Source organism: Poeciliopsis prolifica, unplaced genomic scaffold, assembly GCF_027474105.1.
Source record: "Poeciliopsis prolifica strain line A6 unplaced genomic scaffold, Auburn_PproV2 SCAFFOLD005, whole genome shotgun sequence".
In the NCBI taxonomy this organism is placed as follows: Eukaryota; Metazoa; Chordata; class Actinopteri; order Cyprinodontiformes; family Poeciliidae; genus Poeciliopsis; species Poeciliopsis prolifica.
This window is the reverse complement of record NW_026562380.1, coordinates 15064903-15209081: the sequence shown is the minus strand read 5'-3', so window position 1 is coordinate 15209081 and position 144179 is coordinate 15064903. Positions and strand designations below refer to the sequence as shown.

General features: G+C 41.2%; 5 protein-coding genes and 1 long non-coding RNA gene across 13 annotated transcripts; 3 read left to right on the top strand and 3 right to left on the bottom strand.

The window, feature by feature from the left end:
* Positions 1-11039: 11039 nt before the first annotated feature.
* adss2 (adenylosuccinate synthase 2) lies at positions 11040-30179 on the bottom strand. Its single transcript, XM_055029682.1, has 13 exons — positions 29691-30179; positions 21621-21723; positions 20476-20544; positions 20314-20364; positions 20087-20153; positions 17119-17226; positions 16197-16278; positions 15955-16081; positions 14766-14920; positions 14033-14157; positions 13816-13913; positions 13187-13336; positions 11040-12170 (listed from the first exon to the last, which is right to left on the bottom strand). The coding sequence occupies exons 1-13, from the start codon at positions 29874-29876 to the stop codon at positions 12118-12120; spliced, it is 1374 nt and encodes a 457-aa protein (XP_054885657.1). The 5' UTR covers positions 29877-30179; the 3' UTR covers positions 11040-12117.
* A 3372-nt stretch (positions 30180-33551) lies between these two features.
* On the top strand, positions 33552-36853 carry LOC129359793 (zinc finger protein 723-like). Its single transcript, XM_055029684.1, has 2 exons — positions 33552-33821; positions 34837-36853. The coding sequence occupies exons 1-2, from the start codon at positions 33647-33649 to the stop codon at positions 35736-35738; spliced, it is 1077 nt and encodes a 358-aa protein (XP_054885659.1). The 5' UTR covers positions 33552-33646; the 3' UTR covers positions 35739-36853.
* Positions 36854-41872: 5019 nt separating this feature from the next.
* LOC129359885 (equilibrative nucleoside transporter 1-like) lies at positions 41873-72987 on the top strand. 5 transcript variants are annotated; one of them, XM_055029824.1, is made up of 14 exons: positions 41873-42108; positions 54256-54361; positions 63289-63371; positions 63521-63602; positions 64042-64196; positions 64667-64806; positions 65769-65903; positions 67023-67120; positions 67203-67284; positions 67995-68080; positions 68238-68352; positions 69407-69492; positions 71507-71706; positions 71822-72987. In XM_055029824.1, the coding sequence occupies exons 3-14, from the start codon at positions 63343-63345 to the stop codon at positions 71931-71933; spliced, it is 1320 nt and encodes a 439-aa protein (XP_054885799.1). In that variant the 5' UTR covers positions 41873-42108; positions 54256-54361; positions 63289-63342; the 3' UTR covers positions 71934-72987. The 5 variants fall into 5 exon arrangements, with proteins under 5 accessions (XP_054885799.1, XP_054885801.1, XP_054885802.1 ...); XM_055029826.1 differs by lacking the exon at positions 54256-54361; XM_055029827.1 differs by lacking the exons at positions 41873-42108; positions 54256-54361 and adding an exon at positions 44985-45087.
* Positions 72988-73689: 702 nt separating this feature from the next.
* atl2 (atlastin GTPase 2) lies at positions 73690-91711 on the bottom strand. Of its 3 annotated transcripts, XM_055029667.1 has the most exons (16): positions 91622-91711; positions 91431-91534; positions 83128-83285; positions 82698-82907; positions 80872-81006; positions 80676-80780; positions 80526-80576; positions 80388-80444; positions 79361-79453; positions 79062-79200; positions 78842-78969; positions 78563-78619; positions 78095-78166; positions 76682-77113; positions 76052-76066; positions 75496-75807 (listed from the first exon to the last, which is right to left on the bottom strand). In XM_055029667.1, exons 3-16 carry the CDS (start codon positions 83272-83274, stop codon positions 75670-75672), a joined length of 1779 nt encoding a protein of 592 aa, XP_054885642.1. In that variant the 5' UTR covers positions 83275-83285; positions 91431-91534; positions 91622-91711; the 3' UTR covers positions 75496-75669. The 3 variants fall into 3 exon arrangements, with proteins under 3 accessions (XP_054885641.1, XP_054885642.1, XP_054885640.1); XM_055029665.1 differs by lacking the exons at positions 91431-91534; positions 91622-91711 and adding an exon at positions 89039-89151; XM_055029666.1 differs by lacking the exons at positions 75496-75807; positions 76052-76066; positions 91431-91534; positions 91622-91711 and adding exons at positions 73690-75354; positions 89039-89151.
* A 14678-nt stretch (positions 91712-106389) lies between these two features.
* Positions 106390-116429, top strand: LOC129359854 (uncharacterized). Of its 2 annotated transcripts, XR_008605958.1 has the most exons (4): positions 106390-106498; positions 111821-111861; positions 112873-113011; positions 115718-116429. It is a non-coding gene; the product is annotated as an uncharacterized LOC129359854 (long non-coding RNA). The 2 variants fall into 2 exon arrangements; XR_008605957.1 differs by lacking the exon at positions 115718-116429 and having other exon boundaries at positions 112873-113251.
* Positions 116430-139022: 22593 nt separating this feature from the next.
* Positions 139023-140703, bottom strand: olig3 (oligodendrocyte transcription factor 3). The gene has a single exon (XM_055029781.1). It carries the CDS (start codon positions 140535-140537, stop codon positions 139644-139646), a length of 894 nt encoding a protein of 297 aa, XP_054885756.1. The 5' UTR covers positions 140538-140703; the 3' UTR covers positions 139023-139643.
* Positions 140704-144179: the final 3476 nt, after the last annotated feature.

The window sequence follows — 144179 nt, the reverse complement described above, 5'->3', positions numbered from 1 at the left end:
CAAATGTCGAAACGTAATCTGCTGCCTCGTCCCCACAATTAAACGTTGCCCCGTAAAAAACCTCAAGTGAGATTATGCTGGTGCCATTTTCAGTTTGCTCTGTGTCGATTTTTCCAAAACGGCAAAATCAAACGGACTCCATGCTGAAAGTCAGGATAGAGAATTGGAAAAGTCGCTGAGTTCTACACTCGATATGGCTGCCAGATGTATTAAACGTCTTCACAGCTGCAAGAAAAAAGCATGTTTGCATTCACCCTTCTAAGAGCTTGATCACATTAAACTTCATAGTAGCGAACGGTCTTTGAGCACACGCACTTTCAGTGTTTCAGTCCTTTGAAGCAGTGGTTAGCATCACAATCAACTTTCAGAGTTTTTCTATTATTTACATTTATTTTGGCTTTTATTTTAATCAGCCCTTTTTTCCAAATACTGGCCTGAGAAGATCAGAAAGTCAAATCCTTCCGGATCCTCTAAGACCATAGAGATTCAGCTGAGCCATAAAAGAAAGCCTGCTGGAGGCCAGGTGATCATGTTACTTCAGTTTTCCAGGGTTACCTGCTGCTGGAGCTTTTCCAGGTCTCACAGGTAGAAGTTAAACCTGAACAGGTCGTCAACGTATCGCAGAGATGACACACATAGACAAACAAGCAACTGACACCGCAGGTCTCCAGTTCACCGGACAGCAGAAACTGGTTCACGCAAAGGAGAGGCGGCAACAGCAGACCGACTCGAAAACGTCCCGGCAGCAAAGACTTTAAACGACCCATCTTTAAAACTCATTTGGAGACATTTTATGTCGACGAATATGAGATTATGCATGGATGACGTAACAGTTGACGTGTCTACGTGCAAGAAACGTATACAAACACATGAATTTTCACAAACTAGGATCATAGCATGAAAAACAAAAAAACACTAAAGAAAACAGACAATCTGATCTTGGACAAACCAAGAGACATATGGTGAGAGAGTTAGTCACTAAATAAAGGACAGCTGTGCCGCTTAGTCATCATGAGCAGGTGAGTCAGCGAAGCAAAGAGGAAACTCTTCAAACGTTAGCAGGAAATCAGCTTTGGTCGATGACGAGACAAAATCAAGCTAAACCAACTAAAACAATAGTTTGTGTCAACTGTGACACAAACTATCATATATGTGATCTTACGACTTTGTTAGTGTCGCACTATGTACGTTTGTTCAGGTTCTCCAGAACTTCATTTCTATGAGGCGTTTGGTCACACATAGCGGATGAAGCAACAAAAATTTGAAATTTTTAAATAAGTCACTTCAGTAAGAAGCCAGTGGCCCCTTTCAGGTCACTGTGAGTGTAGTCGTAAACTGGTAACCAGTAAGAACAAGATATGGGAGATGGAAGATTGATTCATAACAGTGGTTCTGCAGTTGCATGTTGCGTTGTGTAACTATGATCGGTAAGGGGCTTATGTTAGATTTATGTTAGATTCAAGCCAGATCTCTGATGTTTCACTGGATCTGGTTCAAGTCCTGGCCTTTTGGACCTTTAGTCCTGCTTTCCTGTCAGATCACTACCAATAAAGGCCACTAGAACAAAAAAAAAAAGTGTTTAAAAAGTTTCAATTGATCTCATTTAAAGGGATGAGTTTGTTAATTCATGAGAAGTTAATGTTACTTTGAAAATAAACTCTTCATTTGTTATAAAACCTGACCAGTTGACACTAGAAGCTAATGGGAAGGATCACAAGACTTCTGCCATTATAAAACAACTCCATTCCATACAATGTGTGGGATACGTGACTGCTTTTCTGTGGACCTTTGAAGCATTATAACGTTGGCGTTGAGCAGCCGTTTAAACTTGGGTTGAAAATCGTTTCTAGAGAAAATGGAGGTAGGAAGCGGTGCACCATCAGAGGGCTTCCAATGTGAAACACAAACCCAGAAGAGAACATGTGAAGCAATGGTCTGGATCACAAAATGACCAGCTGACCTATATCTGCCAGATACTTCTGAATTTAATTTAAAATGTCTTGGTATTTGAAATGGTTCACATTGTTATTTGGAAGAGAAACATCCCGACGTCATCGCAGGCTCTCAGCAGTGCTTCACAATGGACACCTTCTCTTAAGTGAAGAAGTTTGAGCTTCTCCACTGTTCAAAACGAGTCAGCAGAGTTAAACCATAACCGCCGGACCCCCATCAGACTGTGAGAAACCCCCAAAAATATCAGCCCACGTTTCTTTTTGAGACGGCATCTTTTATTGGGTTTAAAACCGGCAAGAGGTTAGTCAAAGTAAATGAAATCTTTTTGTGCTAGTTTCTGATTCAGCAGGGGTCACAACGAGCGTCTTCCTCTGGAAGTAGAAAGAGTGTTTATTGAGGTTACCACAGAGAAAGTCCTGGCAGTCCCATCTAAGGCACCTTGTGAAGACAGAGGAAATGGGGCAGGATCCTCCGGAGGGCTGAAGCTGGTTGCAGAAGAGCGGAGCCAGCGGTTGTCTGATAGAAATCTTTAGTTCGGGACATCTGGAGGAGGAACAGACTGACAGGACAGCAACGTCCTACAGAGGACAGCAAGGCCTCTCTGGCTTAACAGACATGGTGCACTGGTGAAGAGACTCATCTTCACTTGAATAAACAGTGGCGCTGCGTCATTATTTCTCAAATAACAACTAATTGTGAAAAAAACAACAACTATTAAATCAGTTTTTAACTCGTAAATTTTCCTCAAATTTCCGCAAAAAAAGTGCTTTTTTTTTTTAAAGTTTCTTCAAAAAAATTTAATTTCCTATTTGTTTTTTTTGTTTGTTTTTTGAGGAAATTCAGCAGAGCACAGAGAGATATTAATAACATTTTTTATTTTTTTGCAAAAAGCCAAAGTCCCTCGTTGCAGAAAAAGCCCTTCATTGCTCTCCTAAAGTTTCACACAGAGCTTTCTTATGTAACTGATGAACAGAAATTCGGCCATGTTTCAACGTCCACAAGAAAATGAGAACAATTTAACAGAAAGCCTCGACATTTTCACCAAAACCTCGAGCCTCATTACGAGAAGATGGCGGCCGACTGCGTCTTTTGACGACGACGGCCCAGAGTCTGGACCATTTCACCCTCACTGAACTGAAAATCACCTCAGAGACCGACGTCTCCTCTTCAAGCGCGGAGCCGCTTTGAGTAGAAAACATCAGCAGACCAACATTAAAGACCCAAACAGCTGTGCGAGCGCGTTTCTGTATGGTGCGCTTGTGGCTATACAGTTGTAGTGGGTCTTTCAGAAGGTTTTCCAACAAGAAGGCAAACAAGCTGGCAAGCAGCTGTGGCTATAACTCTCTCTCTCTCACACACACACACGCATGCACGCGCGCGCACACACACTCAAGCTGTTGTTGCTTAACGACTGGGCTGCTCCAGAGCACATCTGCACTCTGCATTATCATTAGCTCTTTCCCGCATCCCCACGATCGCTGACAAAGTGAACAATACCGACAATCACCCCCATCAGCTGCGGCCATATGGGCGCCATCCATAGCTGCCGCTGCCCCCACATTGCACCCCCCCATCACCCCTCTCCCTCCACCTTGGCTGGCTGGGTGAGCGAGGGGGTGGAGGAGGTAAATGAGTCGCAGGGAGTGGGTAGACACTGACTGCAGCAGCATCATCATGCTGGTCACTTCTTAAAATAAATCAGGTGGGAAGACGATGAGGAAAGTTAGACTTTGCTCCCTCCGTCAGAAAACCCCTTTGGTCTAATTAGCTCATCAGTTGCTCCTTCTTCCCGACCTGCACTCTTCTTCAGCTCCCTGTCTGGCCCCCCCTCCCGCGTCCCTCCCCTGGACGGTTAAATCCATCGCTGGGTGCGCTCCTGTCAGCTGCAACTTGTAATTTCCACCACCTTAATCCTCCTTCCTAATGGGCTGAGGAGGAGGGAGAGGAGGAGGGGAGAAAAGTCAGCCCAGATGGCACAACAAGGTGCGCTCCACCACTCTTCTCCTGTCTTCCCTCTTCATCTCTCTTCTCAGCTGGCAGAGGTGGGTTTTTTTGGGTTTTTTTTCAGGGATCAGCAGCAGAATCCTCACCTCGCTTGTCATTCTTTCAGACTCCAAAGCTCACAAAATGCTACGTTTAACTTCAAAGAGCCGAACAGAGGAAAATGTTGAGAAGTGAAAGATTTTAAAGTTTGACGGGAAACTGTCAATAGTGTGGCAGAATGACGTCTTGCTCCGAGGTGTACGATTGCGTCAGCTTTCTAGAGGTTGAGAATATACATTTCAAGTTTCGCTAAAGGTTCTCAATTCCTTATCGGACTGGACTTTGACTGGGCCACTCTGACATCAGGTTCTAATTTGATCTGACCCTTTCCAGTCCAGTCAAATCCTTTGCAGACTTTTGACATTTTATTCACCCGAGATTCTGCAAAACTGAAAGCAGGACTTTTTGAACACTCAAGGCCTCTGAATATCCTGTCGCGTAGGATCCCAAATAAATGCTTTCCAGCTCGCGGATGCGACGCGCCACAACAGGATCGAATACGCCTCAAGACGGATCCTGGTTCCTTCTCTGTGGAATCGTTTACGAGCCTGTTGATAAAACCTCCTATCGAGGAATTATTTGGAATGTTTTTCAGCGCGCTACTCTGCAGGATTAAAGTAAATCATAGTAAATCCACTTTGGATGCAGCTACGCTCAACATGTGCGCCCGGACACACACACACACACACAATCCAGAAGGCTAAACCTGCCTTTAAGAGTATATCAAAATTGTTGATACTTCCACCAGGGAAAGGGGTAAGATCTCACAGTTCAGTGGTGGTAATCTCTTGTTTATAGATTATTGAAATGAAGAGGCTTTAGGACACGCTAGTGGACGCTGAATACGGATGTTCCAGTGGCAGGAAAGCTGACCAATGTGCTTTTGTTTCAATGAGCAGACAGAAACCATGACGAGTCAGTTCCATATGAAAACAACAAAAAAGAAAAAAAAGTCAAAGGAAAATTGTTGAAAGATCAGATTAAAGAAATCAAGTCTGATCAGAGCAGAGCTGTGCTCCTTTGGGCTGCGTATGAAGTACTAATGTTAACCTGAACAGACCCTGAGAGGAAATCAGCTTCAGCCGGTAGGAAAATGAACGAGCTAAAACTGGAGGAATCAGATTAAAGCATGTCCAGGTTTCCGAGAGGCCCGGGTTTAAATCAAACTAATAATCTATGGTGAGCCTTAAACATCGACACTGAGGCCCTTTCTGTTCTGCAAGGAAGAAAAAGGGCCTCAATTCAGCATCTAATTCTGGTGTTGCTCCAGCTGATCCAGGTCCACAGATCAGCCACACGAGCCTTTTAAATCTCGACAGCCTCTCGTCAGGTTTGCCTATTCATAGAGGGAAGACACTCTGGTGTCCAGTATTAATACACACAGAATGCGTCACTTCGGGAATACCTCTCTCTCTCTCCCCTCTGACCCCCCATCTGACCAAGAAGGCCGAGAGCCTCCTGGACAAATATTTAAAGTCAAAACAGGCCGGGCCCATAAAAAGCCGAGAGGTGGCTACATCTGTCAGGGGGGCGGTGGAGGGGCAGTGGGCTTTGAGATGAGCTGAGAGGACTGAGAGGGGGAGAGAGCAGCTGCTGAAACGATTCTGGACACCGCTGACGCCAACACCTGTCCATAATGGAGACACACGGCGAGCAAATGTCCAGCAGCAGAGCCTTAAAAAAAAAACAAGCCATCGCTCACGGATACGAAATGCTCAAGAATCCTTCCCTGATTGGTCGGAAAGCTGCTCGACAAACAAACGCAGAAACAACACACACCTAACCCCGCCCTTTCCGCCCCACCACACCCCTTTTCCTCTGGCTGACCCCCATCTGTTGCCTCCCTGGGGAGTGTGTGTGTGTGCATCTGTGTGACTGTGTGTGAGGGTGAGGGTAGGGGGTCAGGGGAGGGGACAGGCAGGCGTTGGCCCCGGCTGCCCATTGATCAACAGCTGCTGGGCTTCTCATGCTGGGCTGGATGGCTGGGAAGGCGACAGCAGCTGGCTGGGAGAGAAGGTAATATCTGGGACCCCGAGCCTACAGGCTGGGACCTGGAGGAAAGTTGAAGCCTTTGGGGGAGCTGGAGGGGGGTCTGGGGTCACTCAAAAAGGCCAGAAAGCAGCAAGTTTGTGTGAGCAGAGAGGGGAGCAACGGGGGCAACAGGCGAGGGACAGCGCTGCCAGGGATGAGCGGCGCTGATCCTGGCCCCTGGTTCTGGACGGGGGCCAGGTGCAGAGAGGGGAAAAGATGCCAGGAGGAAACAAAGAGGTTAGATCGAGTTAACGCCAAGATGAGGTTCAAACAGAGCAGCTCGCATACCCGCTTGAACCTTTCGCATTTCCTCACGTCACAGCCGCACACAAGGCCGGATCAGCAGGGATGGGGGCCTCTGGGCTGGAAACCGTTTTGGTGCCCTTTCCACTGAAGAGACGTTACCTTGCTAACGCAAATGACTGCACATTGCAAACATGAAACATGGTGGATTTAACACGTCTCTTGGCAGGTAACTCCACGTTGTTCCCACCCTCCCTCCCATAACTCCCCTTTGCAACAATCCAAGCGAAGGGGGAGAAAACCTAACCTGTACCGAAAGCGAGCTTTGAATAGGACGGAGTAACCCGAGATGGAAATGGCCAGGCTACGCCAAACCACACGTCAGTGTTTTTCTGTGGGATTTTATGTGATCGATCAACATGAACAAATGGAGAACCGGGAAATGAACATTAAAATGAAAACGGAAAAACAAAAGAAACAAGCCGCACGAAGAACAAGGAACAACGGAGAAAGGGCAGCGAGAAAGCAGAGGACGAGTTTAAAGTGAAACCGGCTTATAAAACGATGCCCCGCGCTTCAAGCGTCTCGACTCAGCTCATCACCAGGACGTGAAAGAGATGGGAACAGATCCAGACCTACTAAGACATCAACCTCCTGCTTTTCTGTCAGCTGACAGAAAAGCAGAGCTTTCCTCAGAACCAGAAGGAGTTGCTGAGTTGCAGATTGTCACGAGTCATGCAGGGGACACAGCAAACCTGTGGAAGGTGCCCTTATCAGGCAGAAAAATATATAAATAACTTTTTATCAAACTGCTGAGGCAGAAGCGAATACTGCACATCGTCCCTAATGAACATGTGATCAAAATTAAACCCACAGCTAAACCTGAACACAGTAGAAAGCAATGATGGCAGTATTGTCATTTCCCAGACATGTATGATTTTATAGCACAATCAAGTAACTATGTTACCTTCAGTTGTTATAAAAATGCTACATATGTCAAAAATGACTTCAAAGAAATTTGACTTTGGAATTTAATGGCTTGAAATTGGGTCTCCGTCTCTTTTAGAACTCCTTCTCTTTCTGAAAACCCGCCTTCAGGAAGTCATCGCAACTTCGCTCCTCTATTAATCCTCTAACAGAGATTTTTATCTGTGTTTTACAGAGACGTAGTTCACATAATGAGTTCCAGGTGTTTGCCAATTGCTGCTGGCTAGTCTGAAGGAGCTGCACCTTGAATGCAGCACTGGGTCCACCCAGGTGTTTTACACAGCTTAATGATTAAATGACTTCTAAAACATACATGATCATGGCAACACTCCAGGTATGTTAGTGAAGAGGGAATGGCATTACAAGATGCAAAAAAAAGTTGATTTAACATAATATTGCCCCTTTAAAACCATTTGCAAATTGAGATTCGGGTAACTACTTGAATGCAAAACGTAGGTAAGATGTTTTTCTTGACGTCTTTCCAGCGACCGGCGCTGGTCGTCGTAAGCGATAGCGAGCTCTGTAGCTCGGTGCGCGAGGTTAAGCGCCGAACAGAAGCTGATATGAGAAAGCTGACAGCTGTGAATGTCGTCGGCCGTCACACATCTGCTGCGTTTGGACCGGCTTACAGAGAGGCCACAGTACGCAGCGGCAGGAGGAGGAGGAGGCTGGAAAAACACAGAGAGAGGAGCCGAAGCAGGTGAAGGAGGGTCGAGGGAGATGGATAGCAAACAAGCAACTTTACAAGCTTTTACTGCCGCGCATTCCTCAGAGAGGTCGCACTCACACAGAAATGACCACAGACCAGAGAGTGGAAGCTGACTGAAGCGCCTTACCTGCACCTAATAACACATTCAGACACACCGATCCATCGTTTTTTCTTAGTCGGCTCGTTATTCAGCAAAAGAGTCAAAAAACATAACTAAGACGGTTACAAGGTTCAGGCTCTAAGCCTTTCGTGGAAGATCACTGCAGAGCGCCTGAACAAAAACCCACATGTGACCTAAATACAGCTGACCTCTGAGCAGGGGTCAGACCACCTTAAGAGAGAGAGGTGGTGGGGCCGAATGAAACCCCACCTGCTGGGAAACGTTTCCACCTCCAGAGACAGACACTTAGAGGAATAGTTCAGAAGCTGTAATTCATTCAGATGAAGAGCGACACGGAGCTTGAGTCGTGAGGTGAACACCAGCACTCACACCACGTCCCTGGACTTTTCACCCTAAAGCGAATTAGTTTAATTATTTATCTTTACAACTTGCAAGTGCACAGTGCGGTTTCTCTGATTAACCCACAAGGATACTGTTTTTTTTTTTGTTTTGTTTTTTTCCCCCCCAACACATTGGAAGAAAGTTCCAATGTGTGGAGATGCTGAAAACATCCAGTAGTATGAAGACGGTCCAGGTTGACTCAGATTGAGAGCAGCAGAAAAGACAGAACATGAAGAGGAAGTTTTGTCACTCTATTTGAACAAAAATAGAACAAAGAGATAAAGTGAAAAACACTCACTACCATCCAAACAACATTAAAACATGAAGTTCTGAAAGTTTAGCACATGGACTGACCAAACATGCTTATTTTAGATTAAATTTGAACCAGACATTACTATATATATATATATATATAATCAGTTTTTAATGCTTTATAACTGGATCAAAATTAAGCTTTCGAAACAAGCCATATTTAAGACTTTTAAAGACCTTTTGTATTGCCACCTTGAACAGAATTCCTTATCGGACTGGAGAAGTTTGGGGGAACTTGCAGCATTACAATCAAGGCTAGCTGAAACTGTGGCCATCAGACAGACACATAAAGACAGCAAGCTAGCTGGAGTATATTAGCAGCTAGTTAGCAGTTAGCCTCAACTGCCTTAAGTCACAGAATGCAATGAAGACACTTGCGTGTGACTCAAACTTTTGCTTGACAGAAAAGTTCTGCAAGGAAAAAAAGGAATGTTAAATGGTTTTGGCACTGCAAAGTTTAAGACCTGTGAATGAAGGCAAACTATTAAAAAAAAAAAAAAAAAAAGAGTTTAAGACATTTTAAGGATTTAATTTTAGAGGCACAAAGCCTGTGTACTGCAAGACTGAAAACCAGCAAAGGTTCTAAGAAAAACCAAGCAAGACCACCAGGCAGCCAGAAGAAACACAAATCGAGACTTAGCTGCTCTAACCGGAACCGAGTTAAGAAGAAATGAGGGGCGACTCGACACTGTATGCTTGTGCCCCCTGTGTGCACCAGTCAGCTGTCGGAGAAAACTCATTTGCTTGTCCATTTACTCCGCTTCCCTTCGCAGCACAATGCGGCGGCAGCTCCCACAAAGAGGCCTCACTGTGGGATTCAAATGAAGAGGGGGAGAGGGGCCTGGTTGTGGGGTACAGAGATTGAATTTGGAGGGGCAGCGCGGAGCCGAACAATGACAGAAAGGGAGGGTACAGAGGAATCAGGGGCAACAGGAGAGAACATCGGCGTGACCCGGGCCCAGATCTTGGGACACGCGGAGGAAGGCCAGGCTTCACGCCAGACGCCTCTCGCGTCTGAGTTTCAGCTTGCTCTCAAGGTGACGCGTCTTATAACAGCTCGGCCTGCGACAAAAAAAAAAACCCTCAGAGTTGCTTGTGGGGGGGTTTGGAGGCTGTTGTGGTGCATTCAGATGTAGTCAAATGGGGAGAGGAAGCTCGGCTGACGCAGGAAAATGAGCTGCAGGTGAAGCCGAGGTCACCGGAGCCAAGCTGTGGTCAGAGCGAGTCAACAAAAGTTATCAAAAACAGAGGTGAAGAAAGAGCCATGCAGGCTTCAGCTGCCTGAGTCACTTTTTTCCCCCTTCTTTGGCTTTGAATATTATGTGAACATGAAAACTGAGCAGTTTTAATTAGGAAACAAATATTAAGTCTAAAGAGTTTTCTGTGGACATTTCCCAGGCTCATGGCTCCCTCTAGTGGCTGTTAAGCTCCACAGCAGAGGTTTGAGTTACATTCTGGAGTCTAATATTTACACACACGTGTAAATAAACCAAATGAGGATTTCTGTACATGCATCACAATGAAATAAAGTAAATATGCTACTTCTGACACCAGCGCACTAAGGTTCTTAAAATAGCTGCAGTATGTACATTTTATTATTAGTTTTTACATATTTATTACAACATGAGTTTAACATGACACAAATAATCTGAAAAGAAAAATTGAGCTCTTCCTGTGATCTCAACAGTTTTAACAAATATGCAAGAAGCATGTGACAAAAGTTATCTACTGCAGCTTTAAAGCCCCTGGATGAGTAGTGAAGTATGATTTGACGTAGAGGATCAGTAATAATATCATTCTGTAAAGATGAACACTTTTTTTCACAAACAGTGCTTCTTCGTCTGTGTTAGTTTCAAGACTTCAGTCACGCCTCCATGTTTTGTTGCGCGTACTTCTTAACACGCGGCATGTTTTATTTCTAGACTCTTGTTACAGTCTCGTTTATTGTAAATAAGACTGAATACGTAATAATGCTGCATCTTTCGCTTTACATAGCTTCCTGTTCCCAAGAGGACAATTTCCAACACCTGCTAACCATTAAAACATTGCAATATCCCTTGAGAGGTTAAAATAGGTCATTACAAATCAATACAAAGATATAATTTTTTTTAGCATATGGATACAGTGGCTTAGGATGTCTAATGTTACCTGTGTTTTTGTAAAGTGGCCAGTTTATCCTCGAAAAGCAAGAAGTTATGGATTACTGATCAAAAGGTCATCTGATTAACCTTTAAAAAAATAGAGTCTGAGGACAGAAAGTGTACAAAAATTGGTTTGTGGTAAAGAAGAGCAACATTTAGAAGTCTGCAGATGCTAAGAGGGTGATTTTTACACATTTATATACCAGTTATTTGTTTTGATCTTCTCCGAATCGGAACATAAAACCAGATCCATCATCATTGCTTCCAAAGCTTTGATAAAACAAAGACAACAACAATAAAATATCTGAAATATTACTTTTTTTTATCAGTTTATAAGTTACTTTTCTCACACATGAACAGAGCATTGCAGCAAAAGTGCAAAGAAATCAAAGCAATACGATTTAAATCACATGAATATGAGCAGAAAGACCCCTGGCCAACCGAAATTATTCTCATTTACGAAAAGATTACCTATTTGGGATTCTCGCAATAAAATTCCCTCATGATGGACAGACATCTGGATTTTCTTATGGTCAGCAGTCAGGAGAAACTTTTGCTGACTACACGACATTTAAGAATGACCTCTTCTGGTTGAACGACAAGGCGATACAACTGCAAATCTCTGAGAGGAAACAAAAACACAAAAGAACTTTTCTTTTCTTCTGAAGTCTAAAAGATCCCTTTATCCACATGTTGTGCAAATCTGACAGAAGAATAAAATGTCAAGCCGACAAAGTCCAGAGCATCTAAAGTGCTGCGGTTCAAGCCGACTGACACTTAAGTGCCATGGGGGTTTAAAAATAAAAAGTTAAAAATAAAAATCACAGCAAGAAACCAAGACAGAATAAAAATACCAGTACCGATTAGAACAGTTCTTGTGTCCGCGTCGGAGCGATCCCTGATCTCCTCGCGGACGGAGTTTCTTTAAAATGAACGACTACAACCCCACAAGAGACAAAAACGAAGGACAGACAGTGTTTTACTTTCAGTTTAAAATGTTAAAATGGTGAGAAATCTTTCAAACACAGTGCTCAGTCTGATGGGAGTCCGGCCCACAGAGTCAGCGGCGCAGCCCGGCCCGATGGAGATGAAATGGTAAGAACAGAAGTGGTCGTGTCTTTGAGACAGGTAGGTCGGCTGTGTGTAACGTGGGGCGAGGGGAGATGGAGGAAGGAGGGTAAGTCGCCTTCGCTCCTCTAAAACAGCTGGATCATGCACTCCCGTGACTTTCCCACCCCGATCCACCTGACTGAAGAGAGAGGAAAGATTTTGATTAGCCTCATGAGGAGTCTGGGGTTCAACAATCTCTTTTTATTGACGGTGACCTGCAGGTGGGCGATCCCAGTTAGAAGCTGATCGTTAGGTTTGCACATCGAGTTAAAAACCTACGCAGCATTTTTGTCGATGCAGTAAATTCAACAGAAACTAAAATCTTTATATACGATTGACTGTGATTGAACTAAGCAGCACTTCTCTAAAATCCTTCCTTTCCAATTCCTCCCATCATGTATGAGCTAAAATTCAAGCTTTACTCCTAAAGCTGCTGATATGTCCAACATATAAAGTTATCAGCACCTCTATGTAAAACAATACAACTATTCATTTTTGTAACGGAGTCTCAGTGATCCCACTCTCTGCTCTGGTTCTTAAACAGCAAACTTTTTTTACCTCCTTCCTCACACTCCTCACTGAGCGCAGCGGCAAAATAAACACAGGTCCTCACCCAGGCTTCAGATGCTGAACATTAACCCAACGTAAAAACAGGACTGTTCCTGTGATGAGTGACTCCAGTTTCACTGATTTATTGATAACCAGACAACAAGAAATCAAGACAAATGCAGCTGGAGACACTGAACTTCAACTGATCAACAAAAACCACATGGGAAAATGGCTGCCCCATTTTGAGATATTAGTTGCAAACATCTTCATTTATTTTTTTAAAATATGCTGACCTGGACATTGCGCATATCATTGACACAAAGCATCATGTAGGAAAGGGAGAATGAGAATTTCTTAATGCCCCCCTTTACTGTAAATACATTTAAATCAGAGGTTGGATATTAAAAGAATTTTTCAAACTGAGATTTTGCTGACAAGGAATGCAAGATTGCTTAAAAAATTTTCAAATATTCTAAATGACTACAACAGGAATCCTCAAAATGTATTATTTCATTAAGGCTGCGTGGTTAAATGATAGCATAGTGTGTGTGTGTGTGTGTGTGTGTGTGTGTGTGTGTGTGTGCGTGCGTGTGTGTGTTTCCGTACCAGGTACTCCCACATGCTCCTCCACAAAGCGCACATACTTCTGCGCGTTCTCTGGCAGCTCCTCGAAGCTTCGGGCTGCTGAGGTGTCGCTCTCCCAGCCGGGCAGCGTCTGGTACTGGACCTCGACGCGCAGCAACACCTCCTGATTGGCTGGCACAAAATCAGTCAGAGCAGAGGACAATTTGAAAACGTTCGCCTTACAGCAGGTCTGTGGAAAGCTGAGGCTCTCTGTGAAGAATCATGCAAACTGGAAAAGGAGATGTAATCTGATCAGATTTTTGTTTTTATTAGAGGTCTTATTCTGAGCCAAAAAGAAGAAGAAGAAGAAAAAAAAAAGCAGTAAAAACTAGTTTTCCTTAGCAAATGTATAATTAAAAGTCCTACTGAGGCAAAATTTCTTTCGGTTAAAAACAACAAGCAGCTACAGTTTATTCCATGAAATCACTGCAAAAAAATACTGCAATTTCCTCCATGCATCATCAAACCCCAAAACTCCACTGATGAAGAAAAAGCATAATGAGATTAATTTGATGTTTGCTGAAGAACATTTGGGCAAGTCAGTGAGGCATAAGTTCACATGTTTAATACTTATTTTCCTTTTTGTAACTTCTTTCTTCAGACACACTTACCTGGAAAATGAGGTATAATTTCACCATCGACTTTGTACGCTAAGCCCACTTTGATCTCTGAAAATACATCAAGGATGTCCAGTTTCGTAAGCGCTAAACTGAAAGAAAAGACGAAAGAAAGAAAAAAATAAATCAAGTGTTTCTCTTTCTATCTTTCACATTTTGAAAAAAGAAAAAGCAAAAACTGAGAGGAAAATTGAAAGAAAACAAATCTTACGCAGTGAAGCCATTTATCATATGTGCGTATTTGATGAGCACCAGGTCCAGCCAGCCGCAGCGGCGTTTCCTGCCTGTGGTCACGCCGATCTCCTTCCCTCGGTTCTGAAGCAGCTCTCCGATTTCCTGATCAGCAATAAAGAAACAAACATTTCGCAGGTGAGTTTTCTACGCTCTTCCTCGAGCAAAACCCAGTACGCTCCTGCCGCTAAAGCTCATTCTGACCTGCAATCAGGATTTACAAGGTGACTTAGCTTAATGAAAAAATATACTGCAGATGAGAGCAATGTGCCAACATGTCCTCTAGATGGTGCCGTTTACAACAAAATGCTCCTCTATTTAAAGAGCTGGACTTCTACATCAAGTTTCTAAAAGCATAATAACACCTATTACTATGTTATAAATAATATCAGCACGTATAAAGAATGAGAAAATCTCACAACAGAAAAACTACACTTTCCATTCCAAATTAAAAACTGAAGAAGAATAACTCATGACTGCTCAAGCAGTGCCTTTTCTGTTTACACCTGCTGGTAAATTATTTGCCACGTAGAAATATATTTTCCAAAAGTAATCCTATGGAACTATTGCATCACAGTGATTTTGAACAAGATGGTAGTGTGACTCAGATAGGACTTTTTATTGGTGTGTAACTTTAGGTTTGGTAATAAAACTGTGGGCTCCTCCTATGACAAACATGAAGCATTAACGTGTCGTGTTGTGTATCTTCTTACGTTGCTCTGCTCTGAGGGGAAGGCACCGATGCCCACTCTGGTGGTGTAGGCTTTAACCACCCCGTAAACTTCACCGACATTCTGGGGAGGCATGCCGAGTCCCGTGCACACCCCTCCGACTGTGCAGTTGGACGACGTCACAAACGGGTAGGTACCTGCAAAAAAAAAAAGAATTAAAAATCCACACATAAATATGCATCTTGTTCAGGTTTTAAGTTTTAATTGGAGGATTATTTGGCCAGTAAAAATAAACCAGGCCAGATACCGCTCCGTTTTCCTCAGCTTTCATGTGCTTTTAAAAAACAAAAAAAAGCTCACCTCAATAATGGTTTCTGTTTGCAAATAAGATTCTTAAAGTGGCAGTATTATGTATTTTAACATAACTGATGTCATTTTCAGTTGTCAGGAAGCCATCACAACATTGCTCCTCTATTAACACTTTATCAACAATTTTTATCAGAGTTGCAGAGAAGTAGCTCATATAGCGAGCTCTGCAGGTGTGCAGATGTCCTATGTGTTTGCTAATTGCTGCTGGCTAGTCTAAAGGAGTTGCATAAGGGAGGAACAGGGGAAGGTTGCTTTGTAAGCCTCTGAGGAGAAGCTGTGCTTCGAAAATGGTACAGTATCCAGCCGGGCGTTTTACACAGCTGAATGGTTGCCATGGGAGATTAAAGGATTTGACATACATGAATAAGAAAAATCAAGGCAACACTCCAAGTATGTTTTTTAATGAGGTTGTAACATCATAATATGGCATAAAGCTTGAAAAAGTCAATTTTGCATAATACTGCCCCTTTAATGAGAAATCTGTACAAGTTAAAATTCACACAGGTCACAAAAATGATTCCAGCCAATCTAAGAACTCAAGGTTGGCTTTATGACAGCCTAGCTGTTTTGATAATAGTGCTGAGTGTGGTCAGTGCTCGCAATAACAAAGGGTTGGTTCAGGTGCGAGATAATTCCTGAAAATGACTGTAATTTTCAGACTGTTGCGAGTGGTCGCCTTGGTGCTCATGCAGTAAGGAGACAGTGTGGTTACAGCTGGTGAGAGTCACAGGAGCACGCCGGGAAACTTACCGTCATCCCTACTCATCACTCCAGGAAGGCTTTTGTGAAGAGCAATGCAAATCTTAATGCGATCTCACCAGAGCAACCATTAGATGAGGCACACATGCGCTGACTTACTGACCGAAGTCTATATCAAGAAGTGCTGCGTTGGCTCCTTCCACCAGGATCTTCTTGGGAGGGCCGTGGAGAGCCTCGTACATGAAGTGCACACCGTCCCTCACCATGGGCTTAAGTCGCTCCACATAGGCCTGAATCAGGTAAATACAAATCAATCTTTAATAAAAAAATAAAAAAAACAACAACAAAACAAAACACAGCAGGGTTTCAGGTGATCGTCCTGTTTAGATTACTTTTGTTAATTACCTTTAATTTATCCAGCTCTCCTTCTATGTCAATCTCCAGTGTCGGATACATGGCTTTGTACTGCTGAGCCAGCATTTTGTATCTGTAACAGGTGGTCAGCTCTGATTAGTTCAATTTCTAAATTTAGGCGCACTTTTTTGTGAAATGCTCATGAGAAATAAAAGAAGGAAAAAAAAGTCAGAAGTTTCCACAATGAATGCATTTCAGCAATATCCAAACAAGTTGAAGAAAATCTTATCCGTACTTTACTGGGATTTTCTGGATTGAGGGCCTGTGCATGAACACGTTATTGAGAGGCGTTAACCTTTTGGAGAAATTTTAAATGAACCATGAGTAATTTTAAATGAACCATGATTTACCCCACTCTGATAAACATGAACTATGTATTCGTTCATTGGCATCATTAGACAGCAGTGAATTAATAAAGTTTTAAGACAAATAAAATCTTTTAAAAGTAGAAAACAGTTATTTTCCCTCGTGGTAAGTGCTAGGTGACTGATGTGTATTTATAGGTATGCATGTGCATCAACTTCTTTCTTGGTCATTTGGTTTGTTTGTGGCTTTTTGAGGGTCATCTCTCTCAACCTTCATCCCCCTTCTTTCCAATTTTTCCTATTTTTAATTGACCTGACATGCCCACTTGGCTGCTTAACCAGGATATTGGTTATTTCTTTCATACAATAAAGTTAGTTGTACTACACTTTTTTCCTTTGGTCAAATATGGAGATACATATTTTGAGGGTCTATCATTGTATTTGAAAGGATTTTATTAAACAAAAAAAAGATCAGAATGGACAATATCAATGTTACTGATTTACCGATTAGGCAGAAACGAGGGGTAATGCTAAAAACTGGTGAACAAAATGATTGTTACAGAGCTAACTGAGGGCGGACGGTAAAATCCTGTAATGCAGGAACAGACCTTTCGGAGAACTGAGTGAAGTCGGCCAGTAAATCACATATCCTGAGACCGCTGCGTGCCGCCTTAGCCGAGTACACCGGACCGATCCCCTTCTTGGTCGTCCCGAGGCTGAGCAGGGCCGGGAGCAGAGAAGGGAGGAGATAATTAACAAAAAACATTCACGTTAATTCATTCCTTACCATTTTACAGCAACAGAGTTTTGTCATGCAATCACACGTGAAACTCAGCAATCAGCAAGTCTGACTGAAACCGAACAGACACAGAGAGAAGCGTGTCCGATTAGCTGATCAGACATTTATTATTTTAATATTTTACAGATACATCTTTAACTCCCAAGCGTCAGAAAATACCTTCTCTAGCTTTTGAATCATCAGAAGTTCACCTTTTATATATAGCACAGTACCAGAGAAAGAGTATTAGAAAACAAATGAAGCAAAATGCACATTTGCATTTCAACAGCATGCCATGTCAATGTGTACATCCGATAAGTCCTATTAAAAGGAAGCTTCAGCACAGCGACATTTGCTGAGCCGACATGCAAACTACAGACCAGAAATAGACAAAGATCCTCTGTGAATATAGAATTTCACTTGAAGCCTCACACAGTGTGAGACATCCACTCACCATGTGGATGTCTCTTTCCTCTTTCCCACAGAGGAAAGCTAATGTGGATTTACCACAACTACTACTACAAAAAAATTATAATCAAAAAATATTCTCTTATTTTTTGCTTCATCGATAAAACTAAGAGGCTTATTAAATTATTAAAGAATGTTCTAATTGGTAATTTTCTGAAAGGATTCATTTTTATTTTTTTTTTATAAAAAATATATGATAAACAGTGAATCATAAAATGTAGAAGAAGATAGAATATTTATATCCACTGCCTTAAACATGACCCAAGTACAGTTTCATTCATTGTCACTTGCAACACAAAACTGAAGAAATCTTAGGTTCTGGTTAGTAAACACACACCTTATGAAACTGAAACGGTGACTGTTGGGAAAAAAATAACACCTTATCATACAATCTGAAAAAAGTTTGTTTACTTTTTAACTCTGGATTTCTGCTTTTCTTTGTTTTTATGGAAGTTGACATCAAACTGTATTTTGAATAAAAATACATACAGATGTGCGTGAAAGTAGAAGTTATGCAGCTTTAAACTTGTAAATGTGATAATACTGATCATGATCCCGACTGTTTGTAATTCCTGGAATATGTTTAGCCTGGTACTTTTAAGCAGCTTGGTTCTGTATGAATGTAATCTGTGTTATCCGACTCCAGCAGAATCCACCAGCCTGACGCATCAAACAGCTGACAGCTTATAACGGCTGTGTCACGACAGCATGTGATCGTTTTGTCTCTTGCGTAGATTGGCTGGGAGTATGTGTGCTGTGGCTGATGAGCTGCAAAGTCATTATGATTTGTTCTACAAAAAAATCTCAAGATACAATTAGGGAGTTAAGTTCTTGGATCAGATAAAGACTATTCAGGATTTTTTTTTATAAAATTTGTATAAGGTGAATTTATTATTCATCAGCATAGATGAGTTGATGGTTTGTTTCATTAGACTTTTCCTCTGATCACTAAAACTAGATATTTCTTCATTAAAGAAACATGTGAGAGCTCATTTTCACAAAAAAACCTATAATGACAATTGTCTATCAGAGTTTTATTGCTAACAAATTTCATTTAACACCTTATATTTAGCTTCCTAGCTGAATTTAGTGCAACAATAAGTTTTTAATGAAGAAATGAGGAGTAAAAACTGTGACATTTATGTGCCGGTAAAGCAACTCATTTAACCTCAGTGCTTTTAAAGCCCCGTTAAGCAGTCATTGTTTAGCAGCAAGTAACTGAAAGTTTATATAACTGCACCTTTAAAGAAGTCAAAGCTTTTTTTTATAAAGATGGTGCAACAAACCAAACTATCCAAGTCTTTTGTTCCAACAATCTTTATCTAAATTTGCTCACAAAGGAAAATATTACACTAACAAAAAACAAATAGCTTTCAAGGCAGCTTTAAAGTGATGTGTTCTGAATGTAAAATAAACTCCCACTGCACCATCCCAGATGTCAACATATTTGTCTATTTTAATAAGCTATATTATCATGTACAAATTTTAAAGGGTTACTGGTAAGTATGCAAAATAAAAATCTACATACTGTTCCGAAGGTTCAAAAAATACATCATGAAGAGGAAAAAAAAAACCCCCAAAAACACAGTGTGAGTCACACTGGACTTCAGATCCATTCAATAAAATGGGTCTGAAGTCCATGTTATTGAAAAGCAGATTTATTTCAGGAACTTTACCACCAAGTGAGACAGATTTATAATTTAATTATTTTCACAGTTGGAAGTTTAAGTCTTTATTTCTGTTAATAATGATGATTTTTTTCACTTCCAGCAAAAGGAAACACATTTAAAAATTAGAACATTACACTAGACCAAAAATATTTCAAAAAAATTCTTAAAAAGAAAAATGGGATTTAATAAAAAAAGAATGTTTCATACCTGCTTAAAGGCATAACAATTTCAAAAGTTGCTGTTATTCTGACAAACGAGAGTCATCGGGAGTCGGAATATGATTGCATGAATCATTTATTTTGAAATTGTTAAATGTGACAGTGACTTCATCCATGATGTTACATGGACAAGGTCCCAAATAAAACTATTAGAACACTAATCAATATGTCCAGCTTTTAGCTGCAACAGGAATAATTGTAGTTTTGTGTATGAAATAAAAACACAATCATGTTCTACATTTTAGTTGCAAAATTATGTGTAAATTATATCTTCTTTAGGTTGTTGTTCATCTCAAACCAAGTCATACCATCTTACAAGATTTATGTACGTTAAAAATAAAATCCTACATGTTTGTTTACATTGTCCATGTGTACGGACATGTTTGGATGAGATGGTGTGTGTGTGTGTTACAACCATCTTTCAAAGCAACAGGTTTCTTACTTCTTGCCTGCTTGCTCTTGCCTCTGCTGTTCCTGAACGCCATCGACAGCTTGGTGGAAGTCAAACACTGCGGAGGAGGGAGAGAGGGAACACACACTCTCACACACCTCAGAGAAAGCAGGACTCACACACACACACCAATATGCACACATTCCAGCGTTCACACACACATTCCCTTTCCCTCCACCCCAGAAAAAGAGCAAAGAGGCAGAGCTGGCAGGGCTTACCTATATGTGCTCTGTCTGAGATGACCAGTCTTTTGTCCCAGTCCGTCAGGCCTGAGCATACAGAGGAATACCTTTAATCTCTCGGGTTTTAATGAAGCACACTGTTGTCAACCAGTGCAATTTTTATTTTTTCAAAAACGTAAAAATATGTATTTCACTCACCTTTCCCCTTGCTTTGGTTTTTCTCAGCCTCTTCAAACAGGCCTGGAAGGTGGATCACAACACCATTTCCTGAAACAGCCACCGATGAGAGGATGGTTATGTTCACAGCTTCTGATAACTTTGTAACCAATAGAAGGTGCAAGGATAATTCAGGGAAATCTAAATTTGATTACCTGAATAATATTTAGTATTGTTAGCAGTGCAATCTGGAAGTCTCAGCCTATATTGATACCCATTATTAATATTCTTATATTCTACCATTTTGAGATTGTGAAAAATGTTATGCTAGAGCCTGTAAATACTCCATGACAGTAGGAGGTGGTAAGCGACTTGAGTGGAATCGTCAATCAAGGTAAAGAAGGAAAAGTTAAAAGAAATTACTTCACTTTAACAACCTGCTTTGTTTTGCAATTGCAGTTCAAGAACAAAACTCTGGAGGTAGAGTTTGTTGTTGCTGAATGGGAAAATTGGTCAAATAAAGTTTCTGGAGTTACCAGGAGTTGCAGGTGTGAAAAAAAAACACTGATAGCAGTGTGTTGCATAATCAGTACACTCTTAAGAAAAGATAAGCGACAAGTATTATTAAAAGCCCAAAACTGGTGTCAATCATGCCATTAGCAACACAGCTCACCACAACTATAAGCGTACAATCAAATTTATCACGATACATGAGAAACAATACAATAAAATCCCTCCCTCCGCCAATAAAGAGCATAGGTAGAAAATATGGATGTGCCAAAAATAAATGTGGAAACGAGACAAACTGAAACACAACAAGAGACTCTTCTCAAAACAGAGAAGCCCTAAAGTGCATAATGTCTCGACTTCATGCACCCAGAAGAAATAGAGAAGGAGACACGATTAAGCTGCATGTTGAAGTGCAGATGTGTGGAGCGTTTGGGAGCCTTAAAGGAAGAGTTGGGACTCCATTAGCTAATGAAGTTAGTTCAGATGAGAGGAGGTGATGCAGCCCACAGCTTGGCACCGAGTCAAGCTGCTCACAGTCTCTGTAGCAGCTATTAAAATGGATTTTTCAAGTGAAAAGATAATATCTTTATTAATTTGGTCTAAAAAAAATAGTGAAGGTAGTGAAGGACACCCCTATTAGTTTGCATTAAAAAAAAAAGTGTGCTACTCTTACACACCAATGAAGGCGGTGACTTTGGGGTTGATGATGCCGCTGGGTAGGAGGTGAAAGTCGTACTCCACAGAGTCCACCACTACCGTGTGTCCGGCGTTGTTGCCGCCCTGCAGAGAAGCAACAGAAAGCCGATGAGGAGAAGCAACAGAAATACAGAGAGGCTTGCTGGACGCTTTTTGTTCTTTTAAAGAAACATTCAGGCTGAATCGTTTGACGAGTAGCAGCAAGCAGGACACTTTCAGTTTGTATTGTTGAGCCCACAGGATCGTTCAGCTATAACACAACTTCAGTGGATTGGTGGTATGTTGTGTATTGTTTGAAAAAATCCAAATGGTCTACACACCCAAAACCAATCCTACATGTCAGGGCAGGACTTGGTGTTCCCACTGGCATGATAAAATGAAAGTTTAAACCTCACAGCTCAACTGCTGAGGATTATTCACACTCAGAGCAAAGAAACTGTAGATGGAGGAAGAATGTCTGGTTCTCCAACGATCTTCACCACTAACTCTAAGAAATGAAAAACCTGAATATCAGGGTTTTTGGCTGTCATGTTTGCGCACACACACAGAGAGAGAGAGAGAGAGAGAGAGAGAGAGAGAGAGAGAGAGAGAGAGAGAGAGGCATTTAATGGCAGCGCTGTCCTTGTCCCACTACCCAAAGTCACAGAATAGAAAATCAATTTATTGATCAATGTATGTTAGTGAACCCATAATTACTGAAACGCCATCACTTAGTTCATTAACACTGAGCTTTTTACATCGTTACATCAGAGTGGAACATCTGACAGCTTAAAGGTGAGAATATTACCACCGATCTGAGAAATTGGTTAATGAAACAAACAGTTGGATTACTCTGGGAGTTTGATAAAAATGTCACAACTAATTAAATCAGCATAGACCATCAGTAATATGACTCCCCCCACCTGTTGCTGCATGCTACCAGCCAAAGACCTTTTCTTCACTCAAAAGGAGCTCAAATCTTCCTTAGAACAATTATATATTCAGTGCACCGAATAAGAATTTGCCCCCAACAGATTTTGCATTTGTGGGGTGGCTGTGGAGTAGTTTTCTTCAGTAATTGTAGGTTTGATTCCAGCTTCCTTCAGTCACATGCCAAAGTACCCTGGGGTAAGGCACGTGACCCCAAGTCACCAACCGATTTGTGTGTCGGTGTGCAAATGTGAGAGTGTGAATGGGTGAATGTGGCTGTAGTGTAAAGCACTGGAAAGCTTGTCCCACTGAAATGTTTAAGTCAAAATTAATTTTAAGGAGAAAGAATAACCTAAGTAAATACAAAAAGAAGCTTTAGAATTATGATTTAATTTATAAACTTCACCAGAAGTTAGATTATGACAGTTACAATAACAAAAAGAATTTTAAAAAATCTAAGCTAAATTTAACTGCAGATCCATTTTTCTCTTTGCCTCGTCTGTCTTTAGTTCGTCCCTGGACCAGGACTTGCTCCCCTTTCTGCAGTCTAGTACATAAATCAAAGCTAGCATTTGCTTTTACCACAAAGTTATTCTTGGCCAGCTCAGTACCCTGCAGGTGTAGAGGGTAACACATGATTGGGAAGAGATGCCTCTCCTTTTTAGAAAGCACTTTTACGACACATCCCTCCCCAACAGAACCAAAGAACTGGGCTCTGCTTCATAAGGTCCCATGACCAGAACCTCATTCCAGTCATAACAAACTGAATTGTTAGTGGTCTGACACCTGCTGCTGTCCAGTGCTGGAGAGGCAATTCAGAAAAATTTTAATCATATCATGATATATATATATATATATATATATATATATATATATATACACATTTTTGAATACTACTTTTTGAATGGCAGACAAAAATTCATAAACTCTTTCATGTTCACAACAAATGTTATGCTTATTACAGTGTCATATCAGTATTATGCACACCCCTTATGCATTAGACTGTTTCTTTCAGTCGTGAAAGAAATGATTCTTTCACAACTGAAAAAATTATTTCAAAAATTATTTTCAGTTGAAAAGCATTATTTTTCAAAGGATTCTTGTGAAACGATTCTTTTACAACCGAAAGAATGCTTGAGAGAATTCTTTCAGTTGTGAAAGAACTGTTCCCTGGAAGAATCATTTCACAATCTGAATGGCACTTCATGAAAGAATTTGGCGACACTTGGTGTGAAGGGGTGTGCATAAGACTGACACGACGGAGTCAGCCTTATGCACTGACATAACATTTGTAATGAACATGAGCAATGTTCATCGCAAATGAACATTCTTGAAAAAAATTTCCCAAAAAGAATTCTTGAAAAAACATCTTCCAAGAAGAATACGTTTTCAAATGATTCTTGTGAAAGCATTTTCTCACAACTGAAACTGAGGCTGGGTGGAGCAACAAATACGTTCATGTTTTATGAACATGAAGTGCGTTCCAAAACAGGAACTTTTGTTTCTGCAACAATCCATACAGCTCAGCTTAGGCATCAACTTAACGCATTATGACCACGCATGTATTTGTAATGTATTCTGGTTTTTGCGGAAGTATTCAAGTATTCATGCCCCTTTGTCGCATTGTGAAATATTACAACCACAAACTTTGAGGTAGTCTGCAAGGGATTTTTTTTATGTAACATAGTAAAACAAAGTGGACAAATGCATCATGGAGGAAAAAAGTGGCATGGTTTCCCAATTTCTTTTTACAAAAATGTTAAAAGTGAGGCATGTACTGTTGAAAGCAGATGTACATACGCAGAATAAAACAATAATAAAAAAAAAGGCTTCATCTTCCTGGGTGGTTCAATATTTCCACATAAAGTTATTTCCTCATGATTCCATTTCATGAAGTGCACCAGCAAAACTTCCCCACACTACAGCATCATGTTGTTGCAGTTAAACTGTTTCATCAGACATAGGACATGTCTCCAAAAATGAAGGTTTTTTTCCAGTTGTGTCTGCAAACTGCAATCTCTCATTTATCTACTGCCAAGTTTTGGACCAAAACACGTCCGTCTCTACAATACACAACCTGTCTGTGCCGAGCGTGTCAAACAAGAGAGCAATGTGTTCCAGGTGTGATCCTAAAAATACTTTCCACAGGTGAGCCCATAATTAACTCAAATATGTTGGGCCAGTCATCAGCAGTCTTCAAAGCCAGGTAACGCCAATAGATAGAGATAGCTATCTCGATGTGCTATGGTAGGAAAACCAGTGAGGTGGAACAGACCGTCAGAACATTAGAAGCACGTTCTTTATTTACCCACAGCGAACTTCTTCCTCCAGTTCTGAATGTCTAGTTTTTAGCCTGTGATTAGCTTTTTTCATGGCATTACCATGGACCAATGGTAATGTTTAATCCTTGGTCCATGTCCATGAGTATAAATAAATATTTAACATGAAGAGAAAAAAATTTTTTTTACCTCAAATTTTTTTTTTACGTCAAGTCGTAGGACCCGCCAAACTGTAAGAAAACGTATGACTTATAGTCTGCAAAACATGGAAGCAGTGATAAGAAGAAATTAGAGATGTCACAATAGGACACTGTAGTTTTAATTGTGAGGCTAGCCAAAAATACTTTTGACCTCTTAGATGGTGGAGAATCAAAATCGATTAAATATCTCGATAACACAGGTTAGTTAACAGCCATAAGAAGAAAATACCTTAATAGTATTCACTATTCTCATAGTCCTCAGGTTTTAGGCATTTTGAAGTGCCTCAAACCTGAGGACGCGTACGTATTTCAGGTTTGACCCATAGAGAACATCAACATCTGTTTACTCAACGTCAAGGGTCAACAGAGCAATAGTTCCTGCTTCACACCCAGTTCTCTCAGAGCGTGGCCCGGGTGTTTTCACAACCAAACACCAGACTCCAAAGCAACAAGACCCATTAATGTGCTTCCTTTGTCTGACCAACACCCAAAAACCTGATCCATGATGTGCAGGAGAAATGAGGGTGTGAGCAGCTAGGGAACCTGATGTTCTAACTGTTAAACAATTATAGTTTCTGAAATACAATATAATTGTTTGTCCCACAAACATTCTCACATATTTTCTCTCTTCTACATGCTGCCCTTACTCTGAGAGGCCTATGCTGTAACACCAAGAAAAAAATCTGCTTGCAGGGCTGATTTTATAAAAAGATCGACACTACCTCTTTCAGCTCACCATAGCGTACTCACGTGTCAGTGAATCTCCACTCCATATTAAAAGTACACATCCAAGAAGGCATGGAAAGGAAGCGGCACAGGAAGCCAATACCTGTTTTCTCATTCTATGTCCAGCTACATTCTTGGCAAGACCATCTGTGGAAAGGCACTTAGAAGGAGTACTTGTTATGTCTACTTGTTATCAACAGAGTAAACTAATAGCTCTCTGAACACGGCAGATATTCGGAGCACTCCAAAGATAAACACCACTGTTATCCCCGACAGGCTGAGGAAGATTGTGTTGAGCTTAAAATTTCAGCAATAAAAACAATCTTTGCTAATAATGTTGAATGATTAGGCTGAGTGACTTGGAATGACACTTCCTAAATAGGAGAAAAATAAACGCTAATAAACCTACACTAATAAAGGGAGCATTTTAGCTAAGAGATTCAGATGCCCCAAAGAAATCTCTACATTCCCAGATTGGCTAGACAAGAATATATCTTGCTTTTTTTATGACCTGGAAAACAGATCAATACATTAAAAGCGGTCTGAATACGCTGTATAGTCTGCAACAGGACAGCCAGACTGCAGGCTTCTCCTCTGATTAAATATGTGGCTCTATGCCACTAACAGGAAAAAAAAAGCTTTTTCGTACATTTTTTCCTCTGCCCACCTCTGTTGCTTTCACCAACAATCACATCTATAGTCTTTTTTTCTGAAGATCAAAGAAAACTATCATCCCAATCATACATGGAGAGCTAGAAGTCGGAACAGTCCAAGGCAAAAACTCGTAGAATGTCAGGGTCTCACCTGATTTGCAAGGAGAAGCCAGATCTGATGCAAATTCATTTGACAAAATCTGGCTCCAAGCTAGAGACTTGCTTCAACACCTAACACACAAGTTGGTAATCAGTTGGATTAATCTGTGCTGCAGCCATTTCCTGTCAATCCAAAACAATACCACTGTTTATCACAACACCCCCAATATCTGACTCAAATTTGCTAATACCGAATCCTATGAGATCATTTTTGAGTGTTTATAATGTCAAACAAAATGGAAATCACTTTCCATTTTGAAGTGCCTGGAATCAGGCAATTCAGTGGAAAACCACCAGGATGATCAGATAAAGTTGGACATCAGGAGCAGTTTTAACATAATTATATACAAGTTGGGGTTTATACAGCATGTGGGCATTGTGTTTGTCCAGACTGCTCTTTCATTCTCATAGCTTGTTCGTGCCAAACTATGAGAATAGTGAATAACTCTCACATTATCTGTTACTGCTGATAAGGCAGCAATGGCTTGAAGAACTTATTGCAGATGAAAAGCAGTCATCAGAAAATTATGCATAATAGTATTTTCTATAGTCACAGGTTCACTACTCTGAACCTTATTTTTGCATTAGTATTCATACCGGCTTATACTGGCCTGTCTACCATTTTTAAAACATGCATTACACAATACCCTGGTTGAATATGATAAATGCTGATTCTGAAACCAAGACGCTTACGACTCCAGCAATCCTTCAGCATCTCAGCCTCTGTCTCTAATTCAGGCCTGGGCCTTAGTGATGGGTAAATGAGGCGTCATGAAGCGTTTCGACCCATAGACAAAACTGTATTGATACTGTGTCACTGAATATTGACACAGTATTCAGTGACCTAATCTATACAATAAGATTTAAGTCATTGTACTTTATTGCATATTGTATTATGTCATATCTTGAGTAAAATTCAAAATATATTTGATATTCTTAGACACAGTCAATAAATAATGTGAACATGTACCATAAAGTAAAAATTTAAGTGAAAGTGTTTGGAATGAGGATGCTTGTGGACTGGGTTTTTTTCTACAAATTTTCATAAAAAAAAAAAAGCTTTTCCAACAGATTGAAATTTAGTCTGTTACGCTTTTTTGACACATCTTCTCCTGAAGAAAATCAATTAAACAAAACATTTATATGAAATAATTTCTAAAAAGCAACTGAGTAATTTGTAGAATGGCTGGATACCTGAGTTTATCCTAAGTGTATCTGGGGCTTCATTCTGATGCCTGGCCTTATATGGATTTATTTAAATAACAGTTCTGCCAACACTTAACCTGCAGTAAACTAAGAGTCAATTTCAGCTGAATTTGGATTCAGATAGATCAAGTAGAAACTGATTCTGTACTGTAAAAAATCAAGAATTTTTTTGGCAAATGCATCTCGTTGACAAATTTGCTTCCTTATAAGCACAGTTTGGCGCCAGTGTCATTTCGAAACAGTTCCTGTATTGGTCATGTGACTTGCTGAAAGCAAGTCACATTTGTATTTATATATATGTGTGTTAAAACTATCACCATGGTGTGACAGTATAACATGAGACAATCTGTGACAAGATTACTCTTGTCAAGTCTTTGTTGTCTTTTGTTTCTTTGTGATATTTGCAGCAGTATGTCGCTTTCTGTTGGTTTTGGTTATGTGTGACAAGATTACTCTTGCCACAGATTGCTGTGACAAGAGCAATCTGAATAAATCTTTTTATTCAGATTGCTGTCTGAATAAAAATGCACCACTACCGGCCAATAAAATTAATCGGAGTCACAAGGAGTGTCTTAGCACCGTCAATCACCTGATGTGCGTGCTGCTGAATGTGGTAATGGCAGAAAAACAACTTATTGTTACAGGAAAACCGTTTATCTGTCATCATCTGTGGCAATGCCAAATGGCTTGAGCATTCATGGCATCCTATATTGTGGTAAACAAGCCGTAGCATGGCAAAGAGCAAGTGCGTAAAGGGTGAGTCCTCTAGCGTGATTGACAGCGTTAAGACTCTCCTCCTGGCTCTGATCGGTTGTTTCTGCCAGAGCTGTGAATTTGTTCAGATGACAGCAGGTCCATAGGGATAAGGCTGAGAGGCTCAGTTTTTTCCACATAACTCTTATTTTATACTGTCATGACATCGTAATCATTTTAATATGTAAAAGTTTTAGTAAAAGTTCTATACCGTCACTTTAATATCAGCAAAATTGTATGCAAGATTTGTATTTATTTATTTCTATAACAGAGCAAGTTTGCTGTCGAATTCTGTAGAATCGTGTTGTTTTTAAATCACACATTTTGTTGTTTCCACCTAAGGCTGATAATGTTACCTTGACACAGTATGCAAGTTTGAAACTCTTGAAATGAAAAGTGGAACTATTCAATTAACTCCATAACCTCTACAATATTTTTCTTCTATAATATTTAAAAATGTCAGGGTTATATTTCTTAGCAAAAGATCTCTCTATTTCTAAAACACTAAAGACTTTTGAATAGCAATCGTGTGTTATAATAATCCTCTATAATCCTAATGGTATTGGGAGTCTCGGAAGAAGGTGTTGCTCTGGCCTTTAGTTAACTAAACAACTAAACGTTCGTTGTAGCTAAAACATAAAACAGACTGTGAACCTTTTGGCTGCTATATTTACCAATAACTACCATTAACAACAATACATCCACATTACAGTCATTTAAAGAGCTAAGCAGCTAGCAAGAATTCAAGGTGACTTTAGCAAACACAGAGCAACTCCGTCTGATATTGCTTAGCCTGTTAAAACCAACGCTGCATTCAAGAAATGTCTGCAAAACTGGAGAAAATGTCAACATATCGCTCTGACTCTCACAGTGCTTAGCTTAATGCTAACTCTCAGAAAACACCTGACGTATAAATGTGTCGCGGAACTCCTGTCATCACTGAGCGGGAGAAACTGTCAGAAACTCCCACACTGGAAGTCGGGAGCTGTCAAAGAGCGGGGTTTTTTTTATTTCCGCTTGGCTTCCACTAATTAAACGAGGTGCCATGAAAGCAGCGTGACTCTGACGTGAGGGGAAGAAGCGCCGTTTAGCTAGCGACCAACGGTTACCTGCGGGGGCATTTACCCGGTAACAGCTGGCTCTTTGTAGCCCGAGGGCTCACCTACCTGACATCTGCACACCATGTCCGCGTCTTGAGCCAGGAGATCCACAACTTTCCCTTTCCCCTCGTCTCCCCACTGAGCCCCGAGCACCACGGTCACTCGGTTGCCAACGGGCGGTCTCGGTAGTGTCCGCTGGCTGCTGTTGCCGTCCGAGGCCTCGGCGGCTTCCTGACTCCCACTTTGAGACATTTCTGCTGGGTTTCTCCCCCGGCCGAGAGGCTGCGTTGTGCGCCGAGCAGCTGCCTGCTGCTTCTGTCGCCCAAAAGACGGAGAAGCGGGAGGGAGCTCTCAGCCCAGCTCTCAGCCCACCGCGACGTTAGGAGCTGCGGAGCGACGCTCTCTGCACATGCGCGACCGCTCGAATTCCAGAATTTAAACTCCTGAAATTTAAACGGAGAAGCTACAAACAAACACCTTTGGGTTGCTGTTTTAAAGTAACCAAGAAGCTGCTTGTCTTAAAAAAAACAAGAACAAAAATAAAATAATTTAAAAAAAAATAGATGAACCAAGTGAATCATCTGTTCTACTTCTATGATTAACCATATGTGTTAGTAACTTTTAGGATATGTTTAAACCCATTGTCAATATTCACAATTGATCACAAAGTCTTTGTTGTCTTTTGTTTCTTTGTGATATTTGCAGCAGTATATCGCTTTCTGTTGGTTTTGGTTACGTGTCATTTAATGATTCGTTCCAAATCTTCCTATTCATCCTGTTTATGTGAATTAAAATAGATCCAGATAAACAAATTGAGCGCGGAGGGTTTTGTTGTCCCACGTGAATGTTCATCTCAGCAAACAACCAGCAGAAGAAGCGGAACTAGATGTGAGAACATAAAAAAAAACAGTTAAAGAAGTTCACAGTTGTTGAGTTCTATTAAAAGTTACTGTTAAGAATTAAAAGAGGAATAACTTGATTTAGCTCGTTAATTCGTTCCTCTGATCCCGGATTCTTGAGCCTCAATATGCGCAGGGAGAAAGAGCAATCATACGACATCAGACTTCGGATATTCAGAGTTTTATCCAGAGAAAATCAATGCAAGAAGAATGTCACAATAAGCATCTCACCCAGGAATCCAAAAGTCCAAGACATGACAAAACAGAAACAGTTGCACGAGTTGAAAGAAAGTACAGACAGAAAGTACAGACAGAAAATGCATTTTTCTGGAAATTGCGAACTCGGGCAGAAAGCAATTCGAATTCTTTGTTGCAAACGAAAACTTTTATAAGCCTGTGCCTTTCTCTAAATTTAAATAGCCTATATGCATTAGGAGGTGTGTTTTTTCTTTGTGTGGGCTGTCTTAATGTTAATTTTAGTACCTCTGGGGCCTACTGAAACACCCAGCTCTTCTCGTACCAGCCTCCTGGCCAGACCGTGATATATGACGTGCAGCGTGCAGCGTTATCTCTGCCTCAAAATGATTCAACAAGAAACCAGTTGGTATTTTTAACACAAATTCGCACAAAATCTATTGCTTAATACTAACTATAAGTTTGGATCTAAAACTAACTAATTAAAAACATGCTTAAAGAAATATATTAATATGTTTGATTATATGTTGTAACGGACTTCTATAGTGTTTAATGTTTGCCTGAACTATTCAACCCTGAGTAAAGAATTTATTGCCCTGATAGCCAATACACTCCCTGTCTGAAACGCTCCTTAGGGAGTATAAGACTGCTTTCTGATTAGAAATTTATGTAAGTTTCAGAGAATCACCAGCTGCCCCAGCCTGGATCTTTATCTAAGTTTGTCTTAACGTAAAAGTTAACCTGTGTACTATTGTGCTACTTTAAAATTCTATTTCAACACTACACAATGACATAAATAGAAAACAATGACACGGTTGCATTTATTTAGCTACAGAGGAAATGACAGCGTCATCACTGTTTGTTACGTTGAATGATGGCAATCTGTCTCCCTCTAGTGGATATAAAAATTATATATATTTCACATCAATTTTAATGATGCAGAACATTTTAATATCTATCTATCTATCTATCTATCTATCTATCTATCTATCTATCTATCTATCTATCTATCTATCTATCTATCTATCTATCTATCTATCTATCTATCTATCTATCTATCTATCTATCTATCTATCTATCTATCTATCTATCTATCTATCTATCTATCTATCTATCTATCTATCTATCTATCTATCTATCTATCTATCTATCTATCTATCTGTTTCTTGCTGCAGATGGAGATCACACTGTCACGCCTGTCCTCAGCGTGGGACAGATGGTCTGCTGGGGAGACGAGAGGAAGCGGTGAGCAGTGGGGTCACGACTTGGCTCTGCATTAGTAGACTAATGTCACGTTTCCACAGTGACCTCACTGACTGAAGGGAGTCAGAAGGATGTGCCCGTGTCAGAACATGCAGACTCCAGGGATCCTGCGTTCCCACCAAATGGTTTGCATCAAAGGACACCAGAGTGTGAGAATTGTTTTTCTTTTGAACACCAGGGTTTCACTTTCTGCTTTGATTTATTTTTTTTCATCGTAGATTTATGTGACAGACCGAAAAGCAGTGAACCGGGATTAAAGTAATAAATGGTTTTACTTCTTTTTTCTCAGTCACTTTCTCAGAATGGAATTGCAATTCTGAAAGTTACTTGTTCACTCTACAAATCACAATGTTACTTTTGCACATCCAGATATCAATCTCTCATTCCTTTCTGCAAGTTGCAAATGCTTTTGTACATCATGCAAGCGATTATGTACAATTATTATCTGATTTTATCTATAAAACGTATTCCACCCCTCAGATCTTAAACTCTATTCATTGCTTTTATAAATCATATGTGGTTAAGAAAATAAATTTTGGACCAGGAAAACTACTTTACTGTCAAAGTAAAAATATGTTTTTTGTTGTTTTTTTTTTTTTTTACAAAATAAAGATAATTCTAAAACTATCATAAAAGATGTGTTTGCATAAATATTAAGGAGTCCTGTCACAATTTCCACATCAGATTGAGGTCTGGGCTTTGACAGGGGCAAACAGAATGTCCATCATGTTGTCTTCAAACCATTTCTGTGCAACTGTAGTTGGATGCTGTGAGTTGTTCAATTTTATGGTTATAGAATCTCCCTTTAACTGTTTGGCTATTTTTGCGTGAATTTCAGATAACTTTAGAAGTGCAAAGCTGGTGTAGAGATTGGAGTTGTTATTAAAGCAAATGTGGTTTCTACGAGTACCAGCTGTTGGTCCATGTGGACTAATATGGCTTTAAATGAAAATGTATTCCACGCTTTTAAAATCTCAGTCATAAAAATAAACTCATGTTTCATTTTTCACTCAGTTCTACACCTGTGCGCTACTTTCTTTAAGTCTATACAAAAAAAAAAAAAAAAAAAAAAAAAAACCTTGATAAATACATTGAGGTTTCTATTTGTAATGGCAAAAAATGAGAAAATGTTCAGGGGATATCATTCATTTGATACTAGTATCAGTATCAAATGACTGATATCTATATTTTTCTTTATTTTTTAATAGAGAAATTAAAAAATAGAAAATTCACACGAATGCAAAATAGATAAACCGACAAACATCTGATGATGTGCCATTAAATGAGTCATTTGTTAAGACATTTGGGCTGAAAATGAAAACAGGTGAGCTATAACCAATGATCAGAAGGCCAGAGAAATTGTACAAATCATATCTCAGCAAAAAAAAAAAAAAAAGATTTATAAACTGCACAGACTGTTCAGTCTGCTATTTTGTTGCCTCTGGTCGGATCTGTTCACTCAAAGCGACCTGAGAGGGAACGGTGTAAATTTCTAGTTCATCCAGCAGAGGGCGATAGAGACACGCTGCAGACGTAAGCCGCTCAGGTCAAACATCAACGAAGAAAAGAGCCCCTTCCTCCGCTCCCTAGCAGCTTTATGATTAACCTCCACACGGGGTCGTTTAGGTTATTTTTTTCATTTATTCAACAAACACATTGGTCAGAATGTCTCCGCTGCTGCTCAGGGCCTTCGTGAACGAGCGGCTGACGGCGGTGCTCGGAGAAATCCTGGAGGTTTTCGAAGGAGCGATCGCCAAATACGAAGAAGAGGCGTCCAACTCCAAGCAGGAGATCGATCGGCTACAAGCTCTGCTGCTGGAGCTGCAGAGTCAGAGGACAGGTGTGTCCACCGCTCCTGACCCAAAATGCTGCTTATTGCACGATTCTAGGCTGTTACTGGGATCATTCCAGCCCTTCAGTCCATTTATACAACCAAACAAATAGTACAACACTGTCTCTTTAACTCCTCGTGTTTGAAATATTATTTTGATCATTATTCTACTACATCTCAGCAGCAGCAGTAGATGCATGTCTCGGGCCACAGTCATGAGATTTTAGAGTTATTTTCTAATGTGTTTAGTTTTAAATAAGAAATATGTACATATTTTCATCATCATGTCTGTATATTAAGTTATATGTGGCACAGGGAGAAAGAATTGATGGGTCACAGATCCTGATGGTTGGGACTCTCATCTGTACCTCAGGATGTGAAGCTTCCTGTTTCACATCATGACCAGGTGGTAGAACAGCCACCTGGTTTCCTGCTGGGTTTCCTACTCTTTTTCTTTAAATCTGCTCTGACGTTTTATTCTCAAATACTGGTTCACCCGTTTTATTTGCAGGGTTTTCGTGCAGATAGGAATCTGTGGGATTTGGTTGGGGTATTTTCCATGCTTGGATAAAAAAAAACAAAAACAAAGGAAGGTTTTTGAAATTCCAGGTTCGAGTCCATTGCTTAAAGGTTTTACACATCCACCCAGCCGCCCAGGTCAGTTGGCAAACCTGGATATAAATGCAAAGCTCAGGGTATTTGCAACACGTGGCAAGAAGAATCAAACCCAAAACTTTGATTTAAAGACAACTTCTCAACCCTATTGAGCCAGAGATTCCCTATAAACCACCGTCAATCCATTAATTTACCTGTCCATGGATATGCACCAGTGTAGAAATAGCTGTCATATGTTTATTGTCAAGGTTATTACTTACATTTATAAAGTTTTACCATCAAATGAACAAATGTGTCAGTGGATATGAATATGCTGCTACATTCCTTGTTTTCTGGTTGATATTTTCAGAATGATTGCGTTGATTGTAAATTGAGGACTTGAAACTAAAAGGTTTCTTTTCTCTTTCAGACGTTCCTCAGACCAAAGACCAAAGTCCTTGCGAGACCGGACTCCGCGAGGGAACCCAGTGGATTCCGGAGCTTCACCACATTAAAGAGGAAGACCACGACCAGCTCTGGGCTGCTGATCAGGAGGAGCCACACCAGCCAGGCGTTGATGAAGACACCTTAAGTCTTCCACAGGCTTCTGTTGAGCAGGAAGATGCAAAACCACCCAGGCATCGTTGGACTCAAAACTCCGAACCCGACGAGTTTCAGGAGCCCCAGGAAGTGATGCTGGCAGATGTCAAACATCCTCCACAAGATGACGCTGCGACTGCTTGTCCACCTGGACTAATGGAACAGGGCCAGTCTAGCTTCGTCCTGCCTAGAGACTCAGATTCACCCCACCTGAACTCACCCCGAGCCGACTACCGGTGCTCTTTGTGCAGCGACTCCTTCCCCTCCAGCCACCTCCTGATGAACCACGCCTTCCAAGCCCACTCCAGGGACGTCGGCGTCCTGTGCGCCGTGTGCGGCAGGACCTTCGAGTCCGCCGAGAGCCTCGACGTGCACCGCAGGTCCCACGAGAGCTCCAAGTGCTGCCCCCTGTGCGGCAAGCTGTTCAGGAGCACGACCTCGCTGAAGGAGCACATGGCGGGCCACGCAGGGCTCAAGCTGCACCGCTGCCACGTTTGCGGCAAAGAGTGCCGACGCAAGGGGGACTTGAAGATCCACATGAGGATCCACACGGGCGAGAAGCCCTTCCGCTGCTCGCTGTGCTGCAAGAGCTTCACCCACAGCGGCCACCTGAAGAAGCACATGAGGAGCCACACGGGAGAGAGACCGTACAGGTGTGACGTCTGTGGGAGGGGCTTCCTGCAGAGCGGCCATCTCAAATCCCACCTCGGCACCCACGCTCAGAAAAAGTGACAGGCCCGTGTTTTATGAAGAGAATGACTTTATAGAAGGAGCAACTTGGTGAAAATGTAAGGTTTTTTTTTTGTTTTTACAGTTATAAAGATATTTATATTTGCTAAAATTATAAACTTTTAGCTCTCTCTCTCAAACATAGAGAGAGAGAGAGTTAACGATGTATTTAATTTATCTTAATTATTTCGGTTCAGATACAAAATTCTGAAATTCCTTTTAAGTCATCAGAATAACTAGTTGCATTTAATAATAATAAGCCTGGATGACATGAAAAGTCCTTAGCAAGACAAAGATACCTTATTTTTTATTCTTATTTAACGAGTTTGTTTATTTGAGGGTCCCAGTTAGTATCATAGTGAAGTCCATTCTTCCACAAACATGACAATAAAATCATACTTTTTTTTTTTAGATACAAACAAAATCAAAACACAAAATTCAAATCAACCGCCTCAACAATTGTAACATTTTTACAAACATTACAAAAGGACATCTTGGAAAATCTTAAAACACACAAACACATACAAAAATACAAAATCTCAGTGATTTGAAAGATATTTTATAAACAAACAATAATCTTCCCTTTGAGTGCAACAATGATACTGTAGTTTGTTATATTAAAGAAATGGCACTAAGTATGCACACATCCCTGCTGGTGGGAGAAAACAAGGGCGAGGATTTGGAGCATCAGAGCGATCTCTAATCTCTTATTCACACGCATAATCGCAGAAGCTCTGGTAGGTTTGAATACATTTTTTCCCCTAACAAATCAAATAATTTGAAAACTATTTTCTTCTTGATAAGGTTATCTTTGCTTTTTGTTAAACTATTTGATGATCTGAAACATGAAAAAGTGATTTTTTTTTTTAAAAAGAGAGGGGAAAAAAAGGAAGAAATCTTTAAATACAAATAATTTTTCGCGGCACCGCGGTGATTGGCAAACTTTTCCCACAGTAAAATTTTTGTTGTGCATTCGCTCTAAAGTTAAGGTTTGTTGTGTTTAGCAACTTTAACATTCAGCAGTTTTCCTGTGTTGTCTTTTTACTTCTGTTAAGTTCTGTTTTATTGGTACAATTTTGAGGAATACCAAAAATAAACAGTTTTTAATTGTCCCTGAATGTTGAGGTTTATTTTTGTTTGTTTGAGTTTTTTTAATCCAAGAAGTACTTCAGCAGAACAGATGCACTCTGATGCAGCTTCAGCGTTTCACACCATAGGAAAAAACAAAACAAAAACATTGCTACTGATTTGAAAAGCAGTTGCAAAACCTCCAGGCATATTATATTTTAACCTATTGTATTTTATAGTATTTCAGTTCCCTGTCCGAGAATTGACAGGGAACTGAAATGGTTCTTGCGATTGAGAGTTAAAACAGGGTAATTCAGCATAGCACAAATATATTAATCACATAAATGCTGCTTTCACTGCCATAGTTTTAGTTTACATGTTTTATTTTGTATTCTTTATATATTTTATCACGACTCTTATTCTGAAAGGTCAAAATAGGAAGTGGAATCTAGCATGTTGCTAGGTAACCAGAGACGCTTGTGATATGTTAGCGTAGCTTTAGCAAGTGACTGTAGAAAGGTCATTGAGGTTTAAGAATTGATTTAATAACCTCATTTGTAACTCGAGAGGAAGGGTCAGTCAGCGAGGTATGTTTATATGTTTTATGTCCATATTGTGTTCGTGACACCATGTCACTTTAGTTCATGCTGTATTTAGTTCCACGGTGGTGTTGGTGTCAGTGAAACAAAGTGACGCTGTAACCAGGTGGAAGTGATAGATAGCTGCTTCATGTAATGTGAAAAGACCCGGATGATGACGAGGAAAGACCCGGGATGGATGCTTCTTCTACTACGTCAGCCAAGAACGGCGGTGACGTCAAAAGCTACAAAGATATATTAATAGAAGCTCTGCAATATACTGGGCAGCACGGTGGCACAGCACGTAGCCTGATGCCTTGCAGTCGGAAGGTTCCGGGTTCGAGACCAGCTCAGGACCTTCAGAATGTATGGAGTTTGCATGTTACTCCCTGTGCTTGCGTGGGTTTCCTCCGGGTACTCCGGTTTCCCCCACACTCTAAAACATTGCGGTAAGGTAAGTATTCCTCCTTCTGAACTGTCCTTAGTGCGTGAATGTGTGAGTGAAAGGAAATGTTGATTGAATGAATGGATAGGTTTTTTTATGATTGGACATTTGATCATTGAAACGTCATGAAATTTGCATGCTTTGACTGGCGCTTTCGGAAAGGTAGACTCCTCCCACAGAGCCTCCTTCTTAGTTTTTTGCCGCGTGATTGTTAAGGAGTTTGTCCATGGACAAAAGGCAAATGAGAGCTCTGCTTTTCTACGGTACAATTACTAAACAAACAAAAAAGCAAAAGTTACTCAGTTCTTTTTGCTTGATTTGCAACATATGCACGATTTGATAAATCCGTTTTTCTAAGTTTTAATGGCTCCAGTATAGCCTTTATTTGAAAAGGCTCAGACAGAAAAGTGGGAAGACAAACGAAGATGACGAGCAAAGACCCCGGATGGATGCTTCTTCAACGTCGTCAGCCGAGAACAGCCCAAATGTCTCATGTTAAATCCTCCCAACTGTCTATTTTAAGTTGATTTTCAAGGCAAAATCAACTTAAAATAGCAATAAAGCTGAACTGATAATGTGCAGTGGTTGCATACCACAACATAGTGATCAAATTGTGTATTAATATGCAACACAACAGCTCAGTGTAGCTACACCATATGAGTTTTCTGTCAGCTGTCGGCTGTTATCCTGAAATATGTTACAGCGTCATGGCAGCACAGTGCTTCCCTTACATGGAGGGGGAAAATTATAGTAAATTCAAAATATAATTTATGTATAATTGATTATATTTTTATACCATCATAAGCCACAAATAGTGTTAAAATGTTAATTTTCTGTGTGTATCCATTGCATGGTTTCTCCATTATACTAAAACTATTTCTGTGGTTGGGTTTGATTCTTTTTCATGCTCAGTCTTTGGTGTAAGACCGTACCAAACACAAATGTAACTGGCACTGTTTGTAATTGATGGAGAACAACTTTTATTCTCTACTGCATGGAGCCAATATCTTTCTGGCACTTAATCCATGGCTGCATAAAGTGACTATTTGATGTAGATACTGTGAGTTTTATTTAAAGATTTGTATCATTTATTTAAAAAAAGAAAATACTTTGGTTAGCTTTCTCAGTTAAATATGTTTGTTCCTCTGTCTCAGAAAAAGGTACAATGCCTTGAGAAAAAAACAAAAAAAAACTTTGCATCATTTTACAAAATAAAGGCAACTAGAGTAGGCAAATAGAACAACTTACATGTCAATGCTTCAAAAATGTTTGTGACATTCAAAAGTCAAAAGTTAATTTCTTGTTTGTTTTCAATTGCTGAACATAACCACTAGGGGGCATTGTAGGCATTTTTCTGTTTTCAGATCCGTCAGAAATAAGTGTCATGTTCTAATATTGACAACTTATGATTTACTTTTAATAAAAGTTGCTATTTTCAGTTAACATGCTTTCTATTATATGTTGTTATGAAACTTGTAGTGGCGCAAATAATTTATTACTGAAGCTGCAATCACACTATCTTAGTTTCAGTCACTTATTTCTGATCGTACATGTCTTGTGTTTACTGCTAATGCATTTTTCCCTTACACCTCAGCAGTAATCAGACCTTGAAGAGCCGCTTGTGATTTTGGTCATGGAAACAACTTGGGTTGCTTCCAGGTGTTTTCAGCATCCCAAACATTTGAATGAGGAGCTTGAGTGTTTGGCCAACTGCTTCAGGCCGGACAGATTTTTCAAAAAGGCAGCTTAGAAGCCGACTGGCCCTCCATGACCCTAAGGCCTAAAACTAACTGCCCTTAATCTGGTTATGCAAGTATCAAGATCACCAGGAAACCAGCCTTATTTCTGGGGAGCAGTTTCTCACATGGTACTTTGTTACACAGAGGAGCCACTCAGAACTGATCAGATGATTCCTTTACATCTGGTTCAGTCACATCATGCTCCTCTGTGTGGGACGTTAGTTGTAGCTTCAGCGCGCCTGTTTGACAAAATCTCTACCTTTCTGGACAAAATCGGGTCAGGAGGTTAATCTGCTGTGACTTAAACTATGCGAAAGTTAGTCCACATAGGGATTTTCTTTATGTGGGTCAGACCGTGTTAAACACATCAGAGGTCGGGGGGAAAGATTTGGGTCGGCAGCTTTTCTTTGTGCGTCCGTGTGCGTGGGACGTGTGAAAAGTGACACTTTGCACCCACAGGGAATGCAGCTGGACCTCGGCCAACTCCAGGAATCCCACAATCCCTCCAGTTGCATAACCGGGCTTTGAGGTATTCACCAACCCACCCGGCGCCGTCTCTGGACTGGACCGGTGGAGTCCGGGCATTCGAGGTGGAATGCTGATGTGGACGGTGAGAGACGAGGTTCTGCTTCCTTTTTTTTTTTTCTTTTTTAACGTATGGAGGAGGACAACAAACATCTGGTGGACGCAGGAGACAAACACTCGGCGGAGTTGAGCAACCGTAAACGTTGCTGGTCTCACACATCTGTTTCAAAGTGGGAGTGAATAAAGGAGGCACTAAACAGGGATGGAGAGTTCTGCTTTTGTTTTCCCCCCTGACAAATCTGATTGATACAACCCAACATGTGGACTTGAAAGCAGTTTGTTTTGTTCAAAAAAAAATTGATTGGTTGATTCCTGCCGCTGATCTGGTCATGAATAAATCACACGCTGAACCCTTCACGGTGCAAAGCTATTAAAAGCAAAGTGTTATTGAACACTGGTACAGAGCTGACATCACATAGAGAGAGCTGCAAGGTCGCAAAATGTAGCCGAACGAGAGCCTCAATGAACAACCTCAAAGTACTTTTTGTCTCGATCTTTATTTTTCTATGAATTTATGTTATAAAATCCAATAAAAAATGGCAAACATCATATGCTTCAAAAAATTATTGACTATGTGAAAGGCATTAGTGCTTACAGTGCTTTGAAGTAGTAGTTTGACACCCTACACCCACAAACCTCAACAATGCTTTTTATGTGGTACAACAGTCACATGAAAAATGAAATTAAAACTCTGTGGCAAACATTTGCATTAACCTCTGACCCCGAACTCTGATCCTCCTTCTGGGAAATGTTTCCACCGACTTTCACACATTTGGAGGTGCAGCAGTTTTAGCCCATTCCACTCTTATTTAAGCTCGGTCAGATTGGATGGAGAGCATGTCTGAAGAGTCTCCATTGGATTTTAGTCCAGATCTTTAACTAGGCCATTCTAACACGTGCGTGGGCTTTGATCCAAAATCACTGGTGCCCCGGTTGTTGTCATGCTGATGTTTCTAACAGGACATCTCCATCCATCTTCGATGCCCTGGCTGAAGAAAACAGCCCCACAGCATGATGCTGCCACCACCGTGCTTCCCCTTGCTCCATACATAGTTTTCCCCCCCAACAAATTCAGTATTGGACTCATCTAAGTAATGCAACGTGTTGGCAAATCTCCAGGCCTTTTTAATGAATTAATGAACATTAATTCATTACAGGGACAACAAAACTGACAACTGTCCCTTGTGCATGTCGTTAGATAAGAGGAATGCTATTTCTGCTTGACTTTAGGTCTCTAAGCACTTTGAGTGAAAACTGCTAAATTTATCAGCCCTCATTCTGTCAATGAGATTCAACTGTGTACAGATTTAGCGCAATACGCGTTTAAAATACCAACATAAAAAACAAACAAATAAAAAACACTCCTCTTTATAATTTTTTTTTCTTCAATTGCACTGCAGTTGTGCCTGCTGCCCAACCTGACTGACGTCATCCCATCATGTTACTGTAGCAGAAAAGCTGCTGTTTCAGAGTTTTGCGCGTCTCCGTCAGCTGTCTCTGCTGTGTTTTACTGAGGACAGACTGGGGGGGCCCTCTCCCTCTGGGCGCTTTAGTTCTTGACAGCTGATCAATGCAATCAATGTTAAAAGAGTGGCCTGCGTTCCCCTTTGGACGGGACTGGGATTTCAGACTGAACGGACTGACTTTCTTTGAGAGAAAAAATACCTGGTGACGTGTTTTCACCACCACCTGCTCGGCTTGGTTACAACAAATATAATCCCCGCGCTTTTGTCTCTCTCTCTCTCTCTTTCTCTTTTTCTCTCTTTCTTTTCTTTTATTTTTTGTCGGAATCTGGGCCAGTCGGAACTCGCCCCCCCCTGCAGACCGTATGTGTGCCAGCTGCGTGATAACGCAGCGCTGAGTTTCTGCAGCTGATCGAGGGGCGACCGCATGCATGACGTGTTTTGTTTCCTCTCTTTCTGCCTTCCCCGGTCAGTGACGCATTTGACTTCATGAGGGTAAGTGTGTGTTACGCTTCTCGTGCAACGCGCAATGTGATGTGCTGCAGACAGCTGACTCAACTAGAGACCCGGAGTGGTGGAGTGCGTCAGACGGGACGCCCAAAAGAAAAAAAAAAGTGGTGATTCTTGGCCCGCAAATCCACAAATGCTCGTGTTTAGTTTAGACGAGCCTGTGTCCAGTAGTAGGTGCAGCGAAAAACGCTGACAAGGTCAAACGGAACGCGACTGGCGCATCAGTGTGTGTTTGGGGGGGGGAGCAGTGACGTCAGGTGTCTTTTTTGCAGGGGCTCTCTCCCCAGGGTGGCAGGGCTGGGAGGGGGCCAATAGAGGGGGGTAAAAAGTTATTGTAGTTGTAACCAAGAGTTTTCTATGTATTATTTGTATACCTAAGCAATGTGGAATAAACGCCCCTGTGTTAGGCATCCATCCATCCATCCATCCATCCATCCATCCATCCATCCATCCATCCATCCATCCATCCATCCATCCATCCATCCATCCATCCATCCATCCATCCATCCATCCATCCATCCATCCATCCATCCATCTATATCTATCTATTGTGCGTGTTATGATAGATGCACAGGAAGTTGAAAGAGGACTCCTGAACCACTTCCGCAGCGGTTGGTACATGAACACAGTTGCATTTCAATCTCCAGAGCAGGTGTCAGTGTGAGAATGTAGACCCTTGTACCCAGCTCTCCCCGCACCAGCGGAGAACATGAAAGAGCTCCAAGAATAGACCCCACTGAGCTAAAAACTACTCCTGCACCATGTAAATCCTTGGCCGCACGTCGTCGCTTGCTGCACGCTGTTTTACTGCTGCAACTCCTTCCTCAGTGGGTTTTATGCAGTTGCCGGTGGAGCGCGATAACTTTTGAAGTCACTCCCAGGGCTTAGAGGAAGCTGTGATAGAGTTAGTTTTCGACACTGTTACATAATGACGTAGGGCCAGGAATACTTTCTATAAGAAAAATAAATGAAGACAGAACACAGTGGTGATGGGATCAATAGTTCCACTCAGTGGCTTCATTCAGGAATGAGATATTCGGCAGATAATCAGATAAACACTCCCCAAGAAGGAAAAAAACAGATAACAATAAGCCAAGGGCGGTAATAACTGCAAACAGTGCATAAATGGAAAGTAGCAGGATAAGAGTTCGAAACGTACTGCATGTTTCGAGATGTTTGTTGCTCAAAACCATCTGATTAAATGAGCCATGATCTTGTCCTCTGACCTAGTCCAAGACCTCCAATGGCTCTTCATTTAAATGCGCTAAGCTGATGAAGGGAAATGTCTCAGCAGAAAGTAGTTCTGTTCCCAGAGAGGTGGGTTTCCCACTTGATTACATTTGTTTTGATGAATGGGTCATTAGCAGACCCCTGCAGAATATGGTGGCAGGGTGAGACAATTAAACTGCTTGAGCCCTTGGAATGCGGGTCCCATCTAAAACTTTTACACTGTTCACTGCAAAACCCCCAAATCTTACCATAAAAGCTTGTTTTAGTTACTTAAAACAAGGTTTTATATATTACTAAGGAGTTGCTTTTAAGTTAGTTTTGTCTTTTTTTAAGTTCTCTGAGATATTTCCATGAGAAACCAGACCAAAAATAATTGGTAAATATTTGTGTTTTTGCAGTGTTGTGATGATTATCAGGTATTTGATCAGCACAAGTTATAACTTTAAATATTTGTCTCCTGTTGTGATCTTATACGTGACACAGTTTATATTTCTGGATACAAACACTGCTTTAGATTAACAGGATTGAAACAGTCTGAGAGTTTTGGAAACTTGCTTTTTTGTTGTTGTTTTTTACAATTTACTGGAAGAGAAATGGTAAAAATCTGCACATATTTTAACTCGCAGTTGTATTGATTGGTCCAAAATGTCCCTAATAACATTCCTGTGATGACACCCCTATCAGATAATTGGTTGTTTTTGATAGACTTATTTTCTTCTTGCACATATTTTAAGATTAAACAATAAAATCAATAGAATCGCCATCTTCAGTCAGTCATTCTAAAACATACAAGAAAGGTTTGGGTGCAATGACGCCATCCTTCATGATTTTCTCTTCTTTCAGTGTTCTCTCTTTCAGAGCCGCAGTGTTGTGTTTTTGTTGTTTTCTTTTGGGTTTTCTTTTTTACACAACTCTTGACTGACTGCAGCTCCTCTATCATTATGGCTCTTTTTTGTTTTACAGATACTTGATAAAGGCATTTTGATTTTCTTTTTGTGTTGTTCTCAAAAGGTTTGTGCTTAAATTTGTGCCTTGCCCACGATTGTTTGACAAAGTCTTTTAGCAGATGCCACATCTCCACTGACCCTGGTTCAGCTGACAAATTTCAATTGGAAGGTGAGGTTCTTATAACATCTCTTTTTATGCACTAAAAACCATAGTCATAGTCAAAGTAAAGCTTATCTCTGTGTTTTAAAACTCCTCAAAGAACAACCAATAGGAATTTAAGCAAAATGTGTTATTAGTTAACTTCTGAAATCATTGAGCTGGGTAAAATGTGTCATTTGGAATAAACATCTTCTAAACAGTGAAACAAAATTCATCCCCAGCCTATATTTCAGCAGACATCATGTAGACATGTTTGTTTCCATCCAAAAACACGCTGCATAAGGTGCGCACATGCACTGCTCCATCCCCGAAATGAGCCGTCAAACGCTGCTTTCTTTGACCCAGTTTCACCGTCGGCCTTTTCTGCGGCTCTGTCCAAACACTTGATCTCCCACCAGCACCTTGTGTGCCAGGACAATTACACGACTAAAATTAGAAACTGTGGTCCGAAAACCAGGCAAGGGCAAAAGTACACAGCATACGGGCAAAGCACCAGAGTAATATAATGCTGGAAGGGGAAGAGGGGCCAGCTGATCCGGACCGGGTCGCTGTCACTGCGGTTTCAGCCGGATGTCTGCTGCTGCATAAAGCCATTGATACTTAAGGAGCTGCGACAAGCTGGGAGACGTAAGTGCAGATGTACTTTCAAAAGGCGGCAGTGATCTGTTTTTGGGTATTTTTTACGTGAAAACACCTTTTTGTTTAGATTAGTTTCTAATTTAGTTTGAGAAGCTGCTTGCATATCCATCATCTCTACATGTTAGACAGAGACAGCTAAACCCAATCTAAGGAATGACTCTCAAAGCTCACATGTACAACACTGAGCTCCATATTCTTTTTGATTACAGCTTATTTTCATTTGAGATCTTTTGCTTTTATTTTCGTTGATATACTTGTTGTGCTGAACAGAATATTGTTTTTCCCTTAAACAAGAGAATCATCATGGACTTTCACAAAGTCTTCAACTTGGATACTCATGTCTTTGCTTATCTGCTGACCTGTTTTGCAAGCCGTCTCCTGTTTTACATCTTGAGTGATGGACCAGAGCTCCTCTAATTGGTACCGAATGCCGAGCAGATCATCAAAATTCCTGAGATTCAGAAAGCACTGGAGACATCTCCACAGCAGGAGAGTTTATTTAGTGGAAAGCAAAAAATCAAGAGCATAGAGGGCTTCTGTATTCACCTGCAAGAAAATGATTGGTTTGATAATGTCTATAGTTCAAATGCTTCACCGTGTTTATTCAGAAAACAAATCAGTTTAGTGTGGAGCCGCTGGAATGCGGTCTCATTAGTTTTCATAAGTAGATAATCTCAGGTTTGTTTTGTTGAATCTCGACTGAAGTATCTTGTACACAAACACTGATGAGGATGTTGAGTCCAGTGGGAGGAGAGCTGGGCTCTGATGGTCTTTCGTCAACAAATATCCACGCAGATTTGTAATAACCTAACTTGAATAAAGTTTGTTATGTCTTGAAAAGGAGGTATTCTTAATATGTTTGTGTGTGAAGACTGTAAGGAATCCATCCACTGATGAAAACCCAGGATCATCAAGAGATTAAAGCTGACTTCTTCCATTGTGCCTGAAGGGAAACTCCTGGATATAACCACATCTGTTTGGCATTAGAAACATCTTAAGTCTTGTTCAGAACAAAAGGAAAACTCATGCAAGTTGTTGGTCAGAATGAGATAAACCAGGGGAAAAGATGGGTTTTCTTTCTCCTCATCTTATAAGACTTGTGAATCTAGTTCTGAGGTAGTTGTACATTTTGTACACTTTGCAAACGTCAGGGCGGTACGCCGCACTGGATGGAGCACTTGCCTCACATTAAGAACATCCTCATTTGAAACCCTGCAGAAACTTTCTTCCTTAAATAAGTTTATCTTTTAACAACTGAAAGAAGAGAAAAAGTGGTTTGGTTATGTGCTCCTTTTCTATTGAAGAGTTAAATCATCCATGTTCGAAAATGGAAAAGTCAATGGCTGCTTTAGATATGAAACACAGTGGCAATAGCAATTAAAACAAGTGAACATGATTTAAATCTCTTTAAATCAATAACATATGATGGGCACAGTCTGAATGCATTTATAGCATGTGTCGCTGTTATGCACAAAATGCAGGTAAAGGACTTATTGGCCGGATTTAACCTGGTCAGTGAACATATCAACCAGAAAAATCCACAAATTGTTTACATTTTGTAGGGAAACATGGCTAATTTTCATTTAAGCTTCAACGTTATTCCCATACCGTATCTGTTATAAGTTGTGCAGTGAGTGGCAGATCACACTGCAGACAACAGAGTGCAAAGCTTTGATAAAACACAACTCAAAGAGACTGCCACAAGAGAAAACGTATAGCCACGAAGAACGCCCTGAAGGAGAACTGATATCACCAACATCAGTTCAACATAGTACCAGGCTGCTTGGAATAGCTTTGTTCCCCTTTACAGATAAAGTCACCATTTAAGACATATATGTAAAGGATACTGTTTACTTCAGCTTTTCTTGTTGATCTGCTGCGAAGGAAGACGTGCAAGAGAGACACGAGTTTCGAGGAACACAATCTGGTTTGCGGCTTGTTTCTGTCTGACGCTCTGCAATAAGACCAGACAGCCGTGTTACGAAATGAGTTGCATATTGTCAACTCATTTCATCTTGATGTAGTTAGCTAAAAAGGAGACACACTCAACGTTAAATTGGACCCATACCTCAGTAATAACAATAGTGTTTTTATATGACACACTCTCCATATAGTTGGATTGTTATAATCTTGCTGCAGATTAGGAGCTATAAATCGTTCAATTTCACATTTTTAAAATACGCCGGCAAAGGATTTAAAACAGTTGACTGACTAATAAATGAAGGAGTTTCTTTGCCAGATTATTATATAATGACAAAATTGTGGCAGAAATATAATAGCTGTTTTGTTTTTCTCTCCGTCTGAATGGGGAACGAAACTCTTTCCTCAGCGTGTTTCCTATCGCTGTGCGTGCAGCGTCGATATATGTTCAGGATACATGTAATTTAGTCATGTGAGTGTCACACTGCCGTTTGGTTTGTGTGATAAATCTGCTCTACACCACTCAAATGACTTTTATCTCCTTCGCTGGTTGAATCAGGCAGGATCAGGGACCAAATGATGTATCATTTATTCGTTCCTGTCTAAGAAATCTCTTTAGTCCCAGATGTGTCCAGGAGGATCATGATTTGCATTTAAGAAATATTTTTCCCATCCTCTCTAAAAGTGACACAAAGGCAGCTTTGCATGGATGCATTAATCACCTCATAGTTAGATTATTACTTTTCTTTATATTTTAACATTGTGACATCGTTTGTAAAGCTGCTCCTGCATCATGACTGCAGCCAGATTCCTAACTTGACCCTGAGAAGTTCCAGCCCTCATTCATGAAACAGATTTTTTTAATTATTTTGTTTTTAAAGCAAAGCATGGGCTGTCGTCTTGATATATATCCTTCATTGTAGACCTAAATCATCTAAAGAACTTGTTTTGGATGTTTATAAGTCAGACAGTCGGAGACGTAGGTACCGGCACCAGCCTCAAAGCTTTGGAGCAACTTTTCAAGCTTTCCTCCTCCACAATATTTGGAATACCACTCAAGATTAGTTTATTTTTATTCATTATAGTAGCAAAACTCCTGGAATCTTTCAACATTTTATCTTTTTGCAGGGAGGAAAAAGAAAACTGGTTTTCAAAATGTTTTATGAAGCAAATCTGAAATGGGTGGTGGGTTTTTTTGCATTCTGCGTCCCTGAATTAGAATGCTTAGTGACTTTCATAGGTGAATCTATGCATTTTTAGGGTGAAGGTGAACCTCCTCTCCACTTTCAAATCGTATACAGTTTTTCTTCCAGGATTGCCTTGTATGTAGCTCCATGCATTCACCGTCGCTGATGGAGAGAATGACTGCTACACCATCATGCGTCAGTGTTTTAAGTATAGGCCAAAATGGTTGCTGCGTCTTCTTAGTGGTTGGTGGCTAACTTTACAATGGCTTCTTCCTATTTACAAATTAAGTGAAAGTGGCTGCACAAATTTTATTTAAGGGTATTGGGATAGAAGTAGCTCAGTGCACATACATGTCGCACCTTTTTAATTTGTAATCATAAAAATAATATAAAGAAATCCCCAAATCACAGTATATAATATTATCTGTGGTGGCAGAATTTAAGATGCTGCCGGCCGGGACTGTGAGGAGGGAATTCAGCTTTGCAAGAGGAGACTCACAAGTACCGACGTAGCTTTGTGCAGATTATGTGTTCAGTGAAGGAAAGGGCTGAAACGCTGGAACTGTCTGCGACACGCGTGCAGTTAGCATGATAAACAATCGGGCAACCCTGTTTCCTTATCGCACACAGACACGTGCACGGGACCCCTTCCTGTCACCTCACTTTACTCGCAAATTTGTCTTTGATATACAGAAAAGCCAAACGCCACTGTTGAGTTTCAGCTAGCGACAGCTAGTGGGACTAGTGACAGTTTGGAACAGGTGCCAAAGGGGAATCCTGTGCAGTAAAAAATGACTCGAGGTTCTCCAGATCTGCCTTCATGTGTCATAGGGGCAAATGTGACAAAATTCACTCCTCAAAGTTCATCCCACTATTTGCTTAGCTTGGCTTAAAACTTAAAATCCCAACAGCTCGGCATGAAAGGTCTGCACTTACTTATCAAAGATTTATTTTCCCTTTCATATTCTATAGGTAACCAGTGTGAAAGTGGTGCAACTTTCATGTTCATAAGTTTTCAGCCCAATCTGTTTTTCATTTGTGATTGCACAACAGGGGAGAAATCCCTTTCCCTTTTCTCGGCCTTCATGCCTTTTGCACTTCTGCAGCTCAGAGCTCATTAGGAAAAAAAAATGCATTTAAAGACTGAATATTGCCTGCATTGGTTGTTCCCTTGCACATAACTTCAGATAAAATACCATGAATGTACATTTTGTTTAGATAAATTACCTTTTGTGTATTTTCTGTTCCCCATGTATTTCTCCGCCAGGCTCTAGTTGAGTCAGGGAACAGAGGAGACTAGAGAACTTCAGACTTACAATTGAACCAAAAGTTTTATTGAATTTCACCCTAATATTTACACAAACAATTGCATGGGAGGGTCCAGTCGTCATGCGCTTCAGCAAGCATCAGCGCTTGCCACAAACATATTGTGGCAAGAGATGCGCGTGTCAAAAGCAGCAGACAGAGTTCAGAACCAGCAAGAGAGAAAGACGCCACAATCTAGAAACAACAGAAAAATTCAGATTACAGTCTTCTACAATCAAATGAAACTGTCATTGTAGTGTTTGTCCTTCATAGCCGTCATTATATTTGGAAGAAAACACCATCCCAACAGGAAAATACCATGGAGTTTGGCTGCAGGAGGGAGTGGTGCACTTCATGCTGTCATGAGGAAAGAACATTTGATATAACTACGATCAGCTGGCCCTCGTGTTTTCGCCTGGTTTTGACGGTTTCTAAAGTTTTTCACAGCCCCCACGCCTCAAATATTTCTGCATATGCTTGCTACAAATGTAACGGCACGCAAGCAAAACGTCACAGGAACGTCTATGAAACAGAGAGAGACATTTTTATTTTTCTTTTTTTTGTAAATTTCCAATTTTATGACAAGTCACAAGGGATGGAGAATCAAGAATCAAGCCAAGAGTTTGTTTGCCTTTTCAATATTATTTATATGTGAGTGAAACAGTTTGTCCTTTCCAAATGAAACACAACAAAGTCAGTAAATATTGTTTGGCCTTAATTACTTGCAGGGAAAACAAGCTGCTCCTTTATGAGTTGTGACTGAAATAAAACAGGTTGGGGTAATCAAGGCTTTTTCATTGGCTCCTAATCCGAAGGTGCAATGTTTTTGGCAGAACTATTTCATTTTTCAGGGAAGCCTGCACTCATAATCTAACTCAGAGACCACCTCTGTGATAAATACAGTTTGTATATATTGGAAGAGGGAATGAACGGTAACTGAAGACAAGAGTCTAATTATTATTTTTGGGAGGTTTAATGAAAGAACGCAGCAGAACATTATAAAGTTATTCTGTTCTGGTTGAACTGGCTGTTTTTAGGCGTCTCCAACAGATCCCTTTTCTCTGCCTGTCATCTCCTCGGGATAAACAATAATCTGCCAAACAGAGGCCATAAATCCTTAATCCCAGCAGAGTTTATAGCTCCATTGTGTGTGAGTCATTCCGGGTTAAAGCAATGGTTCTTTTGGAGTTCCTCTCCCGTCACGGTCTTCCTGAAGCTTCAGTATGTGGTCAGAAAAACAGTCCCAGTCTTTTCCTGTCATGCCCTCCTCCTCTTCACCCTGACGGTGCACATTTCGCACGATGCTCCTGACTTGGACTTGTGGTGCTCATTTGTCCCGCTTCTGTTGTAAAAATTGCCTGTTGAGGAGCCGTTTGGGTCGGCAGGAAGCGAAGGGGTTTCGAGTTTCACCCAGCGATGGATGTGCGCTCAATTAAAGGAGGCCTTCTGATTGTTTTACGGGTTCCCAACGGCGCCCTAATGGTGTCTTGTTTATTATCTGCATTTTGAAAGCGCGTCACTCACAGGTGTGAAACGTGACAGTTACTTTGTGGCTGTGAGTGTTTTTACCACAGCTGTTAATTTTAAACTGTCCTTCCTGAACGGTTGGGAAGCTTTGTGAAATATGAGCGACTAACAAAGAAATACTTATCAACCGTTATCCTAAAAGAAAAAAGAAAAGAACTAATATAAAGCAAACACGATGTATTAGCTGTTAACTGATTTGCTCAAACTTTTTAAAAATATATTGGGCAAATGAAATGCGAGTACAACATCTCTGATGCAAATAACAAAGTAGATCTATAAGAAGCGTTGAATCAGTCTCTGGGTCAGAATGCTCACAGAGAGGCCTTTTTTATTGTCTGAACTGGATTTCTGATCATTGAAAAAAAAAAATACAACACTCTTGTTGAAGAACCATGATGCTGCCACTGCGTTCTTGTGCTGTTTGGCCTCCATGATGCCGTTTCTCCACATCGAGGTCACATAACACACATGAACTCTATTTACAAACTAGGCAACGTTAGAAGGTGGTTGACTACACCAGGATTTGTTCTGAAGACAAATCCTGGTGTTGCTGAAGACATTTGCGTGCCACACTTTTAAGATTGGATAAAATCCAAATACGACACATGGAAGTTTGCTGTTGAGTTTAAGGTTTGGTTATGTATTTATTTTAAAAAATTAAATTAGCTTATGTACATTTTATCAGCCATTTTCACATTTCCTGTCATTTAAAAAAGGAAAAGTCATGCTTTGTTTCTTTTATTTTGATAGAGTCCAACTTTTGCTGCTGCCTTTGCCCTAGTTTTACTCGTTACTGTTCTTCTCCAGTCTTTTTTCTCTGTGTGGAAAACCTCAGTCGAGGTGGAGCTCCATAGTATCTCCTTACTGTCTGTCTCTCCGTTGGTCACAGAGAATCAAGTAAACAAGGCTCAAAGGAACGCAGACAGACGTTTTCACCTTTGCAGCGTAAACATATTTAAATGCACCCCTTCTGGAAATTGAGAGCAATTTTGGGTTCTCACACCAGACAGAAGCGGCTCAGTTCTGTGCAGCTCAAACTCCTCCTCGGTGGGGTTTTTGGTTGGAGGAAAAAACAGCCAAACTGCCCGAGCTCTTCGTCACAGATGGGATTTTTAACCACAGAGAGCTTTTTTTAGCCTGGGGCGGAGAGACAGGGTGTGGATGACTTGGATCTGCGGGGGTGAACAGCGTGTGCAGGCTCATGTTCAGGACCAAACGCCTCTTCACGTCGGTTCAGACAGAGGAAAATGGCTGTGATATTTCGCAGGGAAAACAAGCTGCTCCTTTATGAGTTGTGACTGAAATATTTGTCTTTCATTGTGCTCCGTCACATAAAGGAACGATGATTGGATGTTGGTATGTTTCTGCACTGCCCACCTTCATCCCTGTCACATGCACTCCTCCCAGACACGCCATTATCTCCTGCTTTTGATTATTTTGTTCTCATTTGCATTAGAGTGAGGTCAGCCTGAACCTTCAGCCTGGATTTCTTCAGACATTGTATTTCTTGAACAAAGGACAGCTTTCGTCATTCGCTCCCTCGAAGGTTTCTCACACGCATTGCTCTGTCGTTCCTCCTTTGATACTTTTGCACAAACCATCGTTTTTGGCCTCATTTCACCTCAAATCAATCCTCCCCCCATCAATTATGGTGCAGCCTTGAGGTGTTTACGTGTCAGCTGTGCATTTGGGCTGCACATTTTTATACTATCTGCTGCTGCATTTTGTGGTTTCCAGTTTTATCTTGCATCAGAACATTACATAACGTCAAACTTATTTATTGCAAAGTTCAACTCACAGCAGGAAGCGAAGTTCAGCAGTGTCCAGGACTCATTTAAAGTGAGGCACAGCAACCTGGTTAGATTAGTACGAAAAATTTATTTTAGCGATGGATATTTTCTCCAAGCAGCGCTGCCATCCCATCTGGATCGAGCTCACTGCCAGCGTCCAGCAGGCCAGTCCGCCACAAGACACCCCCGGCCTCCACACCCAAACTAAACTCAAATCAGATGAGACACGAGAAGGGGGAGAAAGCAGCAAGTAAATGTTCAGAGCCTGCAGAAAATCCTGCAGGGATGTAAGAAAAAACACTTGCAGATGGTGATTTGGAAAGCCTTACCAAGAAAGGCAACTGGGAATAATCTTTACTGACTTGTTGGTTCTGTTAAATAAAACACTGAATGAGAAAGTATCCAAACTCTGAGGTATAGCTATATTTTCCTTTTTTTAAGATTATGTTTTCCTGTCATCTATCTACTAGTTACACATAACACTTTGTGTGCTGTGCTCCTCTGTCCTTGTGATGTTGTTTAGTCACAGTGTTGTATAGTACATGAGTATACTACATCTGCAAACAGCTGGACTCTATTTTCAGGTCACTTCTAAATGTAATTTACTTCAATTGATTTTAATTTCCAGTAGTGGCATAAGGACCATTAAACAGAAACGTACCTCACAGTTTAAAATCCCTTTTCTTCTTCACAGCTATGAGCTTCTTTTTGCAGGTTTACCGACTCAAACTCAACGATAAACTGCACTAATGCTTTCGACTTTGCACATTAACGTGCTTTTAAGAATACTTACTTTGGATTCAAAGACTCAAAAAGCTGAATGAGTTGTTGCGTCTAAAGGTTCTTAGCACGGGGTGGGCCATAAGTTTCCATACATAGAAAAAAAGAAACATTTATAGTGGACAACCGTTTTTATTTATATAAAGTTTTCTATATAATTGCCATTGTTTTGAATACGCATATTAATACGCGGACCACTTTGTGCTTGCTTGATCTGCAACGTTTCCAGTTTTCTGAAACTTGCAAATAAAAAAAAAACTTGCTCTTTTGTCAAACGCATCTTCTAGGGTATCTGGCATATAAACAAATATATACATTTTACTTTCTCCTATGTGTGGAAACTTATGGCCCACCCTGACCCTGTATATTTTTTTTATGGTGATGTAAAAAGTTAATCTGCCATAAAATGCATTTGAAAAGAGCACCCAGAAAAATCTAGGATGCACAAAACCCCCTCCTGCACAAATGTACCTGAAGACACATCAAGTACATTTAGAACATGTAATATATGATTTGCGTTCAGTTTTTAGAGTTATGAAACTTTATGATTTTATGACAATTAAACTGTTTCCCTTCATATAAACGTAGGCGGAAAAAAAGTTATTTGAAGAAAAGTGTCAAACTGTCTGATACCCGCCCATTCACAGTGAGTCAGAGCTGCGGAGCTGAAATTTCGGAGGCAGTGGGGGGGACATTGAATCCGTCGCTGTATCTGAACTGACGACTCAGGCGGACAACACCGACCGTAACACGGTAAGACGTTTCTCTGTCGCTCCTCCGTGTGAATGAAATGATGGACACGCTCAGATAGTCCGGCTTCTGGACCAAGTTTGTTTTCGACTTCATGAAAATGATGTGGTGAATTATGTCCAGCGGACACCATTTAGTGGTTGAAAAACTCTTTTTGTCACCTTATTTTGCTGCTTGAGACGTCATAGATAGATGTGTGATTTTTAAAATTTTTAAAAATTTTATTAAATAACTGTTTCCGCTTAAATTTACCCCCATTAGCTCCATCGTGCAGGTGTAATTCAGTGAACCAACCGGGAACGTGAAATCTCCGGTTTCTTGCGCGCGCTACGAGTCTAAGACTCAGAAGAACCGAGTCTGAGACTCGGTTCTTCTGAGCCAAATGTTTTCGAACAGCGTCTTTGTTTAGAGTGTCGCAGGGTGGTCGGATAATAATGTCAAATCTCCGTGTGAACTTGTCGCGGCACATGGAGTAGAAAAAACACGTGGATCGTGTTATAAACGAGGTCTTGAGTGGGGAGCACGTGGTCCTCTGCTGCTGCATCAGAGGACAGGAGGAAAGACAGATGAGGCTCTTATCAGCTGGTCCATGTCCTGAGTGGCAAACATGTTTGTTTCCCCCCTGACGAAAACAAATATGTTTGATCTTATATGTTTGTCTCAAAAGTCTACACTGGATTGCTTTCTTTTGGTGATGTGAACAGTTTGGCACATCAGGTAAAAGTATTTCCAGTGTTACATGTGGAATATGTCCAGTACCATTTAGCTGAAAATAAAACAAAAAAACAAAACTTCTATAACCTGGTGGCTTAAGTTTGCAGTTCTTCATTATTCATTATCTTCTTGTTTACACACCTAACTGACTTAAAATAAAACTTACCTGTCCTAGTGAGAGTTTTCACTTCCTCTTAAATGGTAAGGGAATCCTTGCTCCACAAGACTATCCAGGTCTGAATAAATTATTCTTGTTGCAGAGCGTGCTGTCATTTGTAGAAGGCAGATTAAAACCTCAAAGAAATTACACAAAATCCTACATTGAAACACGGTGGTGGCAGCATCATGATCTGACGTTGCTTTTCTTTGCTTTTGAGAGTGAATGCTTGCAATTACCAGTTCATTTCTGTTTCGAATTCAGGTTGAACATGAAGCAAAGAGAATAAGTTCAAGTGAAGAAAATTACACTTTTTGGAAAGGCCAAAGATAAAGTAAAATCACCCAAAGGCGTAGATTACAGAAAATATGGACAACCTTTGAACGGCAACTAAAATGAATGCTGTTTTCATTCATTGGTTGTATATTATTCTGAAAATATCACAATGGAATTTCATGTTAACAAGCCACGTTCATTTTTTTAATTTCAAGCTTGCTGTGTAACATGTAGTCAGCGTCTCATGCATGTTGAACAGAAATCCTGGTTTCATCCGTTTCCTCTATAAAATCTGGATACTTGCTCATCTGAACCATGCAGTGTCTGTGTTCCTTCCTGACGGAGTGTTATGTCTTTCCTGCCATGTGTTTGTACTTTTCCACCAACTCGCTCAGGGAGAGAAAGAGAAGCCTCTTTGTTTTTCAGCAAACAGCTGATCGGAGCCCACCTCTGACTTTCGGTGGGATTTTCTTTTTCACACCTGTTGCTCGATGAGTTGAAGCTAAATCAAAGTCGGAGGGGCACCTTTTTTTTTTTTTTTTGCCCGCGATGGCAGGACGAGGGAGGTTTACAAATGAGGTTGAGACTAGAAGGAAGCATGGTATCTGCTTCCTTCTGCTTCCTGCTTCCTTCTGCCAAGTGGCAGTGCTATTCACTGCCACTTGGTGAGGCGTCATCATGAGTCACTTGAGCAAACTGCAGCGGCTGGTAGCTGCAGCTGAGCTCTTTGTTGCTCTCAGAATGGCGGGAATCTCGGGTAGAGAGCTGGCAGGCTGACCTCAAAAGGCGTCAGACTTTTTTTGATCCTCCGCCTCACTTTGGCACGAATTGATATCTTCCCACCTTCCACTGTTTTCAATCTTCTACAGATGTTTGCACAACTCGAAAGCGCCTGGTAAAAGGCCGTTTCCTTGTCTTGTTATCGTTTCCTGTTCTCCACAGGATTTTTAAACAACAGAGATAAAAAATTGCAGTGGTTCACAGGATTGAAATCACTTACTGTTAGCATTATTTGGGTCCAAACAGGGAAACATACCGGGCGGTACGTTTTATGTATGAGTAATAAGGAGGAAGTATGCACTTTGTTAGCTTCCTGAAGCATTTGCTGTGTCTTAAGCTCAATGAAGTTTCCTCTTAGCTTTTCTTAGAGATTCATCTTTTATTGGCTGACGCTCATTTCCACTTTTATTGAAAATGGTTGTTCTTTTTTTAAGGCTTGCGACAAATACAACCCCTCTTGTGTGAACTCTTGCTTTATTGGAACAATTGATAAGCTCTGGCCATAAAAGACAAATTGTGTTGCGGATGCTTTGACTGAGTTTAATGGTTTTGAATCCGACAGGAAAGAGGGGGTTACAGTGATCACATTTTATGCTTTAAAGCACACATCCATAACTTTTATCTGATTCTCCATAAAATTGCACACGATGTGCATCAAAAGAGACGCCGATTTGTGATGCGCTTCATGAACAAAACATTAGCTCCCAGTATTTGACCTGCTGATGTTCAGTTAGAGCCAAGTCATGAAAAAGTGATTAATTTTAATCTCTGTCCGGTCGGTTGGCGAACATCTGCTGGAGCTTTGTAAGTAAATTAGAAAACATGCATCCTCTTGACTCTTTGCTTTCTTTTCCTTCTGGACAATGAATTAATGAAACTTTATTGCTTTCTCAACGGTTTCAAATGTTTTTCAGGTTTTTTTCTTACGGTTTAAACAGAAGCGTCGTCACTTGTAGCCTAAAACACGGTTGGATTTAGAGTTTCATTTCAATGTCACTCGCATGGTTCACTAACAAGACTGATTCAATCTTTATGGCCCATAGAAGCAACACTCAGTACAAACATTGTCTGCTGTCTCAAAAGGATTTAAATATTAACAAGTTAATTGTTGCATGTCCACAACAAATAAAAACGATTGGACTGGTGGTTTCCAGTTAGATGATGCTTTTTTTGGAGCTGCAGAAACGACAAAACTTGAGCCATTTTGTTGCTGTTTTTTCTCGTTATTGTTCAAAACAAGAACCAAGACAGACGAACATTTCTCAATCTCGTCTCAACTCTGTAACGTTGGGTAACTTTTAACCGCGCCTTGCCCAGTGTTCAAGCCCGCAGAATCATGAATCCCTCCAGCATACCTGACATTCGGCATTTATCTATTCTCCTGATAGCTGTTCTCCTAATCTCATCTGATCAAAACACATATTTCCAGTTTCGGTCTGTTTACTTTTTAGCAAGCTGCAGGATCTCTAAATCAACCAGCTGAAATGTAGATACTTGGAGAACTGGCATCCTCAAGATAGAAGTACTGATATATTTCAATCACTCATCAAACTTGCAATAGCATCCAAGTATGAAATCTCAAGCGTCTGTGGATAGCGTGTGTGAAGTGTGTGCGGCTAACAGTGCGCCTCAGTATTTTGGGCCTGCAATAATAATATTCACTTATTTTTCTTATTAGTTAAGAGAAATCAGCTTTTGTGGCACTTAATATCCACATTTTAAATCTTAGCAGCTCCAATTTGATATTACTAGAAAGATAATTAGAAGATACAAGGACACGGTTTAATTTGTATTTTCAAGTCTTCCTGCTTTTTAGAGGTTATTTATATTTAATAATAGTGAAGGAAATGTCATGCTGTGTGTCAGAGAGGAGCTGCTGTTAAATGCGTTTTCAGAGAGACGTTGCACCTTCATTCATTTATAAAGCCAGTGAGTTTACTGGGCTAAAAATAGCTGTTTTGAAGTCTTGTCCACTCAGCAGTAACATCCACACAGATGAATGTGGTTATCAATGTGACCTGGTTGCACTTTTTCGACAGTCAGACGGTCATAGTTCGTCATATTTCCAATCCCTCAACAGGATCTGCACAGCTGGTTCTGATTCTTTTCACCGGTGGGTTTCTTTGCCCATCTGTAAAGCTTTTCACACAACGTTCTCAGGAGGGTCAATGGTTTACTTTAATCCTGTTTCAGTGAATGACGAATGAAGGCCATTCTATAGACTCACTGAATTAATCATTACTCAAAGGGAGGCTGGATGAGTACAAATATCACATGTTTTTGTTGCTCTTTTGAGGCTGTAATTAATGTTTTATCACCTGATAAGGAGGACAATGCTTTCTTTTCTTTATTGTCCTGATATGAAACAGAATAAGCACGACTCTGTAGTATTTATTATCATTCTTATTTGGACTCAGATGGGATTATATAGATGAAATTCTCTTTAAACCTATTTCTAAAAGTGCTGTTGTTAGATAGTTTTGGTGTGTTTCTGATTACTGAGATTCATTTCCTCCTAGTCTGAGAAAACCATTCAGGTTTATATCTGTCCTGATGAAACGGCATAGCTATACGCGTGTGTGTGAGTGTGTTTCTGCACGTCTGTGTGTGTGTGTGTTTCGGAAACGACCTCCAGAAGGATGTTCTATTACCCTGATCATATGACCAGCATCAAACTATTCCTCAGTCTGGCAATAAAGGTGACTCTGTTAGAGATGGCATACAGCGAGGAACATGAACTCTTGTCCTTTTAAACTCCTTCAACATGTACGGCGCCTAGACTTCAGCGTTGTGTTTTCCTCTAATTGCATTTTTTAAATCAGCGGGATCTGACTGAATGTTAAAATTGTAAATGAGAACCGAGCTTTAGTTTGACACTGATACATGTCTGTGCCAGTTCTGAATGTCACAGAGAGGACAACCAGTAAATGTGTGAAAGTGCACCACTGCGCAGACTGCAAAGTGCTGTGTTTCTGCTGGGCATCGCTCCAGTGCTGGCGACCCTTTGCCAATTGGCTCATGAGCGCGGTGCACTGTGAGAGGGACATACTTTGCAGGAGCATGGCCTTAGCGGTATGTTTTAAACTGGGCCCTGTTGTCGTTGTTGTTGTCTGATGCTGCTGGCTATGATAAGGTTTGGCTGGTTGAGCAGAGCAGAGAGATTAGACGCTTGTGGAGACAACCAGGGTGAGCATGGAAGTTTTATTTCATAAACATTTTCCTCAGTAACCAGGAGTTCCTGCAGCTTTTTCTGAATTTTTACATGATTTCTTCAGTCCACGAACAGTTTAGACTAGAACGTGGAGCCGATTAAAATTAGAATGAATGACAAATGGAAGTGTGAGTTGGTGCAGAGTTGATGCACATTTGATAGGCAACGATTTGAGTCATTGAGGGATGAACTGAGGAACATTTGAACTGAAGGATTGGCGGATAGATAGATGATGCATGGACGGTCAGACTGTTGGATTAGTGATGTATTGAATAGTTTTTGGGATTCTTTAATATATTTTACATTGCCTTTATTTTATTAACAGTACACCAAGAACAAACTCTTGAGAATACATTTTGTTCTTTATAGCCTTTTTTAAAATTATTATTTGGACCTGGAAAATGTTTGAATCAGATTTCACATTTTCCCAGTTGTTTCAGACTGCGTAGGATTTTTCCAAACCACAAAGTTTGGTTTAGAGCAACCACACCTATACCAGAGCGAGGTGGAGCTGAACTTAATGGGATTCCTGTTGTGTCTCTGAGATTGTTTTCCACACAAATTACTGCATTTTATGAAGATATTAAAGGAGAAACATGATGGGTAAAAAAACAAAATTGCTCTCCCACCATGTCAGAAACAGAAGTGTGTGTTTCAAAGCTGACTGAAAAACAGTTACCGTTGGGTAGAAATGTAATTATTGGTAAATTTGATAATAGATTTGACATCTCTTCTTGGTTCTGTTCAATTAACTGTTACATAATGTCAGCCATTGCAACTCTTCCAATTCTGCTGAAAGATATTTTCTATTTCTTTGGAAAAGAATCTCCTACGGGTGTTTGGATGTAAAACTGAGCCTACACACAAACACAATGAAGCTTTCAGTTCTTTGAAAACATTTTGGAGATGGATGATAAGACGGCTATCATCATGGGAGAACCCAAGATAGCTCCTGGGTTCTCCAGAAATGTCTTTGTTGCAGAAGCAGAGCTGTTTTCCCGTCCCACATTCTGTGTCTGCCTTTCCCAGACAGTGGCTCCTAAGTCCTGCCTGATTCCTAATGGGTTAATCGTGCGTTAGCTGCCTTCACATATAGGACTCTGTGTGTAGTCAGGACCAGTCAGAGTCACCATGTGATTTGTTAGGCCAGTAAACTACATGAACATTTGACATGAATGCGGTTTTATGTATTTATATTCATTAATATTTGCAGGATCCTAGTGTTTTTGTTTTTGTGCCATCACCCTGGTTTAGTTTTTTTCCCTTTAATGTTTACAAACACTTTTCAATCAATTCACAAAAATGCTCAAAAAATTGTGAATTACAGAAACAAAACAATGTTTCTGGGATTTATTTTAAATTAAACTAACAAATGCATTAACTTTTTGTCTCTGGTACAGTTCATAGCTGTGATTTGACCTGAAGAACAGGAACTTCTTTGTGTCAGTGGGTAACTTCTCATTGGAGCTGAGAAAAATCACATGCGGCATTCCCCAGGGCTCCATCAAGGAGCCCCTCTTAAGATTTACATTCTCCTTCTAGCTCAGACTGTGATAAGAAATAAGATTAGCCATCATAGCTCTGCAGATGATACTCAGCTCTACATTATGTCACCAGGTGACTCTGAACCCATTCAAGCATCGAACAGATGATTAGAACAAATCAAGGTGTGGATGAGCCACACATTGAAGTTCTTCCGATGAACAAAACAAAATGGTTTTCGAACCAGAGGAAGAATAATTTAGTTATTACAGCTGAGAACTAGACCCAAAATCTGGGATTGGTGATGGAACTCAGACCAGAACCTTCTGAGTCACATAAAGACAGTCACAAAGTCGGCCTTCTATCTCCGGAAGAACATTTCTACAGTTAAGGAGACTAATGTCTCAGCAAGATCTTGAGAAACTCATCCACACATTTATCTTTAGTCACATCAATTACTGCAACAGTGTCTTCACAAGTCTGACTGACCAGCTGCAGCTGATCCAGAACGTTGCTGCTCGCATTGTCACTAAAACCAGAAAGATAGCGAACATCACACCAGTTTTAAAGTCTGCTTCACTTCAGAGAATAGACTTTATATTATTTTAATCACTTAACGGCTTGGCAACACAATACATTAAAGATCTGCTGTTAGTGTATCAGCAGCTCTCAAGTGTTCTGGTTCTGATCTTCTCTGCATTCCCGGAGCCAAACATGAAGCAATAGCATTCGGTTCACTCACCTAAAAATACATTTATAAACCAAATTTGCCTTCATCTAGTTCTTAGCAATTGCAAAATTGCAGATGACTGTGTTGGACTAAGGTTAAAACATGCATGCACCCCGTCATATTGAGTGCTATTTTAGCCAGGATGGTGCAAACAGGATAAAAACAATAAAAAGTGAGCAGGGTGGGGTGCTTCATGAGGAGTTTATGGTCATATTGCTGAAGAAAAAACAGACAGAAATCACATGCAGGACCAAACATCGCTCCATAATGGTTCATCCCTGGTCGACATGCCAGGGATGGTCACATGCACGTGAGAGGAATGTGAATGTAAAGCTCCACTACAAGGATTGGGTTGAGGACTTTCAGGGTCTGAGAGGCTGGAGGAGGAGATGTAGAGTGGGCCAGGTCTAGTGTGTAATTGGGTGTCAACCCAGCGAACCTCTCCATGGTATAAATGAGGAACGCGTGGCTCGTTCAGGGTTGTGCTGATGAGAGGACGCTGGAGTCTCCAGTCTGTTTAAAGGCTGCTGGACAGTAAGTCTCTTTTGTTAGAAGGTACTTTGTCATGTTTTGTTATTCTGAGAGTTTAGAGAAACGTGTTGAGATATTGCGGCATTCTGAATTGTGACTTTTACATTACCTAACTTTGCCAACAGGCGGTAAGATTTCTGTGAACTGTTGACTGTGTTTCACCACCTTCTGCTGTTGTGGCTGCATTTTTTAGCCCATAATGACTGAAAAGTTTCAAATTAGGAAGGAGAGTTGTTTCCACATCTGTTTCCTAAGATTTGTGATGCTCTGCCAACTCGGCTGGCCAGAAGCCACAGCGATTTCTGCTGAAAGTTAATCTGCTGATTTCATCGCTTCGGCTCTTCTTCATTCTTTCTGTCTTTCTCCTGATGTCTATTTGAGCAGCCTGTGCCAGCTTGCTGCCAAGTTTTACTTCTTGCTTTTATAAATAACGTCGCTACCTGGAAAATAACAATTTGTGAATTAATTAACCTACAGCAGAGGCTTGGGAGCCAGTATGTAAATATAATTAGTTTCCATTTGGGGGGGAAGCAGCTCTGAACATTTAAAATAAACAGCCCAGCCTCCAAAACACCAAATCTAAACCAAGGGAGATATTACAGACATACAGAGATTAGAATTTTTGTTACTTATTCAAGGTTTCCCCCAGAAAACTTGCTAAACATCCAGCAGCCTGTCGTGTTTTTGAGTTAAAAAATGTTTAAAGTTGACAGGAAAATTGGAAGTATCACTCGATAATTATGTGTTATTGAAAGATTGGAAGATTAACACCTGAACACCAACTATATTTGTTAGTCTTAACAAATGCAAACATTTTAAAAACACTTAAATGAATAAGCATTGCTTAACCTGGTGGGAACACAAGTAAAGCCTGGTGGCCCGCCAGGCTTGTAATACACTGAGGGAAATCCAGTTATTGTGATAAATTAATATTCAGTATGAACCAGATCAGTTTTTTCCCCTTCCATATTTTAGAACATCGATTCACACGAAGAAGGAATAGATTCTGCTGATTGTGAAAAATATCAATTTTTTTCTGGTCATTTCAGACCTGGTGCCCCTCGATCAAAGACTGAACACAAACCAGACACAGACTGAAAACCATGACGGCCATCAACGCACCTCAGGACAGGTGAGACACTGAACACTCTGCTTACTGCAAACCAGAGATCTCTGTGCTGAACAAAACGCTCCCGTCTTTAGCATCTGGATGAAATCAGTTTGTTGATCTAAAGATGAATGGCTTCACTGATGAACTCTCATGTGGATTTCTTTTCCCAGATACCACGCAGTATGGATTATTTTCTTCATCCTGGGCCTGGGAACTCTTTTACCGTGGAATTTCTTCATGACAGCAACAATGGTAAGATGCGTTTACATCTTACTAAAGAGCCTATTGTAATAATAAAAATTTTACCCCACATTTTAAACTAACTTTATTAATCAGCATGTCTTTAAATTATTTTTATGAGCAATAAGAAATGCTGGCTTTGTTAAAAATATGTATAATTCTTTGATTTAAGAGATTGAAAACTGAAGTTTACTGATTTTCTCCATTTAATCTGACTGAGTTTTAGCTTCTTTAGCAAAGAAGAATGGCCAAAAAAGTCAGTCTGGATGTGCAAAGCCGGTAGAGAACCCCTAAAACATTTTAGTAATTATGCACCGGTGTGATTTATGTACTTTTGTAAACGACAAGCGTCATTTCCCTCCACATGGCACCAACCCGTGACTCCATTCTGCTCTGTGGCAGTGGGAGAACTGCACTAATGCATCTGCGTCTCCCCTCTGCTCTCCTTCAGTACTTCACAAGCCGACTGAAAGATCCAATGACCGAACACAGCAATGTGACTTCAGAACGCAACATGCTGGAGTCAAAGTTCAACAACGTCATGACGCTGTGCGCCATGGTGCCTCTGCTCATTTTCACCTGCCTCAACTCCTTCATACACCAAAGGTAACGCTCGTCCTCTGTACCACACGAGGTCAAACATGCTCAGCCTGGAAATATCTGTAATAACTGTGTTTGAGCTACAGGATGTTTTTTTTTTGCTTTTTAAAGCTCCTTTGCTATATTTACTGAAGGAGAGATCATGCAACATGAGACCTGGAAACCGCCAGGTCTCATCCTCTCACAAGGGATGTGTGTCTTTATCTCAAGTTTGCTTTAATTAGACTTCAGTGAATGTTTTCCTTGAACAAACACAGGCAGGAATGCTATTTATGTTTCCCACTTCCCTCTTCTCGCCTTGGATTTTCTCTTGTCTTTATTTTGGTTTCCTTCCTCTTAACCCCACAGAAGAAAAGCTAGGGCGTAGTGACTTTTCTGTTTGTACTTCACATTCATTCTAAAACTTATTTTGTTAGAATCGTGGTCAGAAAACCGGTGAATGATTTTCTCCCACTTTCTGTATCGTTTTGTTTCAGAATCCCTCAGAAGCTGCGCATCTCGGGCAGCTTGGCGGTCATCTTCCTCGTTTTCATGGTGACGGCTATAATGGTCAAAGTGGAGATAGAGCCTGTTCCCTTCTTCACCCTCACTATGATTAAGATTGTCTGCATCAACTGTGAGTGGTTTGCAACATGAGTTGATGTGTTGTTACATGTGTCTAAACATGATAAAATTAGAAGATTGTGTGGAAGATCGCGTCCTTTCATGTCTTTAAAGACACAATCCTCGTCTAAATAGTGCATGAACACTGGGATTGATAGTGTGGATCTGCAGCCTTCCTCCATGTCAGAACTGACAGTTTTACTTTTGTTGCTCATAATCTTGTATTGATTTGATTTGATTTATTTATGCCACTGAAATGAAAGGCAAATATGCAGTAGTACGACAGAAGCACTGCCAGTGGTTACAAAAGAAAAAAAATGAATAAAATAAATAGATGACGACTAGAGCTCAAAGACCAGGTTATAGGTAAAGACAGTGGTATGGATAGTAATGTACAAAATAAGTTTTTTAATATGTTCCTTCAGGTTTCCAATGGATAATATGCACAACTTTAGCAGATACTGTTAAACTGAGGGCAACATGACTACCAGCCAGTGGAGCGCAGCATTAAACCTTGGCCTAGTTAAAGCAAACAACACCTTGTATAAATGGTGACGCTCCTCTGTCAGACTGAATTAGACTTGTCTTTGTCCAGGTCCACTTCACGTCAGGAATTTTATAGCGATGGGAAAACCTCCATAGCTTCACGCTGAGATTCTCAACACACTCTCTCTTCTCGCTGTGTTTGTTTATTTTCAACAAGTCACAGCGCAGCGGGGAAAAGCTCATCCTCTTTCTTCTCCCCATTGGGTCGGTTCTGACCCGCATGTTCTCATGCACGAGGAGCCAGATGCGTTCTTATTTTTCCTTTAGAGGAGAACGTCGTGACCTGCAGAGCTTTGATGTTCGGCTCATAATTTCTGCATTAGCTGTAGCTAAGGAAGTCATTTCTGTGGCGGAGGAATGGTTCGGTTTCTCTTCTTGTGGTCTTTGCTCCTCTGTGTTTTAAGCTGTTTGATGTTCGTGTCTCACCAGCGTTCGGCGCCGTTCTTCAGGGCAGTCTGTTTGGACTCGCAGGGATCCTGCCCGCCTCCTACACCACTCCCATCATGAGTGGACAGGGCTTGGCTGGCACCTTCGCTGCCTTCTCCATGATCTGCGCTCTGGCCAGTACGTATCTACAAAGTTCTGGTCCAGTCAAAGGATAGCTGCTCACGCTGGTGGTGGTTCTGGTTTACTTTGCGTACTAACCAGTTGATGTGCGGTTCGGTTCTACAGCAGGTAGTGAGCTCTTCCATTACGCGGTCTGTTCCTCATATTGTCGGCGGGACGTGAGCAGCAGCAGCAGCTGAATCAAATCTCCACTGATGTTTGTTGAGATTCTGGATCTGATGGACTAAAATAAGTAGAGATATTTAACTTTGTCTTATATAAATTCATCAGTGGCCCAAACATAATGATGAAGGCCCAGATCAGATGATTATTTCACTATGAATGTTGATTAATTTCAACCTAATGCTAATCCACGGTCAAATTTTGCACACGTGTTCCTGCTGCTGCTGGTCATTATTCTCATGATTAAACTCCAAATCTGACAGCATGTCCTCCATCTAAAGTCAAAACTATAAATGCTCAGGGTAGTTTTGGAGTCGTCAGTGACATAAATCACCAGCCGATCAATGACTGCGATCAGCTGCCAATCAAACGTCTTCGGTGCCACACGTTGATCAGTTCTGCTGGTGCTGCGGGCCGAGACCGTGCGACTCAGCTTCTGTTTTACACTGACCTCAGTAGATCCAGTTTAATCGTCACAGAGGAACAAGAAACATCCGCAGTACTGATATCAGCAAAGATACTTCCACACACATGCTGTATTATTCAACATGCTTAGTAATGAGTCTTGGGTAATTATAGATGATTAATGAATGGCTCCTCAGCAACAAATCTGTTTCTTAGAAGTTGTTTGTCTTTCAATAAAAGCTGCTGGGACTTTTTCTGGTTAGCTTAGTTGCCACTCATTTTACTACTCTAAGGGGATTTACACTTTATTTCCCTAACCCATCACACCACCTCATATATAGTGCCCTAATTTCTCAATTATTATCGCTGGTTAAGACGAGCGATAATATTGTGCAAAAATTAGACTCATCCACCTGATATTTTTCTCATTTGGACACATGTCCACATTGAAATATGTATTTGAAACTAATCACACCACTAGATATTGTGAATATAGAGGTTAAAAAGTCATGATCATTTAGTGATTTAGTATGTTGTTTCTGATTTCAGGCGGATCACAGCTGAAGGACAGCGCTTTTGGCTACTTCGTCACAGCCTGCGTTGTCATTCTCCTGGCCATCACATCCTACTTCATGCTGCCCAAGATGGTGAAGCTCCCCAACTCTGACACTATCGCCGCTTTTCATGTCCTCCTCGTTAACTTCGTGATGGTTGTGTTTTCATCACCAGGAGTTCTTCCAGTATTACATGGAGAGTAATAGATCAGCACCGTCTGCTGACGAGGAAAACAAGATGGACTTACTGAGGAAAGGTGCAGGAAACATGTCTGCTCTATGTAAAACGAGAATGTTAAACTGAGTGACTCAGCAGAAATATGCTGCAATGTCTGTGAACAAAACTGACTTCTTCAGCCTATTAGCCTCTAAAAGATTTTAGCTTTCTGTGTGAGAAATGCCAGAAAGTCTGCATGCACTTTTTATTTTTACGGCATAAGACACATCCAGCTTTTTTTGCGATGTTCAGCAGTTGTTATTTGTTTTTGCTGAGTGCAAAGTTTTCAGTTCTTTCTGCGATCTGGAGTTAAATTTAAAATCCTGCTGCTCATCTGGCATTCAACTACAAAAAACAAAACAAAACAACAAATCCTTCCAAATTGCTGTAAACCAGGTGCCTGTTCTCCTCCTAAAGGCAAAACAAACAAGAATATTTTCTACAAAGAAAGTGCTACATTCTTGCTTTGGCGAATATTATCTTTTCAGACTCTGATTGTTGCTCGACTGGAAACAACTGGAAGCTTCTGAAATCACATTAGATCCGGCAGAGATCGGAAAGAGAGACGCTTCTCCAACTTTCTGTTTGGAGACAGTAAATGCATGCGACTTGTCTGGGCAGAAACCGTCTGCAGTGGGAAAATGTAATCGTATTTTGTTTGTGGCTGACTTTGTGTGTCGGGGGTTGTTGATGTTTGGGTTGGCGGTGATCTCAAACTAAAGCCTTATCTTGGTTTATTTTGCTGCTCAGAAAATCAGGACGAGAAGCAACCGGGGACGGAGCTGATGGAGGAGGAAACCAGCGGCGGCACGTCTGTGTTCAACATCTTCAAACAGGTCTGCTCACATCTTATTACTCATGACTCAAGGTGAAAAACCTGCAGAAATATTGATAATTTAAGCTTAATGTGCCTCCTCTAATCTCTCAGCTTTCAGTAGATGATCAGACGATTCAGTGATTATTGATCATATTGTTCTTGTGCTCTCTGATCAGGTCTGGGTGATGGCTCTGTCCGTGTGCTTCATCTTCACCGTCACTATAGGAACTTTCCCGTCGGTGACCGCTGACGTCAAGTCATCAGTGGCTGTAAAGAACAGCAGCGGCTGGGGTGAGTCTGGGGAGGGAGATTGTTACCAGTAACGCAATAAAATAAAGCTCTCAACGCCTGAAAATGTTCCTGCAATATTTTATGATTTTGGGAGAAATAATCTCTTTTAAATCGATCTGATTTGTAAAAAAAATCGAATAACTAAAATTAGGAAACTTTTCAATTGTTTCCTAATTTATTGAGATGATTCTTCAACTAACATCAGTGATGTTTTGACAAAAATTGACTTTAAGTTTGGAAGTAATTGTGAGTAAATTTATGAAAAATAAAGTGAATAATTTCTGAATAATTTGAGTCGAACTTAAAGGTTTAAAAATTCGGTTTTTAGCATGAAATCATGCTACTGCTCCAAAACTGAAATGAATTTAATGGACTGCACTAAACGAGGAGAATGCTGTGATCGTCTTCAGCCTCCATTTTTACACACATGTTTGATTTCCAGTGCAGTCTAAGTAGGACTGGGTGAAGTGTCTTAAAAATAAAATCTCTCTGGTTTCCTGTTTTCAATTTGAATCAACGTTTACCGGAAGAGCGTCTTGAAATAACAAGTGAAAAGGCGTTTTAATGAGATTAAAGCTTCTGCAGAGTTATCAAAATCTGCTTGAAGCCTGTCGTTTCAAAGTCCTGCTCCTGATAATATTTTGATAGCAACATGCTGAAAGATTAAGTACGTCTTTATCTTTAAAACTGACCCCAGAGTATAAAACACGAGATGCTGAACACGCCTCGTTTTATTTTATTCAGCGTGTCGAAGTGTGGCAACACTGTTTTAACTTCAGTCTCACACAACTTTATTTTCTTATTATTACAGCTGTGTTTTTGTAATATTATAACTTTGTTATTGTAATTGAGCCCTCAATAAAAGATAAATGAAAGATGGCCGCCCCGGGCGTGCTGACATCACTCTGATTGTTTTTTGTGCGCCGTGACGTTGTTCCCATCAGCACAACGGAAAATGAAAGCCAAAAATTGAGTCGATAAAGTCGATTTTATCGCCTGGCCTCTTAAGTCATGTTTTCGTTCTAAAAGCCTCTTTGCTGTGATCTTTCTCCAGGCAAGTACTTCATCCCCGTGTCGTGTTTCCTCCTCTTCAACGTGATGGACTGGGTCGGCAGGAGCCTGACGGCCGTCTGCATGTGGGTCAGTAGCAGCGCCGATACGCCGCTGTAACCGCAGCACGCCAACAAACCCACCTGCATGTCTTGCCTCTTTCAACTCTCTTCAAACAGCCTTGTGGAGAACAGACGCTCGCTGCGTCAGACGCTTACCCCGAGTAAATCTATGCCTCGCGAGGAACGCTGGAAAAACAAAAGTTGTTTCCTGTTGAAAGTCCAGAAGGCGAGGTTATGTGCTGAGGTCAGAGGTTTGCTTTGGAGAGCAGTCTGTGTCTTTTCTTTCCGAGTGAAGGAAGTCTCTGTAAAGGTCAGAGGAAAACGGACGATGGGGATCCTAAAAGAACAATGGCGGAGGGGCCACAGACTCTGAACTCTGTGACTCTTAGAGTCAGTCAGACATTTCTGGATCATTTCTCAGCAGCAATGAAAAAACATTTCTGGTGCAGAAACTGGAATTTGCCATTTTTATGGTGAATGGATGAATTTATACATCAGTTTTCTAGAACTAACGACTGCAATCTGATTCTCCCAATCAGATGGTAAGACATCTTACTCTACCCACTGATCCACTTTCTACATTTCCGGGTAGATGTTCTGTAAATGAGTTTAAAAACACACACAATATGCATTTGACAGGTTAATATTTGAGGTAAAAACAACGAGTCAACTTATTGTTTGCCTTTGCAGGACAAACAGTTGCAAACTCTGCAAATGTATCTGCACACTGTGTCAACAAGAGAGCCGTCAGCTGGCATGATGGGAAAAAAACGTCTTCGGTTTGGTCAAAGATGCCGTTTTCTTCCCCGTCAAAACCAAACAAAGTGGGAAGTTTTCTAGTTTTAACGGCGCGCTAGGTTTGATGATGAAGTCATTTTCCTGGACGTTTCCCCTCATTTCCTAACCGGCTCTTAAATTTCTTCAAGTCAACACAGGCGGGTTCAACTGAGCGGCATTCAGTCCAGATCTTAATTCAGCTGGAAAAAAAAAAAAAATTAGGATTACGCTGACGCTTGTGCTGCTTTATTCATTCTGTCCCAGCTTGATGTGAAAACGACATGTTTTGTTTTATAGGCCTGTTTTTACAAAGCTATCGAGAAAATATCGTCATGTTTTCTTGCTCTCTTTTTTGCTGCAAAGTTAAATCCTTGACTATCATGGAAATATTATCAGAAACTTTGGCTTCTGTCCCAAGACAACACAGAGGTTACTATTCAGAACGTCCAAAAAAAAAAAAGTTTTAATTTCCTGTGAACGATCCGACCGGATGTAAAGGAATCAAGAATAAACGGAGTACAGTTGCGGCACAAACTCGGCGCGGAGGAATGCGGCTCCGTGACGGTCAGCTGCTGCAGGAGCATGTGAGCTCGTTTATCATCATCGGAGGAAGACGGTCGGATCTGATTGGATTTTCCTGCTCCTGCTCTGAAATCTCTGCGTCCCGTGATTTACACCGAAGCGCTGCCTGGTCGGCGCACGAAGACGATGACGTCAGGGAACGATGGCGGCAGATAAATGTTTCCGACAGGGATGCAGATGAGGTTATCTCGTTTTTCACTGGCAAAAATTAGTACAAGTCTTCGTCGCAAGTGTTCTCAATTCAGGATGAGGCTCTGAAAAAGTCAATTAATGACCCAAAATAACCTGAACATTTGGAAAAAATGTGAGTTAATCATTTAAGCTGAGCTTCAGAGCTGGACATTTATTGTATTCTCTTTCTCATTTATTATGACAATATCTTTATAAGTGTTTTGATTCAAATGTTGTCTGGATAGATAAAAAACATATTTATAAAATAATATTTTTTGTTATTTTCTCCACTTTCTGTTGCTAAACAGCATTTACAAATAACAGTGAATTCCAAACATGATTAAATGCAGTGACTGCTGACAGAAATCACACGTCTTTAAGGAAGCGACGTCCCGAAAAAGCTTGTTTCAAACGGAAATGTTGCTCTTACTCTGCTTATCGCTCAGCAGCAACTCGATACTCTGTATATTTGAAGCTCTGACCCGTCCCATGTCGTCCCTCTGTGTGTCCAGCCGGGTAAGGACAGCATCTGGCTTCCTGTCCTGTGTGGCGTCAGAGTCGTCTTCATCCCGCTCTTCATGCTATGCAACGTCGATCCTCGCGTCAACCTCCCCGTGGTTTTCCGTCACGACGCCTGGTACATCGCCTTCATGATACTCTTCTCCTTCTCCAACGGATACCTGGCCAGCCTCTGCATGTGCTTCGGACCCAAGTAAGGCTTTCGGACCCGCTCTGACCTCCAGTGGTGTTAATCCTCAGAAACGTGGATATTGATGTCGTTGTATCAGGTATTCTAGTAAACTCCTGTGTGATTTGTCTTTCTGCAGGAAGGTACCGCAGCATCAGGCGGAGACAGCAGGCGCCATCATGGCCTTCTTCCTGTCCCTCGGCTTGGCGCTGGGCGCTGGGGTCTCCTTTGGTATCCGGGTCGTGATCTAAGCCCCGAGTTTGTGTTGTAAATAAGACCGCTTCACCCTCGTCACCTCCACCCGACATGAGTCTGTCGGGGGTGGAGCAGAAGCCAGGGAGGACTGAAAACCCTCGGTCCTTCAGTGTTCAGCAGGAACTCATCCTGCCTAAAGCTAAAATGTGTTAATTTAATGTTTTTATTTTCTACTCCAGATTCAGGAAATGTGTTTACTTTAAACCAAATGTTTTAGATGTTACAGACAACTGTTGAAGCAGCAATAATGCTTTTATAAAACTTTATTGTCCGTCTTGATCAGTTTTCAGATATGACACAAACCTCGTTAAGATGCGTTCAGAGGACATCTGGTCACAGCTGCGGCTCCTCGACACGCCAGTATTTATAACCAGTAGGTACGATTGATAAGCTGTGATCATTAATCCGATGTTAGTTATGACAGATGTCAAAGTGCCACTCGTTGCTGCACTGCAGGCTCATGTGAAGAAACCAAATACACAAAAAGAGAGGGGAGCACAATGGACTGAAGGGACGCTCCCTTCTGACAAACCACAATAACAGAAACAGCAAAGATTCATTTCATCCTGGAGATTGTTTTTCTCTGGAAGCAGTTTTAGATCTGGATCTAGTTTTAGATCAGATGACATTTTGACTTGAATGATAAGTATTGCCTGTTCAGATTTTAAGGCCCACATCTCATGTCATTTGTTTTGTTTTGTTACACCAAGCATGTGTTTTTGAAAATATGAACAACTGCAACATAACGTGCAGCTTAGATTAATTTGAAAAGCGATTAAATCAGGAAGAGTGCCATTTTTTATGCTTCTTTTAAAATTAGGTTTTTATACAAGCAATAGTTTATAACGTCTTCCAAGCTCTCACTTCACAAACACAGTATATGTATTTTTGTTTGTTTACATTTATTAGCGTTTTTTTGTGTTCAGTATTGACCAGCTGTAGAAAACCTAGTTGTACACATCTTAACCAACAAATGCTTTAAAAGCACTCTCGGTGTTATGAGCTTCTCTACTGTGTTTAATGGAAGAATAAATCTTTTTTTAAAAAACATTGGCTCCTCCTGGTGGTCATTTGTGGAACTTTGTATCACTTTGCATGATGAATCTATGAGCTTCATTTTGTGGACTGAACTCCTGACTTTTCAATTATATGATATATCGAACATTAAACTCCAGCAAACTTCCCTTTAAAGCCATCTCAATATCTTGCATTTAGGATAAAGTGTAAACAATCCCACAAACTTGAAAAATAGCAAATTTCACGTCGTCGGAAGCAACAAATTTACGTTTTATGCTGAGATTTACTATATGCAGCAATGTGTTCGTAGCATTTATCTTTTGCTGCTTGTTTCATACTTGGTCATTTATTTCTATAACTATGGCATCAGGTGATCATGGTCTTTAAATGATATCGTTGATTTTTATACCACTTCCTTGCACTTAGCGCTGTCATTTGGTCAAACCATTTCAAGATATTTCAAAACTTGTTTTGTCTTCAAATTATGCAATTGCTTCAGAAAACATTTGGTAAAAGTGATTAATAAACCTTTTAATTGATTTCAGAAGAATTGAGATTGCAAAAACTCGCTATGAAATCTGGGTTTGCAAAAACTCGCTATGAAATCTGGGTTTGTAATATCTAGTCTGAAACGCATCTGTTGAAATGTTTGATTCATCTCCCTGCTGCCATAAAGTTTAAAAATACTTTTAAGACTTAAAGGGATTCCAGAAAAAAATAAAGAGGAGCCAAGAAAACCGTGTGTATGATTTATTCTTAAAATTAACATTTTAAACAAAAATAAATTACCAGAGCTATCTTTAAAAGTCAGGCTAATGTCTCCGGTCCAGCAAACAGTCCAGTCTGGATACAAGTATCCGCAACATGCAGCCGTCCAGTCCGTCCTGGTGACCATGAGCAGCGAATGGAAACAGCAGGAGCTTCTCCTTTACCAGACCAGACTGGAAGAAAACAGCCATGGAAAACTGATCTATAAAAATGTGTACATTGTTTATTTAAATAATCAACATACATGCCTGATTTAATATACGAGCACAGAAAAAGAGAAACTGTACAATACGAGGCTGCTGATCGAGGCGAGGATGGAATCGGTGGAAAAGACACGTGCAGCTGTTGGTGTGAAAGGCTAAAAGAAATAAAAATAAAAATAAACCCACGGCGGAGTTCCTCAGGGAGGTTCATGTTGTGCATTAAAATCCATTTCATTCTACTTCTGGGAGGTTCCAGCCCTGGCTGAGAAACATCCGGCGAGAGATTCGAGTTCAGCTCATTTCTTTAAAACCAAAAAAATTCAAAACGAGGAAAATCTAACTTCAAAGAACATCAAACCGTGAATGAGACCGACAGTCTGAGCTGGAGCTCCCACAGCTTCTGAGGCTGCAACCAGTGTGTGCTGGTGCAGCTTTAATGGAAGGCATGGATGAGAAAAAAAAACATTAAAAAATTGTTTAAAAATGAACTTCTCTTCTATAGCTGGGCTCTAAAAGCTCTTTACAGCATGCATAGAGCTCAATACTGGCACATCTGCTATGAGACACCAAAGGCTGCTTCAAAGCACACTTTGCTATCTAAAAACAATAAAAAAAAACAAAACAACAACAGACCCCCTTAAAGAAACAACAGTAGGGAAACACTTGCTGCTACCTGCAGCTCTTCAGTTATCTATAAGAAGTATTAAAGGGACACAGGGAAAGGTGAAGGCAGCCTGACTCCAGAGTTTGATCATTAAAAACGTCGCCTCCTAGTGTTTGGAAAGAAATACAGCTTTGCTTTATTTCCGTAGCTCAAGTTTTTCATTGACAGAATTCAAGGAATCGACCAGTTATTGGTTTTCTGAGCGGATGAATCAGTAGAATCAGTAGTGTTGAGAAGATGTCAGGGAAACAGAAAAGAAAACCTGCACTTCGAAGGGTGGTGCATCCGTCGCTAGCAGCTGCCCACAGCTGTGTCAGTTTCCTTCATCTTGAACTGAGTGCAGTCCGACTCCAGCCAAAAGCAAATGCACCAAAATAAAAAAAACAAAACGAGAAGAAACATGAAGCACGGCAGATGACGCTCTGCTCGGTCCGTTGATTGTGCAGCATGTTGAGCGAGGCACTAGGGGGCGATGAAGAGCAGGTCACGCTGCAAGGCGACAAAACAGAGAGACGGGGCGCAGACGAAAACAAAACGTAGAAAGAGGGTCAGCTTTGGTGTTGGACTAGTCCCACAGCTCTAGCAGTGGACAGACGGGGGTGAGAGGAACGCGACGATGATGACGATGAGGGAGAGGAAGAGCGGTCAGTCAGTCTTTAACCTGGTGGGCTGGGAGCCCTGTTCTGTCAAACTGGCTCTGATGGAGTTGAAGACCGTCTGTCGGACGTTGTCCTCCATGTAATTTTCAACAAGTGGCTTCAAAACCTGAAGGAGAGGGAAAAAAAAAACAATCAGCATTCATTCATGTTGAAAGGGAAACTGAAGAGAAACAGGAAGCAGGCCCCAACATGCTCAAATAAAAGCCACTTTTCTACTTCATTCTAAATAAGATCATAAACGGTTTGCCTTTTTAAGATCCACAGACGGCTGCAGCTCTGCAGGTTTCCGCACTGAGCAAAAGTAAAGTTCAAGAATCCGACACAAAAAGGTCTGAAAGATGATTAAAGGAGGCGGCAGCAAACAGGACATTTCTACACGAGAGGCAAAGTTAAGAGTCTGAGTCCAGCAGCTGGCCAGCAGCTAGTTGGTCTTCTTGTAGTTGTTGTTGAGAGGAACCAGAGCTTTGAGTCCAAGCGTGGCTCCTGATGGGAGGGAAGGGAGCAGAGAGAGGGGCCACGCCAGGTGGCTCCTGATGGGCTCCAAGAGTTTGGAAATCACCTGGAAGGAAAAGCAAGGAGGAACAGCGGAGTTAAATGAGGAGGACTGGCATGAAGACGGGCGGCGGGAGAGAGAGGGAGGTGGGACGAGACTGGAGCGGGGGGGAAAAGAAAAAAGGGATATTGCTTAGGATTCAAGCACATAAATAAAAAAAGAAAGAGGACGAGAAGGAAAGGAAATCAGGTGGGATGCTTTGAAAGGTGGACAGGCGGAAGATCGAGAAACGGGAGCCGATACGTCTCACCTTTCTGACCGTCCTCTGAAAAGCAGGGGAGGCAAGAAGAGACAAACGGGAAGGAAGGAGAAGCAACAGGAGACGTGAGGGACAGAAATCAGAGCTGCTTCTCCTGGCGAACAGCGGGTTAGGAGGGAGGGTTTTAGCGTAGTCATCATGGCCCTGCATTAAAACATAAACAGGTGCACTGAGTCTGAAGACATTTAGACACATGAAGGTGGTTTCTGCATCAGAAACGCTCTGAGTTTGTTTACGCCTGCATCTGTTAATTAACCCAGGATAAACGTTAGCGTCCAGTCTAACCACTTCCTCTGCAGTCTTCCACATTTATCCTGATGGAAACTACTTAAGAATTAAGCGCCTAAACTGGACTTTTGCATCAACTGGACTTTTGAGGCAGGTATCACTGTACCGATCAATCAGATTGTTCATTTCTTAATTTTTCCTGTTTGTGTACCCTGAATTAAAAACCATAAAATGTCTCCATTTGGTCAAATGTTTCAGAATATCTCTCATCTACAGACCAACATGAATTTCTTGCCAACAAAATCACGCTTCATTATCCCCCATGAATCCATTTATACTCGACAACATGAACGGAAACACACACTCCGTCCAGCTTTGGCTCTGATTGCTCACCTGTTCCCAGAGCGCTTCGGCCAACTGGTCTATCAACATTCCCGCCTCCCGAAACTCTCCCGAATACTTCACGTACGCCCAGATGCAGAGGAGCAGCAGCGCCACGCCCAGGACCATGTTGGCCAGCGCCGCGAAGACGCTCAGGCCGATGAAGCCGGTCACCCCCGACAGCACGTAGGTGAAAAACATGACCACGAAGAGCGTGGCGGGCGTGCGGGCTGCGTAGAAGATGTTTTTGCCCTCGTTGTGCTTGCAGAAGTTGGTGAAGGCCTCCTTCAGCTCCGACTCCAGCCGGTCCTGGTAGCGTTGGCAGAACTCCTCGCCGCCCATTTTCTTTACGGAGCGGAAAAACGCGACAGAGTCTTTGCAGAAAGCTTCGTGGCAGCTCTCCAGGTCGGCCGGGGCCATGTACGGCCGGTCCCCTCCGCAGACCTGTCGGGGCGGGACCAAAGAAACGACAGAAAAATGACCAGAGTTATTCCTGACCAAGTTCGCGAACGCTCAGATCATCTGAAGCCGTTTTCTTCAACATGACACCGTTTATGCTCAGTATAAAGGCTCCATCAATAAGTGCAGCAGTGAAACTTTCTGTAACTTCATGTCATCTTCTCCTTTCCTTCATTTAACATTAGTAGATTGTATAATAATAATAATAATTCCATTATAATTATTATACAGCTGTAGTTTTAGGAGCTTATTTTGTTGAAACACACAGATAGACACCAATAAATCTATTTTGTTTTACAAGAAAAATGATGTTAATCACCCAGAGATCAAAAGGATAAAAATCAATTTGATGTTTACATGAGCAGTGAATGAGGGTCTAATTGAGGTCTAAACCATTTAGTTTTATAGACAACTAAATGGTTCCTCAGCATATGGAACTACAGTAGTGAACTTTTCTGTAACTTCTCCTTTTGTGTTTATCTAAAACTTGTTCAAAACTTTTTATGTTTCAGTTTTTGCTGTCTCAGGTGCCCTGGTTTAGTTTGGGAATAATGAGAGGGGTGATATTTATACCAATTGTGGCGAATTTTATTGCAACCAGTGTGAGCAGCACGCCCCAGTGTGTCTGCGTATTGCTGCTGCGGAAGCTCTGATGTACAGAGAGAGAGGAGCAGACCGTTCCAACACTGAACGATTCTGATTCAGCACATTTTACTTCTTTTTCTTCCTTCCAGGCCTGGAAAATGTCAGACTGATGAAATAACTTCCATTTCCAAATCATACCGCAGCAGTGCTCAGATTTTTTTTTTAATGATTATCCATTGATCTTTCTAATCATCTGTCACCAGCCACCAGGGGGAGCTGCAGCATCCACTTGACTAGAAGTTCAGAGCAGCAGCAGCTGACAGTCACATGGACAACATGGAACCAACGGGGAGTTTTTCTATTAAATCATAACGTACGCACCTTCTCCATGCTCTTGCTGTACAAGTCTTTGGCTCCAGCCACAGCAGTCAGATTATTGGCCTCTGCTGTAGCCTGACCACAAATAAAACAGTTAGAAAAGACAATCCAATCATTTAATTCATTAACAGATCAAGAAATATGTAAAGGTTTTACAAATCTGAGAATCACAAAATGTTCTGCTTGTTATTCATTCAGACCTCTGAGTATAAAGGGCGAGATTAGAAACATCCAAGCACTCTCTGAATGTTTGCACAATTTGATGCTCTGCAGATGTTGAAACTTGATTGTGCTCGTCATTGTGAAAAAACTTCATGAGCCCATTAACGCACCGTTAAATATAGAACAAAACAGCAACAGAAAACATCCAGCTTTAAGAGGTGAAAAGGTGAAAAACTAAGGAGATTTATTTCAAAGCTTTCAACAGACTCCATTACTCGGTTTATTCTGTTTGAAGCCACGGCGACTGACCTGCAGCATGGACTTTGGATGAGGAAGCTCGTCACCTTGGTAAATCTTTATGTAGGCCTGCAGAAAAAAAATAAAAACATAAAACATTATTCTAAAACTTTTAAATCTATGATCAGACAAAATCTTCAGATGCGTCAAGGAAACAAAGCAGAAAGTTTCAAACCAGACTTGCCATCCATAATGCTGAGAGAGATCAATAAAATTGTATAATTTGTGTACTTATTAGCATAATTTGAGAGCAAAACTGACACTGAAGCTACTAAGAAATCACTGCAGCACCTTGAAGTACTCCACCAGATTCCTGCAGGTGATTTTGCTTCCACCAATCTGCTTCTCCACCAGCTGATCTGGGGCCAGCAGCACAGGCATCAGCTCAGTCAGCTGCGTCTTGAAATCATCTTCGATGTCTGAGACGAACACACGCAAAACCGTTTCGCCCAAGCATCACATGGATATCGATCTGCATTCTAAGTACAAGCCGGCATCGTTTCAGCCCCACCTTTTAGCCTCCCATCAAACTTTGGGTTGGTGGCCACCTTGAGGCCTGGATGTGGCAGCAGAAAGCAGCTGATCTTGCTGAAGCAGGAGTCGATGTGCTTCCTGACGTTCTGCAGCTCCTCGTGTTGGCAGGTTTTAACCTGTACAAGCAAATGGTCCGGTTTTGTGCACAGATTTGTTTTAAGTCTTTTAGAAAAAGGGATTATGGAGAAATGTCTGGAGGCAAGTTTTCTTAGTCAAGTCAAATCCATGCGTCTCCATGCATTTTAGGAACAATCACACATTTCCAACAAATCTTACCTGTAGTCTTCTTTGTAGAAAAGCCTGTCCTCCTTCCAGTCCATAATCGTATTCATACGGAGAACTCCAATCCCGAATCAAGAACATCAAGGACTTAAAAGAAAAAAAGAAACACTGCTAGAAAAACAACAACTTTGGAGTTTATAATGAACACACAGATTTATGAGTTGTTGTTTTTTTTTGCTCCATATCAAATGTCGTGCTCTTTAAAGAGTAGAAATAAACAAGGGTTAAAAAGTGGACACACTGCTATTCAGCAACTATAAACAGGTACATCTCAAAAGATAACATAAAATTAAAAATATATGTTCCTGGAATCAAAAAACCTTAAATCAGCATTTATACAACATCCTGTAACCAACAGGAACAACACAATGCTCTAAAATTCGACTAAATGTCGTTTTAAAGAAAAAGCTTTGTGCCCTGCAACAACCGTCTTGTCATTTTTCCTTCTTCTGGGTCAAAAATAAAAACAACTTCTAGTGTCTCTGGCTGAGGAGAGTTTTTAACTCAAGAAAGGTGACAGATTTAGCTCATATGTCTTAGATAGATCAGTATGTCTGTGGCGGCTTTGAACCAGTGACTCCAACCTCAACTTGTTATTTTGTACAAGTTGTTCCAGCAGCTTGATTAATTTGATTGGATTCCGGAAGCTGTTATTGAAGAGCCAGCTTCAATAACACGGACATGTTGCAGCTCAGGCTCCATGTAAAGAGCTTCACTGACCTCCTGGACAAAGATCCACAGTCATCTTAACTACGATCAAATAGCCAGGAGTGTAATCAATTGAATAGTTTCGGTTTTTGAATTGAAGGAATGAAAACTTTTCAATGAGATGGCAGTAATAGTAAGAATAATAGACTCATAAAAAAAAAATTCTTAGTAATTTTTATGCAGTGCAAAAGCTTAATTTTGCACCCATTTTATATTATATTTTTAGCAGATAAATATAATTAATAGGTATGTTTATGGTGATATTTTATTGGGTTTAATAAATGCTTAGATATTCTGAATTCAGACATCAAACCTGGAAAGGCTTTGATTCAGTTTCTTCCATTGCAAGCCGGCCGTATTCAGTGAAGAGCTTCGTGAAAAAGAAAAGCAGGAAATAAGAATAAAAAGTCAAAATAACCATTTAGCTTTTGAAGAAAGTAGTAACACAAACCTGCAGATGCTGCAGATCGTCTTCCTGGATGTTATGGGACAGGTTGTACACCTGAAGACGTGCAAATGGAGGAAAAATAAAAATCACACATTTATGTCTTTAGCGGAAACAAAACGTAAACATTAATACAAATGACATGTTTTCTGTTACCTGGACAGAGCTGGTCATGGTGCTGAGAGCGAACACAGTAGCAGAGTCCTTTATGGTGGACTGGCTGTCAAATGCTCCCTGAGTGTCGACAAGGAGTACAGCGACCTACAGAACACAAGTCAGTGTGCAAAAATTCACTCTAAATAAGGAAGTTAAGACTTTCCAGTTGCATCAGGAAATAAAAAAAAAAAAGTACCTTGTTGCCATCAGGCTTATCCACCACAAACACGTCGCTCCACACCTGAATTCCTGTGGTCTCCCTCTCGCAGCCTCCCCTCCATTTGAACCCAATCAGGGGCTCATGGTCTCCTCCTATCCACGTGTCACTGTGCTGCAAGACGGAGGAAAAAAGCATGGAAAGGACAAAAAAGGAAATGCTTAAATGTCCCAAGTTAAACAGAACTTGGCACAGAACACCTGCAGTACATTTCGTGTTTTAGCACTCTCAAATGCTCTGACAAGATGTGGGATTGTAGCATTTATCCCCTTGCAGCAAATCCTATAAAAGCTACAAGAAGCTTATTTTTTAAAAACATCCTGGAGACCGGGTCTTGAGATCTTAAAGGATTGCGTAAGCAGAAAATATCCTCCTAATTAGCAGCAGGTGATGTCTCCTCGTCTCTTAAGGCTCCTTTTGACAGTGCAACCCAGAATGCCGGTCATACAGGAGCAGATGTTATTCCAAAAACAGTGGTTTAAACTTACCGTGCATGAGATCGGTGTCTGCAAAACGAATAAAAACATTAGGGAGAAGATGGCTACAATATAAAATGATCGTCATTCACTTCTACAAAAATTGCCATATTTCAAGTATTGCTGCACTACAAAGTAAAAATGTGAAATAATTTGTCACAAAGAAAGGAACACCACTGCATTCCCAAGAAAATCCTCATCCATATCAACAATGATTGTGTCAAAGGAAACAGAACTTTAAACTTCCATTGAGAAACATGACTCAAAAGCATGACATTTTACAAAGTTTCCCTTTTTATTCTTCAGGGTAAAGAAAGAGTTCAGCATTGAAATAAGGCACGCTGAAACTAAGAGACATGGACTTTTCATCAGCAGACCTGTGTCCACCATGGGGTCCAACACAGAGCCAGTGCTCTGCTGCATTTCTGTCTTTTACAGGAGTGCTAAAATGAAAAGGACACAGCAGAAATGGAGCAGAGGGAAAGATAACCCTAGAAATTACCCAGGTTACCAAGAAGGCAGTTAAAAAAAAAAAGGTATCTACACTGTTAAGTTCCAATACCTCGTTATGTTAGTTATTACTCTGATGTTTAACTTGCATGAGAGTCAATTCTGAATTAAGTTAATCCCAACATATATTGTGCCGACAAAAAATTCATATACACTCATGAATTTATATTAATGTGTGGCTTTTAAAGATGGAATTAGATTGTTCTTATAAACCTTTGCCTCAACGTACATTAAAGCTTATTCCAAAATGCACTTGTCTTATCAAGAAAACAGTTCAGTCTTGAACCCTGTTGTGTGTTACAACCAAAGTTGGGTAGTAACTAGCTACTTTTATTCAATTAGATTTACTCGAGTAAATGGTTAAAGTTTCATTAGTTTCATATTGAAAGAAGCTAATTTGGAAAAAGAATTATTTTGCCCAATTTTGTTATTTATTGTTACTTATTTAAATTGTCATTTTGTTCCTTAAAATACTAACATTTCCACACAACTTTACATTTTGGTCCATCCAATTATGTAATTTTTAAATATCAAATGGTTGATAATTTGATCAGTTGCTCAAAACTGGAGTAGACTTTTTACCAAATACTTTATTACTTGTACTCAAGTAATTTTTTGGACAGTTACTTTTTTCTTTTACTTGAGTATATTTTTTGACTACTCTACCAACTCACAACACAATAATACCAACAAAAAGAGGAGTTCAAAGCGACAAAGTCTAAAATTAATAACTTTCATGCAACAGTGATGCGATCGTCTTCCTGGCATGGCACATGTACCCTTGTAATTTTAAAAACCTAAACAAATGGTAAACTGTACCTGATTGTACATGTAGCGCAGCATGAAATCCAGCAGGAAGGACTTGCCCTTACGAAACGCTCCAGCCACAGACACGACCACCACGTTCAGATCCTTCACATGATCCTGCAGCAGGATCTTCTCGAGCGCATCGGTGTCCAGCTCAAAGATGCAATTGCTCTCGCTGGCTCGGACAATCTGGACGGGCCCTGGCCTCTCCTCCACAACAGGCTAATGGAGAGTTTCAAAAAGAGCTTTTACTGGGATCCAAATGAGCACATGACTCTCCCTGCTGACCAGCTGTGCACTAAATACACATTAATATTTCCCTTTTTTAATGATCATCTTTTTGTCTTCCAGATACAATTTTACCTGAAAACATTCCATAGGAGGAAAAAAAATCTGGAAAAGCTTTAGGAGCTTAAAAGACAAAAACATGTTAAAATATTACCTCCTCAATTCCTTCATCTGGTGAAGGACTGATGCTGTTGGGCTGATAAGACTCTTCTGAGGTAATAGTCCTGATGTTTAACCCGTCCAGTTCTTCTGGCCGCGATAGAGCCCTCTTACTGCGGCGAATGATCGGGCCATCTTCCATGTCTTTAAACCCTTTAGAAAGCAAAAAGAGAAAGGTAAACATACAAACAAAAGTCACCTCGTCATGACAGGTCAATGTTAGAATCAGAAGGTAAACCAGGCCAAAACTAAGACATACTATTTTTTTTTTTTTTTACACTTAAGATGCAACATTTGCTTGCGAGAAAAAACGATGAACTACATCAAACTGCAGAGAGGATGCTTTCTTCTTGCTTTCTGCGCTACACTGAACACTGTTTTTCACTCTGAACTTCCCATCTAGGTCAAACTGAAAATAGCCTTGTGGTGAAATACACAAAGGGCTGGAGAAAAAAAAAGGACATGAAGCAAGTATGTCACCAGGACAGTATTTTTATATTTGCCGTCTGTCACATTGATTTTTCAGGGATAACCGTCCACTTAAATATAAATCAGGTTGCACATCTCCTCCTATGCGTCACAATATTTTAGCTTATATTGGTAGATGTCGTTCAGGCACTTAAATGTGCCTGAACGACATCTACAATTGAAAAGTTCCTCCTTCAAGCTGTAAACCTTAAGTCTCTTGAAAACAAATTAATCTTTCAGATTAAAGGTTTGAATAATACTTCCTGAGCTCAGACAAAAATGTATCAGACAGGTTGAACCACAAATTTTAAACATTACTCATCCGAATATCTCAGTCACTTATCCGTCCCAAGTTACCTGAGGAGTTAAGCATCATAAATAATTCCCATCAAGACTCATCACTTTCAGTTTGTGTCTAGGACATGCTTTCTCAAAGTCAAATTTACTGAAAGAAATAAAATCTTTAACTTTCAGTTTGATTGATTTTCGCCATTTTCTAATAGTAAAATTATAAGATAATTAATTCCATACTAAAATATCCATAACTGTGGAAGTTGGTTAATATTTAAAAACATTAAGCAACACTCTCATACCAGGGAAACAAAAGTAAATCAAACATTCAATAATGAACCTGAACTTGCTGCAAGGTTAAAGCTCAAGTCGGTTACTGTAATCTGCTCCGCACACAAATGAGTCCTGAACACTTCCTCAGTTTGTGGCACTGCAGGTTCCCATCCAGCCCAGAGAAGCACTTAGCGAAATAAAGTGGAGCAGACTGGAGCCGTAGAGAGAAGTGGACTGACACAAAGACGGCATTCTGCAGGGACTGCAAGGAGACAGCATTGCACTGCAACAAAGAACATGTGCAGGAGGAGAGGAAGTGCACAAGGAAGCAGCATGGTTCAAATATCCCAACTGGACCTTTTTAATAAAGAGGTTAAAGTAAGAATAAAAAAATCTAGCAAAAGAAATAAATAAATCTCCCATCCATACTTTGATGCTTCTTAAGTAGCCGAGATATTGTCAGACCATTGGATTGGACAATATTAGAAAATCTTGCGATGGGAATAATATTGATAATATTGTCATGAAGACATCAGAAATTTTTTCTAGTTCTTATGTATGCCTATGACTCTGTGACCTCTAGCGCTTTGAGGAACGTCCTTCGTGTCCGCTGAGCATCTGCTGGTTTCAGACTGTATCTGGCAAAGTATTACATTAGCATAAAAAAATGCAAGTTCATAACCCTAGGAATATATTATCAGCCAATAATTACTGCACTCCACTCCAAGAAATGTAAAAGTTGGAAGAAAAAGATTTCCAATTTTGATTCTGAACCGATTTATGATTATAAGTAACAGACGCGTGAATGTCTTCCTTTTGTTTTCATATTACATTTAGCTTGTGGTCTGACAGTCTGGTGTCAAACCAACCAGTAAATAATCAAATCTATAGACTCTTTATGATTAAAGAACACAGGGTTTCAAGGCAAAAGCAAAACAATAAATTGCTATATTAATTGTAAATATTGTAGTAAACTTCAACTGCCCTTAACTGACATTTTATTCACAGCTCAGTTTCTTCCTTGCTGTCATCATCACATCCCAACATCTTGCTGTATCGATTGAGCTTTGGCATCTCAATCAATAAAGCTGCATCAGTTGTGGGTATGAAGACATTGAAAGTCTAAGCAAGAGGCAAACTAATACTGGAACCTGAACTATTATAGGCTGCAATAATATTGCACCCAAACAGTCCTTTGTGATTACAATATTGCACACTCTGAAACTGAGATGAGTGCAATTTGATATGTGTATGCATCTTGTTGCAAACTTCCTTGTCTTTTTTCCGTGTTATCAAAGGTTTGTATTTAAATGCACTGGCACCACAACGTTTTAGAATTATGCTAGGAAACTACAGAACTGTAACAGAATAAGTGATTACCGTATTTTCCAGACTATAAGTCGCACTGGAGTATAAGACGCACCAGCCATAAAAAGCATAATAAAGCTTTACAACTCACACTGTGTCCTGTACCGGACCCAATAAATACAGTCTCACTAATTTACCACAGGATGCCACTGGTTTGTTGTATGTTAACAGGAAAGCATCTCTATGACTATATTTCCTTCTGCAATTTTCATAAGCTTCCATCGTTCACTCTGCATCTATGCAGTCTAACCTACATTACTACAGTGAATACAAAAATCAGCTTTCAACTCCCGCGACTCCTGCTCTACATCTGACATGGCCTTTGATGACACAGAGGTCCACTAACTATAGCAACGCTCTAAATCATTAATCTAGACTTAAAACAAGATGAAGCAATGACACTTACTGGGTAAGAACTTGGGAAGCAAAATTGCAAGCAACTAAAATTCAACTTAGAAATATTCTTGATTACTCTTCTCTGAGTAATCAAAAAACTCAGGCCTAAAGCTTCAACTAGAACAGAAACTATGAGGCTGAGAGTAAAAGCAATCGTATCAAACACTAACACATTTTTACATTTACAGTATCGAACCATCTGATCCTTGCTACAGGGAGGACAAATGTGTGGTTGCTTCAGGCTGACCAACAAGGACAAAGTGCAGATTAAAATGGAGTCAGCCGGTATGAAATCAGACATAAAGGTCAATATGATAACAGATTCACTCATGTATGTTACCCTCTGAAAATTTTACCAAATGTCACTTCTCTGCAAAAGATCATAATTTTCACATTGAAAACCATATGCTGAAAAATCTTCAAATTAATTTTGTTTCATTATTTTGAGTAAATGCCACCTCGAGGTTTCAAAAAGGCAGGTACTACTAACATCCAGTTACAAGTGAGACTAGTTATGAAATAATTGAAAAATAATTTTATTTCATTACTTCAATTCGAAATGGGCATTTTATTATAAAGTGGCATTACACACAGTGTGATCATTAACACAAGTTTGTTCATTTAGATGCTAATGGGCCGCAGCTGATACGGTGGATGCCTAGTTGTGGACACAATCATGGTCAAGACTGCTTGGTTTGTTTCCCCAGTCAAGCTACAGAAACAGTTCAAAGTGTGTTGCATCCAAACATATTAATGCAAAGTTCAGTGGAAGGACAACATGTTAGAAAAAGATGCAGCAGAAATAGCCAAGTCTAGTGGTCCTAAAGCTCCATATCTGTGGTGGGACAATTGAAATGACTGAACAGGAAGAAGTGTCTTGAAAATGACAAATTGCATGGTAACAAGAAATCATCCAGTTCTAGTTGTTATCGTCATCTTAATATTCAACACTCAAATTATATATCTTTCCAGTATTGTAGAACTATAATGTTAAGACTATGAGGGACACCAGATCCAACATGTTTCATTAACACCTCAGCTGACTGACCTCGGCTGACCTCTTCCGTGCCACCTCCATCTGATGCAGTGAATCATGCAAAACGGAAACCGACTAAGTTACACACATACTTTTTAATACATCAACATTTCTGTTTAAAAATCCTTTATTGCTGCTAAGTAATTTCAGATTTTCTGATAAAAATTGTGGGTTTTCATGATCAGAAGCAAAAATATAGCACTTGGAATGTATACCTGTGTGCAACAAATCTATTCAACATAAATGTTTTGTTTTCTTTACCTTCTATTACTGAAATACATTTACTTCTGAGCAATATTCTAATTTATTGAGCGGCATTTGTACATAAAATCCCCACAGTTAAAATTAAATCGGATCAGATTCTAACAATTGAGTTCATATGCCATATGGTCAAATTCAGAAATACAAAGTCTGACACAGTGGTGATCAAACGCTTAGAGCAAAAATCCTACATCTGTTAGAGCTTTCCCTTCGTTCAGCAAACCTGAATCGAATGATTACTTATTACCAGGCTATTGCCTGGTGATAAGGCAGAAGCCTTATTACCAGTGTGATGCATGCTTATTAAGAGTGTGATGCATGCTGAGGAAGTAAGTCAGCAATCTGTCTGCGATACGTCAGAAGCGAAGTTTCTCAAAAATGCAGGACTCTGGGCTCTGTCACTGGAGTTTGACACAACTGGTACAAGACGACCAGCAAACTGCATCATCTTGAGCAACAATGGGGCAACAGTGAAAAAGCAAATGGCTAAAAAAAACTATATATATATATATATATATTTGTTTTTTCCCCTTAGTTTTCCTAAAATTAAGTCTTTAAAACTGTTGATTCTAAATTTTAAAATCCAAAGATTAATGGTATCACATGTAGCAGAAGAAAAGGGCACAAGAGTGCCACTACAGAAAGAAAATAAAACAAAGGTTGACATCCTGACAGGTTAAACTAAAGTTAAATAAAACCACATGGTTAAGTGTATAACTGCTACATATTATGAAAACATCTGAATCAAAAGACTGATATTGTTTTTTAAAAGCATGCAGTCAGGTTTTCCAAAGTCTCACTAGATTCAGGTGTGTTGAAGGACAGCTACCCTTGAATTGTGGAGTTGAAGACCCCTGGTATAGACCAACACAGTTCTACCCCACCCCCACTTGTTGCAATAGTTAACAGAAAATACAGGCGTATTCATTTTTTTTTTTTAGTCTCTCGTTTGAATTACAGATGTGTCACAGACTGAGAAAAGAAAGTGAACCAGATTGACTGGACTGATGAGTGGACTCATCCTCTGGGGAGTCAGACTGAGCTGTACTTTTCCACATTTTTTAAAGATGAAAAGAAGAGATTTTATTGTAAATATGACTGCACCAAATAAATATGAAACAAACACTGGGAGTTATAACTGGGACCATTTACCAGATAGATATTTGCATGATAACAAGGGAGCCAGTGACTGCATGCTACTGTTTGGGCTCCTTCACAGTTAAGGGGATAAACTTGCTGGCAAAACTCTCCAGGCCGCTTATAGTGCATTTAAAAATATCCGAGTAAGTACTGGGATAAGATTAGCGTATACGGAGTACATACTCTGCGGAATGTCGATGGTTTGGAGACATTTTTGTGCGACCGAAGGGAAAACGGGCTGACTTACAGATAAAAACAGCAGGAAAGTGGCGGCTATCAGGGAGCGGCCAGGTGAAAGTTAATGCTAGGATAAATGAGGCGACAGGTGTCGGGCTTGAGTTTTGCATCCGGGTCAGTGTCTGATTCAAACAACACATGCTCAGCCAAAACACGACCAGACCGAATATGCCGAAACCAGAGCTTATTTGCATCCGCCAGTCGCTTCGGGTTGGGTCTCAGAGGGAGAGAGGACGTCTTCTGGCCGGGGTGTCGAACCCAGATTTGGCACAACACCGCGGGGTTCCAACTGAAAACAGAAACGACTGACTAACGGAAAAGCGAGAGGAACAAAGACCACCTCAACAAAAACGCCTTCGCTTACAACCCCGTTTGAACGCAGCGCCTCTGTTTTCTTTCTCGAAAATGTCGACTGAATAATGCAGCGGGAGTTTACCTTCGTCTTCGAGTCGGCTTTTGGAGTTGCAACCGAAGTGATTTCTATTCCTCGGCCCGCTCGCCTTCGCCATCTTGGACAACTGAAATCTGACGTGGCTGACGTCAAACATTTTTAATTCTTCTCGCGCTGCTTGCTGGAAAAGGCTCCGCCCCCAGGCTGCAGCAGTTTAAAGCTGCACTGTTATTTTTTTATCTGCTCATTTTCCATAATTAAACTGGTTGGTTATTCACGTTTTATAACTTACTTGAAATAAATAACGCAGATGTTAAATTTGATTTCTTTGGTCCTGGTGAAGAGCTTTGTACCTCTACAAAATATGCTTGGAAAGCGCTCCACTGATGATTTACAAAAAGATAGAACATCCTGCCTATGCTGCGACTTCTGTCACCATATTTACACATCAGGGCTCGGACCGAGCAGGATCAGGCACCAAGAAAGAGAATCCTGTTGGGTTTGATATTAAACGGAATTAATGGTCCTGGATTATGATGTTTGTTGAGCTTCTCGAGACGTTTTGGACTTTCTGTATCCTACTATAATTAATTAATACACATCATTTGCAAACACTGCGCTTAAAACAATTTAAGTTTTATTTATATTTCACAAATTTGCTTCTAGTAAGTGGTCAAAATATTTAATTAAGGTGACATTTTTCAATGATTAGAAATATATATTGTGAAAAGTATACATTGAATACAGTCATCCATATATAAATGTCACTTAAAGTGCATTTCTCATTGATATATTCTAAATAAAAAAGTGGGCAGCACTTGTTTCAAAGTATGCTGAAAATGTTATGGCAGTACACCAATAGACTTGATTTTTATATGGTATGTATTTTTGCTAGTACATTCTAATGTATTATTGAAAATCTAAATATATAACCTTTTCATAAAATTAAACATCAACCATAACTATAAAAAATAACAAACGAGGCTAAGGATCAAGGAAAACAATAAGAAGCGAAATGAGGAAATACCAGAAACATTTGAAAACAGAAAAGAAAAAAAGGCACATTTCAAAACCACAAGACATAGCCTTATTATGTAAATAATGTTCAAAACCATATAACCAAAAGTCTGTCTCTGCAATAGACTAACAGTTTAACTCTAGCAACATTATTAACCCAACAAAACACATTTTTTGTAACATTTTTCTTCTAGCGGCTCAGTCGAAAAATGCTTCTCATTTCAAGGATGCTCTTTTCCAAATAATTCTTCGCCAGCAGCAGAAGCAGCAGCAACATAGATTAAACAAATTACAAAATGAGAATTTTGCTTTTGAAAACAGAATCTGAATCAGATGTGACATTACATTTCTAATTTTATCTGAATGGTTCAGTTTTACAGCAAAATTTGCTTTTTGAAAGTTGCCGCCATTTATCAGTTTTGTTCTGAATGAATTATAGGATCTCTAATATTTAAAATATAATAAAAGTGTATCTCTGAAAACACATTTTCACCACTTCTTTAGAGTCTCGTGACAATGTTGTTCGTGTTTAGTCTTGACAGGATCCCATTCAGATTTGTTTACCTCATTCCACTGATCATTATCACTGAGGAAATTAGTATAATTTTCTCAGAAGGTCACAGCATTCTGTTCAGTCTCAGTCCCACCTTTTTGCTTGGCAACTTTGGTGAGGATGTGTCGTTTTAAGATCATTGAAATTTTACTGCAGTAGCATAATGTCACAGCTATAAAGAAACCCAGTCTTTTGTTTGAGTACACATAAAATGTTTCCTTTATTGAGAAATCAATGTTTATGACATCACATGTGGCACATTCATTTGCACCTAATCAAATTCCCATAATGTAATTTAAGCTTTTTCTTCATATACACTTTATTTCAAGGTTCCTTCTCCAGGAACCTTGAAATAATTATCCGCAACTTCTGTTTTCCCGGAAAGAAAAACAGGCCATTCAAGAAAGGCAGATATGTGTACGGAACGAGAAAAGATTACTTGCCCAAACCTGCCCATATCTATTGTGAGAGCAAAACGTAACAAAAAATTTAAACTGGAACTGTGAGAAACAAATTTTGTCTAAGGACATGTTCAGTTTGATTTCTATATATTTTTTTTCTCTACTCACAGTAAGGTAGCAGGCAGGATCAGGAACAAATTCAAACATCGGTCAGAGAACTGCAGCGAGGAATGGGAGATTGGGATCATCAATACAAAATATGTTTTGTTTTGTGTTTTAGTGAGTAAATGACAGTTGTCGTTTACATGACTACACATCCCTTGAGGCGGGTTGGAAAGCCCAGACAATGATGTCATGACTTTGACATTTTCTGACTGGAGACTTACCCGTGGATGTGCCAAAAGAGTCCATTGAAATATTTTGAAATTAGCTTTTGTGATGTTATTCTAAGTAACAGTTCCCATACCTGTTGAAGAAGACGTCACATCACTTTGAGCTTGTTTGTATGTGAAGCAATCCTCGGCGTGATGGAAGGCCAACAAGATCGCCAGATGTAGGCCTCAACTTACTCTGAAACCGTTCATATCATGTAAGGGAGTAGTAAAAATCTGACAAAACGGCAACGTCACAAGACACTTTGCTGCAATTTGTTCTTACAGTTTTCATGTTCTCATGTTAAGCTGGCGCCAGCTGAGCCTTCTGGTCTTGTCGGTCCACCAGATCAGCTGCAACTCTGTCCAATCTGTTTCCATCAACAACAGATAAAACTTTTAGCTGTCGCGTCAGACTGCGCATGTGCTTTCCTGCTCTCATAGCTTTTTTTGAAAAATGATCACTATCTTGTCCAATCAGCTGACTGTTAGAAGTATGTGTTAGGTGTATTTACCTTTCCAATGTCACATGACATCTTTCTGCTCCTGCAAGTTAAGGAAATAGTTACCACCAATAACTTCCAAACAAACCCTATAAACAGCACCTTAAACACTTCTTCCTTGTATGACATCATGAAAAAAAGTCGACAGAAACCAAACTTGACATGTAAGAGAGAATTGCGGAAGCTGTCTGAGTTCATCCTTGGAGACAAAGCAACACGTGAAGGGGGCACGTTCCTCTACAAAAACAATTACAAGCGAGTATAAGCAGCACAGGAATGTTCAGTCATCACGCTTTCCAGGAAGAAGACTTCTTCTAACTGATTGGTGCAAAAATCAGCAACCATAGCAAAAACAAGAGCTTGTGAAGGTGATGGCCGAGAAGGATCAGAAAGCCTCATTATCCACAGTGAGTGATATGCACTGATGGGCCACTCAGAGATGAAGAGGTTATTAATCTAAAAGCAAGATGAAAACAAATTGCAGCTTGAAGACGCTAAAGCAAAGCTTGGAAACAATACCAACCGAAAAATAAGTCTTTCAGCGTTTTGTTGTGGGATTGTTTCGCTGCAGAAGGGGCCAGTGTCATGAGAAGAGAACATTATTTGGAAAAGGAAGTTAAAGCTTGGCTAAAAAAAAGAGAGGTGTTTCAATGGACATTTGCCTTTATTACGCCAGTAAATTAGCCAAAACATCGCAAAAGGACAACACAGTCAGTGTTTCGGAGTGGCCATTCCCTCTGATCTCAGTCTTCTGGAAAATATGCTAACATAACTAGAAAGTTATGTTAGCAGGTGGGCTATAAACTTCACTCACTGCCGCCGGTTCTGTCAGGAAGAGTGGAGCAGAATGTCAGCAATTTCATGGAAACAGAGGATTTGACTCAAGTCATACAGCTGAAAGGCAGTTCAACTGAAAACTACAGAAGTATTTTAAAATTCTCCCACTCCTTTTTATAATTGACCTAAAACAGAAAGAGTTCATATGACACGGTGAGAAATAAGGGTGTGTCTTTCTGTGCAGTGTTTGTAAAGATCTAGTTTCAGTTGTACAAGTGCACAGTTTCCAGTTTTGTCAGATCCCAACATGACCCGCTTCGCGCCTCGCCGTTCGAGTCCGTCTAGTGCAGAGGTCGCTCTGGACGTTTTTGTTCTCTTGATCGACAGTATTTAAATAAATCGGTCATGTGCCATTTTTTTACCCCTCAAATTACAATCATATTAGGCTACTTAGCCACATTTTTGCGGTTTTGTCAACATTCACCTTGTTGAACTGAAACCAGACTACATGACCCTGCCTGACTCCTATCTGCAATGTCCCATGCACTCGTTAGAGCTCACAACATCACGTGTTTCAAAAGGATGTAAACGAAACTGTGTCGGCCTCTGGCAGAAAACTGAAATGGATTTGGAAGCATAAAATCAACTTGCTACTGTAACCCAGCTCTCTAAGAATGCCGGATGAATAAATCTAAAATAAAAATGTATTCCTTACTTTATGTTTCATTTATAATCTCATCTTAGCCGCTAAATATAAACAGCCTTCATCTCACAAAGGTTATGTTTATTATCACGGGCAGATTCTGCCCAGCCAGGTGAGATAAGCTACTGATAAGTTCTACGTCTGTTATGCAGCAGAGAGGGAAATGGTGCCACGTTTTATTGCAGTTTATAGTGTTTTTCATTGCTCTCAGTTGTGATGACTCTCAAATAAATACCCATAAAGCCTCTGTGCTGACACAGATGCAGAAAAAGGAGGGCAGCTGTTCTTTGGGCTCTATAATGCTGAATTTTGTGCCACTGTTGGGCATGCGGTTTGATTTAATGGTGCCATTTGAAATCATTAATGACCTTAATTAATTCATCGTCTTTTATACTGGCAACATGTACAACTGCATTTTCATTTGTGCCAATATGATCAAAAGGTTTGATTTGGACGTTTTGGTCTGACTCATTTCTGGAGTCAAACAAATCCGTCATAAGGGCGACTGAGCTGGAAGTGGGAGCAGAATAGTTTGCTTTCTGCAGTTATTTATTTATTTATTTTTTTGCTGGTTCTCAGTAGCCTTGGTCCAGACTGTTTGTATTCACAGAAACTGTCAGGTGTGTTTACATTGCCCTTTCCACATGTGTGTTCAGGTTACGTTTTGGGCAAAAGCTGCCAAATGCTCTTTCAGCTTGACATCGTCTGCGCCCACAAGAGTTTCACAACACTTAAAAACAGCAGTGTGAGGAATCCTGTGGTAGAGCAGGCTGTGTTTTAGTTTCTTTACTTCCATGGGGCATGTGACGGATGCTGAATGAGCCCACTTCTTTCCAAGGGGCGAGCCCACCAGGAGAGCCGTCTTAATCCCTGGATTAGATGTGACATTTAGGAGTCACTCTCGAGTCATTTCTGTAGGAAATTGAGGGCATATTCAGAGTTTTATCGGTACCTTCTAGACATGATGTACGTATCTGATTGTTAAATACTGCGTCCTTGTCTGATTGTCCGGTCTCTTCCAATCACTCTGTAACAGGAAGACTTATTACATGAAGACAGGGGAAAGGTCAAAGTGGGTACATAGAAGATGGAGGTTCATCACTCCGAGAGCAACGTATGAATCATAATTGGTTTTGTTATAGAGTAAGTAGGAGGGCAGACCTGTTGTGCTAATCCGTGACTGAGCTAAATTTAGCTGTTCCCACCGGCCACAGAAACACGAGAAACACACGTGACAGGAGGCCCTGATAAATTTAGAGGGAGGTTCAGAGAAGCTAGTGACAGAACGTCACCGGATGTGTAAACAGCACACGTTTTACAGGAGACGCGTGTCCAGGAGGCTGTCTGAGAATCCTGTCCACCTGGACATTTTGAAGAATGAGTTTCCTTTTCTTTTCCTAAATGTATTTATATCATTGCCGCTGATTAAAAACTGGAGTACAGCCTCTGAAACTGATGGTCTGTTTTCAATACAGTTACATTTTCACTGTTATGAAATTAAGAAACTGAGCAAAAGGCTCCCTCTAGTGTCCCAAGTACACTTTGCTTTCGTCTTCAGTCTGTTTCTACTGAGTTCAATCATTGGCTTTTTACAAAAGGTGGACAGAGTCATGACAGAGTAACAAACTGAGTGACCAATCACAACATCTGATTCAATTTGCGAAAACAGCAACAACAAAAGAAAACACCAGATATTCTCATTTCTCACTCTGAATCAGAGATTAAGCCTAAATATCCTAAATATTTTTATTTTCCACAACAGAAAACTTCCTGAACCAATGCCTTCGGTAGGCAATGTATATAAGTTAGAACAGTACAAATAACTTCCAGGGTCAAAAGACACCATTTACTGTATATTCATGTCTTTCTGATACTATTTCTCCCATGCTCTTAATTTTATATACAATCTTCCTTTACTTTTCTCGCAGTGACCTTACAGAACAAAATCAACAACAATCTCCAGGAATGTCGCCTCTTAAGTTAAGTCAACGTTGCAGCAATTTTTTATTTCTTTTCACACTTTTTGGCATTTTATGTTCTCCTTGTAGTCCAGGAAAGAAGTTGGGTCTCTGAAGCTGAGGATAATAACAGTTGTGATGAAAAACTTCAGATTTCTACCACTAGGTGGCAATGTAGGCGTGTATATATTTACTCAGCTTTTGTCGATGATTTTCTGCTGTCATCGTTTAAGGTTCATGTTATTAAAGCTGCTTTTATGAAACGCAGCCTATCCACACGGACAAAACTGGGAATTTGGGAATTTTTGAATAATTGCTATATGCTGTTAAACATAACAATATATATGTTATGTTTAATATATATTGTTTAGTTTCTCTAGAAATTAAACAACCACTGCACTGCAGTCAGCAGATAGGCCCTTCCAAAAGTTCTCCTTTAATTACCGGCTGGCGAGATTTTATAGTTGGTTCATTACAATCAAATGTAGCCTTGATGGCACATTTATGACACAAATCTATTGGAGGAAGATTAAAAATAAAAATAAATTTGCATGAATCTGTTTCAGGAAGCCTGTGTGCCCTTAAACTGGTGCTCTACTGAAGCACGTCTTGATGTCCGTAACGTTCAGGGTGGCGGGGTTCTTTTGGGCTAAACTAAATTTCTGGGGTTTTGTCCTGATAGGTGAAATGTTGTTTCACACTGTGAGACGTTTTCCATCAGGGTCTCAGAGTGTGTAATGTGTCAGACCTGGAATTTTGGCTTCTTTTTACAATTTTACTTGATTCTCCACATAGTCACATTCTTGAAACCACTGTTTTCTTGCAGCAGCAGGAAAAAACAAAACAAAATCAATTTGATCCAGCGAGCCAAGAAATATAATATCATCCTTAATCACTTGTCATTCAATACATAACTTACTTCATTTTTGAAGGTGCGTCATTGGGATTTTCTGGCCGTGCATCAATGTTTCTGGTAAACCAAATAAATGTACTGAGAAAAGTCAATTAAAATTAAACATCCATAAATCAGTACTCTTCTGACACAGTTCCACATTAACTTTTCTAAACTCTAGTTATGTAAATGAGTAATCGGCGGTGAAGTGTTGCCAGCAAAGCTGATGTTTATTCCAGTTTAAGCAGACTGACTGTAACTAAAGGCATTGACAAATGGAGCTTATTTCTGAATTTAAAATCTCGTCCTGTTTATTTGACCTTTTCTCAAGTTTATGTTTTTCAAACAAAACAAACTTTCTGTCAGAATAAAAACTATATTCTCGAAATCTAAATCCGTTGTTTGCAGAGTCTTTAGTTTCTGGTCTGTACAGTAGGAGGATTACACAGAGGGTTGTAGATGGATTAGCTTCAAAATATCTCCAGTTATTAAAAGATTGTTTGTTTGATGTCATCTTCGAAGAATAAGAAACAAACCTAAATAAACAAAGAAAAAAAAAAGAATAAAGTCCACCAGGATTATAATTTTCACGTGCCACGCTTATGTTAATCGTCTTCAACATAACTTTTTAATCATCTGTAAAGTGACATAAGGAAGCTGACAGAAAGCAAGACTTGGGATAACGTTGACATTTCAAACTTCTGCCGATCCTCTGCAGAAATGAAAACATCCCGCGTCGGCCCTGCATCTGATTTATGGTCTCCCCTCTCGGGCTCCTCACCCAGTCCGGCCAGTTTGCTGAAGCAACAGCATCGCAGCCAGGTTGTCATGGTGCCTGATTGTCCCGTATCATGTCACACGCCCCGTCGCAGCCAGACGTCCCCCCACACTCCACCCTTACAGCCAGTCGAGTGCTTGTTTTGACATTCGGCGCAGCAACAACAAGACGCTGGCAAAGGCGGTGGAAGCTGGTGTCGCCGTGGCTCCTCATACCGCTGCAGCTCAAACATATGCAGGGGTGAAAGTGATTGATACCTTATCTTAAACACATTGAGATGTCTCATGTCAGGGTTCCTGATGTGATTACTCTTCTACAGAAACAGCAACAGAAAAAAATCAGGTAACCATAAAAACCTTCATTTCCCGTTGCCAGGACATCTGCAACAGATTTGACACAGGAATGGATGGATTAATTCAGAGTAAGAAGAAAACACTCATTAGCATCAACAGAAGGTGGTATTCATCAGGATGTGCCTCATTAAAACAACCACAGAAATAAAGTTGTTGCACATGACATGACTATGAGGCATAGATGAAGTATTTTCACATTGTGTCCAATATGATATTTATTACACAGGACACTCTCAAGCCGTCTGTTAAATATACATCAAGAGGTGACAATACCGTCCTTTAAATTTGAAGCGCATTTGTTTTTGCTTGGTGATGAATGAAGGAGGCTTTCTAAGATATCTCAGATGTCGCACGGGCGGCAGGAAGCTGGAGAGGTGACTGCTGTTAATGCGGGGAGCTCCTGCCTCCGTGGCGGGAAGCCCTCTGGGGCGGCGGGTGTGAAAGGGAAAGCCGGGGAGGAGGCTCAGAGGCCAGGCTCGCTCACTCGCCAGCATGGGGTCTCATCACTCTCTCCACACTTCTGCTGTCAGAGCTTTTGTTTCAGCCGCATTGCTCGGCCGCAGGGTCCCGCTTCCCAGGTAACGGTGAGCTGCTGAGCTGGCTCTTCTGAGCAAAAACAGTCTGAACGAGCACTGGGAAAACGCGGTTCACCTCGGAGGAAGCGGCTACAGAAAAGACCCGAGCCGGGTCTCAGAGCTTTTCTCATGTCGTCACTGCTCCAATTAGCTATTATTCAGGAATCTTTCCTTAATGCGATAGAAACAAGTGTAATAAAAATTAGGTCATCTAATGCAAATCTACATTTCATGCATCAGGAAAACCTTCCTGTAATAATTTGCCAATTTTTGAAGCATTTTTTTTCTCTTGCTTTTCTTGTTTGTTTGTTGTTGTTTTTTCCAGGATCATAAAGCACACCCACTTCCAAATGACCTCTGATGAGACGGGAAAACAAGTCTGATATAGCGAAGAGGCGGCACAGCGTGATGCTGCTGGATCAAAGATCTGTGCCAACTCAGGTCGGTTTGGTACCTGTCACAGCCGTAAGAGATCATTAAAACATAAAAAGCATCATCTTCCCCTGCAAAATACTAAACATTTTAAGTGCATGTTTATGTTTTATATCGGGTAAAATAAAAAATGTTAAATGACATGTGATAGGGCTACACCAACCGGCCATTTGTGTAGGTACATCTTGCTAGTGTCAGGTATGGACCCACTTTTGTTTTCTATACCTTTGTTTTTGTTTTTTGTGGTCCATATTGATATGATAGTGTCACACAGTAGCTGCAGCCGGTCAGTAGCAGATGTGCTGAGCAAATCGCTCATATAGGCCACATCCAAAAGGGTGACCAGGTAGATTTAGGTCTGTTGGAGTGCAGTTTAAGAAACCAGTTTCATCTAAACATTGCATGGTGCAGTATTAGTTTTACAACCGTCAGAAGACGGGTACCGTCTGGTCATAAAGAGAAGAACCTGGTCAGTGGAAATAGCATGGATGCACAGAACTGCTGGATATTTCTGGATATTTACACTTTCCTTTACACCAATATCTATAAACCTGAGAGGTGATCGTGCATTAACATCCCGGCACCAGCAGTCATGTTAAGTTTGAAGTCACCTGTATCCTGAGTCTGAACTTCACACCTCATTACCTTACCTTAGTACCTTAGTGCTGCAAAAACATCCAAACTGTTTAACACACAATTTAGGATCTGAATCACTTTGGAGGGAGTCATTTAGGAGACTAATTCATTTTTCGTGATATACTGTACAGTAGAGTGGTTTTCTTCACAGCTGTAAGGCTCTCCAGTTTGGATATTTGATGCTGTCTCCTCCGATTTGTGACTTTTCTTTGGTTTCTCTGGCTTCCTTTCCCTCCCTCATACGTGTTGGATTGATGACTCTCTAGTGTCCCTTAGGACTGACTGCTTGTTTGTCTTTGGTGACCCTGACACGTACGGGCAGTTTGTCTGGGGTCCATTGAAAATATAAAAAGAGTATTTTTCTTCTTAATTATGTTTCATTTAGCTGTATGGTATAAGCAGCGACAGAATCCGTCGGAGTGAGTTGAATAAACTTTGTATTTAAGTCATTCCTGTCTGCTCCTGAATCAATTTGTGAAAGTTAAAGCGGAAAAGTTTGTGTTTACACCTCCTCCGATCATCTCTGCTGAAAAGATGCTGCATAATAACAGGTTGCGTGCCTGAATCCTCCACAGACCGAAGATGGATTTTAACAACGTTGTGTCTTCTGCTTTCCTTCACACGTTTCAATTTGCGTTCACTGACTAGTCACATTTTCAGCTTACCCCCTGGAGTCCTAGCATAAAGGGGCGGGGAGGTAAGCTCAATAAAAAGAAAAATGGCACGTTGGACATTTCTGCAGGGACTCATGCTGTGTTTTTTAAATGTTCCTCTATTTTTTTTTTTTTCATTTGTTTGTTTTACATGTTTTAGCGTTCGCTCAGTAATTATCTCTGCTTTAATTGTCATCAGCAGAAATTGAAATGCTCTCTCTGTGAACACGATTGCCTGTTCTTTCAAGACTTTTCTTTCATTTTTAACTTTCAGGCCCCGGTAAGTAGAAAACCTTTTTTTTTTTTTTTTTTACTTTGACTAAATTGCACTCAGCAATCAGGTACAAACTTGAGATGTGTTTTTTTTATTACTATTTTGTGCTCTCTAGTTGGAATTCTGGTCTTTATTCATACATCCCATTTTTACTGGGTTGTTACATGTTGAAATGATGTTCTGGGAATAAAATCCAGGAAAAAAACATAAACCAGCTCAGGATCCGGTGAAAGTCAAAGACGATGCTTTGATCAGAAGCTGCCACCATGTGTTTCTGAGTCAATGGCAGCATTCTGATACGATAGTGTCACACAGTAGCTGCAGCCGGTCAGCTACTGACCGGCTGCAGCTACTGCATTTATCTTTATCTGCCCAGATAAAGTGACCATTGAACATTACATTAACACAAATATTAGTGTTTAAATGAGGAAACGAGTGCACACTCTTGACCGTCACCGATCTAATGACTGAAAAGCCCTGCAGTGCTTAATGATCCCAGTGATGCATGTTGTATCATCTCTTTTCTGCTGCAGGTCCAAACTGCATTCATTTCGGTTCTGGTTTAACTGATCTAAAATCTTACTACAGGTCAGATTAATGATTTTACAACTCCATTTCATTTAAGAATGTGCCCTAAAAAAAAATTTTGTTTTGTTTTGTTTTGTTTTAAACCTTTTTATCTTTCATTATTAGAAAGGCGGGAAATAGCAGGTGGTTCACCAGGATTAGGCCAGACTTTGAAAAAGGTTTAGGCAGTAGCCCAGAGCAGCGAGGTTTGGGAGGATGGCTCCAGCTGAAAAATAGTATTTTCTGTATACTGCTTATGTTTTTCAAACATTGGATCTCATATTAAAGTCATGGGCTCATTTTGCATGCATGAAATATTTTAAAATGATAATGTTTTTGGGACCAACATGGAATCAACCGCCAGACGCTTTCCCTCAGTTTGTACCTGCAAATGTGCAGACCTACCTGTTAATGTTGTATGATTTGCATGGAAGTTTGTTTTTCTCTCTTGGGCGGGGCGTAAGGCACAAAGTGGCCCATATTTGACTAAATTCTGCTGTGCACTTACCAAAAACAAAATTTTATTGAATTTATTTGTGCAAAACCTGAATGCTTCATATAAAAAAAAACAAAATATAATTTAAGTTAAGAAAATGTAATGAGACATTAAAGGAAGGCAGAAAAATACCCAAATGCGCATTGCTTTTCTCTGTAGATCAGTCTTCTAAATAATGATTTTTACCTGTAAGTGAGGGAAAAAAAAACATCCAAGCAAAGGTAAGATTCCAATTCAAAAGGTTAAAGTTCAAGTGACCTTTTGAGTTTGTGTCGTGAAGAGTTTCTCCGGCCTCGGCTTAATGCGATCAAATTTGTTTTGCGTCTTCACGCCCGCGCTCCTCAGCTGGCAGAGAGATGTCTGCTAAATCACCGCTTCCTTTTTCCTTTCCCAGTTCAGCTTTGTGTTTCCTCAAAGGCCCTGAGCAAAGAGACATGAACCTTAATTGTCGCGCTTTATCGGGGGAATAAAGGTGGGCCGGGCAGCAGTTTGAGCTGCCTTTATGACACTACAAAGTGTGACAGAGTTACAGAGAGATAATTGGCAGAGAGTGGAAAGGCTGATGGAATGAAAGGAGCGAAAGAGACGAGAAGGGGGCAGGAGGAGGAGGGGGGGGGCAAAAAAAAGATGTCAGCCAAATCGGTAGAAGTAAAAACTCAAGCAGATGAAGTTGCTCCTTTGCCTCAAGCTGTCCAGATTGTTTGCCAAGAAAGAAGTTTAGTTCCTTCAATATGCATGAAATAGATAGTTAGTTTTGACTTCCAAACACAATTTATTATCCAGTTTTATCTAAAATGACATCCACTTTCAATGGATTGCTTTTTTAAATTCAAACCAAATAAAAAGTTTATTTCATAGTGTTCAAATTAGAAACAGAAGTGTATCCTGAAATTAAAAATTAAATGTTTGCAGAGTTAACTGTGTGATATTCATCAGATTCTTTGTTTTTTTTTTTTTTCTGGTGCCATTTTAAGGCTTTTTAATTCGGGGACTGCAGCACACAGCTTGTTAATGACAAAAAATGAATGCTGGCCTCCTTCTCTTACATCTGGACTAATGTGTTTGTGTGATTACACTTTGGCGACATGCAGCAGTTGTAAACAAAAAAAAAAAAAGCATCATTCCCAATCTGCTGTCTCCTTAGCACACTCATTACATTTCTCTTTAAAGGTTGGGAGGCTGTGAAAAATACACCCAACAACAACAAAAAGCATTCCCACAGATCACTTCAGAGTGGACTCTCTTGGACGGTCCCAGTCCCCGTCTTGGTCTCTCCTCTCCACCCTTGACATGAATATATGAGTGTTTTAATGTGCGCGCTGAAAAGGCGGCGCTGAGTTAAGTGGCCTTGTTGCCTCAGCCCAGCAGCGTCCAGCGGGGGGAAGCGGTGGAGGAGAGGCGGGGGTGGATGAAGGAGCGGCCTGCAGCACCATGCCTAATCAGCCTTTCTCGCCAGGGTCAAGACTTTCTGTCTGGGTCCGTGGCGCTCCCTGCCACGGAGGACTCGCCCATTCAGGCGCACAATGTCCCTGTCAGTCCCGACAACACTTCCTGCCTCTGCTGGCTCCAGCCCTCGCAGGGATACACAATATTTCACAGCTCGCGACAATGGCCTGTCTGCCTGCACCCACCATATGGTTACTATGGGCCACAATATTGACACACATCACTAATTATTCAAAGAGCCGAGGGAACCTGAAGGAGGGCTGGAGAAAGGAAGGAGAGAAGACTCCCAGTCAGTTTTCCCACTGTTTAATGTGCACAGATCACACAGGGACGTCTTCAAAAGCTCAGGACAACCGAAAGGACCGACACTTCAATTGAAAGCCTTACATAACATCTAACATTCAGGTTGCTTAAAGTTTAGTAATGACGTTTAAGTGGCTCTGACTGGGTTGAATGAAGATGCTGCTCGGATGCCCCACGTCTTCATTCACATCTCCATTTCCCTTTTCGTCAGATGAAAATGTTGTTGCCTAATTGTAAGTGAAAAAGGCTGCAAAGGGAGCCAGTCTGTGGTCTTTAAAATAATTAAAAATAAATGTTTTGTGGTTCAGCTGAAAGCAGCGTAAAAGGACACCGTCGCTCCCCAGTTCCACTGAACAGCAGCCTTAAATGACTCGTTGACCTCCTTTCTTACTTCATTAAAATGAATCATTAGCTTAGTTTTATTGATGCATTTTCCAATTATTTGTATTTCAAAGTTCAGTTTTTCCCTCTGACAAATCTAGTTTGCATGAAAACATACAAAGCTTTGTATGCCAGATGTTCGACATTCAAACATACTGAGACTTTTTCCATGTAAAATGCGAGTTTTAAGCTGTTTCAGTGGAAAACAGTCAAGTCAAAACAAGTTTGACTTGACTAAACTAAGGCCTCATCGCACCAGTGTGTTCGTATTCATTGCCACATTGATCGCATGAAATGTTTTTCAGGCTATTAAAAAATCTCAGTGAGATCATGAATTGCTCAATGATTCTTTATAGTGTCTGGATAAGATATTTGCAGCTTCTCTTATCACAAATCATTTTTTATTGTTGCAGATCATTTTTTTGCAAATGCATCAGACACTACCTGAGAGATTCATGTACATTTTTTCTGATGCATAAATAAAAGGATAAAACATGCTTTTATTTATTTTACTGGATGAAATAAATAAATAATATTGTGCTGGTTATTTGTATTTTGCAGCACAGTTTTTTTTTTGTAAGTTTTTCATATGATCCTTCATTAATATTGACTCCAGATTTTTTCAATGAACGTGCACATGGCCGAAGGCAGTGGTTCTGTGATGACCAGATCAGGCGGGGGCTTCATTCTTGACATTACATGGAGCTGAAATGATCTTTGTTTCACAGAGAGCGCTCTGAAAATGCAGCATCAATAAAGTTGTGATGAAACTGTTCGTTTATGATGCAGGTAAATACATGGAACAAATTAAATAGTTGTTTTAATGATTTAAAACAGCATCCTCGTGCATTTAAACGAGGATGATGGGTGTCAGAATCTGGCATGGATAAAAGAAAGTCTTTCCTCCCTTTGAATTACCTCTTTATTCAGCTTCCCCTCAAACTTTGATCAGATATTTAGAATCCATATTAACCTTTCAAATGCGATAGTTACCCATTTCAATTTTCAATTGAAATGTCAGTGCTGTGATTCTGAGAAGAAATATATTTTATGATACATTCTGCTCTTACTTTTCTATGCAGTAGGCAGTAGAGGCTTCACTCTTTCTGACAGCTTTTTGAAAGATTTGACTCACAGTTAATGATCCACTTTGTATGAGAGGATCTGCATTGGGCTGCATCATTAATGTTCAAGTAACACCGCTTTTGGAAATCCTTTGAGAGCGATAGGACAAAATCAAACAGTAATAGATAGATTTGAGTTTTCTATCTGGTTTCCGCCACAGTGCTGTCTGTTTCCACCAAAACCAAATCATTGCTAATTTTCAGGCTTAATATTCACTGAAGAAAGTCAATTAATTACCTGTTGACTGCTCTGCTGTGAAATTGTTCCGGGATTGTTTAATTGAGCTTTGCTGCCTGCTTCAGCGTATTATTATTATCATTATCATTATTATCATTATTATTATTATTATTATTATTATGGTGCAGTTTGAACTGAACATCATCAGTTGAACAGCACCTCACGGGCTTGACAGGAGGGGAAGTTTCTGACAAAAACAAAGAAAACCTACAAGTTTTGACATTTTCCAAATTCAGATTCAGGAAATGTCACAAAGGCTCAAATGTATTTAAAGTGATGTGAAAATTCAAACTGATCTGGTTTTTTAAGTCAACCGTGTATTTATGACTTTTCTGTGCTGTAATATCTGCTGAAAATACCTCAGCTGTGTACTGACTGTTTGAAAGTGATAATTCCTTGTTGATGATTGCGGTTGTGGTCCACAACTCTACAAATACTTGGGGTTCACTGCAAGTCGTGTGTTATTTCTATTTCTGAATCCTAAAATTATCTCTGATCTGCTCTCATCAGCAATTTAATCCTTTACAGACATTGCATATTTGAGTCTAGAATATTTGGTGAATTTTCATTGGTTTCTTACTACATTGCTACATCCTCATGTGTAAATTGACTCATGCAAAAGTATCTGCCAATTGCATAAATACAAAGTTGAACAAATGAATGGAGGTCTTTTGATAAGTTTTGAAACCTCATCACTGTGAGGTAGTTTAACTAGTTGGCTTAAATAAAGAAAATACATTTTTTATAGTATTTTATATCCTAACTTTTTCAAGAATACTATGTAACCAGGTGAAAAATGGATACCTGTAAATATATGTTTTGTGAACCCTGTTATGCTTTTATTTCACGTTTTGGTTGTAATTCTTGCTTAAAATTTCAGTGAAATCATAAATTTATCAGCAGCGAATTTATGATTTCAATTAATTTTGATTAATTGTGATTCAAAATTATAAATTTTGAATTTATGATTTCTGTCTCATTTAATACAGGGCCTTTGGGAATATTTAACATGGAATTTAACTTTAGACATTTGGGAGGATTTCCAACCCGCCTGGTAGAAACTTTAAGGGGAGCTGAGCGAACAGTCAGCAGGTGGTAGCAGGTGGTTAAAGCGGTTAAAAAACAAATCTGAAAATTTGTGAATAGTTAGTTACTGTTAGAATCGTTTAAGGCTTTACCTGTCACACTGCAAATATAGTTTTATCTCTTCCTCAATTCATGAAAATATGTTCCAGATATTCTGGAATCCTTGCGTTCTGGTTTTATAAAAATTTAAGTCTTGTTAAGAATATCTTAGTTTGGAAATATATGACAGTCTTTAAGGACTTGGATCTGCTTTTTTGCATATGTTCTGCAGAGAAACTTTGTATTAAATGACTATTGATGTTTTTTTTTTTGCACTTAATGAACGGTAAAGTAATATCTGTATTTCAAGACTTTATTTACTGTGGTCTAAAATGTACATCCATCATAGAATATATCCAGTTTCGTTGTCTCTCCATCCATTCATTTATTTGTCCATCCATGAATTGGTCCGTTTTTCTCTATCCAAACACGCATGCGTACTGACGTCTTCTACACTTTTATCTTATCATAATTGTCCAGTTGTTTGTCCAGCCCACCTAAGATCTTTTTTAATCCATTAATTTTTTTTATTTTTTTTCTTTCTTTTTGAAGGACCAACTTAGTAGTAAAATTATTCCTCATAAATTCTCAGTTAACGAGGGAAACTCCTTCCACAGAGCCTCTTTATCAGTTTTTTTGCCAGGTGACTGTTAAGGAGTTTAGTGAAAAGTAGATTTCAACCATTCTGCATTTATCCATCACATAAATGCTGCTTTCACTGCCATAGTTTTAGTTTACATGTTTTATTTTGTATTCTTTATATATTTTAGCACGACTCTTATTCTGAAAGGTCAAAATAGGAAGTGGAATCCAGCATGTTGCTAGGTAACCAGAGACGCTTGCGATATGTTAGCGTACCTTTAGCAAGTGACTGTAGAAAGGTCATTGAGGTTTAAAAATTGATTTAATAACCTAATTTGTAACTCCAGAGGAAGGGTCAGCCAGCGAGGTATGTTTATATGTTTTATGTCCATATTGTGTTCGTGACACCATGTCACTTTAGTTCATGTTGTATTTAGTTCCACGGTGGTGTTGGTGTCAGTGAAACAAAGTGACGCTGTAACCAGATGGAAGTGATAGAAAGCTGCTTTTAATTCGCTAAGTGAGGGCGACTGCATTCATGGGCAACACACGTGCTGTTGTTGTCAACCGAAGTAATGTGAAAAGACCCGGATGATGACGAGGAAAGACCCCGGATGGATGCTTCTTCTACTACGTCAGCCAAGAACGGCGGTGACGTCAAAAGCTATAAAGATATATTAACAGAAGCTCTGCAATATACTGGGCAGCACGGTGGCACAGCACGTAGCCTGATGCCTTGCAGTCGGAAGGTTCCGGGTTCGAGACCAGCTCAGGACCTTCAGAATGTATGGAGTTTGCATGTTACTCCCTGTGCTTGCGTGGGTTTCCTCCGGGTGCTCCGGTTTCCCCCACACTCTAAAACATTGCGGTAAGGTAAGTATTCCTCCTTCTGAACTGTCCTTAGTGCGTGAATGTGTGAGTGAAAGGAAATAATGAATGGATAGGTTTTTTTATGATTGGACATTTGATCATTGAAACGTCATGAAATTTGCATGCTTTGACTGGCGCTTTCCGAGAGGAGTTTGTCCATGGACAAACTCCGCTCTGCTTTTCTACGGTACAATTACTAAACGAACAAAGGAGCAAAAGTTACTCAGTTCTTTTTGCTTGATTTGCAACATATGCACGATTTGATAAATCCGTTTTTCTAAGTTTTAATGGCTCCAGTGGCCTTTATTTGAAAGGGCTCAGACAGAAAAGTGGGAAGACAAACGAAGATGACGAGCAAAGAGCCCGGATGCTTCTTGAACGTCATCAGCCCAGAACAGCCCAATTGTCCCATATTAAATTCTCCCATGTTAAATGTTAAATCCTCCTATATGGTACATATGGGAGGATTTTACATAGAACATTTTATATCCTGAATAGGACAAATCATGGGCCATTTTAATGATATGTGATGACATCATAATGTCATCACATATTGTATATCATTGTATACCATTAAAGTCCTAATTTATTTTCTTAGGAATAACGTAAGGAAGACATTTCTAGAAATTTTACAGTTTCTAAAGAACTTTTCTGGAAAGGGCAAACAGGGATTGTTTCACATAACTCTTTTCATGTGAACAACGTTTGTGTGAATCTGATTGTAAATCCACTATATATTATGTGGCATTAAAGCTGGAACTCACGCTCCTGATTCTGATCCTAAATATATTGGGTGTCAAAACTGGAGAAGTAAACATAATATAGAAGGCATTCTAATAATTAAGTGGAATTTATTCCTGTTTGAAATGAGCAATGCCTCATTTTGGGAGCTTTCATAGAAAGCAAACAAAAGGTGTCGTCGAAAATAAAGATTCCTTCATTAGATATTAAATTATCTATTTTAAATATGAAACGACAGCAGTTTCAAGAACCTCTCACTTCATTTTCGCCCCAAATATAATCAGAGATCCTTCTGTCGCTGATCTCGTCTCGTCATTGCACACTCCCCCGGTTGGCCCTCGCAGAATTCCCTGTTTCCCATCCTGGCTGCCCCCCGAGTGGTGGGAATGTTCTGCTGTGCAGCAGGCCATGACAGGCCCATGTAGGGGCCGGCCTCAGTGAGGCGCTCCACGGAGCAGTGATTGACGGCACTCACTGAGGGAGGTGGGACACCTCGTCTGTCAGTCATGACAGCGCCGGAGTTAACGATGTGGCACAAGAGTCGTCTAACGAGCCCGCGTCCCCTTCTCTCTGTTCTGGTTCTCGGCACCTCAGAAAAGCTTGCTTGTTGGTAGGGGGGCGAAGGCTGCCGCCCGGGTCCAGATGTTCTTGAGCTTTTTCCGTCTCTCTTCTGGCTCGCTGTGATGCGCCGTGACACATCTGTCCGGGCAGAGGTGTGCCATATTGCTTCCCATCTGCCACAGGCAACCCTCGTATCCGTGCAGAAATAGAGGCGCGCATATGCACAGTGCCCAGAAAGTGCCCATTCCAGCCATTGCCATAAACTGTGTAATTCATGGGTGTGAAACAGCAGGTTTTTAAGGGCGCTCAGAGGAACGGAGCAGAGCTGGAACCTTTGGCAGCTGACGGACAGATTTTCTGCTCCTGGTAGCCACATGAAACTCAGTGAACAGAGTGGCAGTGAAGACCTACTGTTGCAAAAAAAAAAAAAAAAAATACAGGCAAACCATGTCAGTCTCACTCCTTCTTTCCATCTGAGGTACTGTGTCCTTGCACAGCTCACCATCTGTCTCCTCTCTGTCTCGGCCTCGGCCTGTCTTCCTGCCTGAGCCAGGGGGGCAGTAGTGAAAGCGAATGTCACCGCTGTCCCAATGTTACGTAGGGGAAATTGACTCCTTAGCCTCGGTGCTGTCAGCAGCCATATGCTGATGTTTTCATATTCCAGCGAAACGAGGAGAGGGACTCGTAAAGACCTCAAAAAAGTCAGAATTACAACCCCGGCTACCGCTGCCGAGGAGAGGCCCCTTCTGTCACGCCGCGAGCACCATTACCTCCCCAATCCCTCAGTCCCAGAAAGTGGCGCGGGCTTCTGGAGCGGCACATCCACGCCAGCTTTTTGCTCATAGTTGGACTTTTTTAAACACGTTGTTCCATCGGAGGGTGATTCAGCTTGCTTAGCGTCTCTTATTTATTTAAACATTCACAGCTGGGACAAGGGTGACGCGCTGCTCTGTGGTTGTGCTGATTTTGGCTTCAGGAGACATCACAGTCTTTCTCTACAAGGACCACAAAGCCATAGGCAGCATTTCCAGCTTATCTATATTTCATGCTTTTATCTGCTCTCAGCATTTAATTAGGCAGTTAGCAGCTCATTAAATTCTACTGGGACCAAACTTTTAAAGCGTTGCAAAGTTGTGCTGATATTGAGCTTTTCCAGTTGAGGGAGGCTTTTAATTACCTTGCGTCCATAAGTTATTGTCGATTAATGATGTCTTTGTGCTTTAGCACGACTGTTTTAATATTCTGGTCTGATCTGTGTTTCTTCTTGCTGAGACAGACGGTCTAATGGAGAGTTCTTCAATGAAAAACTTCCACTAGCAGAACGGATACTTTTAAAAGCCTGTTGTTGTTTGGATAATAAAATTGGAGAAAAAGCAAAAGAAAAAGGGAAACTAAGCACTTTGTGTCTTGTCTGTGCCTTTCACAGGATTCATATTGTGACATCAAATTATGGACGTCAATTGATAGATGAGTTTTGTTTAAAACCGAACGACTAAACTAAACAAAATGTTCACCAGTAACTATTGACATCTGCATGAAGGGAATAACAATTAGTCAGAAAACATATTGTTATTTAGCCAATGTGGCATATGGCGGTGGATCCCTACATTCTCCTCGCCCAGCTCGTCAGATTGCAGTTGTACCACACTCTTCGTTTCTGGATGACTGGATTGAACTGTGATCCTGGAGCTGCTCAGAGATTGGGATGTTGTTTTTATCACTGTGTGCGGTAGACAACTTCCTCCCTGACTTGTCTGCAGGGTTTCTTTGTCTTCATGCTGCTGTTGAGGCCTTCATGGAGCGCCTGAATTTATGCTGAGATTAAATCACACCGCGGTCGATCCTGTTTGTTTTTCTAATTAGGCGGCTTCTGAAGGCAATTGGTCATACTTGAATTTATTTTAGCGCGTCGACGTTTTTATGTGAAAATATAAAACTATTCATCGTTTTGTTTACACCTGACTATCATGCATTAGATCTTGTTTTATCCATCACATAAAATCCCAATAAAACACTCTGAGGTTAGTGGTTATAGAGTGAGAAAATGTGAAAATATTCAAGTGGGGTAAACCCTCTTTTGCAAGTCACTGTCCCAGTTCTCCTCCTCAGCATGCTTGTTGGCGTTTCGCGCGGCTTTCACTTAATCGGTAGTAACAGCTAATGGGTTGGGAAGCCATTAAGAGTGTGCTCTGGACTTCACTTCGTAGCCTGAAAGTGAGACAGATGATAACAAGTGGCTATTTTGTGCACCGCCTACACAGCAGAAAGGCATTCTTGCTCCTCCATCGTCAAAGGGATTGCTTCAACAATCCAGTCAGGTCGGTGGACCTGAAGGTCCCATGTGAGCCAATCAGGCGGCTTATGTAAGGGCTTCTGAAAATGGCGGCGGCGGCCGGCCACAGGGATGTGGCTTGTTGCTGGTAATCGGCGGCGAGGCGTTGTGCGGCGTGCGGCAGGCAGATGCTTGCTCCAGCTGGTGCTGGGGGGTGGGATTTATCGCCCGGTTGGAACGTGGTCCTCACACCCCTACGCCGTGCTGGCCACAGTAGCAGCGTTTAATGAGTCACGAATTGCCTGTTTGTCTTCTGCTCCCCGCTGTTTCTGCTCTCCCCCTTCCAGAACAATCCCTGAAACACATGCTGCTGCGCTCCGCAGAGCAGCCAGACAGACAGCCTGAGCCAAACCGTTGTAAAGAACAAAGTTGTCATTTTTTTATTTCTTCCGATTTTTTGTGGGTCTTTTTTTTTTTCTTTTTCTTCTTGGGTGTTCATCTAAGAGAGGGACGGGTTGTTTTGTAATAAAGCTGCCTTTTTAGATGCTGCGCCTGACCTCGCCAATATGTCTACCCTGAGAAACCAGTGCCCATTTGAAGCCCCTGACAAACACATAAATGGCTCTATAATTGGGCCGCTTTGTTGTGCGAGGCGCGGGCTCGTCTGAAAGTGCTGTTCAACACTTTGTGGTAAATGGAGTTGCATTACGACAACACATGGCCGTTACTAAAGGAGCCGAAACTGGCAAGCAGATAAGACAGGAACAGGTGGTGTTGACATGGAAATGATTTGTTTTAAGTCGACCGAAAGCTTCGATTTAAAGAAAGAAAGAAAAAGTCTTCCTGAGCAGAACGCAGTTTAATCTTCGAGCCAGCAACAGAGCTGAGTGACTTGAAGAGAGAAAAAGAGCCGGGCTCTATGTCCAAGTTGACACACTGAGATGCTTGGATGACCATCAAATGGACTGGATTCTGCTCAAATACACACATAAAACACATGCAATCACAGAAGGAATGTGTATAACCCATGCACAGGGATGTTCTGCAAGCTGCCCATGCAGAGCTTTGCCTCCGTCTCACCTGTTTAACCTGCTGGGGTGATTTGAAGCTTCTGTAACAAGACAGGTGGCTCAAACACTTGCTGCAAAAGAGAAATCCCTTCTGGAAAGATATATTTTACTGTTAACTTTTTCAGACTTGATGCTGGTCTGTATTTTCTAATTCATTCTGTGTTACCTTTAACAGGAGATGTGGTGTGACCTTGTCTTGGATGTGCTGCTTTTGAGGTAATACTTGAAAATACACAGTTAGTTAGCGAGTCTGAAAATTTTTCTTTCAGACTTGCTTTAATTTTTCATGCCATAAATTCAGGAAGGTATACAAAAGATTGACATTTTTCCATCACACAGTTCCTTCAGACTTGTCGGCTGCATTTTGTTGCCTTTGTTGGCTTATTTTCTATAAACCTGAGAGATGTTTAGGCATAAAAATCTCAGAAGATCAACAGTATCTGAAATGCTCACTATGCCACATCCAAAGTCACTTAGGGCGCATTCACAACAGCTCTGTTTAATCCACTTTAGTTGAACTCTTGTCCGTTTGCCTTGAAAGTCTGGTTCATTTGGGGAGGTGAAAGTGTGCTTTTGATGTGGACCAAAAAATTAAAACTCTGGCCCACCCATAAATATACATTCAGCTGAAATGGTTTGAATGCGTATGTGAACGTCAAGCGGACCGGAGACCGCTGCCAAAAGCAACAAACAGACTGTAGCACAAGGGATTCTGGGTAAATACAACTAAACCAAACTTGTGAATCTAGCGCTAGCCTAGAAATGGCGTGTGCCCTTTTCCCAAAAATAACAGCGAAATTCTACATCAGCTAAACTCTGATGCCACTCCAGTTTTTGTTACATTTTGTGAAATAGGAAATTGCACTCAGTGTTTTCTCCTTAGGATTTAATGCTGTTTTCTGCAATGGTTAGGGTTAGGGTTAAGCAGGTTTTCCACAGGGTTTGCATCATTTGACAGTGAAGAGTGAAAGTGAACTGAAAATGTAACAAATGTTCCAATTTTGGTCCCAAATTGAACCAAGTCTACTGGACTTTCAGGTGTGAACACACTTTCTCCCTCCTTCAGTTTGAACTTCCGTAAGTCATCTTCACCATGTCGAGATGCCTAAATGCAGTCAGTCAGTCATTGCCATGTGACTAACTGATCTGTGTCAACAAACAATTGTCTTAGTGCACATACTAAAACGGCCAGTGAGTGCATAACTACATTGTTCCGTCTTCATGTAGGGAAACGTTCGCAGAGGGACGGAGTAGCCGAGAAGAAGTGATAACCATCCGTGGAATCTTGGCAGCGTCCGGATTCGCCTCAGTGCCGTGAAATCTTCGTTCGGCGGGACTGCCCTTTGTGGTCAACTCTGAGATCTCGGTGTGTCATTCTTCCCATTGTACAGGTCACCGAGACAGAGGCAGCCGGCCTGAAAAGATCCGTGGCGGTGGCGGTGTGGGGGGGGTGAGACAAAGGCTCAAGGCAGCCCATAAATGTCTCCTGTTCAGCTCCAGACCATTGACTCTTTGCCTCCCTGCCAAGCAGGGCCCTGTCAGACCAGCCCCTCTCTCTAACATCTTAATTAGCAGAAAGAACAACATTGCTGGAGCCCGTTTTAGATGAGATAAAAACAAGAAAAGATTAAAAAAAAAAAAATCATCTCTCTTCGACTCTCATTGTCCCCATGTAGTCCGATGGTGTCTTATTCAGGTGAGAACAAATAAAACAACATTCCTACACAAGTCCATGAGGGGGAAAGACGAGCTAGGGCGAAAGCCGTCACTGGCAAGACAGATAGCGATTTAAACGGACAAGTCCTTTTTCTGAAAGCTTTGCGGCAAGCTCCATCTGATTTTCATTTTTCATGATAATGGTGATGGTGATGATAAGGCAGTTTGTATTGTGATGATAATCTGAGTTCCTGGCGTCACGGGGGACACTGCGTGAGGAGACGCTGCATCAGGGTCCACCATGCTGGCTTTGAACCTCTGATGTCTCTCTGACTGATGGGTTGTGTCAGACTGACACTTCTTCAGTCTGCCTACATGTTTCTGTCAATCAGCTGGTTTGATCGTCCCTGTTTGGATTCTCACCAATATTATCACCCCAGTCTCTCTTTTTTTTCTTAAACTCTAACCAAGTAGTAAAATTTGACCTCTGGCACTCCTCATAACCTTCCAAATTTTATTTGCGTGTCCCATTAATCTTTCTGTCTGTTTGTTCCCCATCTTTCCAAATCTTCCCGCTGTCCCTCTTTGTTGCGTTTCTTTTATTTGCAGTTCACATCAAACACTGGGACCAGATTGATTCTCATGTGAACAAGGCTGCAGTAGGGGGCAAGAGACCCCTTCCCCAGACTTTGAAGATCCTTCCCATCCTGTGAACCATTCTGCACAAACACACACACACACACACACACACACACACACACACACACACACACACACACACACACACATACACACACACACACACACACACACACACACACACACACACACCTCTTCTCTGCAAGTCCAACCTTTTAATTGCACCTTTATTTTCGGATTATTTTACCGTGTGTAGACTAGAGTAGTATTTAAAGAATGTACAATCCCTCCCGAGTCATCAGTTATTTGTCAAAGACGTTATGTTCTGTTTCCCACAAATACAACACAAAGACTAAATCAAGCTGTTTATTTGCAAAGTTAACAGATTCCACTGGGCTTGTAACAGTCTGTAACATAGAGGTGGGGCTTTACTCAGTTTGGATGTCTGAGGTATATTCAATGTTTCTTTTGCTATGAATCCAGAGTCGTTGTTCCCAGAGACTGAAGCCAACAGCTAGTCCAACAGGGGTCAAGATAAATGTCAGAGTGGTTCAAAGGAACCGTGTTTTATGTCCGTTTTAATCATCATCATGTTTGCGTTGGGTGATTATTTACGCTGAAGCCAGTCATAATTTACTTGGGAAGTAGAAAAGTACAACCATTCAGCAATTTAACTTTATTTTAGTGATCATTACTTTTCTGTGGTGATGATCACCACAGAAAATTGACCTGGTTCAATTCCTGGGTCACCAGGCTGGGAATTGAACCTGCGACTGCCACCTCTATGCCACCACAGCACCCTAAGACTTGTATCATTTTAAGGTGGTTTGTGTTGGTTTTGGGCCCTCTTGCACAAGTCTCATCGACCAACTAATCTGGATTTTCACTGACTGGGGACACATTCCTGGAATATTATTAACAGCTTATAACTCTTTGACAAAACCTCACTTCAGAAACACCAAACATTTCCATCATACCAAGTGTGCAACATACTGTATGTCGATGCTGCAAACTTTGAGTTTTATCTGGTTTTTGTTTACTTAATCTTTGAACATAATTCTGTCAAGGTCAAGATCAAAATTTATTTAATTTTAATATGTAAATGTCTTTGTGGACGATTCAGTTTAGTAACTATGGATGAAATTTAAACCCTATCTGGTCCTCAAGGTTTTCTTTCTTTGGAAACATCCAAATTAAATAATTGGGTCGTTTAAAAAACCATTGTAGTACATAACATACCGAACAGGCATAGAAATGCTGGGCGTTCCTCAAGGACCAATGAGAGGTACCACTGATTTTAAACTGGGCATTGAAAAAATTGAACTTTATCACAAGTGAAGAATTGACAAGTTTATAATAATTGTTCAGATGAAGACTTTACATCCACAAGGGGTAAAGAAAAAGAAAAAAACATATTAAGAAACAAATGCTTTTTTTTTTGTTGGTGGCAGGTTAATGATGCTTTGATGATAAAATAATTACGACTATACAAGTAACGCAGTCGCAGTAAATGTACGTTGAGGCACCAAATCCTTGTACTTTGTTGGGATTTTAGCTATTTGTTTTGTTTAATTGCATGATGTCATAGAGTTCAAATATGTTGTCATAGTTTGAGCTGCCAGGAGTTCATTGAATTTAACCATATAACAATTTTAGAGGCTTGGAAAATTTTACACCTCCCGTCTAGTCAGGGCTTTGATGAGCCGTCAATAAATCCACCCCATGAAAGTGATCTTGGGATTCTCTCTCTCTCTTTTTTTTTTTTTTGTCCCCACAGGATGGTCAACCATGAAGTTCAGCTCCAGGACAGCCCTCTGCCTCGCTGCGGCAGTATTGTCAATTTCCCGACTGCGAGAAGACCTACAACCCACATAACTTATTTTGTCCAACAGCAACATCTTTTGAGAGAGTGCACGACTGAACCATATTTAACCTTTTGGTGTCAGACCACCCGCCAGTGGCTGGGCCTCTGGCGTCCCATTCACCGTCGCAGCGGCACCAACAAGCTGGCCGAATGTGATATAGAGCTGGACCGGAGGAACCGGGCGCTTTATTCCCCACGAAACCCAAACATCTCTGGAAGAGTTGTTGTTGACCGCGTCACAAAGTCTCCGTGGGCAACAAATGCCCGGGCAGCATAAATTACCTTCAGTTTGAGGTAGGGAGTTTTATGTGGAGAACATTCACAGTCTTCTCTTCCCATAATTGGAAAAAAAAAAAAAAAAAAAGATAAACTTTTACCCAAGTTGCGTCACACTCAAGAGGCTGCAGGAACCACAGCAGGATTTCTGTCATGTTTGATGGTCTTCCATCTGAAAGCTGCAGCATCACAAAAATCTTACTATTACACCTAAGCGAAAAGCCACTCTGTGGGATGTCCTGTGGTGGCCCAGGGGTTCTCGACACGGCCGTCGCAGGTTCGATTCCCGGCCTGGTGACCTTTGCTGCAGCGCAGGTCTTCCCCTTCTCTTGTTACCCACTTTCCTGTCATTTAATTATCAAGTAAAGGCCACTAGAGCCAATAAACCTTTTTTTTTATTTTTAAAAAATGAGGTGACCTGTATTGTTTCTCAATGAATCTGTCAAATGTTTTCTCAACCAATAAATGTATTGCTTTATTTACCAACAACTTAAATTACGTAAAGAACAGTATTTTCTCTGTTTCACTAGTTCTGATTTAAATTACTTAACTTTGTTGGATGACCGCAACATGAGCAGGAATATTTTTCTTCAACATTTAATTTGTCAGATCACTTTTTTGGCTTTTTATATTTCATTTCTTTTTTCCTTTTTTCATTGCTCTGATGTAATATTCTAAGATTAATTTATATTTTTATTAGGCTGTCCCTAAATAACCAATTGAATTATTGGACATAGTATTTTTATGCATTGATTGTGCTGCTTGTTCTTGTAGCGTTTCATGATGAAGCTTGATGGGTCAGGTTGCCAGTCCACCACAGAGACACACAAATCACAAACAACCATGCACACACAAACACACACACACACACACACACACACACACACACACACACACACACACACACGCACACACACCCCCACACACACACACACACCTGTAAACCAATGTAGGGAGGCCAGAGAGGGATGGATGTGTTATCAGGGCAGGGATCTCTATCATATCTGCTAAACTTGTACTTTTTTATATTTTTATTTTTCAAAGACTAACCTGAACTTTATTTGTAAAGCTCAATACATGAAAATGACACAAAAAAATTAAAACATTCTCTCCCCACACTGCAAAATATTTTAGTTTAAACTTGCATTTTAAAAACAATCACACTCATTTCTGTGCACAGAGTCATCAGTTCATATTTTCAGCCGCGGCCGTTCATGAGCTTGTGTAAGTTGTTGGTTCACTTTGTGTTTTTCAACCTGAGTCTATTTCTCCACGATGGCGTTGCCATGTCATGACCTTTGATGATTGACTCTTGGCAGTGATTGACCTGTGGGCTTTGGGACGATCCCATAAGGTCAATAATTACTTTGAGTCCTCAGTGAAGGACGCCTGACCTGGAGCACAGCACAGCAAGGCATGGGCAGTCCCTGGTCGCACTGATAAATGAACAGCAGCTCCTCCTGCTGTATTTCAAAAGGAATTCAGATGACATACTCATAAAATGTTCCCCCCGTTAGCAGAACTGTGAAAGAGCAGAAAAATAGTTTTTCAGGATTGTTCTTTTTAAGTTAATATTACTTCCCCACAGTTATTGAGCTCAATAAAGACTCACTTCGGTCTACAAAAGCCCAAACATTTCAAGATGATTTGCGAGATTGTCACAAATTTCCCTTAGTGCTGTTTAATTCTTGGAGATTTATTGCGCGGTCCGACACAGAGGATGCAGAGCCACATGTGGATGAAGGACAACAGAGAGAAGATAGGAAGTCCAGCGGAGCGGAGATGACAGAGCGACGCAGGAGCTGCGAGGCAGAGGCCGTGACTTTTCCCAGAGACGAACATTAATAATATGACGAGCCACAATGGGAGCCCTGAGATCAGAGAGCTCACCTCCATTGTTCTGCTGTCTCCTACTGACACCGGCCGCTCCGCTGAAGAAAGAATACGGAGAATAGAAGAGCATAACCTGGCTGCTCACCATGCCTCTCCTTTTAAAGGGCGTAATGGCCTGCCGTCCTTTTAAAAGTGCGCGTTTCTGAGAAACGACGTGCCGAGACGCTGGACTGGGAGACTCCATCAAAGCTGGACCGTCTGCAGAGATTATTGTCAAACATTTAAAAACGTTCACCGAAGCAAATCCCTCCTCTGTGGCGATTTAAATATGGCTTACTGTGTGCCTACATTTGTGTTTGTTTTATTGTTTTCCTTTGCTTTTTTGTTTTAAATCGTTTTTAAAATCTCAGTTATCAAGCAGATATTTGTTATTGACACAATGTCCAAAGTGTCAGTGAGTAATGCCGATTTGGGTTTTCATGGAAAACCAGTACTGACCATTTGCAAATCGTAATTTCATAGCACTATCTTGTATTTGCTTATTTTGTTTCCAGTTGTGGTCAGGTCGGAGGCCGGTGTTTCAAAAGTCAACTCCAAAGTCTTTATGCTTTCAAGATGAGTATAAAGTCATTACGTTTGTGATTCACAAAGATCTCTGACTCCTACTGATCAGAATTTGAAGAAGCTTTGGTCGGAATAATAATCAAGCTTTTAGCTGCTTATTGAACAAAATAACACTTTACGGGCCAAGTGAAAGATGTAAAAGAATCCATCATTAAAGAAGAAAGCAAAATTCCTCTTTATTTTAGAGTGAAAGAGAAAGGAGCAGATCAAATACCAGCTTTATCTTCATTAGTAATCCTCGTTTTATGAACATAACACAGAATTTGCTAGTAATTAAGGAACCTGCTCTGGCAGTGGCCCATATCGCCCACATCAAATATCCTCACCGTTAAAAACCTGTTTGATACACGACTGTTTAAATAAAGAGCATTTTTTCAGACTTACCAAAATAATTTCAATCTTTATAGTTCTATTTTAAAGCACTGGGTGTAACACAAACACAAAAGCCCTTAAAGACATTTTCTAGAATGTAGGAACATTTCTCCTACGTTCTAGGAGAATTAGGTCCAGTACTGGAGACACACGACTAAGAATCGATTTAAATCCGTCTTCTAAAGGTTTTGATTTGTGTCCGTTTAAGACGCCATCGTCCTCATTGTGTTTGAAGGGTTGCAGCTGACACCTGAAGGCTCGGCGCCTCCCGCAGGTGCTGGAGAATACGGCGCAAGATGGACCGGTGTCACTGGGGCAGAGGTTTGCGGTGGACCAGCGGATCCCTTCGGTCATTAATCATCGGACTGGACAGCCACGGACAGCACAGACCCGTCCAGCTCCTCTTGGCTGGACGGGTCTGTGCAACTGGATCGCAACCTGTCCTTAACCCGATCTGTGCTTCTTCTTTTATATTTAAGATTGCCAATTGTAATTCTTTAATATTCAAAATATCTTTGAGGATAAATTATATTTTGTTTCATTTAGAATGATTTATTAAATAACGTGATCTCTGACCAAAGGCAGCCTTTCCATTTTTCCTTTCAGTTTGTTATTGTCTGCAGTTTGTTCAATGTTAAACATACCGTAAAATAAACTATTTAATTTAAGTAAAATGTGGCAAGTTTATCAGTTTAATTTGACTCTACTTTCAAACTTCTTGTATCTTTGTCTCATGCTGGCTTCTAATGCTTTGGTTCAACGAAAGTGGGTAAGAAAAGATGTCATTCAATTAAAATTTCTGATAAAAAAAAAGTGTATTATAATTTATTGTAACTAAATTAATTTTACTTTCCAAAGCAAACTCTACAAGTTTTCAGTGAGAACTCGACCCATTTGCCTTAATTCTGAAAGCAGTGGTGTTTCTTCATGGCCTTCATATAGAATGAAGATTAAAGATTTCTATGTAATTTTTGAATATGTCTTATAATTGCCATAATTGGAAGCTGCAAAAACAAAGAAGGGTGAAAAGTTCCTATTTTGAACAGCAGCTAGATGGACCAAAATCTAGCAACGCCTCTGTCAATCTGGTGATTGACAGAGGCGTTGAGTCGATGGAGAAGATTTAAAGAAAACATAAGAACAAAAACGTACAAAAATCCACGGGAGCACAGGAAGTCGGAACAAAAACCAAAGACCTAAAGGAAAGGAGAACATGTGGCGAAATGAGTAACTAACAGGAGTGAGCAGCAAGGAGTGACTGATGATGAGGTGCTGAACTACTGAGAAGATGAATACTGAACAAAACTTAGCTGAGGAGCTAACTGAATGCAGGTGTGAGGGGAGAGAGAACAGTAAATAAATCTAGAGGAAGTAAACAGCGAGAATCACTCAGTGGCAACTGAACCAAAGCAAAACAGAACCGTGGATGATCCAAAGAAAGAAAAGGAATCACAGTAAACTAAATAACCCTAACAAAATTAGCCTCAGTGTGAACATTTGCTCCGGTGAGATTGATTTTAAAGGGATAATGTCCGAAAGCCTCTGAGACAATAACAAGTTGGAAAACAATCAAGAATCTGTCAGCGGCGACTTTCCCCCGCCTGCTTTGCTTTGCGGTACCTGCATGCGGGTCGGCCCGCCCATCGGGCTCTGGGGCTCCGCTGATGTGTCTATCGCTGACAGAACGAGACTATGGATTACCTCGCTCATTAATCACCATCAACATGGCAGCGGACTCGCACCCGACGCGCGCGCACCCAGAGAGCTCTCGCAAAAAAAAAAAAAAAAAAAAAAAAAAAAAAAAAAAAAAGGGATGGATGCCTCCACCGCGCAAACGCGCGCGCTCATAAATCTCTCCACGCGCGGACAGAGCGGTTGTGACAGGTAACTGGCCACCAACCTGTCCGCGGCCTAATCTCATTAGGGTCCCGGCATCTGGGCCTGCCCTGCCGGGAGACGCTCCGTGATGGAGCGAAGAAGACAAGCCGTTCAAGCGTATAATGGATGTCTGAATCGCGCGGCTTCCGTCGCTTTAATGCTTTTTGGACGAGAAATCTTGGAAGCTGCGAAAACAAAGAGGAGAAAGATCATTAAAAAAAAAAAAAAAGTCTAAAGGAGACGTGGCGTGGTTGGCGGTGTCACGATGACAGTCTCCGCGCACAGCGGGCCGCGGTCCCGGCCCATCCTGGAGCGCAGCGTCGTACCTGTCAGTTCGCGTACAGATGGGCTCCGGTTTTCCCCCAGGTACCTGAGCTAAATGCCCATCATTAATCACCACATAAAGCCCTCCCAGCGGGAGACGCCCCGGGTTAGGCCACATCAAGAAATAAATTGGCTGAAAAATGGCTCCGGACGGAGGCTGCGTCCCTGGAGAGGCAGGGAGAAGAAGCCTCGTCGAGCCCACTAAGTCATCTGTCAGCGAGCTTCAAGCGACATCATCATTCACTCGGCCCCGATCGCGCACCGGCGGTGCTGACAATCTCGGCTGTTTGCCTTCAGATTTGTACACATTCATCTTCTTTATTTGCCAAAGTGTCGTTATGTTTGTACAGAAGGGCGAGCTGAGCGCGCGGGCCGTCAGGGCGGATCTGGCTTTAAATAAACTCGTTGGAAATGCTCAAATAAAAAAAAATGTCCAAGTGCAGGAGTGTCAATCTCATCAGTCTCAGTTTTAAAGATCCCGCTTGTGGCAAAATACAAAGGTTTCACATGTGTCTGCAAACATCAACTTCCAAATCTTTCCACTGATTCTCAACAGATTCTTTGGAAATGTTAACTATAAGATTTGTTACCAAGCATGGAAGAAAACCTGCTGAAATGAAAGCTTCCCCACGGCATGACGGTGCCACCACCCTGCGGCGCAACACTACCGCCACCCCGTATTTTCCACCGTTAATGGCATTTTGCACGAGGGTCTAAAGAGCCAATAGGGATCAGAGCTGTGGATCTCTGCAGCTCTTCCAAAGCCAACATAGGCCTCCTGGCTGCTTCTCTGACTAATGCTCTCCTCCCTTGGCCTCTCTGATGCGTTTCTCGGTATGATTTCATTCGATTTTGTCTCAAATAACATCTCGGGGTTTGGAAATTAGTTTTAGTCAGAAAGCATACTTTTCAGATTGCTTTTACTTTCAAGATGTACGATTTTCTCGCAATTTGCAATACTTTCTGCTTGTGCGAAAATGCTAAATCATGCCAAGTGTCTTTGGTCTACTTTCTTTTGCAAATAGTACACCTTAAATAACACAGGTATGACTTACGAGTAGATTTTTTAGCAAGATATATTAGCTTGTTTTATGTCAATAATTATTTAAGATTGATGAAAAAGCATTATATCCACTGGGAGATTATTTCACTTACAGCATAGGAATAATGTCTTGTTAAAAGCAAAGTTATTTGCCAGCTTCCCCACGGCACGAGGGGAAGCTGGCAAATGCTTTTCAGGCAATAATTGGTCAATAATTAACTCAAAATCAAGCTGCTATATCAGTTTTGGTATTTGTGTTGTGAGCAGAGTGGACACCTCAGCACTGACACCGCTAACGCTAACAGAAAGCAGCAGCCTGCAGGCACAATGCTGGAAACCCTGAGGCCCCGGGCCCCTTCGAAGCCCACTGAGATCAAAAAGCAACGCTCAAAAGAATCCCAGACTAGGTGAAGAGCATGAGCAGAATAAGAGACGAATGGTTGGGAAGCGAGGAGGGTGGGACACGGGGACAAAGACCGCAGGACAGGGCTGCTGACTTCCGAAGACAACATCATCTTCTGAGGCCGGGCGTCCAAAACTCCCAGTCTGCCTCGGTCTCCCCTCCCGCCTTTCTCTGCCTGAATGTGGACAATGACTGTTTGCGTTTACAGAACCATAAATCAGAGGTGCCCATCGCCACAGAGCAGCTGGCACGTTTGCCAATAATTATAATTATTAATCATGCCGATTTCACGGTCTTCAGTGGGCCGGCGGGAGGCTGCACGGGACAGGGTGCGGCTGGCGCCTCCGGGACCGCAAGGCAGGCTGGGTAAGGAAAGGAGGGCGGGGGTGGGAGATCACAAAGAGCTTCAAAATGTTAAAACTTTGCTTTTCATAAAACATTTTTTTCTCTCTCTCTCTTCTTTTTAGGTTTAATCTCCAACAATTTGCTACTTTTGACACCCACCAGGCCAGGCTCCCTCCCTCACCACCCGCCCGCAACATGAGTTTTCATCTTCCGTCGTCCGTCGATGGCGGGGATATAAAAAGCTTCAGGTGATCCTTCCAAGCTCGGATCCTCTGGAGAACTTGTGTTTAACTGCTCGCATTCGTTCCAGCAGCTGTTGCCAGCTCCCTCCTCCTACTCAGACCCTCTGCTAACCAGCTGCCTTGCAGAGCCCAGTAAAGCACAGCGAGGAACTGCCAGCTTGAGTCATCTGCTTTTGCCTCCTACAGTACTGTAAATATGAGGATAACTGTATAATTAGACGGTTAACTAGTGGAATATGGTGTTTTCCTTGTTAAAACGTGTGTGCTTTGGGACGACGCCCGTGTCTGTTGCTAAACTTGAATGTGCCGGTGTGCGTGAACACATGCACTCCTGCGAGCGTGCGTCTGCAATCACACCGTCTGCAGCCGTCGGTCCTCTTACATGTAGAGTGTACACATCAGCGGCTGGACAGATGGTCGCCGATCAGCGGAGACCTAAACTCGGTGGCCCTGATTGGCGGCACGAACCCGGCGGATATCTCGAGGGCAGCGCGGTCCAGCTTCGGTCGGGGGTCAACACATGTCTGTGCTGGCACGGACGCCCAGTGAACAGATGTGTTTTACAAATCGGGAGACCGACAGCGGCTCAGATACGTCCTTCGCTTTCTTGTTAAGGCTTCATTCAACAAGTGAAACCAACAGAAACATTCCAGATTTTCTGTAGAGAGCTGAAAGCAAATAGATTTAAAAACAAACTGTTAGATGTGGGCAAAGCTTGCAAAAAAACTTTTGCAAGCTTGATTGTGTTAATTGCTCGTCTTATTTGATGTAATGGGAAATAAATATGTTACTTGTAAAAGTGCTGTGGGGTCAAAGCCCAGGGCAAGTTTAACCATCTGCCCCGTATGAATATTTTTTTGTTTGTTTGTTTAAAAAACAAATCTGTTTTTGAACGAGTACAGAGCTTTTTGCGTACTGAACATATTTCATTTTGTTTCATACCTGCACAGACCTGTCTGCACTAAAACATGCAGAACAGAGTCTGGGATTTCCATATTCTAATGGCCCCATTATGGCCCACTGGGAGCACTGGGGTGGCAGGTTAATAAGGGGGGAATGGCATCAACCCCATAAATAGCAACCAGGACAGTTTCACATCTTACCATATCTGCCATTTATATCGCCACAATATCTCTCATAAACAGTACATCTGCCATCCTTTTCTGATTGTCAAAGGAGCCTGAAACTGATGTTTCTCTTCCGTGAACATAATGTAAGAATTATCCAATCAATCAGCTTCATTTATTCCGGTAAGCAGATTTGGTTACAGTTAGGTGAGTCAACTTCCCCGCCCCACAGAAAGTTTGACATAAACACACAAAAAACATGAATACCACATGACTAAAAGTAACCAAGTAACTTATAAATAACCAATCCCTCAAAAATAATAAAATAAAAACCACTCTGACTAATACCAATACATGAATATTGTAACCCAAACACCAGGCATTTCTCCCTCACCACAGTTTTATTGCTCTCCCTAACTCTCCCATTCTTAGCTTTCCCTACATTTAGCACAAACATGTGCTAAATGTAGGAAAAGCATGCTAAATATCAAAAAGATATCTACTAAATCTATTGCGTTCACATTTCACACACAGCGTCACGTTATTCTCCACTTTTTTAGCACCATCATTCAGTTCCTAACCCTCCTTGCAGCCCTCATGCTTCTTCATACAGACTACAGCACTCACTCAAAGTAAAACATGACAGCGCGCTCAGCTAATGTCAAAGATGAGAATTTTGAATACAGAGGCATCACAGTTCTTGCCTTGGTAAAACTTCTGACGTTTTGTGATTCATTAGTTTGTTTTGAAGGCGCCAGGATTGAAACTCTCTCTTTCTGCGTCTCGACGGGAGGCGGGAAAATTGACAGCGAGTGTGACGGATGACCTCGGGTCAACTGTCCCTCCGTCATCTCCATCCTTCCTTCTCCTCCTCTGGCCGTCCCTCTCCTCTGGCTCCCCTTCGTCTCCTACATGCATAACACAGCATCCCCTGGGCTGGGCCTGTCGGTGGTGGTGGTGGGGGCCCGGTCTGGACGGGGGGGCCGGTCCAGGAACAAAGCACCACTCTCCCTCCTCCGTTCGGATGCCCACCCATCTTCCTGGGGCTCCAGCCCTCCAGGGAGAGTGCTCTCTGCTGAGCCAGGGCTGTTAATAGGCTGCTAATGAGGAAACAGACCTCTGTGCTCTGCTAACATCAAGACAGATGGATGCTCACGGCGTGTTTGTTTTAAACTCCTTACTGCTGTGATGGATGAGAAGGAGAAAGTATCTGGTCGGTCCTTTAAAAGGCAGGTGATTGGTTATAAATGATCAGAAATCAAAGACAAAAGGTTAAGTTTTGTTTAAATGTGCTCATGGAAGCCCGCTATAGCAGCTGTAACACAACTCTAACCCAAGTCACTTCACAGCTGCAGAATAAAAAGAGATTGACAAACATTATTATGATTACATAGACAGCGCTAGACTAAAATATGGTTCAAAATAAAACAAGAAAACTGCTGACTTTGCTTTGAAATGCCACCCAGTCATTACCATGATTTACGAAAGAAACAGAAATGAATGTCATTGTCAAAATGGAGGCGGTTTAGTGGGACAGCATGCAACCAGAATGTGTCCCGCTGAAACTAGACATTTATAACAAATGAACAGACACATTTTTCATTTTTCCGCTCTCTGGAGTCAAGTCGGACCAAGTTTCTGTCGCTTTAGATCAGTTTGGATCAACCATATGTTTGGAGAAATGCAAATGGAAATGCTTGTACCATCCCAACAATGAAGTGTGGCAGTGGCAGCATCATGGTGTGGGGCTGTATTGGAAGTGGAAGTGGTGTACGTCATTGAATAGATGGCTTCTTAAATAAAGGACATTATTTAGAAAAGCTGGAAGAACAGCTAAAGACATCAGACAGGTAAGTAAAGCTCAAGTGCAGGTTGGTTTTCCAATGACCCAGAGCAAAGCAGTTATTTCAGGACGATAAAGTTCATCTTGTAGCATGGTCAATATAAAACCCTGATCTCAGGCCTCTGGAGAAGTTTAGGGTGAATCAAAAAAGCCATGTGCAGGTACGTTATGTTCGGGAGAACAGGTCAGACCTCCAGCAAACTATTGGGGGAAGCTTGTTGAAAGAAGAAAACCCTTTACTTGTATGTAAACTTCTTTCACCTGTTATGTGTACAGTGGAAAATAAAACAAACCCACAGACTTTAGGATGATTACGCCGTCAACCTTTGACAGATGTCTTTCCTGTCCATTCGTCTCGCCTTCACTGTCCTGTCTGTTGCCTCGTTAGAGGAAGTGGCCAGATGTGATCGAAAGACACAACCACCGCTACTAAAGGAACCAACAGGACTAGGAAGTGTGCCTTTTCAAACTCCGCATTGCAACAGGAGGACCGACAGGAGGCTCCCGCTGGAACCCCCATGCAGTGCTGCCTCTGCCAGGCTGGCGGCTCGGCTGTGTCCAGCAGTTGGAGGCTAAATAGGCTGGTATTGATATGGATTTCTTTCTGGTCAGCCCCAGCAGAGAGCAGGGGGCCGTTAATAGGCCTCTAACGGGATGATCGGCCTGCGGTCGGCCCCTGCCAGGATTCATTGAGAAAGGGAGATGATAACAGATGGAGGCGCTGGGGAAAGGGTGGTCCTCTTCCTGTTTGACAGACAACAGGGATGATGCGGTGGGGGATGAGTGACAGCTCTGGTGAGGTGTCAGAAAGTGACTGTGCTCTGAGAGCGGCGTGTTTATGAACTGACTTTGTGTCTCAGCTGGGTTTTCCATTTGTTCCTGTTGCAACCAAAGACTCAAGTAAGTTTTACTGGCATTTTGTGCGACAGACCAGCGCAAGGATTCTGAAGAACTCAATATATGTCAAACTGCTTTTTCAATAATAAAAGAACCGCTGTAGATCTGTGTTAAATTATATGTTTTCTGCGATGAATAGTGGTCAGTGGTCCTTATGTGCACATATTTGTTCCCAAGATAAAATGTATTTTAGTCTCGAGAAGGGAACTGGATATTGTTTGTAATGATGTATTTGAAAAAGAAATGGTGGGAAAATACTGAAGGTGCAACTTGGTAATTGTTTCGAACTTGTTAATTTTTTTTTTGTACAATTGACCAAACTTTCTTGGGATGTCTTTACCTGGTTTGGACATTAGACAGAGATTTTTGCCCGTTCCTCTTAGTGGATGGTCCAGTGTTAGTTTTCCACCAAGTGTATTCATGTAGGTCCAAAAGTTTCATTTTGTCCTCATCTGAGTGGAGCACTTTCTTCCACATGCTTGATGTGTCTCCAATATGGCCGACGGCAAATTGAGGAAGAGATTTAACATGTTATTTTCCTTGCTTGACTTACATTTGTTTGGTTTATCATTTCTCCAACCTAGAGCTGTGGATCCTCCAGAGTTACCTTGGCTGTGTCTCTGGTTAACGTTCATCACCAGGTCAACCAGTTTAGTCTCGCAATCAAGTCACACTCTTCTCTTTTTTAGATTTAGGGAGAGGTGAAATCTGAAATCTGAGAATGATGTCACAGTTTAGTGCTTTCAAGAAATTATTTGTGTGTTGCGGTCGGTGATCAAGCTAGCAACTATCAGCAAAAATAAACCAAAACAATGACAACATTTTCATGATAATGAATTAGAGGTTGTACTTTAATGTACCTGCCTCTAGCTTAATGCAGTACAAATCCTCCGAAGTAAATATAAACTGCGGTTTTGACATTGGTTAATATATGTGGGAGTCATACTGAATGACAAACACAAGGAGGCTCTTACACCTCTGACTTTTGGACTTTTTATTTAAATTTCCAATTTAGATTTTAGAAATTTCAGCTTTCTCATTTAGGCTGAATGCTGAAACAAGTGCTTTGCTCTCTCAAATTTTTGCTCTCTGTATTTGGGCTCCACAGGAACAGAGAGCTTCTGCTTATATGTCCTATTTAGCAGGTAAGACATTAGTAAGGAAGATGGCTGCAGTCCGCAAAACTACTCCATTTTTTTTTTTCAAAGATTCGAATGACATCTTTATGCAATTTGGTTTGTAAATGTCTGGCATGACTGAAATGAAACCTGTTTTCACCTCTAGTATATTCTGGCTCTGCGTTGCTTAGCTCTAATGTTTGTAAGAGTATTTCACGGTGAACATCACTCGCAGTTCCTCCTTCATCTGGACCGTATAAAACACACACAATGGAGCTGAAATAAGGAGTTAGGAAAAACTTGTTTTATCAAATGGATGAACAACTCATCAAACTTTTTATTGCATTCCTCTAACCTAATTATTATCAGGTACAAAATAAAAACACATTACAAAATGCTACCCTGTTGTAAAACATATCAAATAAATAATTGTAGAAAACTATGAAGGATAAATTAGTTAAACATAACTCCACTGTTACCACTGTACAGTAGATCATAGTGGCACGCAAAAATAATTTACGCTACTTACTTGAACTTGATTGAGCCGAGACGCGTAATCCGCAAATATTACAGATGAACAGCCTTTAATGATGTGTGTCAATTTTCAGATCCTTATTTTCACTGCAAACACGCTCTCTGCTGCACATGCGTGCACACACACAGTGGACACACTTCCCCCGGCGTATGACTGTGTCCTTTCTGATTGGGTGAGCTCTCAGGGGAGTCATTAAGTCCAAAGCGTTAACATCTGCCAGACATTACTGAGCCAGAACAGTTGTGATTTGTCCATATGACGACTCTGGCCCATACGTCCACTGATTGTGTGTGTGTGGGTGGTTGCGCGTGTGTGTGTGTGTGTCTCAAAGGCTGCCCAACGGTGCTGTCACTTATAGTTTCACGCCCATGATAATGCGTGTCTGTTATTAGAGCTATCCCTTCCTTGTGTGTTTTCACGCTTCCCCACCCGGCAATGCATCCATACCTCAGGGCTTCCGAGTTAAGAAAAAATAATAATAGCATAGTGATATGAGAACAAAAAGGGCCAGCAGGTTTTGTTTTGTCCAGTATGACAATACAAATCTTTTTAGCGATAACGTTAAAGGTTTCATATGTAATGGCATGGTCCCAATAAAATATTTATGTTACCTTCAATTGTAATAACAACATATATGTCAAACATTACCTAAAAGAAATTTGACTTTGTAATCCGACACCTTGAAATTGGGTGATGTCTCTTTAAGAAGCTCCTGCTTTTTTCAGCAATCCGCCTCCAGCAGGTCATCACAACAAAGCCTCTAGATTAATCCAACTGCATTTCACTTTGTATAATCAGCTCAGTTCCACTGGGTGTTTGCTAATTGATGCCACTAGTCTGAAGGAGCACAGAGGAGCAGCTGCTGGTTGCCATGAAAGTTTGAAGGATTTCTCAAACATGCATGAAAGAATCAGCTATGTTTTTATGAGAAAATGACATTGTGACAAGATGTAAAGCTTATTATTTGCATAATAAGCAAATGGTGTTTAAAACTAGAACACGGTTATACTATGTTATCATTCCATTGTGACAAAGGAGCAATTGAAATGAACCAAAAAAGTTTATTCATGCTGATGACGAACATCTGTAAAGTTCTGCCCAGCCGTCTTTGTGTCTGTCTTTGCGTTGCCGACCGATTCCTTCCTGATCCAGATCATCATGAGGTGCTGATGCATCATTTGCTTGTTTGTTTGTTCTCCAACAAGCTGTCTGGGTGTTGATAATGTTGATATTGATCAAAACCACCAACTGTGACGGGAGCCGGCACCGGGGTCCGACCGCGCCAGCTGAATCCGGGCCAAAGGCAGGAGAACAACGTCTGCCTTAACATCAGCCCCAGTTAATGGGGAGGGCTCGGCGGCAGGCTGGCGGCTGGAGGAGCGGAGCCTTCGGATCACAGAGGCAGCGTCATGAAAAGCTTCAACAACCTCAGAGGTAGAGCCCTTTTCTTTAAACGTTCACAACACCTGGTCTCAGAGAGAGACAGAGGAGAGGTGTAACGTGTGTTTCTTCCTCTGCCAGCTGACGGATGACAGTAAGGTTAGACGGACCGTGTGGGGGGAGGAGGGGGCAAAACGTGGGCCGATGCCAAGCCACGTACCTCCAGTTGGAGGTTGTTATGTCTGCCTTTATGAAGCTGCCAGCAGAGATGTTAGATCAATTCCCCCGGGGAGGCCGGAGCTTGTCTTCTTTGAGTTCATTTGAAAGATAAACGCAGAGCTGAAACAAAGGTCTCTTCCTGCCCAGCCTCACTTCAGAGTACACAACAACTGTTCACATCCTAACAACGGATCGTCAGCTGTGAGATGGCCACAAAGTGTTGCTTTTTACTTTGCATGGTAGCGTTTTCCTGCAGTTATTTCTAACTAGAACCACCTTGAAAAAGACACTTATGGGTTGTTTTCCCACATTTTGTTGCATCACAACTACAAATACTGACGTGTTTAGAGTGTGCGGGATGGTTAGAAGAAAGAAAATCCATGTTTTTAACATTTATTTGCGGACACAAGTGGGAGAAGATGCTTTCAGTTCAGACCAGACCTGAACTTAATGATCCACATGCAACATGTTGATGTGTGTCCGACCCTCCCTTTGAAACTATGACTGGCTGTGAAAAACTATATGATTTCAGTTCTGATTTGACATTTTCTCCTTCAATAAGCATTTATGTATAATATTTTACCTACGGTATTTGTTTTCTGTTGTGTATTTAGGGTTTTTTTTATCGGGTCCCGTTAGATACGGACCTAACATTAAATTTTTTTCAAAGTTTAGATTTGACTGGTTTTGCATCATAAAGGTAAAAATGTTTCACATTGTGCTCAAGAACATTTGAGCTCCTGGAGTTGGAGGGCAGCAGTGGTCATTCAAGATGGCACAGAAAAGAGGAAATGTTTATTTTTTTATAGAACTGATGCTGAATAATGCTTGCCTTACTTCATTGGAAGGAGAAATGCTTTCTGAACAGAGTTTCTGTTCAAAATAGTTTAAAGCTAAAAAAAAAGAAAAACTTCTTCTCCACATCACAGAGAGAAGTTGTGTCGGTTTCGAATTCTCAAAAAGAAAGAAGAAAACTTGGTCGATAGTCCAAATCCTTTCATTTTAAAAGTTTTTGTCCCTTTCCTCCAATAAGAGAGACATTTTCAAACACATTTTTTAATTCCATTTCGGACCGGAGCCCACAAAGACGTGGTCTGATCTCTCTATTTGTGTTGTCTGTTCTTGGCTTCAGTCGTGGCTCGCTCTCCTCGCGATCATGTTTCACTTTGTCGCCCGGCTGCCCCCCCGCTGTGAGGGGACTGTCACCCAGCACTGTGCCAGGCCTGAAGCTGCCACACACACACGCACACGCACACACTCCTCTCTCCATCTTCAATATTTCAGAAAAAAAAAAACCTACTCCTTCTGCTCAGCTTTCCTCTTGTCATCATGCTGCAAGACTGGTTCCTCTGGGCAGATTCAAAGCATGTGGCGGCCAGAGATTTAGATAGATACATCTCTCCCATTAACAGCTGCTCCCTCGGCCTGCTCTGCTCCTCTTTCCAGGAGGCTGCTGGTACACACCGCATTATAAACACCCTCGCGTTCGCGCACACACGCACACACTTGCGCTGCGGTCCGTACATGGTCGGCAATCAAGGACAGTTGGTTTTGAGCAGTGTCAGGACAGTTAGACTCTCACAGGGAGTCTCCAAACTACAGGCGACTGGCACACAGACAAACACTCAGAGAGCACATTTACGGCCAAACACTGAACGCCATCTGTCAGTCACTGTAGGAGGATATTAATGCTAGCACACACACGCAGCACACACACGCAGCACACGCATACGCACACATGCAGGGGCTTTCTGTTTGACTGACTCTGTATTCAATACACAAATCTGACTCTTTAACAGGTCTGTGTGTGAACAAGTGGACATGTGTGCATGTGAAAAAAAATGCAATACGTCACTTATTTTGTTTAAAAAGAGAAGTTGTTTACTAAACAGTGATTGAAAAAAGAGGGAGGAAATAGAAAGTAGTTAAGAATGATCAACGGGCCTTCCAAACATTATTTTAACATCATTGGCTGAGTTTTGGATTAGGGTCTAATTTTCAACATGCTTTTCTGCGTTTAATAGAAAAACATCACAGGAGAATTTGAAGGGGTGGTGCAAAAATTTACAAAAATGAGCTGAAAGCTCTTGTCATTCTTATTCTCAAGAGTTGGAATACTCACAACTAACGCATAATTTATCGTACTCTCACATGAACGGCGGTGTGGAAAGAAAGTAGTCTTCTGCTCACAGAGTTGTTTTCTTTCTTTCTGCTTTTGCCTTTTGCTCACACTTAAATGCTTCAGATCGTTTTGGATCATTTTGGACAACTGAGCTGAATTTTTTCCAGGTCTATTGCTGCTTAATGTGCAGCGTCAAAAACTCACTTCGCCAGAACAGGAAGTTGACTAAAAGATCTCAGGAAGCTTTATGAGCATCTCCCATGCTCCATGTTTCTCAGCAATGTCTACCCACCGGCCTGCATTCAATCACTGTGCCAGCGGGTGGGTGGTGGTAGCACACATTACGTCTTAACTGCGTTGGGTTTTAACTCGCACATTCGTCACAACCTCAGGATGTGGACTATAAAATCAGCATCAAATTGAGTTTTGGCGATAATAGACTCAATAGTACTGATGAAATGTGAGTGGCAGATTTATATTCTGTAAAAAACGTTTTTTTTTCCCAATTTAAAAAAGGATTGAACCCAACATTCCACCTTGTGGAACACCTTTAGGTATATCAGATATGTTCCCAATTTGAACCAGCTATGTAAATTTCCATCAAATCCAGTATAGTTGTAATCCAAAGAGCTGAAAAGCCAAAGTTTCTATTTTCACCGGTAAGTTTTCCTATCCTCATTTATTTACAACGATTAAGTTATTTTGTGTGATTTATTTCGTGATTAAAACACATGCAGAGACTCTGAACTTCTACCTTTACAACAGAGCTCTAGTTTATGTAAATCGGTAATTATCTTGATCACAACAGCTTGAAACTATTACACACTGGGAAAATGTAGAAATATGAGTGAAATTATTATTTTTTTTAAAAATATCGAAAAATACACTTGACTCAACTGATATTTTATAAGTCAAAGGAGTTCAACAAGACTCACTGCTCAGAGTTTAGATTTAAATACACACTTTGAGAAATAAGCCACTTTAACAAAACAAAACAAAAGTAGAAAAGTGAGTGCATTGAAAGTGCTTGGGTTGGATGGAAGTGTGCAGTTTGTTCTTAATGATTTATAAACACCCCAATAATAAATCAGCTTGAACATTTGTTTTTTCATTATTATTATTATTATTTTGTTTGAGCGCCCCATGCTAACAGATGACACAGGCAACCTGACACAGAAACACACACACGGACGTCCTCCTGCAGGCCCCGTCCTCTCGCTTCCCGCGACCCCGCGTGGACAAAAGAACGCGTCAACACCCCTTTCTCCATCCACGCAATTAACATGCAAATGAGTCCAGCTGATGGCGACGGCAGAGCGCTTCTTATGATGGAAATATGCTTCCTGTTTTTGGCAGTATGGCTGAAACATTAGTCGATGGAATCATCTGAGGACACGAGGGAAGGACCCCAAGGCGCCCCTGGAGGGCAGGGTTTGAGAAGGGGAACACACCGAGGTGGAATCGTGGAGGGAATGGCCTTTGCACCTGCTTCACTTTAACACGCACACACATACACACACACACACACACACACACACACACACACACACACACACACACACACACACACACCACACAGAGAGAGAGAGAGAGAGAGAGAGAGAGAGACAGAGAGAGAGAGAGAGAGAGAGAGAGAGAGAGAGAGAGAGAGAGAGAGAGAAAGCAGGACCAGGCGGTTATAATCAGCCTCGTTCAGCCTGTCAGCCCCTCCAATAACTTATCCCCTCAACTGCTTTTGTTCTACAGCCACTCTGCTGATGCAGCGGCTCGCCTCTTATTCAAGACCAAATTTATTTGCAATTGCTGCCCTCGGGCCCCGGCCCCCGGGCCCCAGGGCCTCGGCCCCGCTCTGGTTCGCCGCCCGGGTGAGCAAACAAACCAGTGGAGAACCACTTCACCCCGAACCCGCGTCGACCCCGCGGCCATGAACACGGCGGCGGTGAAAGACGTGTCCGTCACAGGAAAGCCTTCTGTAATGAAATACAATAAAAACAAGATCAAATAAAATATAAAATAAAATGCGTCTCTGTAAATGAGCTGTTAGAGCTTAATAAAAACAAACTTTTCTGAGTTTCACTTTGGAGGGGAAAAAAGAGTCGGACACCATTTTGTCGCCTTGTCAGCATCCTTGTCCAAGTGTGTGAGCAAACGCGCGCGCGTCCTCGCGCGTGCGCCCGAGGGGAGCGCGAACAAAACAGCGCTGCTGTCAGTGATGCTGTAAGTGATGCTGTCAGTGATGCTGTAAGTGATGCTGTAAGTGATGCTGTCAGTGATGCTGTCAGTGATGCTGTAAGTGATGTTGTAAGTGATGCTGTAAGTGATGCTGTCAGTGATGCTGTAAGTGATGCTGTAAGTGATGCTGTCAGTAAGTGATGCTGTAAGTGATGCTGTAAGTGATGCTGTCAGTGATGTTGTCAGTGATGCTGTAAGTGATGCTGTCAGTGATGCTGTAAGTGATGCTGTAAGTGATGCTGTCAGTAAGTGATGCTGTAAGTGATGCTGTCAGTGATGCTGTTAGTGATGCTGCAAGTGATGCTGTCAGTGATGCTGTAAGTGATGCTGTAAGTGATGCTGTAAGTGATGCTGTCAGTGATGCTGTAAGTGATGCTGTAAGTGATGCTGTCAGTGATGTTGTCAGTGATGCTGTAAGTGATGCTGTCAGTGATGCTGTCAGTGATGCTGTAAGTGATGCTGTAAGTGATGCTGTAAGTGATGCTGTCAGTGATGCTGTCAGTGATGCTGCAAGTGATGCTGTCAGTGATGCTGTAAGTGATGCTGTAAGTGATGCTGTCAGTGATGCTGTAAGTGATGCTGTAAGTGATGCTGTCAGTGATGCTGTCAGTGATGCTGCAAGTGATGCTGTCAGTGATGCTGTAAGTGATGCTGTCAGTGATGCTGTAAGTGATGCTGTAAGTGATGCTGTCAGTGATGTTGTCAGTGATGCTGTAAGTGATGCTGTCAGTGATGCTGTCAGTGATGCTGTAAATGATGCTGTAAGTGATGCTGTAAGTGATGCTGTAAGTGATGCTGTCAGTGATGCTGCAAGTGATGCTGTCAGTGATGCTGTAAGTGATGCTGTCAGTGATGCTGTCAGTGATGTTGTCAGTGATGCTGTAAGTGATGCTGTCAGTAAGTGATGCTGTAAGTGATGCTGTCAGTGATGCTGTCAGTGATGCTGCAAGTGATGCTGTCAGTGATGCTGTAAGTGATGCTGTAAGTGATGCTGTAAGTGATGCTGTCAGTGATGCTGTAAGTGATGCTGTAAGTGATGCTGTCAGTGATGCTGTCAGTGATGCTGTAAGTGATGCTGTCAGTGATGCTGTCAGTGATGCTGCAAGTGATGCTGTCAGTGATGCTGTAAGTGATGCTGTAAGTGATGCTGTCAGTGATGCTGTCAGTGATGCTGCAAGTGATGCTGTCAGTGATGTTGTCAGTGATGCTGTAAGTGATGTTGTCAGTGATGTTGTAAGTGATGCTGTAAGTGATGCTGTCAGTGATGCTGTAAGTGATGCTGTAAGTGATGCTGTCAGTGATGTTGTCAGTGATGCTGTAAGTGATGCTGTCAGTGATGCTGTCAGTGATGCTGCAAGTGATGCTGTCAGTGATGCTGTAAGTGATGCTGTAAGTGATGCTGTCAGTGATGCTGTCAGTGATGCTGTAAGTGATGCTGTCAGTGATGCTGTCAGTGATGCTGTCAGTGATGTTGTCAGTGATGCTGTAAGTGATGCTGTCAGTGATGCTGTCAGTGATGCTGTCAGTGATGTTGTCAGTGATGCTGTCAGTGATGCTGTAAGTGATGCTGTAAGTGATGCTGTAAGTGATGCTGTCAGTGATGCTGTAAGTGATGCTGTAAGTGATGCTGTCAGTGATGCTGTAAGTGATGCTGTAAGTGATGCTGTCAGTGATGCTGTAAGTGATGCTGTCAGTGATGCTGTAAGTGATGCTGTCAGTGATGCTGTAAGTGATGCTGTCAGTGATGCTGTAAGTGATGCTGTAAGTGATGCTGTCAGTGATGTTGTCAGTGATGCTGTAAGTGATGCTGTCAGTGATGCTGTCAGTGATGCTGTAAGTGATGCTGTCAGTGATGCTGTAAGTGATGCTGTAAGTGATGCTGTCAGTGATGCTGTCAGTGATGCTGCAAGTGATGCTGTCAGTGATGTTGTCAGTGATGCTGTAAGTGATGTTGTCAGTGATGTTGTAAGTGATGCTGTAAGTGATGCTGTCAGTGATGCTGTAAGTGATGCTGTCAGTGATGCTGTAAGTGATGCTGTCAGTGATGCTGTCAGTGATGCTGTAAGTGATGCTGTCAGTGATGCTGTCAGTGATGCTGTCAGTGATGCTGTAAGTGATGCTGTAAGTGATGCTGTCAGTGATGCTGTAAGTGATGCTGTCAGTGATGCTGTCAGTGATGAACCCGGAGCGGCGCGCAGTAACAGGTGTGTGCTCTTTGGAGGACCAGTCGTTTGTCAAGCCTTGTGAAAAGAGGAGCTGATGCTCGCAAGTCCCTCCAGTAATCAGCGACAAAAGACACTCAGAGGCTTCCGTGTCACTCAGCTTCACCCAGACGCTTTGTTCATTTGTGGCTTCGCTTGTTCTTCTGTTTGCAATCGTAAGAATTGAGGACTCTTAATTTTTGTTTTTTCTTTTTTTTCTAAACGCCTATTATCTGCTTTTTTATTTCTCATATTTCATCGTTTTTAACGTGATGAAAATAAAACAACAACAAATTATAAATATTTAATTTCACAAAAATAAATTCGAATCTTACTCCTTTTTTTGGCCACATTTATTTAATTTGTCCTAAAATTAAATTTCCCTTAATATCTGATTTGTCCGTCTGCTTCACTAGAGGCGGATCTAAACACCATTAAGATTTTGAAAACAAAAGTTTAATGAGAATGCTTCTCGCAAACTCTTAAGGAGAGAGAGAAAAAAACCCAGGATAATCTATAATCTGCCATTTGCTCCTTTTCCTTTTCAGTACCCGATTTGCATGTGTATTTTGCCCGCAATTTCCACGTGCATGATTGCGTGATTTCTGTTGACGCACAAAGGGCCGCTGATGGCCGCCGCGGCAGCAGCGGCTGTGTCCGCTTTCCTCGGGCTCCTAATTAGCCAGAATTAAGAAGTATTTCTCGGCCCATTGAAGAGTCCATTTCCTTTGAAACCCCGAGCATAATAAACCTTAAGCAATTACCCCGACTCATGACTATTAACTCGCAAACCACCAGCTTCCCTTGACAACATCCTCCTCAGTGTTTGCGCGGTTAAAAGGCCACTGCGGCTTCCCAGCTATTTACATCCCATCTGGCGGCCCGCGCAGCGGACGGCCGGGCCGCGCTCATTCCTGGAGACAAAACGAGGCGCAGCAAACCAACTCTTTCACTCTTTCTCAACTTGTGTTTTCTTCCCGGCCGAATAAATTACAAAAGGCCTTCTCAATTCACTTTTATTCAGTCTTTCTTTATTATTTTTCAGCCCCCCCTCACCACCCTCTACTTAATCCACACACGCATTTGCATGCGGCGAGGCGGAGGAGGAGGAGAAGAGGTGAGGTGGAGGTGGAGGGGGTTGGTGTGAATGTATAATCTTCTACATTTAGCAGCCTGTAATCCCGACGCCTTTCTCTGATGTGATTTAGCTCCTCTCGGTCCCCCGTGAACAATTAACTTGTAATCTGCACAAACACACATTCTGTCGGCTGCGGAGATGAGACGGCAGGGAAGACCCCTGGGAGCCGGCGGACAAACCGCTCTGCGCTTCCCCAGGCGCCGCGCGTCCCGTCTGATGGAACTGCTGCAGCTGCTGCAGCTGCTGCTACTACTGCTGTTACTGCTGCTGCAGCTAATACTGCTACTGCTGCTGCAGCTGCTACTGTTGCTGCTACTGCTGCAGCTGCTGCTGGTGTTGCTGCTGTTGCTGGTGGTGCTTCTACTGCTGCAGCCGCTACTGCTGCTGATGCTGGTGGTGTTGCTGTTGCCGCTGTTGCTGCTGCTGCTGTCCGTCTCTCCATCCTGAGCACGTTGAAATGTACGATGTTCATTCAAGATTATTGTGCGACTTGAGGCCTCCAAGGAACAAGAAAAGAAAAGACAGTTTTAAAAATGAGGAAAAAGAAACAACGAATTGTTCTGAGAATAAAATGCTTTTTATAGAGATGATTGAAAAGCAAGATGTTGAAAAAAAACTTTGTACTTCGGGCAAATTCTTCTTCTTATTATTATTATTTGTATTATTATTCTTATTATTACTATTATTATTATTATTGTTATTATTATTATTATTATTATTATTATTATTGTTATTATTATTAAAGTTTAGATGGAAAGGCTGGTAGAAGTAAACTCATTTAATTCCTCTTTAAAACTAAAAGTTTATATATATATATATATATATATATATATATATATATATATATATATATATATATATATATATATATATATATATATATCCGTCTGAGAAATCTGTAAAATATTTTTCATAAACATATTTGAAATGTTTTTGTGTGGCTAAATCCCTTCTTTATTTCTTAGTGTAAAACCGTAGATGTACAATATTGTGGAAACGCGTAGCACATTCAATAATAATAATAATAATAATAATGTTTAAATTATGAAAGAAAAAAGGCAGCGCTTATGATCCATAATTGCAATTTTATTGAAACTTCTTCCAGGAACGCTGGGTGATAATAAATATTTGTTTGAATTAGTCATCAACAATGTACAAAAATAAACACACAGGGTCTCTGGGCAAAGTCTTTTCCGCAAAAAACAGTAATGCCGAGATCATTCCACAAACATGCAAGAAAAAGAAACAACCTTTTTATATATTTATATAGAGAGAGAGAAAGAAAGAGGGAAAAAACAGAACTGTTGTACAACCAGAAATGGATCTAAAACAGTTTCACTCCAACTCATTTCAGCCAAACCCCATAAATCTCTTCACTCTCGCCAAAGTGTATAAACTCCTTGGTACAAGGCACGGAAAGCTTTCTTCGTTTTTCACAAAATGACGCCTGATACGAAACCAAAAGCAGAACGTTCATCAGCCTCCGCCACTTGTCACAACGCGCCGTCAAAACTAAGTTCAGCCAAACACCGGAGGAACGTGGCGTCCTATTGCGCATCTTCACCTGCGAGGGCTGAAAAGTCAAGAGTCAGTCTTTGTATGTCCTTGTTACAAGGAGGTTAAATTTCTTTTTCTCTTATATACGTTTATCAAGAAAACAGACTAAACGACAACATGCATCCCATGCCCTGATTTTCTTTATGTACAAGACGTCAGATCGTCTTTCAGTCTCTGCTGGGTGTCGGACATCATTTCAGGCCGTCCTTCCCTTCCCCCGTGAGTCTCGTCAAGCCCGTGGAGGTGATGGGGATGTGCGGAGGAGGAGGCACCTGGCAGATGGTGCAGGGGCAGGGCAGGCCGGCCCAGTGCTGGAAGCCGGAGCCCAGCTGCAGCGCCGGGGGCGCCGCCGGGGAGCCCTTCATCAGCGCATGGGGCGCCCTGATGGACGTGAGTCCGGGCAGCGCGCTGGACAGCGTGGAGGACGTGGAGGAGGTCAGCGCGCCGCCGAGGAGAGGGTGCACCTGGTGCGCGGCGGCGGCAGCGGCTGCCGCAGCGGCCGCGGCCGGGACCGCCGAGTGTCCGCTCGCGCCGGCCGCGTGCGCCACGGTCCCACAGTGGAAGGCCGAGTGCTGCCCGCCGTAAATCTCCCCCACCAGCCGCTTCATCTCGTCCAAGGAGCTGGTGAGCATCAGGATGTAGTTCCTGGCCAGCAGCAGTGTGGCGATCTTGGAGAGCTTCCGCACCGACGGCCCGTGCGCGTACGGCATCACCTCGCGCAGCCCATCCATGGCCAGGTTGAGGTCGTGCATGCGCTTCCTCTCCCGGCCGTTGATCTTGAGTCTGAGCTGGTACATTTCCTCCTCGGTGACCTGCTTCTTCAGTTTGTACTTGTTGCTGCTGCTGCTGCTGCTACTGCTGCTGCTGCTTCCCACCGACGCGGACTTCGCGTCCACTGCGCGCAGGTGCTCGCCCCCGGGTATCTTTTGGCGCTGCTGCTCGCCGCTCTGCGTGGAGGAGGTGACGGAGGAGCCGACGTGCTGGTGCAGGTGGTGGTGGTGGTGGTGTGGATGGTGATCTCGAAGAAACATGCCGTCCATGTCCGGGGAAGAAGCTCTGCTGCTCGGACTGGAGTCTGAATTCATTTTATGGGTTTGCTTCCGAGGTTGTCAGGAAGGAGGTCGCTGCCGGCTTCCTCCCTCTCTCCTCTCCTCTCCTCTCCCTCCCCTCTCTCTTGTCACTCCGTCAGTCGGTCTCTTCCTCTGTTTTCCTGAGCCTTTCTACTCGCTCTGATCGCCTGATGTCGCCTGCGTGCGTCCCGTCCCGCTCTGCAGTAGCCGCTTTGCTTCTGTGGCTGCCGACTTTCTCTCTCCCCGTCTGCGCCCGAGGAGGACACTCATGGCGCGTATTTATACGCGGGGACAGACAAAAGCGGCTTTCCCATTCACAACGCCTGGTTAATAAGAGAGTGACGTGCCGGCGCGAAAGGGGCGGCGTGCTTTGACCGCGCTGCGCGGCGATCCGCTGGCATTGTTAGGACGCTGCCAGGGGCCCAAAGCGCTCCGCTGCTGTGGCAAACACAGGAACAGGCCGGTCGGTTTTTAAAGCAGTGCATTTAGTGACCTTACAGCCATAACATCAGCGCACAAAGTTGAGCAGTTTCATTTCTGAGGTTTTGCCGAAACCACAACAAACATTTACGCAAAGCCGAGTTGCGCGTAAGACCTCAAGTAGCCCATCATTTTTCAAACTAATTTTCTCTAGAAAACAATAAACATTAAAGTCACTTGGGAAAAAAAAGAAAAACTTAATGAAGCCTATCAATAGAAAATGCACAGGACTGGGAAGGGAAGTTGTTCCATTCATCGGTTTCATGCGAGACAGTTGGGCTGATCCTCAGTGTAGTGAACACAGACTGCCCAGTCCCTATCATCATAATAATAATAATAATAATAATAATAATAATAATAATAATAATAATAATAATAATAATAATAATAATAATATCATTCACATAGATTTGCAGGAGTAGTGGGAAACAGCTATACATGTAAAATGTTTCACACAATTAGGAGAAAGTTCAGTAAATTAAAATATCATTTTAACTGAATATAGATTCAATTTATATTTTGGCCCTCACTACAAACTTGCTCTACATGATAGACTTTATCGACCTGACATGTGGAACAGCAGCTCAGGTTTTCAGTGACTTGGTTTCAGAGCTGAGGACATAAAAAACTGTTCAGTTCTGATGAAAACTCTGAAAACATCGGAGATGATCTGAAGGATCTACTTGTTTCAAACCAAAGAAGCATCTCCAAGGTGTTTGTATGTGCAACACCAAAAAAAAAAAAGAAAACAAACAAGATTTAAAACATGCTATTCTTTTACAAACATGGAGCTGGTGCAGGAATATGAACTAAAATGGTCCATTTTGGTCAGGCCTCTTTTTGCATGAGCTCCAGCTGCCTGATTGAATAAAGACACATTTACAATAATCTAATAATTTAGAGAAGGGAGGGAAAAAAATCACGCTCCATCTTTGTCTGTGTGAAAATTAAAACAATGCTTGATTAGGAAACTGATCTGCACCTCAAATGCATCCAAACTTTGTGAGTCCTTCTGAAACGTGAAGAAGAAGACTTCATTGTCTCGTTTTAAGTTCCTATAATTACCTTTAGCCTAAAAGGAGAGTGGAGGAAATGATGTTTCTGAACCAGACTAGATCCATTAGCTGTGTTTCACCAGAACAGAGCTGAAAAATGTCATAATGGAACCTTAACTTGTGGCCGCAATTGTTACTTGCTCAAACCAAAATTCTGATCTGAATAATTCTGAAATTGTTACTATGGCTTGAGCAAAACAATAAAAAAAATAGCTGTAACAAATTAGAGGAAGTTTTTAAACTTGGTTAAAAATTTTTTTTTAAATTCAGCATAATCCAGGTGAAATCGGAGCAACAAAATGTACACAAAATCGTACCAATTATAGGGAAGTTTCACCTCAACACACTTAGACGAACTGAAATACACCTCATAGTTACAGCATCCCATTGTAACGTACGCATAGTCTTCTGAAATCAGCAAATAGCTAAGACAAAACTTGACCTGGATCAAACCCAGGATCTTCTGCAGACAAATGATACTTTGTTTGGCTGGACTGTGTTGACCTTCTTATTGTCACCAGCTCTGAAATCATATGGGAGTTTTTCTGTTTACCTTTTTGTCAGTCAAAAACACAGAATAGCTCAATTTGTTGTAAAGTAAAAGCAAAATTTCTGGTTGCAAAAAACAAACAAACAAAAAGCAAATCCATAAATATAAAACACCAACAGATTGAGTGAGAGTATAAAAAAAAAAAAAAAAGAAAAGCAGTGGCCCGTCTAAAATGCCACAGCTGCCTGGACGGACTGGGCATGCTCAGTGGAAGCGCTGAGAGCCTCTGCCTGCTCTGAAGGGTCCACTCCAGACCTGTTTTGTGGAGGTGGAGTGGAGAATCGGGCCACCAAACAAAAAAACACGTGGAAGTAGCCGGAGCACCCTTCCTCTGATCGCCACATCAACATCCCTCCATCTGTCATCTGTCCGTCCTGTCCGTCTGCACCCTCCCACCCAAACTGCCCTCCAAAACTGGATAATAACATCTGCCTCTATCCTTCCCCGACCGGATCCCCCGGGTAGAACAGTAAAAATGTGTATTCACGGCCTCATTGTCGGCCCGGAAAAAGGAGCGTCTCCTCATAAAGGTGCTGCCAATGCGAAGGAAAGTGCTGGTCGTCTTTGCTCTCTCCTGGTGGCATTTGAAAGTGTAAAGCTTTGAATACCAATTGCTTGAACTGGACATATGTGAATCCGCTCTAAGCCTACTAATCCTGTCCCCAAGTGTTTCTTTGTGCGTGGAGCAGCCTCACACATCCAAGAGAAAGTGTTCCTAATCCGGCCAATGTGGAGAAATGTTTGAATGAGCTGTGTGTGTGTGTTTGTGTCAGGTATTAGCTTGTGCAGGGACACAGTGATTTTTAAAGTGCTGTTTTTCAGTGTGTGTGTGTGTGTGTGTGTGTGTGTGTGTGTGTGTGTGTGTGTGTGTGTGTGTGTGTGTGTGTGTGTGTGTGTGTGTGTGTGTGTGAGGCCTTTAGCTGCACACCACCAGGACACTGGCCTAAATGAAGGCAGTTATTCAGCGTTCTCCCACCCTGCCATCGCAGCGGGTTGCCCATGATGTGCTCTTTTCACTGCGTAAGCTCCTCACTTTCCTTTTATTCCTCTGTTTGTACGTCTTCATCGCTCCACCCCTCTTTCTGGTTCCCTTCTGGTTCTGCCTGTTGTCTTCCTTCTTACAGAAAAAAAGAAATCAAAAAACGCGCTCTCTGAGAAGCAGCTCCGCCACTTTATCGGACAAAAGTTATTGTTGTTTATTTTTTTTCTGCTAATGCTGTTAATATTATAGGCCCGTATTGGAAGTAACAAACACAAAGAATGAAATAAACAAAAAAATTATTCACACATTACTTTATGTGAAAAGCTTGAAAGACAGAGCTGTCCTTCTTTACAAAAGACTTTGGAGGTATTTACACTCTCTATAACCTGGCTTTTACACGTTGATAGGAATCACTGAAGTGTCATGAATGTTCCTCAATAGTGAGTTGTTTGCATTTCCACAGACATTCAATGAGAAGACCGCCCTGCCTCAGAAACCTCTGGTCTGCTAAACTGTTGCTGAGGGGAAAGGAAATACGAACCCCCTTTGCACACACAAAACATGATGATTTTAACAAAAACCAGTGATTC

What these genes read in the sequence shown, in the direction of transcription:
- adss2 (XM_055029682.1), bottom strand. Translation starts at nt 29,876, where the DNA reads ATGTCTCAAAGTGGGAGTCAGGAAGCCGCCGAGGCCTCGGACGGCAAC. An exon ending in TTCACTCAGTTCTCCGAAAG is followed by an intron (nt 16,279 to 17,118) that starts GTCTGTTCCTGC and finishes CACCTGTTACAG; the next exon opens with ATACAAAATGCTGGCTCAGC. An exon ending in GGAGCATGTGGGAGTACCTG is followed by an intron (nt 12,171 to 13,186) that starts GTACGGAAACAC and finishes CTCTCTCTTCAG; the next exon opens with TCAGGTGGATCGGGGTGGGA.
- LOC129359793 (XM_055029684.1), top strand. Translation starts at nt 33,647, where the DNA reads ATGTCTCCGCTGCTGCTCAGGGCCTTCGTGAACGAGCGGCTGACGGCG. An exon ending in GCTGCAGAGTCAGAGGACAG is followed by an intron (nt 33,822 to 34,836) that starts GTGTGTCCACCG and finishes TTTCTCTTTCAG; the next exon opens with ACGTTCCTCAGACCAAAGAC.
- LOC129359885 (XM_055029826.1), top strand. Translation starts at nt 63,343, where the DNA reads ATGACGGCCATCAACGCACCTCAGGACAG. An exon ending in ATCAACGCACCTCAGGACAG is followed by an intron (nt 63,372 to 63,520) that starts GTGAGACACTGA and finishes TTCTTTTCCCAG; the next exon opens with ATACCACGCAGTATGGATTA. An exon ending in AAAGAACAGCAGCGGCTGGG is followed by an intron (nt 68,353 to 69,406) that starts GTGAGTCTGGGG and finishes ATCTTTCTCCAG; the next exon opens with GCAAGTACTTCATCCCCGTG.
- atl2 (XM_055029665.1), bottom strand. Translation starts at nt 89,150, where the DNA reads ATGTTTGACGTCAGCCACGTCAGATTTCAGTTGTCCAAGATGGCGAAG. An exon ending in TTCTACAAAGAAGACTACAG is followed by an intron (nt 79,201 to 79,360) that starts GTAAGATTTGTT and finishes TTGCTTGTACAG; the next exon opens with GTTAAAACCTGCCAACACGA. An exon ending in ATCCAAAGTCCATGCTGCAG is followed by an intron (nt 78,167 to 78,562) that starts GTCAGTCGCCGT and finishes ATTTGTGGTCAG; the next exon opens with GCTACAGCAGAGGCCAATAA.
- olig3 (XM_055029781.1), bottom strand. Translation starts at nt 140,537, where the DNA reads ATGAATTCAGACTCCAGTCCGAGCAGCAGAGCTTCTTCCCCGGACATG.